Here is a 144,179-nt window from a genome sequence, read left to right on the forward strand (position 1 = left end):
CTTCAAAGTTTCACAGTAGATGAGGCTTTCAAAATATAATGGGTTTGTTATATGAGGAAATACCTGGGGTTTTTTTGCATGCACAAAGAGTATAAATAATTTCTACGTTTAATCACAACAAAGGACCATTAGGTAGTAAAGGCATCACTCAAACATTCATAAGGGCAGAATTTAACACTGTGCTATGCAAAGGAGGCTCTGAAGTCACCAGAGGTCTTTCATGATTCTTAGTGCAGCACTCAGAGCAGCTTGCTTTATTAGGAAAAGATATTCCCCCTTCACTAATAGTAGCAAAATATACTTACCTTTCAAAATATTATCTGTAAGTCTTTAAAAGACACCTGCTTTGAAATTCAGCAGGTTTCTTCAGGGAAATAGTGTAAAACAGAACAGATTAAAAGGCCCTTTCATGAAGCAATGAATTAGAGCTACTTGTTATCAAAATTCTCTGAGCATTCATGTAGCAGAGAAAAAAATTGCCAAGATTAATTGGTAGAGACAAAAACTGGGCTTAAAAACCCTGTAAGCTGAAGTGAATCAGGAAATCAATTTCATACATATGTTTTATGAAAACAACAGGAGCATATTTGTGGAAATAAGCTGTAAAGAATACATTATCTTGGAAGGTTAGGCCTCTTAGCTGGACATTTTTTCTGTGTGTAATCATCAACTGTAAAAGGCATTTTTAAATAAAAACAAAAGCCCAACAACACATTGGTATTTACTGCAAGACAATTTACAAAGTCATGACACAGAAATAAAGCTTAAACTTCAGTTAAATGACTTGTCCCTAAAATTGCTAAAAGTTAATGACTGAATCTCTGCCCTTTTGAAGTTCCCATATTCCTTCTATTTTGTGCAAATTGTGACAGAAGAGACAACTTGTGAGATCAAGGATCTTCACATTTTTACGGTATACCCTACTTCATAAAGCTTCTCCATCAGACATTTTTCTATTTTAACATTTAAAAGTTTCACCATGGAAGCCAAAACAACACAGTTTCTCCCTATAGTTTGATTTTGAAATTGTGTGGCTTGATATTTCAGTGAAAAAATATGGACTGATCAATATAATTATATACACTAGAGACAGTGCAGTGTGTTTTATATAAAAATATTGTTTTGAAACTTCTTTTGTCCTTCAAATAACTGCAAAACACAAAATAAGTAAAATATGCTAAAGGACTTTATTGCAATGTACTGTATAATACTAAAAAAGGGATTTATTTAAAACTCTTCAGAATCCCAGTGGATGACAAAGTGCACACAACAGAGGAAGTGTTATGCTGTGAATTACAAAACTCTCCAGCTCAGGAGTTTGTGACTAATTAAGAAAGCTTTAGAAGTGTAGAAGGCCAATAACACCACACAGGATGTTAAGGAATCAATATTTTTGTTAAGGGATCAAGCCTTTCTGTGCATATTTTCAGGTTGTTGGCAATTAATGATCTTGTTCTTGCAAGAAGCCTTCAGGATCACCCGGGAATGCTGATATTCAGCTGCTGGTTTGGAAAAAACTGACTGAACTTTCTAACCCATGACTGCACTGGACTTGGGCTGATCCTCACCTCAAATTCCTTCTCACTGGCTATTTTTATTTTGGTTCTGATCAATTGGAAGACAAGAATAAATTGATGTATCCAGACAGTGAAAAAAAGGAATTTTAACTTAAAATTGAAAAACTCAACTACTAGAATCTAGTTAAGTAGTTATCACACTTAGGAAAGTTTTAAAATTGGCAAGCAGTTATAATCTATAGTCTTAAAACAGATTATATATATAAAGCTACATCACATTTTAAAAGAAGCTTCAGGGGTTTTCCCTAATCAAGTATTTCTGTTTGCCAGCAATGAAAACTCTGAAGTTTTTGCCAGGAGAATTTGTTTGGTTTCTCCCAGATGACAGAAGCCTGGATGTTGAGTGACTCTGTGACACGGGACAAACACTGTGGGGGTGTGAAACTGGGTGCTGACATTTCTGCTGCCTTTCTTTACCCCAAACCAAAAGAAAACAAAGGCTTTGACAAATGGAAATTGGTGCCACCTTCCCATAGCTGGCAACAATGATTATCCCAGCACACCACTGGAATTCCTGCTCCAAAGGAAGCCAATAATTTTGTAATTCCAGCCACCACCATGAGTTCACCACATGCAACAGATATCTTTAAACACATGATGAACTTGCTTTCTGTTTTATGCTGCATCTTCAAAGATGCCACCACAGACCTGTGGGAACCTTGGGCTTCACTTCAACTCCTGAGAACAGGATAAATGCCCAAGCCACATCTTTGATCTTCTGAAGTGCTTTACTCAAGAACACTCAGAACTGAGGGTGAATCACCAGGGCTCTGACAAGAACTACAGAAGTTTAATTGTTACTTAAAATGACCAATTAAAATAAAGCAGTTTCCTGAAGCCTTTATTTCCTCCTTTGCAGATGGAATTAGAATTAATTCTGTCATGTGCCTTCATTTTCAGCCTGGGGACCATAACCCAGGTCCCAACCCCTTTTCTTCTGAGATAACTCCTAACACAGAAGTTGCTCTGAAGTGAAGCAGAGTGCTCAGATCTTTACACACCTGTCAGGAAATTCTGATATAAAATGCACAACCTCATTTTGCTAACAGGCACTTAATGCCAATCTTACACTTCACAGAAAAGCACCCCAAAACAAACTCCAAGAACCTTGAACATTAGTTGTATGTTCTTTGCTTAATTTTCAAGAACAATTAGCAGGTTACCTTTTGTTTTGATTTCTTTCTTGCAATCTAATTATTCCATATGTCCTTTCACATTTTGTCTGATTTGCAATTGTATTTCTCATTATCATTTGGTGAGGATGTGCTGCTATTTCCTCTGGTTTCATTCTCTCTTTTATGTTTCACTTGTACAAAATTAATTACATTGTACCTTCAAGCATAATTTTAACAGTGTCTCCGTTGCACTGTGTCTGCCTTTAATTAATGCTCTTCTAATGTAGGTTTTAGAGCCAAATGGTGCAATATTCTGAGCATCAAAGAAACAAAAGATCTAACAAAGCTGAAATGAAAGAACCAGACAAAGCAGCAGACAATGTATTCTCATTTGAAAAATGTCACTTCAATTTTATTTTAGATAGTAGAACCAAAGAAGATTGTTTCTACTTTTTCCACATTCATCACTAAACTTTGTGGTAAGGCTCCCTCTAATCTGGGACTAAATCTGTAACTTATGAAATGAGATTAATTTCTCAATTGTCTGCCTATCTGTTACCACTCTCTAATCCACATCTCTCTGGCAGGATTTATTCTTTTGTTTTAAAGACCCAGCAAGTCTTGGAGCTCCCACATCAACCACAAAATTCATGTGCTCTCCCCTCAAAAATTGAGGCAAAATTCACTCAGATATTCTCTTGGCTGTCAATTCCAGAGGGCAACAGGAAAGGAACATTCCATGGATTGCCCATTTTTTTAGAAATGCAATGTTTGCTCACCATTGATCTAATACTTATCCAACCAGGAACTTGAGCTACCACAGACACTGAGGTAAAAACTGCAGTTCTGCAGGGCTCTGGGTGTTTTATCATTCTGATCTTTGGGTTTCAGGGACTTCAAAGCAAAGCCTTGGGTGTTTCCTTCTTCTATTAGGCACAAAATAGATTTTACTGAGGTCAGGAGTTTTCTTATCACATTACATTTTCAAAGTTAATTTTCAATGTGTAGCAATTATGAGCAAAATGGAGCTTTTAAAACTTTCTGATCATAAAAGCCAATTTTTCAGCTGTGTACAGCTATTTACTTAAGTGAACTAAGTTAAATTTCAGGAACTGAAGCACATTTTCAGTTAGATATTTAGATAAAAATGACAATGGAATGAACTAAAAATTAATATCTTTCACAGTTGCAGAACCTATTGAACAGCAATGCTTGTGTGTGTATATATATATCACAGACTTTATTATGCACAAAGATGGTGCCTGGTTTTCAATAAGACCATTTTCTGGGCCATAATAAGCAGAATATTTGTGAAGGAGATCATTATAGGTAATTAAAGCATTAGGGATTTAGTTTTTTTAGATGGAGGCACTGAGATGTAAAACAAAAGTACATAACTCAATTTGGGGATTTATGCCTGGGAGTTAAAGGGGTCAAGTTAAAATTCTTTTCACTTGAAAAGGAAGGGGGGTTCTCTGAGGGTTATTGCAATGGGATAGATTTTTAATGGGGACAAAGCCTGTCCAGGGATTCACATGAATGGCTATCAAGGACTTTGATCAGCACTGCACCCACACATCAAAAGACATAACTAATTCCAAGCCAGTTTTGCTCATTGTTTGATAAGCAATAGTTAGTTCAGATAAAGTTTGCCTGCCTCAATCACCTGCCTACATTGATGTGAATTATGCAAAAGTCACTTGAAATCTGTTTCTGGATTTTTATTGGTTTAATTTTATGAAGAAAAGCAACCTTTGAGGCACTGAATGTAGAAAAGAATTAAATAAGCTTTGTAACAGAATAAGAGGTAAAAGAAACAAAAATAGGTGGGTCATATTTAGAGCTCAGCAAACTTGACAATGTCTTTAAGGTGAAGGAATAATAGAGTTAGTCAAAGTTCTCCCTTTCATGGTCTTATAATGTCAAGAGAACAGCATTTCAAAGCATGACATTACACGGGCTCATTCTTTTCAAGAACACAAAAAACTTTGATTTCAGAAACAAATGAAAGGAAAAAAGTGACTCTGAAACAAAGCACTCCCCTCATGTATATTTTTAGTGCCACGTGTTCAGACTGAAGAGCCACATGGCCTCACATTCCTTAATGCAGGAAAAAGACATTTGCAAGTCACCTTTGAAATTTCAGTTCTCAGACAGTAAACTTGAAGCTGGCCAGTAGGCAGAGGCCAGAGCCACATTTTGAAACATTAAATAACTTTTAAAAAATCTTTTGTATTCCAATTTTACTTTTATCCCTGAATATTTTTCTTTGAAGATTTAACAATGGACCTTCTATTTTTTTCCCCTGGAGCTTCATTCTAAATTCTAAAGGGGCAGTTTCCATGCAGTCAAAGATACAAAGCTCAAAACGTTCAGGGAAAATAAAGGTTGAATTTAAGTGGCTTGCACACATCATAGATGTGGTTGAATTACACTTTTGCCTTTAACCTCTGCCAATATTTGTTCTAACAAAGGCAAGAGTCATAAGTGTTTTATCACTGTGAATCCAGAATATATTGCTTTTGCCTCAATTTTCACATAAATGCATTTTGTGCCTCAATAGCTTCTGCTGTTTGTGGGACAAGCATCAATAAATGAAGAATGATGATTCCACCCCAGCTCCAGAGTGTTCACAGAACTTCCCATCAAAGAACTCCATAATCTTACAGTGTTTCATCAGAATGCTCCTCAATATTCATTATTTTACCATTTAAAGTTAAATTACATGTTGGAAACTCAACTGTTTGGTGAATGAGTTGAGTTTGGTCACTTGCTCCAAACAGAGACAGCAATCTGTGGTCTATGAGCTGTGTTAACAATAATTTTGGATAAACATGGTATCCGTGTTAGCCAAAACATTAATGATTTTGTGATGTAAGACAATAATTAATTGTACAAGCAATATAGAAGATGCTCATTTGACTGCACTCTCTCAGTTTTGCTTTTCTACTTTTTCACAGAAGCACTGTGGACAAGCTATATCCTCCTCCACTGAGCCTAATTTTATTCATATAGGTGTCTAATTCTAAAATAAGAAAATGAATATTTAAATTCAGCATTGAATAATTTTAAGGTACTGAAATGCCATAAATTTGAATCAAAATTGTCTATATAAAACATACCTGAAGAACAGCTACTTTAAAAAAAAAATATGTATTTAAGGGGTTTCTGAGAGAACTTAGTTGGCAGATGTCTGTATCTCAGAAATATAGAGGTAAAAAAAAAAATAGGTATAGGTCTTGACATCATAGCTTGGTGGGATTTTTTTACAGGTATTGTTACTATTTTACAGGTATTATAGTCTTATAGATCTGTCTTTTAGCTACTGTTCTGTGAGAAGAAAATATTTTCATTGATGCCCAGCTCAGAAATGTTACCAAGAATTTCCTTTAATCAGGCACAGGATGAAAATTCCTTCCTAGCCCTGCCAGAACTGGTGTGAGCTCTCACCCCTGCAGCATCCACGATCTCTGTTCTGCTCTGGGCTGGCTGGAGCAGCTCTGCTCCTTGCAATTCCAATGAATTTGGTGTTTCACAGAGCAGCACCACTGCTTTAGTTGCCATTGACTGAGAAGTGGCATGGGGTCACTGAAGGGAAAGTCAGAGGCTCTGGATGGCTCAGGTCATGTTTGAACATGGGCAGAAAAACACAAGTCAGGGCTTAAGTGCATCCCTGTCCCTATTGATCTGCTCCTACACGTGCACATTTCAGCTCTGTGGAATAAAACACCAGAGAAATACTGAAAGAGCTTCAAAAACACACCACAGCAAAACACCAAAGCTTCAAAATGAGTGAAGCGGCAGACTGGATAGAACTGAACAACTTCAGCACAACCAGAAAAAATGTTGAAGCTAAATCCAGTCTTTGTGGCTGCAGTTAACTGAACAACTGTGACTGTGCTTTGCACCCAGCTAAAATAGGGTCTTAAAACAACCCCTCAGCATGAATCACTTTCAGATAATTCAGAAAACTTACAGCACTTGGGAGTTAATTTCTAACTTTCTCACATTTAGCACATGTACATAAGTTCTGGTATGCTTTGATCTTCTCCTTTACAAGAGAGAAGCTGATATTACTGCACAATTTCTGAAAGAAAAGTTAAAGGAAATTTAAGGCACCACTAAAACACGGATTTTTTTATATTAAAAGAACTCAACTGGGATAAAACACCTCTTTGGCTCAAAATGGAACTGATCAATTGTTCAACAGTTGGAATTCGTGCAGTCTTATTTAATGATGTGCTCTAATGGCAGCCTTTTATGCTTCATTTCCCAATGGCAATACACAATGACACAGAGGAAAAGCCATGTAATGTACTGTAACAATATCATGGATTGTTGCTGAGATTTAAGGGAAATAAAGTAGTGCCAAACTGTTAACACTGCTGAGGAAGCAGACGGATGGATGGATGGGCTGTGCAAACTAACCCTGAGTGGGAAGGAGATCCATTCTTCTGTGGCTGCACAGAGACACACACCTCCATTGGAAAACCAATTAATCTCAGGCCCCATGGACTTGGCTTTCCAAGAAGTTTTTCAGACCTGGGTATTCCCATCATCAACATGTTCACTCCGGTACTGCGTTCATCTTCAGCTTGTTCACTATTGCAGACATCAATAAAACTCTGTTGCCACATTTGGGTGTTCATTTAAAACTGCCAATTGCCATGAACATTTCAAAGTGAGCATAAAATAAAAATCTAGTTTATTACAAAAATACAAGACTGTGATACTTGTGGAGCATTTCCTGATGAAAACTAAGTAACACTACATTCAACCTCTGTTACTCTGTTTTACTCAAGACATGTGAGCTCTTCAAATAAGAGATATATAGAAAGATTTGGGCACTTCAAGTTCAGCATTTGCTTCTCAAGCCTATGTATAAAACCAAAATCCATGCTGCTGACGTATGATCTCAGCAGGTTAAAGAACTTAACAGAAGAAAGACCTTTGGCATAATCCTTTGAGATGGTGAAATGCAGGCTCACTTAGCACACAGCCCCAGTAAAACCCTTGCTCACCCTGCAGAGGGCTCACACTCCAAGGTTTGCAGGTTCATCTGGGGAGAGCTGCCCAGCAATATGAAATTGTCTTGCCATGACCAATGACAATAGCACACGGATGATCCCAATTCCTTCTTCTTAAACCTGATGCTGTTATTAAAGTGCATTCCCCCTTTGAAATGGCAGTGGTACATCATCCACTCCTCCTTGCACAACATTTTGATCCCTTCACAGAAACCAAACATTTACTGCTGTGTGCTAAGACACAACACTTATTCTGACTGAAAAAAATGAGCTCTGCCTTTAAAACAGAGACCCCTCTGCAGAATGGTCTTGCAGTCCTTTTAGGGGCTGCTTTTCCTTTAGGCTCCCTCCTGTTTGCCACTGGCAGCTAAATAAAGTACATGAAAATTCATGTCCTGAATAAAGTAAAAACTCAACTTCTTATCTACCTCTTTGAAGTAATGAAAGGTGAGCACCTTTCTGAACCCTTGTGTAATACATGCATTTATTATGTGTACAGACTTAAAAGCACACCAATCTGTACAGGTAAATGAACACCCCACACAAGCAAAGAGCTTTCCCTATGAAACTGAAAAGTTAATCATCCCTTTGATAAATCAATCATATCTCATAAAGAAGTCTCACATTTTGTCTTTTTACATTTTTATTTAAGTCCTAATTGGCCATTAAGAGAAAGTTACAGTCTGCTTTGTCAAACTTGGATTTATGTAACGTGCTCCCATTTTAAGTCTCTCTAAAGGTACCTTCACTCAAAGTCACAGTACATTTAACTAACAGTTTCATTTCAGCCCAAGATCTAAAGGAACTAACATATTTATTAAAGCATTTTGATCCTTCAGAGACAGATTAATAAGAACTTTGTGACAGTTCAGCATGATAAAATGAGCCAATAAACAGCAATGTGTGCTGATCATAGATATACTGATCCACAAATAATATAATACATATTTGGTTTGTCATAAAGAAAAATCACTTGAAAAAGCCATTGCCATGATTAAATACTTTCTGCTATCTAAAAATTTCTATATTCTATACAAGTTTTCCTTACAAATTCCCTCAACAAATAAACCCAGCAAGTCTTTTTTCCTACATAAGGAAATCACAGCTTTGTATGATACCAATACAGAATAATGACTCAAAATGCAGCATGAAAAGGGTTTAAATATTGTATGGATTTTTGGGGTAAAAATAGAGCACTAGATGCCAGAAGTGTTTAATGTTCATTCACTATAAAACAGATGTTCAGGCTTGCCTGAGTAGCTGTCATTTACCTACCTATGAATTATTATTTGTATTATGCATTTGTTTTATGGTAACATCTCAGAAATTCAAATTTTTTAATGTGGTTGTCAGTAACAATAGGGACTCAAGGTTTAGATCTGGGATATTCTTTCCTGCCCAACAATTTCCTTTATTAGAGCTCATCCTTTGTCACTGCTCCACATCAAGGAAGGGAGAAGCTTGGGAAATACACACTCACATGCTTGAGACACATTCCTGCCACTAAACATTGAATGATGGTGTCAATTGTTTTCTCATTTTCACTGTTTGTACATCACTGCTGCCAAACGACTTTCCTGATGTCCATTGTGATTTATGATGTGAGAGAATACTAAAACTAATTTATACTAATAAATGCAAACAGCCCCATTAACATCAATACATATCCTAATTTACACCACAAAGAACCCATACCGGTATACTTAGAGCAATTTCAGAGTACTTCCTAATGAAGATAAAAGGTCATCGTGCAAACCAGCAGTGATGGAAAGTTTACAGCAGTCATCCCAAGGTTCCAAATGCTGTGCATAAAACTTAATGTAGTGTACTGCATTAACCACTAATGCTTAAAATAATGGCTCCTGAGATTCTGGTTATAATGATCCTGATCTAAATGTGAAAATAACTTCATACAATTTTTCTTCCAGTCTTTACTTGCTAATCTACTTTATGTCTCTTCATTCAACCTGTCAGACTGAAGGGGCTTAGACATGGGATGGAATGGACCCTGCAAGTTACTCCGTGCTTCTCACAACAAAGTTCATGCTTGCTTCATCTGGCATGGATGTGACAGCACCAGTTAATTCTGTTCCGTTGAAATACTCAGCACATAATGAAACAATGCACAGCCCACAGGACGATACAACAGCAGATTGAATTGTAAGAGAAGAAAGAAAACAACCCCTCAAAATATTTTCAGTTTTGTTTGGTAACTAATGTTTTTAACTTCAGCCCGAAACAAGTGTCAACTTCATAGTCTAGAACTTCAACTGTTGGGGTTTCTTGTTTGTGTTTTTTTGTTGTTGTTGTTTTTCCCATCTAAGTGTTCAGAAGAACACAAACAGCCTAGAAGGTGCTGGGCTGATGCTGGCACAAATCAAATTACCTTTCTTAAACAACTACAGGTGTATCACCAGGACCAGTCTTTCCTAAGGGGAGGTATTTGGACGCATTCCTTTGCTACACCAAAGGTGGTGTAGAAATAGGACATTTTAAAACTGTGTGATAGTGCCTTATACTTTATAGACAACTTTTTAGAGATGAAGCTTCTGAATTGTTGCCCTAACACACTGCAGTAGGAAAACACAACAGAAGCATTAATATTTTAATACTTTGTTGTACTAAATGCATTTCTTTACTTCAGAAATTCTCTTATCTGTAATTTCTCTTCAGTGCACAATATTTATTAATTCCAATATACCAGTTAACCAGAGCCTGGTTCTCCATATGTACATTCAGCAAAGACACAGACTAAAGGGTCTGACCCAAAGTCAACTGCAGCTAAAGCAAAAAGTCCTACTAGTCCCAGTGGCAATTGCTCAGCTGCACTGTCCTGGCAATTAAAAGCAGATGGGTGCTGGGAAGCCAGCCCTGATGACCAACATCTAGCCCAGGGTCACAAAATGAGTCTGGCTCAGACCTGAGAATGGAACTCAAATTTGCTGAATTTCTACCCAGGGGTTTAATCACAAAACCACTACTCTTAATTTAAAATCAAAAGGTTTTGAAAGAAGTATTAGTAAGGTGCAAATTTTTCACTTCAGGGGAATATATCATTATTCAGTTAACCATTTTTTTTTTCATATCTCAGACCAAATAAGTAACCAAAGTTCTCTGCTATGGTGTTAATTAAGGATTTGTATTCATACCTCCAAGCAATACACTAACCTCTAAATGATGTTCCAACTGAAGCCTGAACAGGAACAAAACTAAAGTATAATTAAGGCTTGCAGATCTGCCTATATTGTAGCTTTTTAGCTGCAACCTTTCCACCCTGTTCTGTAATTAGCGAACCAGCTCATAAGTTCTCCAGACACAGACATTTATGAAGAGTTCAAAGCTTCTTTGCAAACTCTGGAGGAGCAGCTCCAAGAAAGTGGAGTAATTCTGAACCAGTGAAGCGGCACCACCTCACACAGCACCTGCCTACCTGGCTCCCCTTTGCAGAAACTAAGAGTCCCCCCACCTTACTTATCAGACCTTTCAAGTCAATAAAACACAGGTTTTTAACCTTTCAGATTCCTCACGCAACCCACAGTTCTCATAGGTTTATTTTCACTCCTGTTCTACAGTCAGCAGAATAAACAGGGTTTGCATCTCTTTTGAACATAACCACAGACAGGAACAGCATCCCTCACACCTCAGCTCCTTCAGCAGCAAAATCCAACAAGGACCCACAAGTCAGAAAAACCTAGAACTTATAGCAAATAACTTGGTACTTGTAGCAAAGTACCATATTCTGTTCACAAGCAGATACTTCATATAAACATCACAAACCTGGTGTGGTCTATAACAGGCCAAGCACACCCAGGAAGCACTGCCAGAGTAGCAGAGGGTCAATATTAAATGGCCAGGAAAATCACTTCCTTGAGCACTTTTTCGTAACAGTGATATATAAAGACTAGAGCAGGTTTTCCCATAGTGGCATGACCCACTGGGTCACCTCTAGCCTGAAGAATAAGGGCATGTCCAACAACCCCAAACGCAAAATAAGAATTCAAGGGCATTATCAAGTTAATGCAAAGCTCCCATACCTTGCCAACAATGTCTCACAGGCAGCTCCAACTCCTTCTTCACAGCACAGCCAACAAACCCCAACTGCCCCCTCAGCCAGCTCTTTTATAGCCCTCACCTTAATTGGACACAGCTGTGGCCTATTAAGGGCAGGCCTGTTCCTAATCTTTGGTGATTGGTGCAGCTGCAGCTCCTCAAGGGCGAGATTGCCTTCTGCACTATTCTCTGACATCCCATCCCTCCACCCAAGGGTGCTGTTGGTGGGGCCACTGTAGGGAATGGCACTGCCAGGTGGCAGATGAGCTGCTTGAGAAGGGACTTGGAGCTTGTTGGCTGTGCTGTAAGAAGAAGGAGCCAGTGCTGCAAGGAGCTGCCCATGAGGCACCACTGAGCAGGTATGGGAGCTTTGCAATAAGATCACAACGCTCTTGAATTCTCATTTGTAGGGGAATAGATTACAAGTAAATAAAAGTGGTATAGAAAGTAATCATACCCCCCAAAGAGTTGCAGCTGGGTTAATTAAGCAAGATTAGAAGCAGGCCTGATGTTAACAAGCCACAGGTGTAGCCAATAAGAAGAGTGCTATAAAAGAGTGGATTGGTGGGAACTGGAGTCAGTTGGCTGCTGTGAGGATATGGAAGAGTTGGTGCCTGGAGGAGCTGCCTACAAGTGAAGTCAAGGAGGTAAGAAACTCTAGCAATATTGAAATCTGGCAGCATAATGATAATTGAGCTGTTGTGTTATAATGATAACACTTATTTTGCACTTGGGGTCATTGGGTATGTCCCTATTCTTCAGGCCAGGATATCAGTAAGTGCATCATGCCACTAGGGCAAAATCTGCTCTAGCTTGTCACCCTTTATACATCACTGTTATGGAAAAAGTGGTACAAGGAAGTGATTTTCCTGGCCTTTTATTATTGACCTTTTGCTATTCTGACAGTGCTCCTTGGGAATGCGTGGTCTGTTATACACCACACCAGGTTTGTGAAGTTTATGTGAAATACCTGTTTGTGACCAGCACATGGCACCTACCCATAATTGCTTCATAAATCCTAGCAATTAAAAAAAAATCTCCAAGAAGCAATTGTGAAAACACATTAAAAACATAGTCTCTGTTTTTTGTTTTGTTCAGAATTACACTTTTCTTTGCCTTTCACATAGAGCTTTTAGAGTACACTTGAGTTATACTTTCATACAGTTCTCCAGAACCTGAGAGCTAGCAATATAAGGATTTTTAAATTGAAGTTGGGATTCTCAAATAATCTTAAGAGCCTGAGAACTGGGACTGTAGGAGAAATAAACATCACAAATCTAAATATCATGAGTCTGATAATGCTGAACAGGGATAAACCAGAGATTTAGAGGTGAATGGAATAAAGGAGCAAAGCACAAGATGAAAATAAAGATGTAGCTTTCTAGTGAACTTAAATTTTCTGTTAAGCATTTTGATTAGAAAAAAAGTGGAAAATTGCTGATGAGAATGTAAAGGCAGGACTGAGGCAAGTGTTTTATTTGGGGAGGTTTGTGCTTATCTGCTGCAAGTGAAACACCTTGTTATCAGTGTGGGTGAGGAGTGGGGCATGGTTATAATCAAAAGATGTCTCTGCTTGTGCCAGACTGTTTTGCTGCTTTATTTGCTACTCTTGTTTGACCACTTCAACTGCTTTTGTCACTGTGTTGGATTTTGTCTTGTATTTCTGAGAAAGCATGTTCTTTAAACAGCCCTTCCTTTGGTCTCTAATTGCAAAGTACAACAGAAATCAGATTAAAGTGTGTTTTGTGTTAACAAAGGAATGAAATTCCACCCTGATCTAGTAGAAACACATATGCTGTTGCTTTCTTTGGGTCTGTTTTCTTGGGGTTCTGTAAACAAAGATAGATTTACTGAATGGGTGGGTTTATGCAAGCTGTTCTTTCAAACCTGCCAGTGTTCCCCTTGGGTTTGTGGAAAAGCAGGAGCACCCATTTCCCAAGCACAGCACAAACTGCAGGCTCCTGAATTCTCTGTGGCCTCTCAACCAGGATTTATCATCAAGCAGACCTAGTGAAATAAGCTCTGGATAAGTGATAACATCTCTCAGATATTAATGCAGGCACCATTGCATGAGGCTTGGGTTTTACAAACCCAGTTCTGGATAATTGTTCTTTATTGGGAAGCCACCAGTTGTCTTAGTCTAATAATAATTGTTTTATATGACTGAAAGTACTGCTCACATAGCACTTAGAACAATTCTTTGGACAGAAACTCCCCAATTCTGTCCATCCATGGATTAACAGTAATGGTGAAAAATGTGAGGAGTTTTGTGAAAAATGAAGCTTCTGCATTCTCGTGGCTTTTCTTTCTTTAAAATTGTCAAAACCTAGATGTTTCAGTCTATGCACTTTAAGATCAGCTATTGGAAAGTAACTTGAATCTTGGTAGGGTGTCCTGAGGCAAAGGCTCCTGTCAAAATTGAGGGCAGTAGATGAGAACTCCCTGAGCAGCCTGGAGACAGGCCTTCCAAAACTGTTTGCAGGTTTGTTATTGGTTTGCTGTAATTGCCCAGACAAATCATCTGCTTGTCACTTCACCTGACTATAAAATTGGAACAGCAAGGGTATCAAGATATTGCATGTGTGAATTTTACTTATTTCATACTTTGCAAGTGCTCGAAAAGCCCTTAGCATTTTTACTGAAAGTATTTTGGAAGCTGAATTACTTTATTTGTGCTAATTATGTAGCTTTATACTAGTGATGTGCTTTATGAGACAAGCACTGAGGCATAATATGATTTGACTTTTGCTTTACACAGATTTTGCTATTAATTTGATTATTTTCCATAACTGAACAATGTAGTTTGCTCTATGTTAAAATAAAACTAAATTTGCTTGGTAGAGGAATAAAAAGGAAATGGTACTTCAGACAGTGGCCCTGGGGTTACGCTAATTTCACAGCTTTAGTTGATATCATTTTTCTTGTAAAGTGTTTTGAAGAAGAAAATTTTTAATGTTTTGTCCAGAGAACTTAATTTTCCATTGTTTTTACACCTTTAGAGTGATGTCTAAGAACAGAGGACTACACCACATAAAATGTTTCACAGTTAGGAACCAGCAAACATAGTGATAATATGGTTGGCTTGTGTAGACTTGCATCTGATAAATACAAATAAACCCCCTTTCAAATTAACATGAGCCAAAAGTCAACTTAGTGATCTGATGAGGTACTGACAAATTCACATCCTAACCTAAATGACATTTGTCACACTGAAGTAGAAACAATTATTAATAATTTTCAGTTCATTAGGAGCACTACAATGAAATGTCAACAACTTCAAAAGTGTAGCAGAAGTGTACAAATTAATTTTGATTTTCTGAAGTGTAATTATTTTTGTAAGTACCACACTGTGTAATCACTTTTGGCGCTATTACTTGTGCAATCAATAACACTTAAATGTACTTAGCTGTTTTCAAACATGCTTTCTTAAGGTCACCCTTTAGTGGTGTGGGTGTTTCGATGGAGTGAGGAGTAAGATGTAAGAATGTAAGGAGTTGTTTACTAACTGGTCAAAGATGTAGTGAAATTAAAAAAAAAATAGAATTTTTTTTTTGATTGCCATAAAGGGGTGCTCGATGTTGTCTGTGCAGTTTTGATGTGAAAAAAGCCAATCCTGGCTCTGTGGCGAGTCCAATTTTGTGCTCTGGGTGGCAGCATCAGCTCTTGCTCCTGTGCCTTCCCCACCCGGGGCTCATCCTACTTGGCAAATGCAACCTGACTGCAGAGTTAATTATATTCCCCTGAGCCAGGCAGTCAGGCCAGATTCGGCCTCACATTAGCCAGATGAATGGTTGGTAATCATCTAGAGGAGTGCATCGTTCCCACAAGCCCAGCCAGTCCCCAAGTGCCGGCATTTGTAATAATTCACAGCCCTGTGATGCTCCAGTACAAAAAGAGCACAAGAACACGCACACACCTTGAAGGAAAGTTACTTTCACTGGAGTGATTTGAGCTGACATTCTGATAGGTTTCATGCAGGTTTGGACAGGAGAATTTTGCTTGTGTATTTGTTCATTAGTTTATCTGTTTTCTGGAGATCTCCAGGAACCCTTACAGCAGGGTAGAAGCAGGGATGGTTGGTTGGCAGTTCAGTGCCCAGGTTGGTTTCTGGAATTAACAGCAGTCCCTTAAAGGATCCAGTTTATAATTTAGCTCCTGGAGTCTCTTGCTGTAACTCAGCTTTCAACCCTAATTTAACTTCATTTGTAGAATTGTTTCAATGGCTTACCCATACTGGAAGATAAAAGTAAAGCTGATGTAACCAGAGCAAGGAATGGGGACTGTACTTAAACTACTAAAATTACAGATCCCCTCCCATTAAAAATTAAAACTCAATAAAAAGAGATAAAAATTTCCTGTCAGATTAGTAAATTATCTGTTAGTAAAAGAGGTAAAAACAGGAAAACAGACTTCATGCCATGAGGAAAAGACAGTCAGAAAATGTACAGAAAAAAGAAGTATCGCAGTCAGCAGTAACATCTCTTGATATCTATTGCTGTTTTTAATTGTCATTAAAAATAGTGGTTTAGCCATTTATAGCAACATAAGAGTTTAAGAAGAAAACAGATGAGGCATTCCAGGCACTAACTTATTTAGAGGCTGAATATCAATATAATTCTGAATAAAAAAAAAATACATACTATTTTTAACATTTCTAGCTTTTTTTCAGTATTTATCTGCATTTTTAATCTATATTGAAGAATAGCTCCAGTAAATTGGGGCAAGTTTTTTCTGCTATTTAGAAGTGCATATATTATATACAAGGAAATGCAATTAGAGAGGGGGAACTGTGTGTGAATGTAACTACCCAGTAATTACACCTGAAAATTTGTGTTAGAATAATTCGCTTCATCTAAACATGTGTATTGTGTGTCTCTATCTTGGATTTCAGTAATCTGAGATTTTGTTTGGTTTTTGGGACAGCTAAACCATTAAATTCTTTGCCAATACTCCAGAGCCCACAGCTCCTAGGCAGTTGCACAGAGCTGTGTTACTGGGCTGACTGCCAGGAAGCCAGGTAGGGCTTGTTCTGCTTGGAACTCAGCTACTCTGCAAAAATGTTTGAATTTTGGTGACACAGCAAATGCTGTAGCCAAGTATTTTGCTGGAATTTTCAAACTAAGTGCAAAGTCCTTACATGAGTTTGTTTGCACCTGAATTTGACATCATTGCTGCAGATACTAATGGATGAGTATGTTTTAAGCTCTCATTGTCAGTGTATTATTTTCTTGCTATTTAAGCTGTCAATATCTGTGTGTTTTTCTACTATTACTGAAGTAATCCTCATTGTATAGCAGTGACTTTAGTGTAAAAGAGGAAAAAAAAAGGGAAAAAGAAATCCCCACCAGGCTTTCTCAGCTTGCTCCATAGTCTTAATTCCTCACCCATCTCACTGGATCACAGCAGAACATCTCCACACCTGTTCTGGTTTCCTGGGAAGAAAAGCTCCAAAGTTCAACTATTCAGAAATTTTCATCCACCTAGAAAGTGTTTGGTTTACCTTGCTGAAGAAGTAAACACAGAACTAGCTTTATTTTTTACTAGTTAAAACCAAGATTGAACTCCAAATCTAAACATCTTGCTGGTTTAAAATTTCCTGATGTGAATATATTCCAAGTCCTGTAGCAGATAATTTGGTGTTACTTCCATGTGCCAGAAATACTGTTCCAAGGAATTACAGCTTAATTTTCATAGATAATTTGGTTTGGTTAGTTATTAAGACTATCTGGGATTGTGGGTGATTAGCTAGGTGAGATTTGGGAGTTACTCTATAATTTGGATTGGATTTTTAATTTTGTCTAGATTAAGATTTTTATTACTTGAGTTGAAGCACTTGAGATTAATGAAAAAGGCTGTGATAGATAACATGTTTATTCTTTCAGGAAAAAGCAAGATAATTATGCCTGTCTTACATGGATTTCATCCATTTGCTTACTTTACTTCACTAGCAGGTGACTGCTGACCAAGGAATGTTTCACACACTGAAATTTGGTTCAGGATATCAGATTTTAGTGAGCAAACCCAGGAACATTAACACAGTTCTACCTGCAGCCCACCAGCTCACACCCAAAAAGATGTCTGAGCTATAATCAGTAGATAAAACAGAAATATTGTTTGTGTGATCTGATAGGATGCATTCTAAATCCTACAAAATGGTTATGGAGTGTTTTTGCCACTGAGTGTTGAGTTTCAAAGGCAGCATCACTAAGTCAAAACTGGAAAAGAGGGAAAAAAAAATGAAGTAGACCTTGCCAGCTGCAATTATATCTTCTAGTCACTGAAATGTAATATAATTCAATGTCTGTATTAGCATTCAGCATTGTTAATTCATGGGCAAGTAATTTAGTTGAATTCTCAATGAGAAATTGAATTTGAGGTGACTCAGCAGGAAAATCAGTGTGTTCTGTAATTGAATGGAAAATAGTTGAGTTATCGCTGGCAGCGAGCTTGATGTAACAAGCCTTTGTATTACATGTGCCATGAATAGACTGAATGCTTTGACAAGGATTACATTTATTTCAGATAATGAAGCACAATAAAATGTGGAGTAATTAAGAACCAAAGGAAATGACATGACCCAAATCCAATGGGAAAGGCCCCAAGTTGGGGAGGAGTTAGGAAATATCCATATAAAGAATGTTTATGGAAGAGTGTTTCAGTTTTGATACAGTTAATTCTGCCTTGCTACAGGAGATGTTGGACAGTGTTTCTAGGTCCTTTTCAATTTCTTTTTCACATTTCTGTGATTGAAATATTCATATCAACATGAAGGCTTTAGAAAAGGATCTAATTCAAGACTTGTTCACATCAGTTCACCTTGGAAAAGTGTTTTTTTTTTTTACTCCAAATGTAACTTTTGTGATCTGACTTGTCAGGTGACTCACTAAACATAATGATTCAACTTGTGCTGTATTGTTTTCCTCTAATATCCATGTTTTTAGCCCACTATCCATTATCTACATAAGCGTTTGGAATACTAGTGTCTACTCTGTAAAATATGCAATTGTGGAAAACATTTTGAACTCCAAATATTACAGCAAGCAGATCACATGGGATAGCTCACCACAGCTCTGCAAAGGTGTGCTAAGGAACGGATGAGCAGCAGTAGCATTACAAGAACTCTTTTGAATGTACAGGTGTCTGTTTTTAGTTTGTCAAATCCTTAAAAAAGGATGCTAAAACCTGATTTAAACATAAAAGCAGATGCATTCTTTTGAACAGGGATTAGAAAGCAAATAATTAATCATACATACCTGAGGATTTATGTAAGCAGCTGCTTAAATAAGAATCATAAACCTACAAATGCAGTCTCTCCACCTATTTTGCAATCTCTTGAATTAAAAAAAAAAAGTGTGGAGTTTTTTGTTAGATAGCACTTGACATCAAAAGGAAAATGCTAACATATTCTCTTGGTACCATATAGAAATGAAAATATTCTTAACAAACATCCTGTGCTGTTTTTAACTAGGTGGTAAATAGTTTACAAATGCTGGAGCTTGTAAGCTGTAGTGCTGATTAGGTAAATTAGGACTGGGGTAACTGGAGGCTGTGTAGGCCTTCTACACAATGGAAGTTTGTTTTCCATCCAGTAAAAAAGATGGAAATTTGCATGAGGGTCACGAAGGAAAGATTGGCTGGTCTGAACAGGCTTCTAAGTATTACAGGAAGTGTATAAAACTGACTGGTTTTGACTTTAAGTCAGGTGAAACCAAGTTGATTTCACAGTTATGTTTTCGAATCCACACATCAAACCAAAATCAAAAGGTCTGGATCTGAGGGAAGTGAAAGAGAAAAACAATTTTTTGCATGAACAGCTACAGGATGAGATCACCAGGAGTCACACAGCTTTAGTGCTTGGTGCCAGTCTCTACCACACATTGTAAGGAAGGTCTGTGCTGTGCTCTGCTCAGTGACTTGCTGGAAGTTCATCACTTGCAGTGAATTCCAAGGAATAACCAAGTTTTTATTAATAGATTAAGTAATTCTGGCAACTCTTCTGAGATTTGAGGGGCCAATATTTTACATATCAGTTTATTGAATTTGGACTGAGGTCTCAGAGCTGTAACAATAAGTTTAAGCTTATGGCAATAAAGTTACCTGCAGTAATATATTTAGGCATCAGGGCCCAAACCCCTGCAAAGAAAAAAAGTGACTCACTTTTATTCAAATTCAGCTCTCACTGGTTTTTTGTCCCTGCTACTTCTCTTGACATACTTAATGAAACTTTTACTGTCCTTACACCCCTCTGCCAGTTCAGCACTCAAGATGTAGAATTAAACACTGTTGTAAAGATGGAGTAAAAAAGAGAAGCAGGAGAGAGATGGGGTGCCTTGCCAGCCTCTCTGAGAGTTCCTACGTGTGCATGGTCTCTGGTGCTCTCTCTCAATTCTGCTGGGGATTGGAAATTGCCCTTTTCCTTTTCTGAGCAACATTTTAATCTTGTTGCTGCCTTGTCACCGTGTTCGTGTATTGCAGCCTTGCTTTTATTGCACTGAGCTTGTTTTCATGGGTTCCTTTTTCAACATATCTACTGATGAAATTGAACACTTGGGGGTTTGAGTTTGACAGCTGGAAGATGAGAGAGGGTGTCTCTGATCCTGCTTCTACAGAATTCCCACAGTGCCCCCTACACTGAAAGGCTTTAAATGTATCTCTCCTTTGAACATCTGATGCTGCTAACAGTAATGCTTCTGTAGTGTCTACAACTCACTTTATCTTGTTCCAAGAGCTGACAGTGTCCCTAGAATACTTTTTTCAAAAGGAGAACTTATTGGATAAATTCTTCCACTGGTGTATTTTTTCCTTTTTTTCTGAGCTGCATCTAATGAATATATTCCTTGAACTGCATATTTCAACAGCTGTTACCTTATAAACTTTTAACCCTGTGCCTTGATGTGGTGGCCTCTTTCAGGCACGCAGGACTGTGGAGGACAGACACTCTGCACTAACTAAAGATAAAAACACTACAGTGGAGTGTGACAGGTCTCTTTTTAAGGTACAGCTGTGAGTCTCTGCATAAAAATATCAATGGGGTTCAAGTACCACAGGGTCCTGTCCTGTGGATCCACATGGATTTTTAGTTGACTTGTAATCTCCTTGGTTTCCCCCAAAGCCCTGAATTTTCATGCCTCCTCCTCAGATGCTGAGCAAGTCAAGGGTTCATCCTCCCATCAAAGCTGAAAGATTTAGTGGGAAGAGATTTGCATTGAAACATTTACAGCAATTGCTTGTGGCTCACTGCAGTCTATCGAGCCCCTCTTTAAACTTCACAGTTGTAAACCCATTTTTAAGCTTGTCGTTTGGAAACAACTCTACATGAGAAGGTGAAAGGAGCATTTTCCACAGTGGGCTGGAGTGTAACAGCCAGTGAGAGGAGCAGAATGGGAGAACTGCTGTGCAAGGCTTCAATAAGTGGCTGCTCTGCAGCAACCATTGAGTCTTGCATCTCAAAAGCTGTAGCTGAGCAGCAGCTCCCACTATTGCTCTGAACTTTGCCTTGCAGCATTTAAACTTTACACCACTGCAACACTTGTCTAGAGCCCTGATCAACACTTGTCTAGAGCCCTGATCTAGGGTGCTGTAGGGTACCTGCTGCTGATTCCCCAACTTCTGGGACCCAGGCTGGGGCTTCGCTGTTAGGGGAGACCCTCTTGGAGTGATTTTGCATCAGGAAAGAGAGACCCACTGGATCTTTTCAGTCTTCAGGTTCTTGTTTATTCTTATCTTATCTAGAGTTTTGCATGCAGTCCACACCAGGCTCAGTGCGCTGGAAAAGCCCTGCAAAAATGGCCAACAATTTCTTGTTTCAACGTCTTTTAAGACTAAACTATCCAATTAAGAGCTGACACCTAGGTTATTTTCCCTTTTTAACCCAATAACTGATCCCAAAGAGCCCTCAATGTGGACTTTTCTGCCCAATTACAAAATGCCACCCAAACCCATGAAGAAGAAACTCAGGATGACACCCTGTGCCCTCCATCTTGCTTCCACTCACAACATAGTAAAAATCCTAAAACCTAAATTCCCCACCTAAGTGGGGACACCACACCTACGCTGCTCTCTGTAATCTATTTCACACTCTGGTGGATTCCAGTCTATTCTGGAGTTTAGGAAAGTTTCTCCATGAACGAGGGTCGAAGTCAGTGCTCCCCTGGGGATCAGGGCATCCCAGAGCAGACAGGGAAATATCCCAGTGCCCTGGGTTTCTAGAGGGTGCTTTTCCTACCTGGAAAACACCTTTGGATTTGTAGTGTTTAGTTATGGAAAAACCAAAAAAATGGGGCATGTGTTGGTTCTGTCAGTGCTGCAGGGTATTCATCAACCAACTGCAACCTGAAAGGATGGAATCAAATACAGCACTGAAACAGAAATGATGGTATTTTTTTATAGAAGTGAACAGGTGGTGCTTTTAATCCCACCAAAATTAACCCGTGTTCAATAATTTATGCGCTCAAATTGACTCTAACAAATGCTGCTTAATTATGCATTCTTGGAAATGTGCTTTACGTTTGGTTTCAAATTGGAATTTACATCCAACTATGGTTATCTTCCCACAGCAGTTTCAGTATGTAATGAAGGAAGGAATTCAGGATATAAAGAATATTCAAAGTAACTTTGCTCTGAATCCAGCTGCAGTTGTCTACATAGCGTAATTGTCACATTTTCCGACAATGAAAATTAAAGAAAACCCCCTATCTTTTAAAAAAAGCTGTTCAAAGAATGTTCTCACAAAAAGAAAATAAAAATAGAGCAGCTCATTAGATCTGTAGCTTGACTCAGGAAAACATAAATACAGGAGTCAGTCTGTGTTTGAAGCAGAAAAAAGGAGGACAAATACACAGGTTGTCAGTAATCTTTAATGTCTTTCCTTTGTCTCACTCTGAAGTGAAAACAACTGAGGCTGTTCAAAGATAGGTTTATCTAATTCATGCCAACGGACTCTCTCTTTCTTCCCCCGATTAGTACTTGGAATAATCTCTTTATTGATGTGGTGCACACTTTTTTGTGTGCCTATCTTGCTATTTTCTTCTGAAGAAAAAGTGCTGCAAGATGATCAAATATAACTTCACTGTGCAGTTTGGAGGAAACTCTGAAAATTTTCTTCTGCTTTTAGTGTTGATAGAAAGAGCTATTTAATGTATTTTTCTTATAATAAGAACTGGAATAATATTGCAGGTGTCAATTAGTATTAGTTCTAATGTTGCCTTGGAAAAAATCAATCATGCTTTTCGTATGTTAGGCATCAATAAGATTGTTCACATGAATAAAACCAATTTTTAATTTTTACAAGACTGAGCAGCAGCACAGAGTGCTGGAAGAGGAAGTAGTGCTTGTACAGTTTTTAGTGTTCAGCTGATCAATTTTCAGGGAAACTGAAATTTTCCTTTTCAGCCTGTCTTGTAATCTGCTCGCTGCTGCCACATGGGATGCCACCAACTCTGTATTTGCATTGCTAAAAGTAGATGTATTTATTTTTACTTGTAGAATTGAGGAAGGGATGCAGTAGAGAAAAATCCAAGCCTCTGCTGAAAATCCTGGTCCCTGCTCAGTTGGGAGTGTCCAGCTGGAGTGTGCAGGGTTGGAGCAGGTTTGGGGTCACCCTTGTGAAATTTCTATCTCAAATTGCAGATAAAAGTAGAAACTTCAGCCTGAGGGCAAGGAGAGCTCCCCTGAGGGAGAAACCTGAAACCTGAGCTGAGTGAAAAGTCTTGGACAGTGTGGAAACCTGAGGGATATTTGGGAAACTGAGGCAAACACTGAACTGAAACATACAAGTCCCAATTTTCACTTTATCCTCAGCATAAGGACAACTTTTATTCCAGTTCAAATATTGAAACACAGCACAACATTGCTGCTGGAAAGAAGCAGTCACCGGAGGCCTTTTGCAAAAGGTCATGTGTTGTTAGCATGGGGAACAGCATCCAACCAGAAGCCTTTTGCTTGTCGTATCTTGTTACATTTTTCTTAGCAAGTTTCTCTTCAGAAAGGTGAGCAAAAGCTCCCTTGTGTCAAGGGATGTTTGTAGGCAATGAAAAAATAAGATCCTGGGTGACATCTAGGGGATGTGGTGGGTAGGTAGCCAAGTCTGATGTGGAAAATTAGGGAAAACAGTCCACAAATGTGTAATAACCTGTGCTTACTTCTATTTCCACTCTTGTGTTTCTATGTGCTTGCATACAAGAATAATGATATGTATGAGGAAAACTCAAGGTACAGCCTGACTGATCACAGCTCTCTCCTGTTATTCCTGTGACCAGCAAACAGTAAATCCAACCCAAACCCCCTTGTCCCTGTAGTACCCTCCAGTTTACAGTGCAGAAGTTCAGTTTTTAGAGCTCTCATGAATTGTTCAGTACATGCTGTTAATTATCAGCCAGTGTGAATCACCAAAGTCATAACCTGACTCCTAAATGAGTTTCCCATAAATCTGTTCTATTCATTAGAGGTCAAGTTGATAACTGCTAAGAAGGAATATCAATGCTGCAAATCAGTTTATAAGGGTATAATTGTAACTAAAAAAATCCCCAGCCTTCCTCTCCCTGTGGTCTGGATTATTTGAGTGTGGAACTCAAAGCCCTCAAATAACTTATTTCTTAAGAAGATGCTGTGAAAGAGGAGAAAAAACCTTGTAAAATAAGTATGGACATTTCTGAATATCTTGTCCATCTATGGAATGGAGATGGAATGGTCTAAGAATTTGTTTTGAAAATCTTAAAGTGTTATGACCAAAACTTTTTCCAAATACATGAAATAGGATAATTATCCATAGGAAATATTATCCAGTAGGAGATATTACCCATAATAGGAGACAGTTATGGACAAGCTCCATTCTTAGGGGGTGGCAATAGGAGGAATTTATATCAACATCCAGATACTTAATAAAGCTTATATCTTCACATTTAAAAAATCCCCAACTTTTCTAATTTTAATGGTTGGTTGATTAGGAAAAAAAGCAATTGAAACTTACTTAGAGCATTTAAAATGAGATCATTTTTACTGTGTACACTGTAAGGTCACATCAATTTGAGAAAAGCTGCTGAAAAAAATCAAATTATGAGCTAGAAATGTAATATAAACTTACTCTGAAACTAAATCATGTACCTCATATATGCAATGTTTTTGGGAAGTTACATTTGTGAGCTTTTAATAAGGAATGGAATGCAGCAGAACTTTTGGGAATAACTTTAATTTATTATCACTTAAAATATGTGTTTAACAAAAACATGCAAGTTGTCTTTGGAAAAGCATTGAGTCAGGCGGATTTAACTGTCTGGGCATCACAGGTAACATACAAACAATCAAAAATGTCTTTTTGTTAAAAGGCAGGTCCGTTCTGGGTAACCAATTGCCATGTGATGTATGGCCCCATACATACTGAATTTAAATAACTTGACAAAAATGAAGTTGTTCAGAAGAAACTTTTCCTGTTTATGAACTACAAAGCTTTAATTCCTAATAGCTTTGCATAGGTACACTTTTGTACTAATGTGAGGGTATTTTGAAGAATTTGGGGACAACTCCTGGCTCAATTCCATATATCTGAGCACAGCTATATGGTATTGCTGTTGCTGCTGTTATGAAATGGAGACCAAAATGGGAATTTGTAGAATTTTCTTAACATGTGAATGGTGAAACTTCCAAAGAGATATTGGCAGAGAAGTTTATTTTTTAAGCATGATTGCAGGATGGGAGGTGAGGCAATGAAACAAAACCAAGGAACCTTATGATGTAGAAAAACCTGACAACTCAGGTCTACGAATTATTAATAAGATTATAGTTGGTTTAATGGATCCAATTAAATATAATTGACCTAATTTTATCAGCAAAAGCTGTTCTGTTAATTAGCATAAAATCAGGACGGCACCTACATCAAAAGCTCAATATTAATACTTTTTTAAAACACAGCATCTTGTAGAGGGTACAAGTCTTCATCTGTACAAGATTGTCTCTATTTGGATTGTTTTAAGATTTCTTATAACTGGCCTGATTTGGTTTGAGCCACAGGAAGAAACTGTTGAAGTCTCATTCTACTGACAGGTGTGACAGTAACTGTATAAATTGTTTATTGTATCATGTTCATGTGTCCTACTCTAAAACTCATCAAATTAACTGGAAAGTCATCAGTTGACTTCAAACAGGCTTTTAAATAATGCCCACAGATAAATGTGCACACTTTGTACTGTAGGTCTTCTCAATTTTAAATTTTCATCTCTTAGTGCTGTCATGGACTGAACGTGCAGTTCTGAGATTTCAGAGCTTCTTCACCAGACACTTCTCTTGAAGATTTTAAATTAGTTTAATCCTGCAACACGAAAGGATCAGAGGCTCTCCCTCAAATTTGAACTGTGCCTTTTGGGAGAAGAGGAATAACTTGTAATTTTTGATTCCATTCCTGAGTTTGGTGGGAGATGAATGAGGCATTTTGAGATTTTGCCTCTTCCTCATTAAAAAAGGAAAAAAAGAGGGTGTGAGAGGTGTATAAATCTAATTTGTTCACTTTAATCAGTTAACTGTGAGTGCTGTTAAGGATTCAATGAAATAATACATTTCCTCAATCAACATAAAATCTGTTATTATTTAAGGTTAACTTCTGTTCACCAATATCTGGCTTGTATTTTTTTCTCAGCTTCAATTACAAGTTCTTACTCCTGTTGTTTTCTTTAGTTCTTCTTTGTCTCTACAGAAAATTATTGTGAGTTTAACCAAGTCCTAGCTCAAGGAAAGTTATTGACGTGGCCAGATCTTGCCCTGAGGTTTATGGTTCTTTGTGCCTGAGTTTCTGCAAGGCACTTACCCTGCCTCCCACCCTCAGAATGTCTAAAACACATCCCTAATAACTGCACACAGATAAAACTTGCCTCTGTCTGGAATCCTTTCTTCCCTAGGTTGGTTTTATGACAACATTTCACTCTTCTGCCACAATTCACTTCAAATTTGTCCTCAGTTTTTGTTGAAGATTACACTGACCCAGCTCCAATCTTAGAAAACCCTTTCCAGCTAAATTCTTACACCCTGAGGAAAATGTCTCTGTATTTTGCTTTAGGCTATTTTAGCCATCAATGGCAGGTCTTTTACAAAAGATGCTCCAAGGCCATCTTTAACCTCTTTGTCCTTTCACACTCTGGGTGCTGCACAGCAGGTAAAGGATTTTTTAAATACATACCAGTATGTGTGGAAAAATAATTCCTGACAAGTAACTGTCTTTGTGTTCCATTTCTGCTCACAAAAGTGGCTTGCAGTATTTCCCGTACATTTTAGAGTCAGTAGTTATTGGTTAAAAGTACATTTTTGAAACTGAGTTGGGAATATTTGACTAGATTGGTTACCTATGTTGCATGTTTTATTTTTATTCCAATTAGAAGTAGGATAATAGCATGAAGTTTTCTTTAAAAAGCAACTCCATACTTAGAGTTAGAATATTTTTTAGCACATCCAAAAATATTCCTTCCCTATCTGTGCACTAAAGTTTTTCTAACAAATGAATAGTGGAGCCAGGAACACGAATGAAGTGAATGTTTAAAGTTTTGCAAGCATTTTACATTATCTCTTCTGATCTACCTCTCCAGCAGCTTCCACAACACAAAGCAAACAGCTTTTCTCAGAGGAAGAGAAAATGAAGGAATTTGCTGTAGATCTGTTATATGAGTTAGGGTAGAAATACATGTTTACTACAAGAGGCTCCCAGCTCTTGTCTTGCAATAATTGGTGATGCTCCTAAGGGTTTACCTCCAGGAGTCATTTAATGCCTATAAATCACAGCTTCCTTTCCAGGTAAATATCTGGCTGTCAAGGCTGCAGAAAAAAGCACGAACCCAAGCACACCCTGAAGTTAAAAACCCAACTAAACAAACCCTTAAACAGGTGAAGTAGGAAGATAAAAGATCAAAAGAAAGTGAATTTCCATAGTTTTACAAACATGGTATTTTTTCAGCTTCTACTTGTTTTCTGAGCACTGGGTTTATTAATGCTGTTTTTATTTCTATGCTGATGACCATAGCAGTTTTTAACTCTTAGGAAATGAGTCCTCTGAATTCCTATGGGATGCTATGGATCCCACTGCTAGCAAGGGATCTTGGTTTGGAGGTGTTAGAGATTGGGCATTGAAAAGGATTAAATGGCTTGGAGCTCTTGGTGCTCACATAAACTGAACTTGACTAACTGCAGTTGTTTTGTTGCACATCTTCCTTGTTTAAAGTTTATTTTAAGATGTATTTTCATCAGCAGTAAACATCTCTTGTTGTCCTTCAGAGAAATTGTTTTCTCCTTTGTCAGCATCTTGTTCCTTGTGCTTGAAAAATATCCTTAAACCTCAATCCTTTTAATTCTGTGTTTCTGCCCTGCAGTGTTTAAGATGTCTGTGACTTAGCTGTTCCTCAAGGACTGTGGTGTTTTTGTACCTTCAAGTTTTCTGTTCTTCCCTTGACATTTTCATCATCCCCTCCCCAAAGTGCTTGCTCTGGACTAAGGCACAGCCTGGGAACGCTCTTAAGGGTGTTGTGCAGAAATACATTCCTGCACTGACACAACACAAACCAGCAGGATAAACATGGAAAAAGCTCTGTTTTCACATGGCACTGAGCAGGGGAAAGGTTAAAGCAAAGGCTAAAATAAACAGTTCTGCCCAATACCCTCTTGTCACCTAAACAGAAAGATTGGAGACTGAGGTGTCCTGTGAGGAGCTGAATCATTCCAGGGGGGCTTGGATGTTATCATCTAAAGGTCATGGGCTGGACAGGAGGAATATTCTCTATCAGAACATCTGGTGTACTTGTGGGAGCAGAGACCCTTGTTCAGGTCACCTCAGAGGATTTCTGTGTTTTTAAGGCTGGTTTTGTCAATAATCAGTGTCTAACTTGGGAGATCAGTGAGAAAAGGGTGGCATTGCTCTTAAAGACTGTTCCTTGATAACAGGGTTCCACACTGCTGTGCTGTCTTTGACTGTCTGCTCCTCCCTGGCTTTTCCAAAATCAGGATTATTCCAAGCTGCTGTGTTGTTTTTGACTGTCTGCTTCCTGGTTTCCCAAACCCAGCCCATGTAACTCTGCCCAGGCTGTGAATTTGGCTCTCAGGCTCTACACTACTGCTGATTTATTTCCTGATCAGCCAAATCCCTGAGATGAACCTGGACATGGCAGAGCCAACATGAAACTTCTCCAGGTGGTAACCTGCAACCCCTGCAAGTGTTCTCATCTGAGAACCATCCCAAAAATATTGTTTTGGGGACTCCAGAGCAGAATGAGCACTGAGAATGTGGCCAAACCCTGTGTGATGTGCATGAGGCCTGTCCCAGCTCTGGCCAGTGTGGGCATGACCAGAGTTCAGCTGAACAGATTCCCCTAGAGAAACCAAAGCATTGAAATGTTTGCTGAGAGCATAAAGCACATTGCTTAGCTGCAAACCAATAACCAAAAAAAAAAATCAGGTCATAGAGACTTCTTAGAAGTACCATGTGCTTAATAAATATCCACAATATGTATTTTATTATGTATTTAAATTGACTGATCAATCTAGATTTACATTAAGTTGTTTTATCTTATTGTGAAAATAAGAGAGGTCTTTAGAGCTGCTCTGCATGCAAATTAATGCTATTTTAAGAGTTCTGGATAGCTGGATCAGCACAGTATATGGGGGGGGAAATTGGATTTTACATCTGTACATACAGAAATGAGGGTTTGACGCCCTGTGATTCACTTCATTAAAGTCAGTTATCTTCAGACTTCTGTTCAGAGCAATAAAATGTGGGGAAACATTAAGTAAGGGTGCAAGGAGTGCATTAATGTCAGAGCAGTTGTGAAATTAATGTGACCCTAATAATAACCCTTTAGGCAGTGCTGTTCATACAGCAGTGACCAGGGCATTGCCAAGAGCCAAATTTGAATTGCACATTGTGTTACAAACCCAGTGTTCAGCAGTTCAGGTGGAGTTAACATTCCTTTTTTTCCAGAAGTAAATAAAAGCAGAAACCCAAATCAGAGCATTCCTACTCACCCCCATGGAGCACAAATAAATTGTACAAAAAATTGGTTTTTTCACCCACATGTAAAACAAATACTTGTTTGTATTCTGGCGAGGGGAAAAAAAAAGAGCTTCTAGTAGCATCAGCAGTATCTGTAAATGCAGTGGTAATTGTTTAACAATTAGGAAATTCCCAAAATGTAGATAACAAATGTAATTTTAGTAATGGGAATTGAATTGCAGGTTTTGTGTGTTTGTGTGCACTTTTTTTTAAAACCAGTAATGTCAATAGGTGGATAAATTTGTTAGTTAAAATAGACTCTGAAATTTATGTTCATCACCTGCACAATTGAGCAATGCTGACTTATTGCAGAATTATGGCTAAATAAAATACCATATATTTTCTGATTATGGCTAAATAAAATACCATATATTTTCTGATTATGGCTAAATAAAATACCAAATATTTTCTGATAGACACCTTTTTAGGCAGTGAGGCAATAGGGAAGTGTGTCTCAGTGTATTAGAAAGTATACAGAAAATTCTGGACTTGATTCTTCCCATATAAACATTCAGCCATAAATGAATTTTTTCTTGTAGTTCTTGTCATTTTAAGCATGTTCAGGCTTTGTCAGCTGCAGTAGGTGTGGGAAGAGCTGGTTTACACTGGGAACATTTGAAGTGTCTCAAGAGCAGCTCTCAGGCTGATGAGATTGTAGCTGGAACAGCGGTGGCTGCACAGCCAAGCCTCTTTAACAACAACTCCATGAAAAGCTCTTTTCTGTTGCTTATAAAGGAAAATAAGAAGTTGAGTGTGATTCTGTGATGCTGGCTTAGAGACAGTCACCTGCTACTGTGACCTGGCTTTTGTTAAATGGCCAAAATACCTAAGTCTTTATTTGTATAAGAATTTCATTACTGAGGTTTGAATTATTTTGGGTGAGAAATATTACGATACTACGTCATGGGATTTAAAAATTATGGTTAAAAGAATCTGTTGAATTTGTGGGAGGGCAGCAAAGCTGATGAAGGCATTAACAGCCTCATCCCTGCTCAGTATTTCTTCTGTCAGACTTTGGAAATAATTTCATTCAAGGACAGAGCTCAGGAGCAGGGATGAGAAGATGCAGCTTTGCTCATTTCTCCTTACTTTGTGGAGAGAAACACCCAAGTTTGTTTCTTTTACTCTTAGCAAGGAGAGTCAGGAGTTGTTTTAGCCCACACTCTACATTTAATTTGTGGTTTCATTAGACAGATCAGTGAGCAGCCTTTTCTACCTCCTTGTTAATTCTCTTCAGTAGCTTCTCAAGAGCCACTTGTTTCTTTTACCTTTGTGTTACTAAACTATAGAAGGCCGATGAGATTTTGAGGGAACAGTGCTTGCAATATTGCAAAAGCCCTCTATTTACTTTTCAAGCTACTGGTCTGAAATGTGACTTGTAAAAGAAATATGTGGGAATGCTTTCAGTTTCTGAAAGTTGAAATGTTCGAAATATAAGCTGTCTCTGGACATATCCATTTAATAGCCATGCTAAGGGAGAGATGCCAATCCCTCAATGTCAGTCTCTGAGGATGACAATTGTGGAGGCTTTTAGGACATGGGAATGTTCTTCCCTGCTTCTGCAGAGGATTGTTGCATCAGAGAGGTTCTTAATTAAGGTTTTTCACTGAAACAGTGGTGAATGACTTTCAGCAGAGAAAAGAAAAAGACATTTCTCAGGTACAGAGATGCTGTAAAAAAGAAATAAAAGGCACCAAAGTGATTTCCCTGCTGATAGAGTTCTGTTAGTGTTTTGTATTATTTAGAACATGCAAGAGCTAAATTGCTGTGACAGGTAACAGGAGTGTTGAAGGCCAGAAGATGGTTGAAATATTTGACAGGCTTTTTATTATTACCTTTAAGGTTAGAGTGTCTGAAAAGCAAGCAGACATTATGTCATCCTGCAGCAGGAATATGTTCTTCATTTGACTGTGGTAACAGTGATATCACTTTTATAATAACCTATATACACGTGTGTGTGTTTATCTTAAAGGTTTGATAATTGGGGATGTAACTACAAAGTTGTCAATGGCTTTTGAAATGTCTTACCTTTTAAAGAGACTGGAAAAATAGAAAGTAGGTATTTCTACAGCTGAAATAGTAAGGAAAAGCTGCAGCGAGACTTAGTGCAGCAATTCAAAACAGAAACCTAAAACCCTACCTTTATTTTTGTCTGTAACCCTGTTGCATGCACAAACCACACAGCCTAAGAAGTATTATCCAATTCCTGCCTTCACATATAAACAGCTTTTCAGGGCGAATAGGAGCCAAGCTTTAGACATGCAGTCATCTATCCAATAAAAATAGGATAAGAAACCTCAAGTCTTTCACTAGATAATTTCATTGTATGTTTTAAATACTCTCTAGGAGAAAGGTTCAATGTACAAAAGCTTTGAGCAGCTGAAGGCTTATCTGAAACATTTCTAACGAGTTGGTAAGAGCACAGAAGGGCAGCATGGAAATCTCCTGCAATATGCCAAGGAGAATCTCTCACAATGGGGTTTGACTGAACCCTGTTAAATCATGGATTTTATATTTCTGTGTTCGGTGTTCTCTGTGCATCAGGTTTGCTCCTTCCATCCTGATTCTAAAACATTCAGCTGGGAAAATCACTTCAGCCAGTTTTAGCTCAGAAAGTCTTTTGCTTTCACAGTTTCCCAGTTTGTGCTTAGGGCAGGGGGAAGTGTGGAATTAAGCATTGTTTTAGCAAAATAAACCAAATTTCCAGCTTTTAGAAGCGAGTTTTCCTTCTCAGATTTTGCTCTGACTAAAAAGAATTCCAGTCTGGTGTGAAGCTGTTTCCCTGTTGCCAAAATTGTCACTATTGGTCTCCTCAAGCTCAGCTGCATGGCAGGGCAATGGGATGAAGTTTGTCACATCAGAGCTGTGGCTTTTAACATCTTGAAAATGAATTTCAGCTTTGTCCTGAAGGCAGCCCAGCTCCCCAGGGTGCTCTGAGGGAGCCTTGGGTTGTTCTGTTGGACTCTCCCATCCCATTTTGCTGGGAATTCCCTGCCACCCCAGCAGCCACGGGCCAGGAGCAGTTTTCCATCATTTCCATCAGCCCTAAAGAGCAGCAGATGAAAACCAGGAAAATCCCATTGACTGTCCCAAGGCATCCAATTCTCACCCCACCTCTGCCTGTGTTAACATGTTGAATAATGACATTTTCTGTGTTCAAGAGCTTCATTATCAGGATTAACCTTCATTTTATTCTTCATTTTAATATATAACTTCAATATTAAGTCTTCTTCAGGGATCTCTTATAATTTCCTGAACCCTTAATTTAGTAAATCCTGCTTATTCATGCCCTTTTATTCTATTCATTTCTTTTAAGGGTATCTATTCCTACCTAGAATTGTCAAGGAAACCACCACCTTTGGCTTAAACAACATCCCCAGAGCTTGAAAGAGCAGTGTTATTAGATGGAGGAATGAAATGATATTTTAATTTGCTTCCTAAATTACATTAAATTATGTATGATCTTTTTTGCTTAGTGCATCCTCTATATTTGAAAGTTTAAATAGGAAAAAACCTTTGTTTTTTCATTACAAATTCCCTGATAATTAAGTATATACAGTGTTTGTTTCAAGGACTGTTAAAAGTTTGAAGTAGAGTCTTTGAATTGCCAGATCTTGTAACAGAGCATGAGAATGCATCCCATCTTGTATCAATTATTATTTTAGTTTTTATTTTATCATAAAATGCCACTTCAGTGCTGCTCCACTACTTTGTAGGCAGGACAATGATAGCACTTGACAAGAAAATAATAACTATTTATCTGGGAGTTCCTCCTCCATTTTCTCTATAAAGAAATTTTTCCCCTTCTTGACCCCAGGCTGGAAAACACCATCTGTCCTTTGAACAAAAAAATAAAAATATCAAGTTAATGCCTTTTGAAATCCTGAGAATAGATTGCATTTATAGTATTTAATATATTTGATATCTAAAACAGTAGGTGTGTAGAAATAGGATGTATAAATCATTACAATATTATCAAGTTTTTCCCAGGCATATCTCATCTTGCTTATTATCAGAGTTATTTAAAATGTGACACATGGGGAGCCTCCAGCCCTTCCCTTCCCTGAACTCTGCCTTGGATTTTGAGGAGCAGGGCTGTCCCAAAGAGATTAAAGGGGAATGAGCAGGGCAAGGGGCCCAAGGGACACAAAAAAGGGACTCTGGGGACAGCACAGGACATTAAAGGATGAAGATAATGGCAGGGACTTGGTGGGGAGTTGTCCGCAGCATGAGTGTTTGTAATACATTAGAAAAGGGGAAACTCCATTCTCTAGGCTGAAGTGTGAATCAGAACCTTTTAAACTGACCACAGAGGGGTGTCAAAATGCAAAGCAGCTCCTTGTCTGTTTAGGAATTTATCTTCTAATCCAGGCCCTGGCTGCCTCCTGGGCTTTGTTGCTTCATCTTCGTCTACAAACAATTCCCATGCTCTTCCTGGAGCCTGTCCTGGCGAATCTTCAGGAACATTAAATGAGTGAATTTTACACTACACAAAGTATAGAAATAGACATTTTAAAATTCTCTTGAATCCATTTATTTGTTTTTGTTTTTTGCCTTTTTAAAAATTCATTGGGTTTTTTATTATTCTCCTTGCTTAGTGAAAGAGATTAAGAATGAAGATTTTTCACTCATTTTTCCTATCTTTTGGTTTCATTAAATCAAAATGCATCTGGTCTTTAGCAAGCATCAATTCTCCAAATGTTTTGTGGAGAGGAAAAAATGCATTTGTCTTCGTAGCAACATTAAACAAGGCAAGAAAAGTGACAAACATCCCATCAGGCTGTATAATTATTGCCTATCACTCCTGCAATGTCTTCAGCTATGTATTTATCTTCTGTACTTCTTTCTCCAAGCCTCCACTGGAGTGAATAAGATCATCTACACCTACACCTGAAGAGGGAACAGAATGAAATTACAGACATTCCCTTTCAAATTTAATGAGGAGTAACATGTGTGTTCCAGAGATGGAGCCTGGATCTCGTTACCTATAAACACAAGAAATATCTGAAGCTGAAGACAAGGCTATTTTTCACATCCTGATCCCAGCTCCAGCCCACTTGGATGAATCACAGAGCTACTTAATAGGATGGAGAAATAACAGGAGTGACAAGCAATTGTAGCAGTTTATTTCATTTTGCTTTGCTGATAATGCAGTAGCTGAGGGCTCCATGAAACTACTGTAGCTGTCCAGGAATGAAAAATAAAGTGTAAGCACAGGGGGAGTGCAGGAAGACTTAGGCACTTATGTTGTACTCATTGCACTGCTGGCTTTTCTTCCATTTCTGGTGAGACATCTTGATCCTAAAATAATATTTCCTGTTCTGTTGGCTTTGTAGTCCTTGACTGTTGGACAGGTGGAGGGGGGAAAAAGGTGAAATTTAAACTACCAAAAAAAAAGGAATGCTCCAATATCCAGACATGTTTATACTTGCCCTGGCAGGATTACCGATGCTGCTGCACAATTGTTGTGAGCTGCCTTAATTCAAAACCAACACTTTCCTTGATCACAGACAAAATTTAGAGATATCTAAAATTGTAACATTTTAATAACACAGTATGTCCTGAAATCCTGATAGGACATTAATTCCAAATTGATCCTTCTGGTCTTCAGTCATCTCTAGCTGCGTGTCTTTACGGTATGATGAGGTTTGCACAAATGATTTGTGGTTTAAACATACAGAGAAGGGAGAAGAGGATCATTTTTCTCCCCTCTGAAGCCTCTAAGGACAGGTATGGGTGTGGATGGGACCTTAGGCAGGTTACTGTGCAAAGCCTACAATTTTGCTTTCTGCCAATCTGATGGCCCATGAGATTTTCCTTGGTTCATTTGCTAAAAAATTCTCCAAGAACCAAGTTTGTAGCTGCTCCTGTTTCACTTGATCCAGGTCCTGACACCAAGGAAGATGCTCTGGTTCTTCCCATCAGCTGCTCTGTACTCCAGAACCTGCAAGGGTGAGACCTGGGGATCAATAAGAGACAGATCAAAATACATGAGACAAGAATATAATGTCAATGCCCATTAAGATGAAGGAGCTAGGTGGTTTTTTTTCCCCTAATTTTATCTCTATTATGTTTTTATTCTTATTTTTTAATGAGACGCAAGGTTCTGTCCTGCAGAACCCTGCATTGTCAGTTATTTGCCCAGAAGTTCTCCTGCTTTTTATGTGTATGTGGGGGTGAGTTTAGTGTTTTCTATCTGCCCTTCAGCCTTCTCAGCACTCAGGTTAACCTATTAAGTAGTTTCCAAGTATAACTAATATTTGATGTATCAATACTTCCCCTTGGTCTTCCTTATATCAGATATTCTCGAAAGCAATATCCCATCCTTTCAGATCACAATTCTCCCTTTGTACCTCCATTTCCTTTATCGCTGCTATCTTAAGGATCTTTTGTATCTCCTACTTGAGAGGGTTTTTTTCCTATATTTATCAGATTTTCTTGTACTCCTAAGAAGGTTTTGGTGGTTTTAAATTTTCGTTTATTATTTGGTGGGTTTAATTCTGGGGTTTGTGCTGCCTTAATGTTAAAGATAACAATTAATTCAAATAGCAGGAGGTTTTTTGGGCCAGTTTAAATCTGTGGTATTGGTAAATGGTGCTATTTCTGTGTTAACCTATGGCTTACAGCAATCTCAGAAAATGGAATCTTTGTTTTGCTGTAGTGTTGCCTTCTAGAATTTGCTGTGCTCTTTTTCACAAATTTAAAGTTTTTAAAAGTCAAGGATATGTTTCTAAAATTCTTAGGAATGAGTAGTTTACTGTGATTTTCATGGTGGGTGTTGATGTGGGTGTTGAGATTTTTTAAAATAAAATAAAGGGAGCTTTAGCAGAAACTTTTGTATAACAAATGCAGCATCCATTGTTCAAGGGCACAATGTGGGCCTGGATATTTTTCTTTATTGGGATATTTTTTTCTACAGAAGGCAGACAGAAAACTCTGAGCTGGTGGGTGGAGGTCAGAACAACATCTGCTCTAGCCATGGAGCACAATCTCTGCTGTTGCTCGGAGGATCAATTGAGGCTGTAATAAGGAGAGCTCCAATACAGACAAGATGCACAGAACATATTGATCAGAGCCGAAGCAAACCCAGCACGGAGCCTGTGCTGGGCCTGCCTGTGCCTCGGGCAATTTGCTGCCCATGGAACAGCATTAGCAGCAGCTTTCCTGCCATGGCCAGCGACAAAAACAGCCCAGGCTGCAAAGCCTCTCTTAACAAACGATGTTATTTGTCTCAGCTTAGCCAGGATCCTGATTGTTGTAATTATGGAGATGCAAGGGAAGGCATGGAAGTTATTAAAATATGATTGTATGCGAGGTTTCCTGGTGCAGAGGAATTGGCAAATAGAAAATTCAAGTTTCTAAGGTTTTGCTGTAAAAGTAACTTTGGGAAAGAGAGCTTGTAAACTGACAAAATTAGGAAGCCAGTATTAAAAAGCAAACACTTCAAGACTGGCCAGTTCTGATAGAACTGTCTGGATCTTGAAAGAGAATTCCTAGTGTGACTTTTAGGAATATTAAAACATCAGAAACTTTAAATGAATACTTAATGTTTATCAAGGACATTGCTTTTGACATTGATCCTCTAAAGTATCTTCAAACGCTATGTTGTGCTGCTGGTGTATTTTAAACACAATTTTCATGGGGTTTTTTTGCTTGTGTTTCTGTTCTGTTGGATTTTGTGGCTTTGGGTTTGTTTTTTATGTCCTGCTTTGCACTCTAGAGAAAGACTTGTCCATCTTGAGGGACAGAGGTTATGGAACAGCCCCAGAGTTGTGTGTGCTCTGCAAGGCAGCAGAGATAAACCCTTGCTTGTCACTGTCAGTGGAGCCAGACAAGTCAGTCTGAGAGGATTTTTATTCAGTGAGAGGAAAATACCAGCTTTTGCACATCATGCACTGCTTGCTTTTCATCTCCCTGCTGCCAGAAAGGCAAAGCATGTTAGCTCAGACTGCAGAGATGAATTCATGGGAGATCAATTTTGGAGCAGTTGTTCTGGACAAGTAGTGTCTAATTCAAAGCCACTTCATTAGCAGCAGTTTTGCTTTCATTTTTAAGCTCTGTCATTACAGGTGGAACTGGGAGAAGATGAAGGCAGCACTGATCCCTGTTTGTTTTTTCCTCTAGAGAGAGAAATGGAAGTAGCTGATGGAGGCTGTGCACAGCACACCCAACTCCAGAATGATTCTTTTTTTACCTTCTATTTTTCATTTGATAGGTTCTTGTTACTTAAAATTAAAAAATCATCTTGGCCAATGCATATAACTGTCACTAAAGCCAAAATGTATAACTGAAAAAAGCATTCTCCTTAATGACTACAGTAAATGTTATGTGTTTTGCTGTTAAGGTGCATTTGAAACTGTCTAATATTTTTCTTCTGGATACACACTCATGTGAATCTGGTTCTCAAAATTGCTTGCTCTCTATCATACCAAAAAGAAATATTAACTATTTTTTTTGCAAAAAGAAATGTTAACTGTATTTATGTACCAAATCTGGAATATTGAAGCATAATTTAATTAGTCCATTTTAGAGGCTGTCAATTACAGAATGAATTTTATTCTAATTCTCTGTAGCAGTGCTTAATTTGGCTGAAGGGTTTTGAATGAAATTTGAAAGTAATAGCAGATAATGTATTGGAATTCAAAGAAAACCACCAGTGTCTATTGTACATTATAGGCTTTCATTTTGGATGCTGCTGAGCTTCTTTTGGGACTGACCCTTCCTAATTCCAGGAAAAAAGATCTGCCTATCAAAAAAGGTCGGGAGGCAAAGTGGGAGAGGATCTCTAGTGGCTGTCTCTGGCACAGTGCAGGTGAAATCAGAACTCAGGCTGTGGTGTCTCACAAACCAAACACCCACAGATCATCACCTCTGTGTGCACAGGAGCCTTAATACAGCAGCTGCAAACTGAGTATCTGAGGGCACCAGGACATAACCAGATGTGATGTGCACTTCACAGCTATACATAAGCAGAAAAACAAGAATTTGAGCTATAGCATATAATCAAGTTGTCAGGCTGTTCCCTCCTACTTCACAATTTTTGGATATGATGCAAATGAGCTTTTAAAATCGATTTGGATTTGTCAACACTGTTAATGAAAATGTTAATGCCTTGTTAGCTGTCGACTAATGATAGTGGAGGTTCTCATTCCTCACTTAATGGTGGCAGGGAATGTAAGAAATCCTGATTTATGGGCTGCAAATGGAATCCCAGAGTGAGCTTTGCTGCTCCCAGCCCTCCCCTCCTGCCTGGGCCGTGCTGCTCGAGGTGGGATATTGATGAATGGCTTTATGACTCATTTGGGGAGATCTATGGAGGCACTTACTTCATAAGGTGCCATTTTATCCCAGTTGTGTTCGACCCACTGCAGCTGACTCATTGATTGCAGTCAGTCAGGGGAAGCAAAAAGCCCAGACTTAGGGAATGCTGGGGAAAGTGCTGATATTTGTATCTTTTTTCTCATTTTTTTTCCCAAAGACTCGACTTCTGACAATGTTCCAATGATTGCTTTATGGATGCCTAATTATTCTGTCATTACATGAGGTTTTGTAATTCTGTTCAGAGTGGCAAAGTCAGAGTTTAATATCAGCAGATGCTGTTTTTCCTTTTTGCTGGGTTTTTTCCCTCCTTCTTTGGCAGTGCTTTTTGGATTTTTGATTGAAGAAATTGAACTTTGAATCTATACACATTCATGCATCATTTAGTTTGTAGACCTCTGCTCAATTACAATGCAGAGCAGAGATGGAGAGAGATCTGTGTGAGAACTTTCCTGAAGAAATAATGCAGCTTTAAACGCTGGTTTGTGGATGTGGTTTAACATTATTGACAAGATGAGCAATCAATGTTAAGTGCTCTGTTTGCTTTCAGAACTCAACTTCATTAAAAAATCCAAATTTAATTCTGAAAATTTTTTAAGCTTAATGTAGCAAAAACTTACTTTGACAGTGTGAAAACAAACACTGACCAGTGATAAGTCTTTATTACTCTGTGTGTGTTGTTAGAACCCTCTTCAGCTCCGCACAGCTCCTAAACATAATTTGGCCTTTGGTTTGAAAGATTCAAGTGTTTATTTTAATTCAAGTCCTTATTTGCTTGTTTTGTTTGTGGTTTGGGTTGTGTTCTTGGGTTTTGCAAGAGAAACTTTCTCTCATTCAATAAATTAAGATTTGTTAGATGTGTTTTATTCACTAATTCCTTATTTAATGTGCTTTGCATTGCTTTTTTTGCATTGCTTATGTAAATGATCTAAATATGAAGTTTTTTTCTCAGTATTTAAAATAAAATATTTGGCATGAGGAGTATCAGAATTTTCTTCAGTGTCAACAGACTGGCACCCACTGCAGTGCTGTTTGAGGGGAGAAATAAGTAATTGTATTCAGGGTGTATATCCAGAAATTTCCACTGGAATATTTATTCAAAACAAAAATTGTTCATATTTGTTTCAGAAATAATACATTTTAAAATACATTAAAGAGGTGAATTTTGTCCTTTTCCACTCGTCCTTCTAAACTCATGATCTACTAGAGTGCTGAAAAAACAAGCAAAGAACATTTCTGTTCATAGTGAATTGATAGTGAAAACATTTGATAAAAGAACTGATTTGTCCTTTTCCCTGCTGGGTTTAGATCTCAGTTAACAAAAAGCTGTGCAGAACTAGCTGGTCATATATCAAAGAGTTTAGATCTAATAGGTCTTTGAACAGATAGTGTAAACATCTGGGAATAGAGGTTGAAAGCAGAGATGTTCTTTTATAACAAGAGGTGCCTTTTTAATCCTGGTCAGTGCTGTAAAAATGCTGTCAATAAGCAGAAACTTGCTGTGGCTGGTGACTTTACTGAGCAGCAGATCTGATGCTCATTTTACTTTGCATTATTATGTTAAATGCTCTTGAAGTATCCTCCAAAATGGGTACTGGCAAAGTCCTGAATTTTTTGTTTAAACTTTGCTCCTGTAGCCAGTTTTGCTAATGTAAAATGTTCTTCCATCCAGGGTTGTTGGTTGGTTGTTTTTCCTGTTCCCAATTGGGAAGGAGTTTGGAAGCAGCAAAACTTCCACTGTGTAGCAGGAGAATCAAGTTCTAACTGTTTGTAACATTGTGTTAAATTATAAACTTACTATTCCTAAGTATTGGGTTTTCTTATGAATATTATTTTTATTCTATTGTGGGTGTATTTCCCAGGTACTTTATTTGTTACTGTGACTAAGAGAAGTGTTTCTACGTGAAAAATCCAATCTGTGGCTTGTAGCACTCAAGGTTGCTTTCATTCTAGATAATTGATTAACCTTTGGTTACCTTGACTCTTCTGGAGAGAATCAGGGCCGCTCTCCCTGTGCCTCACTCACTCTGTAATACTCAAGTTAGGCTGAACTCTTCAGATTGAAGAGACAATGTTTTTGGTTGGTTGTTTTTTAATGAGGAAATGTTCTGGTTCCTCAATACTTAGAGAAGAGTTTTATTGACCTTGAGTTCTAAAGAGGACAATTTAATTCACAAGGAAAGCATCAGATTAGTGCAATACCAAACTGCACTTCTCAGAGGGAGCAGCACATGTATTTACTGCTTTCTAGCAATGCCTCAAATGCCCTGTCTGTATTCGGTTTACTATGAAATAATTTTTCTCAGTACTGTGACCTGATCTTTTATTATTCTCTTAAGGAGTTCAATTTAGTCTGTCACTATAATACAATATTTTAACCAAGAACACATATACTTAATTGGGGAAGCTTTGCCATTTCACCCAATTCCCTCAGTAAAGTGTTCCTGCTCATCTGATGGAAGTTTTTCAAAAACAGTGCTGCAGGTGACCTAAGGCTGCTGGTTTGGTTGGGAGTGTTTGTCTTCTGCACAAATTGGCCTGATTGATATTTGGAGTTTGTTGAAGGTGTTCAGATCATCAGGTGTGTGCTGGGCACCTCTGGGAGGGTTCCTGGCCTGAGCTTTCCTTCATCCTTCTCACGTGTTTGAGAGCTGCCCTGCTGTAGGGACAGCGGATTTCTGTCTCTGCTGTCCCTTGGGTTTGTGACACTGGATTTGTCTCTGCTGTCTCTTAGTTTTGGGACAGTGGATTTCTGTCTCTGCTGTTTTGGCTCCTCACACCTTCACTTCTGTTTGTCTCTTACCCTGTTGTGAGCCTGGGAGGGATGAAAAGAGACAGAGGAAATTTGCTTTAGATTGTACAACACCCCTTGTTTGAGAGCCACAGTCTGAGCATGAAAATAATCTCAAGAGAGGGCAGCTGAGCCACTTGAAAAAGAACCTAATTTTGATGCAATCCAAGTGATAATTGGGCTACTCAGGAGCAGCACAGCACCAGGTGTTCGACAGTGTTCCTGCTGAATCAGGGAATGCATGAGGGGCTGAGGAAGTCAAAGACTTAACAAATGAGTTCTGCTGCTTTAGGAGAAATGTCTTGGTGGAAGAACCCCAAGAAATTATGGCAGGCAGATGTAAACATAAATGTTTTCTGTTATGCTTCAGAGAACTTCCCTTTTAAAGGCCTGTATTTCTAACACATTCTTATTTGTCGTTATATGGAGGAGCTGAAATCAAGGATTCCAACACAATAGGTTCTTGTAGAACAAATTTTCATCTAATAAAGGCAGGCTGGAGATTGCTTGAATAAATGCATTTCTCTTAAATTCTAATAAAATGTGTGGTATATAAGCAGCAAGGAATCTGGGGCCTGATCCAGCAGAGTGTACAAAATCAACTTTTGTAAGGCCACCATGGGGTGTTTCCCCTGTTTAGAGAAGAATCTGTAATTGCGTTTTCCATCTGCTTTGCCTCTCCTATCACTGTTACATTGTGTATTAAAAAAAATACAGGTGTAGACAGCTAATACTTTGAAAATAGGCTTTTATGAAATCAAAGACAGTCAGCTGGTATCTCTTAAAAACAGCATACTTGGAGCTGCCTGTGTTGGGTATCATCAGATTTAAAATGTATGGCAAGTAAATAGGAATGTAAAACTGATGAACCTGAAAATAAAAAGGGTTCACATGCTTTATTTTGTTAGTCAGCAAGACAGTAAAATACCAAAGGATGTTGAGATGTCTCCTGATATAAGGCTAAAAATGCATCACTCATAACAGTATCACAACAAGGCAGAGAGGTTTGTCCTGTGCTCTGTGTTCATATTTTACTGCTGACTTGACAGCACATAATTATTTCAGTTTGGCTGGGGAGAAATATCAAAATCCCTTCCTTTCTTCAGATGTTTGGGCACTTAAAACAATCTATTCTCAGTATGAACCAGGTGCTAAAATATACCCTGTGTCTGAGGTGCTGTGGTTCACATCTGACACATTGGATGTGTAGCTTTGAATGCAAAGGTCTGATGAGGTGACCCAGTACAAATCACAACCAATGTTTTGGGAAGAAAGCCTTTCAGTTATTGTTTTCCTGGGCTTTGGAGTTTTATTTCCAAATCCTGCCTTCCACTGTGGCTGGTTTAGGGTTGGTTGTGTGAAGGTGTCACTTGGGTTACTCTAAGCTTTAATTGGCACTTGGGGAGGTCATGCATTACAAACAAATAAATCACATAAACACTTAAATGTATTGTTCAGTTTTCCCCCCCTGAAATTCTACCTTCAATTCTACCTTCACCAGCAGATTATTTTCTCTAAGCACTGTAGAGAGCCATCTTTTTGTTCTGCTGCTTAAGGTGAAATTTAAGCCTGCAAGATTGAACTCCCAACCACTTAAACCAGCGAAATCATTGTGCCAACAAATGAACTGTGGTGCTGAATTCACACAATTCTGCCACTCTGTCCTTCTCCCCCGAGCTCAAGGACAGCACAGGGAGGCCAGGCAGCCTCAGATACCAAGGAAGCACCTTTGGGGTGCCCATGGAAATTTGGGGTGCTGTGAGTGTGGGAGTGTTCTGCAGGCAGGGTGATGGATAGATGGCTCAATATGATCCACCTGCTGTCATAGCTGGACAAAATTACTTGAAGCAGAAGTTGTTGTTTTTTCCTGCCATGATGTATAGTTCACAGGCAAAAAAAAAAAAAAAAGAAAAAAGATCTATTTGAATGTTTATAAGTGGGTGTTATGAATGCTCCTGGCCTTAAACACTGGCAAGTTATTGCTGTGTGCAAACATCCTTTACTGGAGGCAATGTTTGCTTCAAAATAAAGCCTCCCACTCTGTCTTGTGAGCAGTCCAAGACTGTCTTCTGCAGTGAGAGTGGTGATCTGAGGAATCTATGTATAGCCACAAGCTTGGTGCTGTTTGGAATTGTTGGTATTAAAAAGGCTGCAGATACAAACCCTGTGTTATTTTCTGACTGGAGTGTCTGAGTGATGCTTTCCTGATTTAATGAAATATTTAATTGGGAGAATCCCTATCCTTGAGTTCAGTGACTAGGAAGTTTTTGACAGGCTTTGCAATTCTACTTAAAAGGGACATGCCTTTAAAAAAAAAAAACTAAAGTTTTTTTTCTTCCTTCTCTCACATTTCCAGTCACCTGCTTTGCATTTACATCCCTTATTTAGGAAATGTTTCTAGACTTTGCTTAAATGCTTTTTACTGATGTGCTCTTCTCTGAGAGAAAACTTTTCATCTTTGAAAAAACTGGAACAAAGGCAGCAAGTGGGACTGATGTTTGTTTTCCTCAAATATTATTTAATGGGAATTTAAATCACTGGGTGGATAAGTGCAGAAATTATGGCAATTTGCCCAGTTGCAAGAATAGCTTTAGATTTGCCCCAAGTTTGTTCTGGCATAATTCCTAATTCATTTGCCAGCTGGTCAGCTACACCTTTGATTGCTGTTTCTGCAGGTGCCAACTCCATCCCTGCTGCTGGTATCTCTATTTATTTACCTATTAAAGTGCTCAGTTACTTTAAGCCTTTTTCTCTGAGGATGTGGTGCTCATTTTGCAAAGGTAGTTACTTGTGATTAGAGAGAGCAGCAGAGCCTGGTACAGAGTCCATAGCAAGGTGAATGCTTTACTCAAAATATAGATCTGTTGTGATTCTTCTGGTCTTCCTGGTTAGACTAATGTTAATCTCTCAGGAAGGCTTATAAGGTTATTTTTCATGTTTGATTTTCCTTCTGCTGCTGCCTTTAAAAGGAGAGGAAAAAAATACCCCCAAATTATTTTATCTGCTTTATTCCAACTTTAACAATTTTATACAGTGGAACTCCAGAGTATCTCAAGCTGCTCATATTTGAAATGAAAACCCCTGCAATTTGTAAACTGTCAAACTTAATACAACATCTTAGTGTTAATAGGATTTTATTGACTTCTACCATCAGCAGAGGAAGAGGTTGATAAAGTGCCACAAAGGAAATGAAGATACAATACTCATTTTACTTGCATCTCCAGAGCTGTGTAAATTTGATTGCTGAATTTATGGTAATCCAGCTCATTGGCCATTGCTCTTCTGGGGAAGTGGGGACACAGGAGGATTTCTGGAAATGAGAGTGACTTTACAGAGCTGCAAACCCAGACTTTATGGAGATTTTGTGAGAACAGATTAAAGTCCTGGTGTCCACTTGCTGTGAGAGAACACAAGGCTGCGCTGTATTATTTATTTCATGTCTTTTGCTGATATTCTGCCTGCTTTCCTTTCCTCTGCTCCCACAGGCAGCTTCATTTGCACAGCTATTTCTGAGTGGTGTTGATAGAATTAGTGCAGTAGAAAGAATAAGACTAAGAATATGAAGAGAGTGACAATGTGAACCTTGTGACACTTGCAAATTAAGCTGCTTTCCCCCCCCTCTGTGTTCAGTTTAGGCACAACCAAATATTCACAGGCTTTAAAATGTGAGGGGAGGTTGTAAGTTAAATACACCAAGGCCCTTGGAGATTAGGAAAAACCCCATGAAATGGCAAGTACTAACCATAACAGCAATCAGTTCTGTTTGGCAGAGACAAAACCATGGTCCTTTACCTTTTTAAAGAGGTCGTGTATTTGAAGTGACTGTTACAGCTCTTTAATCATGTTTTAACCATTCTGTAAATGTGGAATTGAAATAGCTTGAGGTTTTTTAATAGTAAATTTTGCTTGGCTAAAAGTAACAGCAAATTTTACTTTATTTCATCATTATTTTGTTTGTTTTCTAGAGTATTTACATGTCAAATATTTTTATATTATAAAGCCAGGAATATTTCAGGCTAAAGGAAATCTTTACTAATGAAATATCAGTATAACTTGATTTAAGTATGTACTCTCTGCTGATAACAATTACATTTAATAGACACAGGAAGGTATTTATCTAGATATGAGAATGATTCATAACCCTGAGCTTGTCTTGGAGATTTGCTTTGAGAGCTCTGATGGTACCTGCAGGTGAGACATTGTCACATCCAACAAAGCCATGGAGCTGCTGCTGCTGGCACTCAATGTCAGCAAGGATGTGGGTGAGAACAGGGGACTTTCTCCCTTGCCTGGCTATAAGGATTAAAATTCTTCCATTTTTCATTCTTTGTGGTCTTTATATTTCCCAACCAGAACAAACTTAAGCAATAAAATCTGATTTTTCTGAGGGACACAAGTTTTTCCCAAACCTGAAAAGGGCTGCTTGAATTTGAAGGAACTGTGCTGGACAAAAGTGCTGTGCTTGCCAGGGCATTGAGATTCTTGCTTGAAATGCCAATATAAAATAATTACTTGTTTGTGTTCTCAGGCATTGCCAACTGCCTGGCAGCCTGTGAGTTAATCTCGTGCCCAGGGAGGTGTTTGAACTATACAGAAAATATTCAGAGGAAATTCAGGAGCGTGCATGGAAAAAATGTCTTGATTGGCAGCTGAGCTTCTAAAATGGAATTTTTGTGCCTTGCATGTGACTTCTCTTTTTAACTGTGTGATTTTAACACAGGGTTCTCTTGTGTTATTAATGATAAAGCAGTGTAAACACTGGGGTCTCCCAGGAAAGTTCAGCTCTGGTGTTACAGAAATCAGTACAGCACAATCTCATTACCAGCTGCATCTGATTTATTTTTTTGTGGTTTCAAAATGCCTTCTGTGGCTCATTCACAAGTTTCCTTTCATCTCAGAAAATTAGTCCACTTTAATCAGACAAAATCATGTATTTCATGAACAACAGGGTGTTACTTATCAGAATGGATTTTATTCCTTTAATTCAGAAGCAAAAATACCTAATGAGATGTGGTTCAGGATTTTCACATAACCTAGTTACAATCTGTTTTCCCAAACTTCATCCACCTGGATTGTCCTTTTACTCTGGCTGCCCCTAGTTACCCTCTTTGATGGAGCAGTTGATCCCTGGAAAAAACAAGGATTTCTACAATATTGTCTATAATTAAACTGTAATATTGCTATAATTATTCTGGGAGAGAATTTTGGGGTAAACTCCATTCTATAAACTTTTTGTTGCAACCTTAGTTTTCAGCACTTTTCATTTTAAAACGAAGCAACAAACCATAAAGAGAACAATGCAGACCAAGCAAAGGCATGAGTTGCTATTTCAGTCCTTTTTGTGCAATAGCAAAAAGTGCATTTCTCATTATTTCAGGAATAAACAAGTCACCTCCAGGAAAGGGAAGAGTGAGGTGTAAGCCTGGGAGAATGAAGACTGTAAGCAAATGATTAAAGGTTAAGCACAGGCTCTGAAGTTACAGACAGTTCTTCCCTGGAGCTGCTTTGACAGATTTTAGGTTGGCCAAGAGCTTTTCATCAGGAGAGTTGGTTCTTTCTCACTAAAAGAAAATGAGATTTCTTTTTCTCTCATCTTTCTGGGCTTTGGTGGCTTGATGAGATCATCTGGCATGATCTGAAATAACCTGTGTGATGGATGCTAATTACCAGCATGGCTGAGTTTTGGCATCAGGTTTTGGTGAGACCCTCCCTCATGATCAGGAATGCTTTTCCTGTACTGCAATTCCTTTAAAAGATTTCTGTCCTGCCCTGCAATGCAGGTCAAGAAACAAATTCCCTGTTTTTAAACTCAAAAGCATTAAGAGAAGTGAAGAAAAACCAAGAGCTGAATGTGTAACCTTGATTTATAGGTTTGAGATCTCTTAAATAATAAACATGAGATAGAGACCATAATATATGGAATTCCATTGGAATGCCTAGCTGGTTTTTTGGGGGTTGTTTTGTTGTTGTTTTTTTGTTTAATGTAGGAAATCCTGGTGAAGTCAAACTCTTAAAATGCAATTTGCTATTTATATATTTGCTTTTATTTATATTATATATATTTATATATATAAAAATGAGGTTTGCTATTGGACAGTGAGGGCCATGAACTCTGTGGAACCATGAGCTGTGTCAGGCAGGGGCTGCTGCAGTCCCTGCTAGCTGAGTTTGGGTGAGCTCTATTACCATGGACATTTGTCTGCACTTAGAGAACATCTGAGAGGGAGGGCTGTGAGATTGTGTGTCAGACACAAAGCCTACAGCCAGTATCTGCCAAGTTACTCAAGTGCACATGGATCCAGTGTCTCCCACTCATGTCACTTTTATGCAGAAAAGACAAGAAATTTAGTAATTCCCAAGTTATGTTACATTTGCTGCAGTGTTTCAATTTGTTTCATTTCTCTGAGCAAGACTTTTAAAACAGAGGGTGCATATGTAAGTGTGTATGTATGCATACATTGACTATTCTCCTTTTATATAAACAATATTTTGCTCGAAAATTGAAAAACAGAGTGAATCAATGCTTGGAACACACAGTTTGAATTTGAAATAATCTGTGGGAGACAGGGTTTTTGTAAAGCATTCTGCAATATTTCCATCTGAAACCACATGTCTGGGAGGAAGCATTTCTTTGTCTGTGTAATCAGTACCCAGAAAAGAGATTTTGAGAGTGCTGCAGTAAAAATCAAATTGTCTGCTTATGTCTCTACCCTGTTCAGGTACTCTTGTAGTTAAACAGCCAGCTTGGGAAATGTCATTATAAATAAAAATTCCTGTGTGAAAGTATGTAGTGATTCAGGATACGAAATGAGTTTTCATTCTTGTGCTGGCCAGAGCAATTTACAGGCTCTGCTGTAGCTCTGAGCCCTGGCATCTCCAGCAGGACCCGTGCTTTGGTCTTGGGGTTCTTTGGTTTCTGGCTGTTGGATGGAAAGCTGGGAGCAGAGAATTCAGATTAATAGAATAGTTTAACAGATCTAATAGAATCAAACTTAAACTCCTTCTCTTGGAAAACTTTACCAAGTTCACAGCATTTCCTTCCTTGATTTCAAGCTGCTCAAGGAGTTTGAGGGAAATAGTTCAAGGTGAACTACTAAACATTTGAGAGCTTGTTTATGATACAGAACACATCTCAGCTAGTTTGGTCGAGATATGTCAAGTAATCAGAAGAAAATACTGTTAAAGAAAAGGCATTTTATTGTGTTTGGTGGTTTGGATTTTCCTCCCTCCCTCCTCCCCTGTTTCATAAAACCAGAGCTCGCCATTTGTGTGTGACCCCAGCTCACCATCATCCCCCATCACCCCCAAAAACATCCTTGTGAAACTTTTAAATAAGCAGCCTTTTTCCCACTGCGGTTATTCTGGTGGAAGTTTAAAGCTGAACTTTGTACTAAAATGGTAGTTTTGTTGAATCAATAAGCTTCTATCCATTTTCATCTCTAGTTCTAGAGGAAGCTTGTTTGCACTGTTTGGTTTACTTTGAATGTTAAATATCAAATCAGCTTGACATACAAGGTAAAACTTGGGCAACACCTCCATGTTTCTCAAAATGAGTTTTAAATTGTTTTCTTTAAGCGGAGATTAAATATGCATTGGTTTAGGTTCATTGTTCTTTATCCCAGTTATTTTTTTTCCTGCCTTAACTCTGAGAAAATGGATTGGAAAATTTACAAAACAAATGACAAAGTTTCAGAAAGATTCCTGATTTGCATCTTGAGTCTTGTTCCACAAAGAACAAGTTGGTTTTACACGTATATATATAAGTATGTCACCTGATGGCTGTGTTTGATTGAAAATACTGATGCAATATTCCTTCATGCTTTAATTGTTATTTTTCTGAAGACTATTCCTTGCTCTGGGTGTTTTTCTGTAGCTTTGTGTCATTTTCACATAACACCATGAGCTCCAGAATAACACACAGGACACAATGTCTCCCAACAAAAATGGCTAGAAAAATGTTTAGTGAGGTTATAATGTTTCACAAGCATGGGAAGCATATATGGTCTATTAATATAAGTTATATTTAACAGTTCTTCTGATATTCAGAAATTTGTAAATAAATCACAGGAGCTTGATGATAATAAAATAAAACCCTGAAGGGTTTCCCCAGGTGTAACTGTTTAGGTCCTTCCAAGTCGTTCTCTCAGCTTGAAAATCTTTCCCCAAAACATTCAGGAGACTGAAATTCACTGCTTTATTTCCACTGAAGCGCCTGATTTTTTATTTTTTTTCAGTAAAATGAAAATTAAATCAGGTAATTTAGGAGTCTAATCCTTTAGCACTCGTGGAGCAAATCTTCTGTGTCTTAGTGGAACAAATTATCCTGCCTGTTTTGGGTATTGCTTCCTGCTCATTGAGGTTAGATGAAAAATAAATGTTGCTGATGGCTGGGGAAGCATCCCTGCAGGCACAGGGGTGAGGCCGGCTCTGCTCAGCTACCAGACCTGCCTGTTTCCCTGGCATCCTGCCTTGGCAGCAGGGTTGGAGCTTTCTGCTGAACAGGGGCCCTTCTTGTCTCTCTGGTGTTTCATTTGATGCATATTTTAGGAGCTCATGTCACTTACAATACTGAAGATGGATTTCTTATGCTCTTCATCTCTCCCCAAAGTGGTGAGGAGCACCAGCCCTGCTTTAGTTTTCCTGCCCTCCATGAACTTCAGTGGATGTTCCCATTCCAGGTTGTTCTGTTCCATATTGTAATGTTAATATTTATTGGATTATTTATTGCAACATCCTAGTGCTAAATTTTCTATCAGATATTGTTATACCTTGCAAAATAATTTATGGACTCTGTATGCTTTTCTTCTCTTTTGAATTCTTTTTCTTCTGAGCTGGCTAGGTGTATATCACTTTGGTTTATCACTGTAACTCAGCAATGTAATAAAGCATTCCCTTGTTTCACTGCTCTGTTTTCTCCTTTGAATTATACATCTTTCCATTTGCTTATTCTCTTCCTAATGTCTTTGCTCTGGGTTACACAGGTCCTGATACATCATTCTTTTTTTGCCCACTCCTCACAGTTCTGCCCTGAATATCTTTTGTATCCTGACCTTGTAGACTTTTTCTTGGTTCTTTCACTGAATTGAGGTTTGAAATGGGTCAGGCATTGGCCCTTGGGTTGGTGCAGGCAGGATCTTGGCTCTTGGAGCAGTGGACCAGCCAAACTTGGTCAGCAGAACCGTCTGAATGTTGAGTAAGATGTTGCCATGCTAACTGGGATGTGTCCGAATGATGTGTTAAGGTTTTTAAAGAATAAATAAATCAGCCAGCGTGAAACTGCAGAGCACAGCTCTGGCTAATTTTGTAAGACCCAGTCTTAAACCTGAGAGTGTGTAGTAAAGCTGATTTCACATCAGCAAATCCCAGTGCCAAGTGTCACTGCTGGGAGCCTTCACCAGAGCATCTCAGGGTCACTGAGTTTAGCAGAGCAGTAAAAGAGGAGGGGAACAGCTCATGTAATCCACCAAATATTTACTGTGATCCCCTGCTCAGTAGGGAATAGCCCTGAAGAGGAATCTAAAATAAATGGGTCCAGTTCTACCTCCCAATTTTATTCTTGCATATGGAGAAGTTTGCCCATCCCACTGGAAGGTGAACGTAGGTGTGGATCTCACTTTTTGTTTTACCACCCTCCTTGGGCAGCAGCAGGAGGAATATTAGTCCATCCAGAAGCCAATGCCACTGTTCATGGCAACAGAGAATTTGTCAGCTTCTGCAATGATATATTGTGCTTAAGCAGTGAAGTGATGTGGAAATTCATATGTGTGCACTTTTTGAATTACATCAAATACAAGTTTACTTCTTTCCTCAAATTTGTCAAATAATTTCATCCAAGAGAAGATGTCTCACTGAGTCCTCTTAGAGTTCACCTGGAAGTACACCTGGAAAGTAGCAAATGCTACAAAAGGTTCTGAGTTTGCCAGCCGTAGTTTTAAATTCTACTTGTGGTTTGTTCCCCCAAAAGTGAGAGTGTGGTGTGGTTACCAAGGGTGTAACTCAGCAGCTCTGAGCACTGGCACAGGAGCTTTAGGAACTGTAAATAGGCTTTATACAAGTATTTCTTGTTTTATTTGGTAAATAAGGGGAAGCATTCTGCTGACTCTGGAGATTATCACTGTTTATCCTCAAGCTATTTAGACGACAAAATTAATATTGTTCATCAGGTTTCTTCTTTTGAATGCCTCTCAGTTGTAATTCCTTCAATGTACAAGAAGCAAATTAATAGGGACTTTAGACAGTTTGATTTCTTTTGACATCTCCTCTTATATTCTGAGTAACCTGACACCTGTCTCGTGGAGCTCATGTTTTCTTTCTCTTCTTCCTGGTGGTAGAAATGAAGAGTGTTAAAAGAGAGTTCCTGATGCCTCTGCATTCATTTAATATTGCTGGTCTGGTCTTTAATGGTTTATTGTAATAGTCTTTAAAATTTGGCCAAATACTCCTATGCAGAATTGCTTTTAAATGTCAAGAAAGCACAAAACTGATGCAGAGCCCCCAGTTTTTCTGGTAATGTAGGCTCCATCCAATTGCAGTTTGAATAACTTTTCAAAGTCAAGATGCTGTTGGGTTGTTTTCTTCCAAAGTTCAGAGGAGGAAAACAAAACAAAACTCCTTCCCTGTGGAAGCACAGTCCTTCCAGAAAAAGTGTAGGATTTCTGGGAACACTTCTGGCAGTGTGGAGCTGTTTTCACTGTGTTTAGTTTAACCCTGAGTGCATAAAATGTAATTTATGCACCATGTAACTGTGCCTTGAGAAGTTTTCCTAATTCTTCCCTAAGGATTTCTTAAGAGCCAGTAAAAGCTGTCACCTTAAATATGCTGAGACAGGATGGAGGTGTCTTAGCATGTATTCATGTATTTTTTCCTCTTTTACTTCTTTAAAAGTGCATTTTGCTTTCAAGTATTGGTTGACTACGTAAAATCATTTGACAGCAAAGGCCTGAAGTTCACAGCCTATCCTATGGATAAGGAAATAGCTGCACATTTTTTGTGTGTCTACCAATGCCAGGGGTAAGGGATTCTCTGAGTCAGACTTTTGAAGGCGTTTAACATATCTGGCTTTTGATATACCCATGCATTAAGTGGAGGTAAGAAATCTTGCATTGGCTTCAAAACTAGCAGAAAAAGAGGACGTGTTCCAGCTATGTCTATAGTGCTCTGTGCTCTCAGGGGGCTGCTGGGAGTGAACGAGGTTCTTTTTGTGAGTTTGGAGATCTGCCAGCCTCAAAGTGTGCAGGGAGAGCTTCTGTAGTGCATCAGTCCCATTGGAGTGCAACAAGACCCATTTCCAAAAGAACTTAAACAAACCACAGAACTGTCACTGCTTGGGTGCTTTTGAGAATAGTACCTCAGGAAATGTAAAAGCAAACTGTGGAGAGAGAGCTTGCTGGTTCAGAAGGAGCAGCAGGTGATGGAAGCATGACAGGCAACTTCTTCCCCTGAGGTAAAACACAATCAAATTCCAGGAAATGCTAAATGTGAATATAGGATTTTAATGAGAAAATAATTTATTCCCAGAAGAAAACTGTAAGACTCAACACCTCTGTCCATCTTAGATTTTATCTTTCTGTATGTTTTACATATTTATAACACTTGACTATTTTTCTATTTTTGCATGCACAACATTTGTAGCCTACTCATAGTTTGAACACAGCTGCTGCTCAAGGAGGATGGAGCTGATTTCTTTTGGCTTCTATTAATGTGGCACTGAGATGGGCTTTAGTAGCTGTCAGGCATTTCAAAACATCCTGCAAGGCTTTGATTTTAATTTAATAATAAGGTCATGTCAATCTACAAACCTGAACATTTTGGATGATACAGCCAGAACATCTCTGGTCATGGAGTTAAATTCACCTTTTGCATGAAATTAGGAACATATTTCTGTTTGAATAACTGCTATGGATGAGTTATTTGGCTTGACTTTGATTCCAAAAGAGCAGGAAAATTGGAGATGATTTTGCTGGATTTTTCCCTCTGCTTTCTTCTGGAAAATCTGATTAAACCTCATTCTAACCATTCCTCCCTAGAGGTCTCATTTACTACTAAGAAATTTTAACATTGCTTTTGAACTGCAAAAAAATTGCAACACAAGCAACATTTTAATGATTACCTGGTTATATTTAACATCCATAAAAATTCTCTTGTTTAGGGAGCTCAGAATAATTGGAAATATATTGGTTTTAAATTATGTATGGACTGTTGAAGCGGAGCACCATCAGAAGAAAGATTTCTTGTGGAACAGCTTTGGCTGAAATAAGCCTCCTGTCTATCTCAATTACCATGGGCAGTTTTGGAATGTTTTGGAATGTTGCAGTGAACTTGGGGTGCTGTGCACAAGAGGTCGTTCATCAAATGCAGTAGATCCTTCTGTAGGTAAAAGTAGGATTCTGTATCTCCAAAATCCAGCCACTCAAGGGACTGACACTGTTTGTGTGAGCAGTAAGGGAGAGAGGAGAATGTTTTGGCAATTTTTGGTGTAAATGTACATATAGCTTGAAACATCTTGGGTTGATGCAGCATCATTTTAAGGAGACAGTGTTCAGATGGATTTCTTTCCTCCTTGTATTCCTCTACAGACATATGCAAGTATATATTTTAAACTATAGAGACAAGTTTCTTTCTTGTAAAGACAAATCCCTTTTATCTATTGAAACAGTCTGTAATTGCAAGAAAGCACTTGTATTTGACAATTTTATAAGAGGAAGCATTATACTAGAACTAAAATAACACTTTGTGATGGTAACACATTGCACAGTAAATAACACAATGGGTGGTGTAACATCAACATGAGCATTTCCCCACTCACCCACACCCTGCTCTGCAAGTCCAGTCCCAAAAGATCTTTTCTTTTGATGGGTGATGTGTCTTGGAAAACCAATGTACTCAAAGATGTCTTGGTAAATCAGAATTATCTGTTTATATTACGTTTTTTTGTGTTAATTTTATGTTTTTAAACCAAGTGCTTTATAAAGGGTACTTGAAATAATTCAATGAAAAATACCTTTCATCAGAGACATCTGTATCCCTTTTATCATTCCTTTGTGATGAAATTTTCCATGACTTGAATTTCTCTGAATCAGAATAAGATAACATTTAGTCAGTGCTTTTTATGTTCAATGGACTATATGAAGGCCTGGCTCAATATTTTTTTTCCTATTCACAATGTTACCAAGTCTTGGCATACAAGAAAAACTTCTGGAGTTATGTTTTGAAAAAAAAATTCACAGCCATCGTTGTGTTTCTGTAAATATTTTTACTCTTGACCAATTATTTAAAACATCCAAAAAATAGCCACAGAAAAATTTTTGTTCTTTAGATGTTTCTCTTTGGCCTTCAGCTGGAATGGGTGAGTGGAAAAATGATCCCGTTTTTCATGCACCCAGGATTTCATTGTGTAGTCCTTGGGAATGCTGCAGTTGAGATTTCTTTCGGTTTTGCTAGCTGAGCTGGGCACTGCCATTACTATGATTTAAAAGAAGTTTGTGTTTCTGATGTTAAGGAGCCTTCAAGAGCTGTTCAGGCAGAGTCTAATGCACACAGATGAAGTCAAGACAAAGTGACAAAGACAGCTTGTTCCTGAGGAAAGTTAAATATTTTTTCTGGCTAATTTATGTGACACCTAAAGGAAAAATGCAGAAGGAAACATTCTGTAACACTGGGTTTGCCTACAACGACTGCTAATAGAAAGGGACAGTGACTTGTACACTGTCTGATGCAATTTATGATTTTATTCTGCACTATTCAGATACAAATATGGTTTCTCATTTGTATTTTGTTTTCCTTGTGCAGTGAAACAGCACTGACAACTGAGTGGCATCTTTGAATTTATTTTTTTTATGGCAAGTATCAATAGCAAAGCATGTGTTGAAAGACTTGATGTCAATTCTTACTTTAGAGACAAATTCTGAAGTGTTTTATCAATTCTCCCAGCAAATGATGCCTGCACAGATCTCTGCTGAGCAGAACTGCTGTTCCTTGTTTTCAGAGCAGACACTGTCTGTGCTTCTGCCACCACCAAAAAGGCAAAGGGCTGACTCCAGCCAAGAGGAGTGGGAAAAGAGGTTAAAATAACCTTTGGAACTCTAAGAAGATGTATTCACTAAAAATAAATGTAATCACCCTGTCTCCCCACCCCATCCCTGCTGGACCAGAGTTAACTTTGTTGTCATTTTGCAGGATATGAGACTAATTGCAATATTCTGTGCTCTGAATACACAATCAGACACTTGAGTATTGACCAGTCAATACATTTCCCCATCTGCAGGGGCTGTTTTCTCTGGGGGGCAGCTTTTAGCAATAATTTAGGTGCAGCTTGTAGAGCCACAGCAAAGCCACCCTGGAGGTTTGGCTGCTGCTGGCACAGTGGGAATGCAGCTGACTGACAGGAGCCTTCCCTGTGGCTTGAACCTCCCAGAGCAGCTGTAAATTCAGCAGCAAGGGGAGGTTTAAACAATTTGGGCAGACCCCGTGCTGCTAGGGGAAAAAAGTGCTTTATCCTGCTGCTTCTATTCCTGCCCTTCTGGAGAGGCTCCAGCAGGAAAAGCCAAGCACCTTCCCTGACATCACACCTATGCTGGGGGCTTAATGCTCCTATTTTGTGTCTAAAATGCTTCCTGAGTTCATTGACATCTGAAAATCAGAACTTACTTGTTAACTAATTGCCCTAAAATGTCTTTAAGGGTTTTTGAATTGGGAGAAAATACCTTTCAGCAACTGGGTAATAGCTGCATTTTGTACCTATTTTTCCTTTTGCATTTAAATAGAACAAATTGTGTTACTGTGCTGTATATCTGGGCACATTACCAACAGGAACCTTGTGGAAGGAGATTTTACCCTTTTAATGTATCTTGCAAGTGGGATATCAGAATGATTTTTTCATTTGTATTTCTTTAAGGCAGCACAATAAGGAATCAAAGCTTTTCTTAGTTGATTACTCCAAGCATTTCTAATTGTGTTTTTTGGCATCCTTTCCATGCACTTTTGCTAAACTTGAGAGTGAGAACTGGAACTGCTAGTGAAAAAAAAAGCCATGACAGAAATCTCCCTAAATGATTGCCTCAAGTGCAAGCACTCAACCTGTATTTATTCATCTAAATGCAGATTTTAAGAATGTCATCTGCTCTGAATAATGCCGTGGTGTCTGACACAAGGCAGGAGCTGTTGACAATCAGTTCTAGGAGGTCTGGGAAAACACAACGTTGGTTCTGCTCTTTGTGGGATTAATTCCTACTGAAACAGTGCCCTTGAGTGTTTGTGCTCACTGGATTTTATTGTTTTCCCTCACTAACTCAGCTCAGGCAGGTGCACACAAAACTGCAAAAAACCTGGAAAAAAACCAGTTTGATTTTGCCTCCCAAATGACCAGCAGGTCTGGAGGTGATCTAAACCATTTTAGGTGCTAGAGAAGATCCTCAAGGTGGGAGCAGCCCCTGAGCATCTGAATTACCCAAGCTGATGGATAAGGGCGCATTTGGCTGTGGCCTTCACCTCAGTGCCCCCTTGACCGCATCCATATGGAGCACCAGGAGGGTGTCACAGGCTTTCCTGCAGCTTTGCAATTCATAACTGGGCAAAAATACTCCTCATTTTCATCTGTTGATGCACTTCAGGCCTCAGGGCCAATTTATTGGTGCTCCTGAGCAGCTTGTGGTGGCACCAGCCTGATGTGAAGTGGCACCACTCTCTGCTGGTGGAATTTCTCCTGGCCTGGAGGAAGGAGAGCCATGCTGGAGGCTTGTCAAGGGAGCATAAAACTGCTGCATGGGATTTCTCTGCTGGTATAAGTCATCTGGCTTGTGGTTATATTTGCTTGGGGTGGTTTTATTATCTTTTAATATTATTAAGGAAAACCTTCATTTGTTATTGTCTATTAATACAATCAAATCTTGGGAGTCCTTTCCCTTTAAAATTCACAGACTCATCTTTCCCATTCACTTCCACCCTGGCCATCATGGCCTTAAGTCTCTTTTTTAGGGAAGCTGTCTATTACCAATGTCTTATTTTGAAAGGAAGAAAACATTTTTGCAAGCATTTGCAGTCAAAACATTTTGAGTGCTCATTTTTCCTCTTTGCTCTCTTACTCTCCAGCATTCCCTCACAAAAACCATGTGAGTACAACAAACACAGGAATGGGATTTCTACCTTTTAATTTTTAAATTTTTTTTCATGTTCTCTCAAATTAAATCTAAGCAGGTGACAAGGGGCAAACATCTTCTCTAAAGAATTTGAATTAGGGTCATTTCCATTATGGGACCTGAAATGAAAATTTAATTCCTACCACGAGACACAATCATGTTCAGATTCCTCTCTGGACTCAGCACTATGATTGAGTGGGAAAAAAATATTTAAGTGGCTTAAAAATAATTTAATTTAAGGCAGTTTTTTGGGTAGCTTTCTTTTTTTGAGGTATGCTTTTTGGCATGCCCTCCTTTCATTTGCAACTTCAGTCTTAACCTCTCTCTGCACTCAGATGTCTGGGGCGTGCAGAAGGAGGTTGTTTGTTCTTTGTTTCCAAATCTATTCAAGGGAAGTAACAAAAGGAATTAAATTGTGCAGGTGTGTTAGAAAAACATTTGAATTGTGTTTCCATCTCAACCTTACAAGGTGGAAAGTGGAGGAGATGAGCAGATGGGAGGGATCTGGCTCAGGTGATCACCTGCCATTGACTGCATTGTTAAATAGTGGCTGACAGAGAATACTTGTGATAGAAATCTGCAGAGAGAAACTGGTGAAAGCAATATTGCTGTACTTGTTACCTCATCAGGAGGAAAGAAAAACCATGAAATTCTTAGTGGAAGTCATACAGTGATTTACCTGAACACATAAACCACTGTTGCTTTCAAAACCACTTTTTCCAGACAACGGATCCTGCCATGGATGGTTCAGTTCTATCAGGGATTTTTTTCTTTCTCTGTACAGCCAGGAACATTTTAATTATTTTTATTGTTGAAGAAAACAATACTTTTGCCTCAAAAAAGAACAAGAAAGGGTGAATAAAACCAGACCAAGCCAAGGTGCATTCCCACCTGAGCTCAGAGTGAAACTTTTGCTGTGGAAGAGGAAGCACAGGCAGATTTTTCCTTTTTGGATGCTGCTGATAGTTTTGGTGTTTGGTGGGAGTTTTTTTGTTGGTTTGGTTTTGTTTAAAATCTTTATTTATTGGTACTAACTCCTGCTTTTTGTGGCATTTCCAAATCAGTCTAAATCCTGCATTCCTGTCCTAGAAATGGTTTTTCCCTCTGCAGAATAAGAGCACCAAGGCCGGCACTGGGCTGGCTCTGGGTAGAGCTGGGCACCAGCAAAATGAAATTTTGTGCAGCAGAGGTGGAAAATCATGAGGGGGAAAAGGCACATGGTGTTCACAGGACCAGTAGTTTTTAATGCTGCAGTTCATGGAGTCACAAAATTGCATAGGAAATTAAACTCTAATTAATTAATGATATGATATTTGTGACAGAGGGAAGCTTGAAGTGTGTAGTAACCCTTCATATTTCCTGTATTGCCTCTCCCTTTTAATCCCACCTGCAGTTCATAACTGGGCAAAAATATTCCTGTTATTCTCAGACTTTTAAGTTTTTGGGGATTTTGTTTGTTGGGTTTATGTCATTTTGGTGTTTTTTTGTTTTATTTTGTTGATTTGTGTTGGTTTCAGGTTTTTTAAGCCATATTTGTATCCTTTACACAAGGTTTAAAAAGAGAAGAAACTAGAATTTTATTTCATAAGGGAAGTTTTTAAACACTTTTTGTACCTTCAAAGGCAGTCATATTTGGCTCCTATCAAGCTTTGGAGGCAAATTCACTCATCCCTAAAGAGATATAAAGAGGAGGATGGTGGAGTTATAGCAAAAATTCAGTTGAAAATGGTCTTACTAATGCTGCTCTGAAGTGTAACTATTCAATTAAAAGGAAAAATAATGATGCTTTTATTAAACAAAAGAACACCAGCAGAGAATATTACTAAAGCCCAAGGACAAGTGTAACTCTTCTACCAACAATAATGCAGATTTTTTGCATATATTATGGATTATATTCTCTTTTCAATGCACATGCATTAGCATTAATGGGCAAAAAGAAGATAGATCCATTTGCACTTCTGCCCAGTATTAGCAGCAAAATTCATTACATTCACACACTCTCTGACTCTTTTGATTCCTTTTGAAATAAATCCAAATATTCATCATTCAAGGACTTTAGGGAATAAATTATTTTCCATTTCCAGAGTGTCCACAAAAAGATCAAAATTATTTCATTTGGTATTATAATTTACTCCACAAACTTTGGAGTTTATTTTCCTCTAATTCCATGGCTTGTGGAAAGGGTTTGCTATAAAGTCAGTGCTGCAGATGCTGCTGGGTGAGGATTGACTTTGGAACTTTTTTTTCTCTCCATTTAATTATCCAGTGCAAGGAGAGGAGGAATTGTTTTATCACATGATGCAGATCTCAGTGAGGCATCTGATAATGACCTTTGAGGGGGAATTCCTTCTCTCCTTTGCAGCCAGAACAATGGGAGTTCAGTGTGCAAAATCTCTTTATGGTGTTGTTTGGGAATATCTGTAATTATTTGTGACCTTCAGGGCTAATGGGGAAAAAAATTTTGCAGACTCTTCCCTGTGAAAAACATGGTTTGGATTTTAGATTTTAGTGAAACACCAGAGAAGGATTTCATTCCCCTAAACCAGGCAGGTGCAATCACAGGGATTTCCATGTGTGGAGCTGTGGGTTTTTCTCAGGATGCTTTCATCAGCAGCCTAAAATCCTCTCCTTTGCAGTTTTCCATAGGAATGTGGGAATTGGCACATTACAGATGCACTTTAAATCTTTCCAGGTTTGAAGTCAGTGGGTGTCTTTCTGCAGTTTGGGATCCATCTGTTACTATATCAAATAAAGTCTGGGGGAGAGAACTGCTTGGCATGGGCTTGGTTTGCAAGGAAAGGCTTTGAGGTTGGAACATTGCAGTTGCAGAGATGAAAGGACCTGCAAGAAAAGGAAATATAATGGAAGTTTAGCTTTGGGACTATTTAAAGTTAAAAATGCTCAAAATTATTTGAAAATAATATTGCAGATGCTCTTAAAATGAGAGATTTGCCTGGATTGGAAGGGCAGATATAAATGGACAGTGGGAATGTAGATGGTGGTGTTTTGGGGTTTCTTTCACATAATTGAGAGGTTGCTTCCTCTTTTTAAAATATCCACTGTCAGAACCAAGGAGAATTCCCTAACTGGTGATGGTGTATGAATATGTACATGTATAATCTAAAAAAAACTTATTTCCAAAAGCAGCAAGTGGAAAAAAAGTGAATATTCTGTAAAATTTAATTGCTTTATCAAGGTTACAATTTCTTTCTTAGCAAAAATGTGTAATTTTAAAGTGATATAGGCCTCAGGCAATGAATACTTACTGTCAACAAATTATGCAGGATTCATATATTTTTTGAAGTTTTTGCCATTCAATACAAATCTTTTTGTTCCTATGGCAACCTTGATGCGATCTGAAATGTACACAGCATTAGATACCAAGGGTTGAATTCAGGCCTGGTGTCTCTCCTGGAATGAAAGCACCTTCTTATGCAATGAGATTATTCCAAAGCAAAGGGACCAACCAGTGAAATGAAGCCAGCCCACTCAATTTTGGGTGCATTTTTCCCAGCAATATTTGGGTTGGAGTAGGAAAGAAGGGCCATGCACCCAGGCTGACTTTTCTTTGTGCCTCAGATGAAGAGCCAGGGTTGTCCTGGTCATGTGGGAGTGATGAGAATGTCCTGAAATTGAGCAGTGGCTCTGTGTTCCCAGATCTCTCCAGACCTGTTCCATGTCATTATGTGTAGGCTGTGTTCTCTCAAGGCTCATCAAAAATGTAAAATTACTGAATGCCTTGTCTTGACCTCAGGGGCAAGTCCAGGGCTGGATTATGGGAGTGCCTGCTCTGCCCTTTCCATACATCACAAGTTTTTAATTAGTGGATGTATTGCTGCCATTACCACATCTAAATACCAGAGGCAATGTTTTCCTTGCAGAGCATGAATAAGAGCAAGGTTTAGCACTAAGCTTGTGCCTCCCTCTAATACAGATACTAAATGATTCATGTTCCAAATTTGCTGTTAGGAGGGGGAACATCATAACGTCCTTAAGTTCCTATTAACTGGTTCTACTTTCTTTAAAATGTATTTTGTTAAGCAAGCAAAACATAAAAACTTCACACACTCAGTGATTGATGACCTTTCTCACAGAGCCTGTGAACAGGAACAACTGAAGAATATTGGAGCAATTAAGAAGTTTCTGCACAGGCTGCACACTTATCAAAATGACTCAGACAGGCTTTCAGCTGGATCATTGCCCCTCATGCCTTACCTGCTGTCAAATCAGCTCTAACAGCACCCACAAAGACTATTTTAGGCACATCATCAAAATGCCACCATGAACTTTGAGCAGCAATTATAGGCATAGAATAGATTGGCCTTGCAGTGATTTAAGATGAACTCCTCAATAGCATCTGTCCAGACACTAATCTCTCAGCATGTACCACTGTTCCTCACCTTACAGGTATTAACTATTAGGGAAGCATTCACATTTTCCCAGACAAAACCCAGATTTTAAAAGCTAAACTAATCCTAGTGGCACCAAAGCACTTGTGTGGAGTGTCTCCCTTTGAAATGCCAGTTACTAATGCAGGAAGCTCAATGGAATGGATAGAAATTTAGGCCAGATGGCACTGCAGGGAATGTCTATTGGATATTAATGTCTGCTGCTCTGCAGTTGTTTTTTAAACATCTTTTTTTAGGACTACAAGAAAGGAAGAGAATTTCAATGGGTGTTGAGTCAGGCTCTTCTGCTGCTGATGGCATTGTCTTCTGAAGCCCCTTTCTTGTGTTTACCACAGCTTCTTGATGCAGTGAGGGTGTTATCCTGATTATAGAGCTATTCAAAACCATCCATTTTAATACTTATAAACCTTAAAATCCTAGAGTAGTTGACTGGAATGAACCCCTGGAGGTCCCCTGGTTGAGACCCCACTTGGAACAGGACTGGCCAGGATCAGGCTGCTCAGGGCCTTGACCATGAAGTTTTGGAAATCTGCTGGGATTAATAATCTTTCAAATGAAATCTCAGCATGGCAGTGCCAAAACTGACCTCTGCCTTGAACAGATCATGGTTGCCATTCATGGACAATCACTTGGCTTCAGATGATACCTAAAGTTTTTTAAAGTTCAGTTTTCTGTGTGTCAGATACTGCAGTTTTGTCCCTGATCTCATGGTGATGCCTCACACTTCATGGGGATGCATGACTTCAGCCCAGAACAGAAGGACTGAGTCTGCAATAAACATGGAACTTTGTTTTTTCCCTTCTTGTTTGTTTGCTTCTCTGAGGTTTTTGTTTGTTTTGGTTTTTTTCTGGTACAGAAGATTTTTAGTGGATTGGCAAGGTAAGATACCTTCCAGCTTTTCATCAATTCCCTTGTGGCTGCTATACTCTATAAACTGAGATTTGAAGAAAAGTTTTTAAGGGTACAGAGTGTTTCAGCCTGCAGAGAAGTCAGTGCTATGTATTAAGTATAAAACAGTTTCCAAAAAGTTGGAAATGAAGTGGATGCTAGTAATGTATTTTTAAATTTTTCTGGGCTTTCTTTTCTTTCTTTTTGTCCATTTATAACACTCTTACTTTCTATTGAAATAATTTAATGGTTTCTCCTAAAACTGAACAAATTGATTCATTATATTTGAGTGGTTTTTAAAACAGGCAAAATGACCAATCTGCGTCTGCTTTTCATAAAGAAAAATGGGAGTTTGAGTTTCCTTGTGGCCTTTAAATCCATTTCCCCAGCTGAAGTCTCTTTGCGGTTTATGAAGGAATATTTTGTGAGTGCAGGTGAAAGCCTGAAGTGGCAGAAAGGAAAATAAACTCTCAGCCATGGAAAGCAAAGTCCAGGAAGGTCTTGGCTGGTGAAATTAGAGCAGATTGAGGAGATAATCAAGGATCTCCTCATTTCTCCAGTCACATGGGAAAAGCAGAAGGAAGAGGGGCAGTTTTGTAGAGAGAACAGCAAATGCCAATTTTTGTAGGTGCTCCCTGAGGTTGGGGAATGAGCAGTGCCAGAGCTGCTGCCATGGTGCACGTGGTGACTGTGCCCTGAAATTGGCAACTCTGCACATTTCTATGCAATCCCTGCGTTCTCCCTATCCTAAATTTTCCCTTTCCATGATCCCCCTGTTCTTTTTCTACAGAGGCAAACCCACAACCCACAGCTTGCACTCCTCAGCAGCTCTGTGTGGGCTGAAGGTGAAACATCTTTATCTGCTAAAAGAGGGAGCTTGCTTTCCACCAGAGACAGGCTCCTTCTTTGCTGAATGCATACAATATAAATCAAAGTATGTGCCATTATTAATAAATAAGGTGTTGGGTAGGCTTTGTCTGGAAGTCTGGTTGAAAGCACTGATTAGGATCCAATAACTTCTGAAAAATGCATCGTTGCCTTTGGGATATTGAAGCATGGAATAATTAAACTGCAAGTTTGCAAAAGCAGGGTTGTAACCACAGAGAAGGGACTATTTTCAGGAGCTGATTCATTGTAGGGTTAAATATCTTTTTTTCCTGATTTATTGATAAATATCCCACTTATGCATATCAAAATACCAAAGGAATTATTGAATGTTTTCAGTAGATACATTTCAGAACTGTGCTGGTTATTGAAAATCAATGTGATTGAACCTGCACTTGGGGATTGTGGTGCTGATAATTAGTATTTTAGGACTATTATGGGCCAAATAGGAAATGACTTGACTGCTATTGAAAGGAAATTTTATGCAGCAATGTGAAATTCAGATGCAACATCTATTATTTTATTGGAATTAAACATTTCTCAATTCTCTTGAACTTTAATCATTGCACAGAAAGTGTAGTTGTGCTATAGCTGATTACAAACAGGAAAGTTATTTCTTCTGGCTGCTTGTTACTGGGAAAGACTGGGGAAAATGTGCTTTTCTGTGAAAACTTCAGGTCCTGCTTGGATGCTTCCTCTGTCCGCAGAGAAATGGAATCTGGTCCCTGATCCTCTGTTTTTTGTAGGATCAATCATGTGCAGCTGTGGAAGTCACAGGAGAGGGATTTTGATGTTTTATCCAAATTCTTTTCCAATTCCATATTTCAATCACATCTGTGTACTTCTGTTTATACACAAAACATTTCCTGGGGACTGCATGGGCTGAGGATCAGGGTTTCCAGAGGTGTCACTTGAACAATCTGCAAAATCTCCATGGAGAAGCTCTGCCCAGTCCCTGTGTGCTGTGATTAATAATCCCAGTGCATCTTAATCCATCACAACTTTGAGAGAGTGCATTGCTGTGCCTGAGAAACAGATAATGCTGCTGTAGGACAAGGGAGGATTTAACACTCAGCAGCAGTGATAAGAGGAAAAACAGTATAAAAGTGCAGAATAAAACAGTTTTCTGTCACAGCATTAAGCTGGAAGTACATTCTGGTCTTGAAGTTTAACAGAAATCTTTAATTAAGGATGTCATTGGCACTGGAATCTTTGGGTTGATAGCCTGGAGAGTGACTTTTACAACATGTTGCACCCTTTTCTTTAGTTTGCAGATTCTCAAACTAAAAACCTTTCAGCAGCATGTACTTGTTCTTCACATCTCATCTCAGAAGGCTGAATGTTGCAATTAACAATTCAGAACTCTTTGTATTTTAGTAGCCATGCATAAAAATTAACTCAAGCAAATGTAATTTAGAATAATAATAACATGTTTTCCAAATGTTTCCAACATTAATCATGGTGATGATGGTTACTATAGTACCACTGCTGGATTTTATTGAAAATAAAGTAATTCAGGGTGGTACATGTTCTCTTGAGAGCATTTCTGTGTGTTTAAAAGAAGTGAAGGATGTGAGTATGAGACAGCAAGGGAACCTTCTGTTTTTTGTTGAGTGAACTCAGTGCTTAGTAACATTTTGATACAAAAGCAATAGATCAGTGTTTATTTTCAGGAAAAGGTTCTGAACTTTGCTATTTGTCAGTGGATATTTCTAAAATTTCCGTACATATGAGAGGCAAAAAGAATAAAGGATGTGTACCAAGTTTTCTGCCAAAATAAATATTAGACCCAAGATAAATAGTTCACCCAGGTTATTAACTGTGTGGTAAATAAACCCGTTCAAGTTTGCTTGCTGCTGTTTACCCAAGGTATTTTGCTGACATGAGGCTGAATGTGGCACGCAGAGTTCTAATTAAATGTCACTGAGGAACCTGTAGAAAGGTTTGACTCCAAAAACACACACAGGAGTCATAGGCCAGAATTTTTGTTAAGTGTGGTTGTAACTTGTTTACAAATTTCTTGAGCAGTTTATGCACACAAGTCTTTAGGGATGTGTAAAGACTTAAGCAAAGAAACTCTCCCTGTGAAATGGGTACTGCTTGGTGAGACAATCTCTCTCACTGAGTTGCTTGAGTGAGGGTAATATTCATGATGTGGGTTTGATGTCCTGGATTCTCATAGTCCAGAGGGAATCTAATTCAGTGTATCTTGGTTTTTACACTTTTCTGCTGGTTTTTTGTTTGCTTCGCCACTCTGGGAATGGGCTTTCATCTTGTTTTCCTGCTGGATGAGAATTTGATGCACTTGTTCTCCTGATTTGGCTCACTGTCCGGTTATCTTGGCTGTTTGAGGGGCCTGGAAAGGCCCGGGGTGGCCTTGGGGCAGCCCGCGTATCGAAAGACGAGAAGAGGCTTCAGTTCTTCTTTCTGGTTTTATGTTTATTAATTGTTTATCTAAAAGATGTTCTTTCAGCCGAACAAAGATCTGCTCAGCAGTCAGCCATGGGCACACTGTGCCGTCCCCCTGACCGCCACGTATCTTTATACCCCTTGCTACGTATACAATATTTATCATTTTTCCCCAATACCATCTATTGTTATAACTCGGTGTACTCTTAGTAATAACCAATGCAAAGGTGCCACCGTGGCCAAAGAAGATGGAGGAGAGGAGGAAGAAGGAGGAGGGCAGGACACACCCCAATTCCTCCATCTTACTCCTCCAAACCCCCTGTACATAAATCCTAAGCCTTGTGTCTCACGCTCTACTTAACTAATCCCTTCACCATTCACCCTGTGAAGCCCTCATCCTTGTCGTCTCCTGTGTAGGGTTAAAGTCCAGCTACCAGACACTTCTGGCAACATTCCAGGAGTCCCGAGCCCCCCAAGGTGGTCTCGGAGGCTCAGCATCTCAGGACTGAAATCTTGAGATCCGACATCTCACCATTGAGTTAGGCCTGAAATTTGTGTTACTGCTGAGTAAAGCTGAGGCTACCATCAACATTTTGTCATTGTAAACAGGTTGCCATCAATGAATTAGATCCACAGGCATTTGCCAGTGTAAGTTTTGGAAGGGGAAGTTTTATGTGAAAATAATTCCAAGAGTTGTTTATCTCTGGCCTGGCACATACAGAAACTGAGTCAGAAGAGGGAAACAAGAGCTTGTCCTCTCTGTTGGCTCCCAGAGGAGCTCAGGAGAGGCTGGGAGCTGGTGTGAGAGGCAAACTGGGCAGTTTCCCCAGGGAAGGGAAGGGTTGAGGGGCTGTGCAAAACCAGCTTTGAGCCAGTGGAGGGGACGTGATGAGGGAGAGGAGGAGAAGAGCCTTGGGAGGGGTGTTGGTGTTGGTATGGCTGCCAGCCAGGGCCAAAATAGCTCTCCTGACACTCAGAGGGGTTTGTTTTTAGCACCAGACCAGCTGGATAGAAGACTTTGCTCCTTCCAGTGGGTTGGCTTCTGCATATGGTGCAGGGCTGTAATTTCTCCATAAAATGTTTTATAAAATTTGCAGATTTGGCATAGAGGCAAAGGATGAAGTTAACCTTACTTGCAGGTTAAGAAAGCCCTCTTACACTTTGGCCTAGACCCTTGAAGTGCTAAATTTCACCTTATTTGTTAGGGAAGAGGTACAAAATCCTTTGTTTCTTTCCCACTGCATGCAGTGTTCAGTAGGGTGAGGCAGGAGAAGGCAAAAGAAACTCAAGTGGCCTTTTTGGCACCTGGGTTATACATGAAAAAAGTGTTAAATCATCTCACATCTCAGTGCTAATTGCTTACTTTGCTGCCATTAGCACATTAAATGTGTAGCACAAATATGTTCCTCTTTAGCTACTGTGGATGATGTAGTTTGCCAAGTTTTTCTTGTTGTGTAATGTAAATTTTCTTTTTGTGGCCATATTTTTTTTAAAGTTTTGCACCAGGTGCCTCCAGTGGGTGTGTGAGTCTCGAATTGAGCCTTTAGTATTATTTAACTTCAACATTTGAAGAACACATTTCACAAAAACCGCCTGAATAAATGTTTTAGAGTCAGGTGGAATTTTTCTAATTCCAAAAATAAATCTCAGTGTGGAAATTTCTGAAAGAAGATTCAGGAGGATGCTGGGGGAATCCTGCTTCATACTGGTGAAGGAACTTGGAACTGATTGTCAGATCCAGGCTTGTGTGGCTGTGGGCATCTCATTAGAGAGATAAATTTATATAACAGCAGCCCTGTACAAGGTTTTGTTCCTTAGTTTTGCCTTGTTTTCTTCGAGCTTGTTTTTTCCTTCTGGCCACAATCAAAGCTGGATCTTTTCTTTGAAACTTTTTTTTCAAATCCTGCAATTCACATCTGTATGAAATATCTCTTAAGGCTCATGTCACAAAGAAGCTGTGCTAGATAAAAGACAAAATGGATAGATTGCAAAATAGCACCTAGAAGAAAAGCAATTTTGTGAAATTCCTAAATAAATTGCTTTCTAATTCACAAATAATGCAGTACATATTTAGATGGTTAGAAAGAATGATTATTGAATACAGAGCTCAGAATTCATAAGAGAAGCATATATGGAATTGTTGAGAAAAAAAAGGAAGTATAACAATACAGAACTTCCAATATTTAACTGATTTCCTTCATAAATCACTTGCTGCCAAATGCAAAACAGTTGGGTATCAGAAGCAAAATTATTTCTGTAAGGATAGTAACTTCCAAAAACTGTTGTGTCTGTCATAAATTCTGCTTCAAATAGTGTAAATAATTTCCCTGGTTTGCATATTAGAGAACACCTCAAATTTTGCTTTTTGCTCTTGTCAATGAGAGACAAGAAACAAACAACAGCAAAAAAATCAATAAATTGAAGATAAACTGTTGGTCCCATTTTGATATGGCTTAACATGATGATAAATGGTGCATTAGAACACTGTTCTTTCATCCCCAAAATATAGTATAGAAAAAGATGAGCCAGTGCTGAACTTGGGGTTCATTGGAATAGACAGGGGAGCAGAATCAGGGGTGTCCAAACACAAAATACTAAGGCAAAAATTCAGTTTCATGCTTTTTTTCCCCTGAAATTGACTTTCAGATTAGACCTGGTTTTTTTTTTGTTTTTGTTTTTTTAATTCAGCTGTTCTGAGTTTTAAATATTTGGCCACCCACAAGAATATTTTGACACCTCAAAGTTGTTTGGTTAACAAGAATTATTTCCTAACCTTATCCTTCAGATTTGATAGACATACTTTGATTACTGGTATCCAAAATTTTCTTTTACCAGAGAAACCTTTTCTCCAAATATAATTAAGACAGAATTCCACTGAAAACTCTGAGGAAGACAGTGTGCTTCATCAGGGTGTGGGGAGCCCAAAAGGATGAAGCACTCTCTGCTGTATTTTGATTAATCAGCTCATTTAGCAGCTGATGATTTTTGGCACAACATTTCTGGCTTTTATGATGTTACTCACCATGTCAATGGTGATTTCATCAAAAAGGACCAGAGAGCTGAGCTCTGTCAACAGCCCTGGGTTGCTGTTGGTCTTTTGACCTTGCTTCATCTAAGCAGGTGCTATCAAAGCGTGTTTTTCCTGTTTGTTTTTTTTTTTTTCATTTCAATCCCCTTATCCCCGTTATTGGACCCTCTGTCTCTGATGTAAGAGCTCATGTATTTTTGTTACTGGCAGGCAGAAATTTCTGAAACTCTGTGTTCCATCTTGTTATTGCTGCTCCAGCAGCTTTTGTGGTGGTCAATATTATATGGGTGGAGTAACAGAGACATTTTTCCAGACTCCATCAAGTGCACAAGGACACAGAGGGAGTGGGAATAATAGCAGTGGCCATCTGTGTTCTTTCTTATTGTCAGTGCAGAGATACTGAGCCTGCTCACTACTGAGAGCTTCATATGCACCATGGCAACAGAGAGATGATTATAAGGGATGCAAGTCAAAGGATATCAGAGATGTATAGAAATGAAAGGAATTCCCTGTTTCTGAACCCAAAAGCCAAGCCTTAAATAGCTGTTGGTAGTTGTATTTTCATGGCTCTCGATTCTTTGTGCTTTCCTGCCCATTCCATCTCTAGGGATAAAGCCAGGAACAAGAATTGCCTGTGGAAGCTCAGTGCAGGCTGTGTTAGCAAAGTTTTAGGGAGAGAAATGGCTTTGAAAGGTCAGAATAAAAACAGGGTTAGGGAAAATAGAAGCTGCATCTCCAAATAAGTGAGGTATTCAACAGGATTGAATATTCAAGCATAATTAGAGTCGAATTTACCGTTCTTTATTTCTGGTTGAGTCCTATTTTTCTGAAAAGTTTAGGGTCAGAAGTTGACACTAACAAGATGCAGTTTATACTCCTGATTCCTGATATAGGAAGCTCCACAAGGGCAAGCAGAGAATTTTATATAAATGTCCTTTGAATCCTTTAGTCTTGATTTGTGTTTTAGAGGAGCCCATGTTAAATCCAAGGTTTTATTTAGGATTAGAAGCAGTGTGGCTCCCAGCCTGAATGCCTACAAGAGCTGCATTCTGAAAGCAAACTGACGCCTAGAACCAGGAATTTCAAATTTCTTGGTCTTGTGTTTTTGCTCATAATAGTTGAGAGTATTGTAGTAAAGAATATCAAGACAACAAAAAGAACTTTGAAAGCATTTGCTGTGTTCCAAGGAGGGTAACAGAGGCTTGGTATAAAGACTCCAATTACTCATTTTCATAGGGAATTTGGAGCAGGTTCTTATCACTTCATGTCCCTCTTGGAGCTCCTCAATATCTCTGGAAGTTCTGCTCTCCATTGGAAAGCAAATTTGAGAGTTTTGACAGGTAACAGGTACCAGAAATGAGCCTTTTGAATTCAGCTAATTGCTGATTTTTCAGGATTGTATTTCTTACAAAAGGCCACTTGGAGTTATCTGGCTCAACTTCTCTTCTCTGAAGGGAAGAGTGCCCGTAGGTGTTTCCAAATGTTCTTAATTTTAGTAGAGGCAAGTGTTTTCCCATCAAAAGACCACGTTCTCACAGCTTGGAAAACAGCTTTGGTAACTTCTGCTTCCTAGAAAGTGGAATGAAATTGGGCATGAAATTTCTATAAGATGTAAAGGGCTTTGAACAAGAAAAGCCTCTTCAAGAATAAACAGTTTACTGTGTTTAATCAAATGAAAAATGTGGTTCTTGGGGAAGAGGGACTTTTTAGCTGCCCCTTCCAGTGAAGGTAACAAAACATTAAAAATGCATTTGCCACTGATAGGTTGAATTCATTTTAGCTGGCATAAATGGGACAGATGAGCTATTCAAATGTCTGATGAGTACTATATAGTAAAATATTTATCACTTTCTCATGGTCACTGCATGAGAAGCCAATAATTTGTTTTCTCTCAGCACTGGTATTTTGTGGTACTTGTAATAAATTATACATTGCAAGCTCCCATCCTTCACCTTCTTTCTATTTACCTATCTAGTCTGAGATCTCATTCATCAACGTGTAGCTGGGTCGGGGATAAAAGTGAGGCTATAAATTCATGTGTTCTAAAGAATCATGGAATTTGTAATGCATAATGGAAGGGGGCAACATGGCTGGAGTGTGTCTGCTGGGAACAGGTGACATTTGGAGCTGTAAAGTGGGAATTGAGCGGATTTTTTAGAAATATGTCTAATGCAAACATAGATACATGGATAAAAATAGATATATTCTAAATATATGTATAGAGAGAAAGGTGCTAGCCTTGGTTGTGCTGGCTGCTAATTTGGATTTAGGATCCAAACACCTCTAAACAATCAAAGCTGTCCAGACGTTGGCCCATTACCAAACTCAAGCTGATGTCACAGATTTAATTCTTCTCATGACTGTCCAATTCTCAACAGCAACTTTCCATGTCAGAGATATAAAACCTTTTATTTGCTTTGCATTGATGCAGAGTATTTAAAGAAAGAAATATTAGGATGAAAAAAGTATTCCCAAATGATAGCCTTTATAGCATTTAGATGCAAAGTTTTCAATGTCAAAGGGGAGGTTTTATCTGAAAAATTGAAAACTTGACCCTGGGATTGCTTCAAAATATGAAGAAAATTAGCACCTTTAGTTCTCAAACATCTTTTTTGTTTTTTCAATGTGGAGGGGAAATGAAATTCTTGCTTTGCATTGACAGATTTTAGCCAAGGTCTCCTGGTTATAATTCTTGAGAATTTCTTCTGGAGACATTCAGATGGAGCTGTGCTGCTGTACAGGAGAGTGATGAGGTCTGATGTATTAGAAAGCAGAAATTTTTGTCTTTTATTCTTGCTGCTTCCAATCAGAAATCGTTTGACCTCAGCACAGAGATAAGACCACCACTTGCCTCACTTATTCAGGAAACTAAATCAGTCAGTGTTGAGGAGGATGGCAAAGTTCATTATTCACTGCTCAAAAAGTCTTTAGAAATCTATCATTTCTGCAAAGTCTATAAGCCTGTAAATTAATTTCTCATGACAAAACCATTTAAAATGCACAGCCTAAAGGATTTTTAAATGACCTTCTACGAGGATGATACAGGGAAAATAAACCAAGTGCCTTTCTCAATCAATCCAGTTGAAGTCCTGTGTACATTTTGGTCATACAGACCCAGGGTCAGGTACAATTTAAGGGAGGTTGTGTTGCCTGAAGACACGTGAGATTTGATTCACATTTTGTTTTCATGTGAGGCTTTGGCATCAAAATTCCTGTGCTTCGGAACTTGGTATTCCAGTTCAGTAAACTCTTTGCGGGGTTAAGATTGCAGATCATGGAAAGCCACACTTAGAATTTGAAATTCCCTAAGTTTTTAAAGGCACATGAGGGTTACTGATCCAAACATTTTTGTAAGTTGACAGGACTAACTTTAAGTTCCATATTTTTAAAAATGTTTTTCTTCCTTGGAATAATTTCCAGCATTTTCACTGATCAAAAGTTTGGTTCCTTTTTGAAAACATTGTTGTAAACACAATATACCAATGTTCCTCATGGCTGTATGGAAAGATTTTTCTTAATGCCATTTTGATTGTGTAGAAAGAGTTCCACAAAGATTTTTGGAGTTCAATCTATTCTTATGAAGCGAGCAAAGAAAAGGAATGACTAAAGTAAAATCTGTTATCAGGATCCCTGTGTACTGAGTAAACACAGAGACAGCATGTGTGGTTTTTGCATATTTTATTAATACATAAATTAGCATTACTTTAATAACTTTGATCAAGTTAGTGGAATAATTTGTTGCAAAGAAATTACACAGTAAATTACACTTTTCCCTTTAATTGCTTTTGTTTGCATATACATGTGCAGATACATAGATATAGGCATAACTGTTAAATTCATTTGTTACCTCTATAGATAAATTATTCTATCAACTGATTTTAGCCCTGCTATGTCTGCAGTTCAGGGAAGAATGGGATTAAAGGGAAAAGAAAGGAGAAGCTCCACTCTCACTGACTTTCAGTGCTGACTTGTCCATTCTGATTTCAAAACCATTTCCTTTTTCCATTCTACTACTGCTTTCATAATCAGCTCCTTAGAACCTCTGCCTGAATTAAAGTTTGGGGGGTTCTGATTTTCAGGTGAATAGTAAATTAGGAGTGATGGTTAATCAGTTCTTGGAAAATTTATGGAGGTAATGATGAAAATTTTTGAACAGTCATGTTGAGCTCAACTAAAATGTTAGGTTTACTTCACACAACAATGTGCTCAAGAAGAATTTTTACAGTTATGCAATTTTTATTTCTCTTGTTATACATGGAATAATTAATAAAATTAAATTATAATTATATAAATGAAAATAGGTTATATAAATTATATAAATGAAAATAATATATCCTAAATTATTAAGTTTTGAAACTTCAGTCACTTAACATACTGCAGAAGTTTAACATGGAATTTAAATCCTGTAAATAGCTGTTTCTTTTCTTAGTCTGGATAACAGAAGTTACTTTAAAATACAACAGAATACAAGTTGTCAGCTTGGCCTTAGTCTTGACATCAAAAGGTATTAAAATGTTTCTAAGAAAGGAAATGAGAACTAAAGCATTATCTTAATCAGTTTTAAATCTTGACAAAAAGTAGGGGATATAAACTGGAATTTGAAAAATAAAGCCAGATGTTTGCATATAGAAAGGTATCAATATAAAATAAAGGCCTTTACTCCTCCAGTAAATATAGAAAGAAGTAAGCCTGGAAAGATTGCTTGTTAAATTATTTTCTATAAAATATTCTGTTACAAGCCAAGGACAATGTTTTTAAGTCTATTTTTAAAACTTTGTGGGCTGTGTGTTTATGTGAAAAGAACCATAATTTCTTGATGGAATTCTGACTTCCATTTGTATATCTGCACACCTGTGTACTCCTTTTTTTGTTATTTATTTTGTATACTATTTTAAATATATATTGTACTATTAAATTATGCAGTCCCTTCCTGTGACGGTGTTCACAGGGGTTCTTGGATGAGGGAAGAGACGAGGATCTCACTCCATGTTTCAGAAGGCTTGATTTATTATTTTATGGTATATATTATATTAAAACTATACTAAAAGAATAGAAGAAAGGATTTCATCAGAAGGCTGGCTAAGAATAGAAAAAGGAATGATAACAAATGTTTGTGGCTTGGCTCTCTGTCCGAGCCAGCTGACTGTGATTGGCCATTAATTAGAAACAGCCACCTGAGAAAAATCACAGATGCACCTGTTGCATTCCACAGCAGCAGATAATCAATGTTTACATTTTGTTCCTGAGGCCTCTCAGCTTCTCAGGAGGAACAATCCTAAGGAAAGGATTTTTCATAAAAGGTGTCTGTGACACCTTCCTGTTTCCTCAGAGCAGGTTTGCTGGGCGAGGGAGGCTCTGAGGGAATCCCTCCTGCAGTTGGTGTCACTGTGTGCAGCCAGGGCTTTGATTTATTGCAGTGACCACTGAGCTGCCATCCCCCTCCCTAAAACACATCCTTGGGTCTGTGCAGGGCTGACAGATTTCAGTGAGGAGTTTCCACACTGCTCTCTCTGCTCCACAAACACCTGCCCAGGTGAAATCTGTATTTCAGCACAGCCCCCTCTCAGAAAGGGCAGCAGCTCTCCTCAAGCACAGCCTGGCAGATTTTCCTTTTTCACTCTGGGTGCAGTGATGGAAGAGCCTTGCAGTGTGTTCTGCACTTGTGCTGATAAATTATTTAATGACAGAAAGGAGCTGACTACTTGAACTTTCCTCTTGACCTAAGCTGAAATACCAGCCTGGGTGAATTTGTGTGTAAGGCCATGTAAACTGAACTTCTTATCTTATATGCAAAGCCAGGATTTCCTAATGCCTGTCACTGTACCAGGGAGGCTTCCCGATCCCTTGCAAATATTTGTGCGTGTTTCTGCTGCTGCAGAAGTTCCAATATCCGTGTGCTCTGCAAATCCATAGCTCTTGTGGGAGCTGGGGGTGAAGTTGTCAACAGCTTGGCAACTGTGAAATTACTCAGAATATGCTGCAAATAGTAGAGGGTGTGATGATACCTGTAGCAAGAAAAGCTGAGTGCAGACATGAGCAAAGACTCAAAGGAGGGAGGCTGATTTTCAAAATCTATTTCTAATTACTTGTATATATTATACATATAGATAGGAAGGTTCTTTTGATGGTTGGCTTGTGTGTGGTTGGACAGATATTGCTTATGTCTGCTTTTAGGGGGGAGAATGTGCTGCCACAAAGCAGCAACAGGAAAGGTTTTCCTGCCCAAACACAGTGAAGGCTGGCTGTTAATGAATCAGCCTGTTGTATTTGTAATACAAATATAAATGTTTAAATACCAACCCGCACTATTTTAACTGATTGTGGAACTTCAAAAAGAGCAACAGGAAGCAAAGTTCTCACTCATATGTCAGGGGAACTCTCAATTTCAGGAGTACAGCAGAGGGAGTAGGTTAAATATGAAACTGTGGCTTTGTGGGATGTCACCCATGTGCTGGTTTAACAATTTTATACAAAAAGCAGTTTTAATTAAAAATTGTCTTCCTGTTTTTCTGAAAAGATTACTGTTAGGGTAGAATTAGTATTAAACTGTTCTAGGTATAAATTATTACCTCTATTATTATTCTGATGTTTAAAAATTGCCAGACTGTTTTCTATCTGGGTTTTTAATGTCCCCTACTAGCAAGTGTATGTGATTAATGCTGAAATTTACTTAGGGATGAACTCATCCAGCCAGTCATTTCCAGGAGCAGTTATTACCATGTTTTTTTGTATTGAAAACATATTAAAACTCTAAGAGTTCAGAAGCATAAAGCAGGCACAAAGCAGAGCCTATTATGGTGCTGTTTACCAACAGATTTATAATTAAAAAATAAATTAAGCATGAAATGGAACACTTTTCATTTTCTGCCAAAATGGTATGAAATATTTGATGTTCGTTTACAGATTATTCTGGAATAGCTTTGAAAGTGAATAATTCTGAAGGTTGTCATGGTATTTTAGTGGAACCTAAACATATCTCTGTTAAAACACCCATGTCCTTTTTCCTGCAGATAATCAGAATGCCCCAGGAAGGGGGAGAGGCTATTCCAGAACTCAGTCTTCCAATCAGAATCCTGATAATGCATAAAACAATTAATTTCATAAGGAGTACAGAATGCCAATATTCTCTCCCTCATAAATATCTGAAATTATAACAGCAATACAAAATTATGGAATGCCTTTGAATTGTTTGGAGGTGTTTTTAGTGGGAAAACCACATCTGAGTGCCTCTAGTTCTGTGTACCTACAATTCTGATTGAGTTCTGGACCTTGTGGAAAAAAGGATACCAAACCTGGCCATTGAAACTTTGCAGGAGCCAAATGTCTTGCCTGAGCAGAGCAATTTCTGGATCTGTTTCTCAGCATCCTCTTCAGCACCACATCATGCATTCCTGTCTTTCAACAGTTGCCTTATTTTTATCTTTTACACCTTTGAGAAGAGCTTTAATGAACATCCTTTGCAAGGCTGATCCTTGGCAGCTGATCCTTAAGAGTTTGGTTTGTTGATTTGGGTTAAAAGCCCTCAGTACCAGTGATGGAGGCTTGGAGGGGACCATTCCACTCTCTCAGGCTGTAGAATCCCTCCCAAAGCTGGGGATCACAAACATTTCTGCTGTTGTGTGAATTCTCCATCCCCAGAACCAGCAGGGATCTCCACCCAGTGTAACTGCTCTGTGCGTCCACCGGTGCCCAGCACCCCACTGCCCTCAGGAGCTCCTCCAGCTCGGATTCCTGCCTTCCCACGGGTGGGATGCTCCCTGTTGTAAGCAGCAGGGTCATTTTTGTGTGATTAATGCCTGAGCTGATCCAGAGAATGGGCTGCAGGAAGGGCGGGGGTCTCGGTGTGAGTTTGGTACCTGGAAATCATCGCCCATTCCTCCTTATTTTTCAACAAAACTAACACATATGTTTCACACAGAGGAAGTCTGGCTGTTTTCCCTGTTTCTGCCATCTCCTGATTTTTCGTTTTCCAGCACTCATTCCAATTCAGGAAGATAATGAATATTCAAGATTTCTTCTCCTGTTAAGCAGTAGGACTTTAAAAACCTAAATGGTGTTTGTTTGGTGTGGTTTTTTTCTCAACAGTTCCAAAAACGCATTAAATGTCCTCAATTTTCTTAAGAACGAATCTTTTCTATAAGGTAGGCTACACCACCTGAGGATGTTGCTCAGCATTTACTCCTGCTATCTCCTGGCAAATGCTTTTTTCAGGGGCGTTTTTCCCTATGTAAGTGTGTGAGTGCTTACCTCCAGAACTGGTGGAAATGTTCAAATCTTGTGTTTTGAATGCTGGTGGGTGACACCAGCATTGCCCAGCTCAGTGTGAGCTGTTGGGGCAGCCTGACCCTGCTTGCCAAAGGCTCCTTGGGCACCTCTGGCAAGATGTGCTCCTCTCCTCCTCTGTGCTCCTTCCAACTCTCTGCTGTAAGAAATTTTGCACTAGCAGGACTTGCTGCAGCCCTTACTAATGCTGTGATTTTTTTGTCCTGTTTCCTTGGGTTCTAGTGTTTATTTTTATTCTTTTTTTCGCTTTGATTGCAAGATCCTTGGCCTGGGAGTCTTTGTGCTGTGTTTGCCTGACACAACGGGGTCAGCTCCATTCCAGCCTTGTGGTGACTCAGCTGTAGCCAGGCTGTGGTTAAATCAGATAATGGAACAGCTCTCTGTGCTCTTCCTTGGGCTCTCTGGGATTTAGTTATCTCCTTGTCAGGATTATTTAAGTTGGACTGGCCAGTTGTTGGAGCTTAGCAACTTCTTTTGTTAAATGTAGATTTACTGCGAGGATTCATTGCCGTAGCTGTCTCCCACAGAGATAGAACAGAAGGTTGTAAATCAAGCAGATTTTAGTGTAAATTATTCAGAGTTTTTTTTTTTCTCTTCATTGTGTAAGATTCCCTGCAGAATATCACGGCCCAATGAGGTGCTGCTGATGATTTCTTGAGGTCCAGAACTATATGTAGCTCACATATATAATATATGTTCCTTTAAAATGAAATGAGAAGGAACATGTTGGACTTGGTCCCCTCTCTAAGGAGAGGTGCATTAATGAGTGATTAGCATGCAGTGGAAGCCTCATTGCTAAGCTAATAAAATCCAAATATTTTGAGAACCAAGACTATAATACAGCTTGATGGTTCTGCATCATTGTCACTTTTTAGTGGGTTTAGCACTGTAAAACTTTACATGTGAGTATTTGCTGGCTTCATAATTTAAATACTGACTTTGACTTATACACAAAAACGTTTCTAGCATCTGTCTTGGTTTTTCTGAAGGTGAGGCTTGACTGGGAGACACAGAAGATCCTGGTGTTTTGTTTGCATCTAAATTTCTAAGGTGCTATTGGCTATAATTGCTGAGTAGAAAGAAGAGGTGGTTTAAAAGTCATTGTTTCTTAGGCAGGAAAATGTCTGTGTGACTGCAAACTAAACACAGCAGTTCACAATGATTTGAGTGCATGGTTTTGAGAAGATCAGTGTGACAAAAAAGAGGAAAGAATGCTAAACAAGAATAGAAGTTGCTGCAATGTTCTGGATGTAAAATGGAATTTCAAGTTGCATTTTAAAATATTCAATCTACCTCTTTTAGCCAGAAGAAAAAGCTTTCTGTGGTAATATTTTAGAATATTCTTATTTGATTATGAGACATCTATATAGCTCTTCCAATTTGTCCTTCAGACAACTAAATTTGAATTGGATGCTCAGCAGTATTCAAGAACACAACTTAGAGTGCATGCAGCAAAATTGTCTTGTCTGAGGCAAACCTGTTCACCCCAGAAATACTGGATTTTAGCTGCAGGGGGAAAGAGTCAGGATTGGCGTTGGGGTTAAAAAGTGCAAATTTGCTAAGGGGCAGTGAGGAGGTTTCTGGTGCTGGATTTCCCTTCCAGCATTCAGCACAAGAGGCTGCAGTGAGTGGCTCTCAGCACTGAGTGTGTCCATCCCTAATGTCAGTCTTGGAGGAGAGAAAAGGCAAGGTGGAAAGATCCTTCCTGTGTACAAAGGGAAGGGTAAAAGGAGTGGTTCAGCACATGGTAGAAATCCTGCTGGAAGCTGCAGGCACAAAAATAAAATCTAGTTCCAGGTGGGAGAGGCAAGAAGAGCCACCAGACCTCACTGATCTGAAAAGCACAAGCAGAGAGCCCCTTGGCCAAGGTGGGCTCCAGGTGTTGCAGCTGTGTGAAGTTTTATTTTGCAGGTCACTGGGGCAGCCTTTATTCCCTGTCCTGCTGCCTCAGCCATCTCTTCCCTTTCCCTCCTCTCATCCCTCTTGTCACTGCTCTGCTCTTCAGTCAGTTCTTTAATTTTTTTCTCCTGGCCTTGCCAACTCCAGTGCTGCTGAAAGGTTCTCCTCCCTTGACGTTGCTGCTCCCCAAGCCCTTGTTGTGTGTATTTCATGTTATTTTTCACCTCTATCCATGTTGCAGTGAGCTGCTCAGCTGTTCTTCAAATGACTTTGTTTCTGCTTCCTGGGACGTGCAATGTGTGTAGTTGGGTGCAGAATTTTAACTCAAAAATAGAACTATGAATCAATTAAGGAAGAGAAATTACAAAGTGGGGATCTCTGCCTCCATACTAATTAAACCTGTGGAAAAGAGCCATATCTCAATCTGCAGCTACATTAAAAAAGTATATTTTTTTTATTTCCTTCTCCCAGGGTTCTTATTGCTTTCTCTGACAAGGGGAGCACAGATTCTGCTGCTGTGTGGCAGTTAATTCTCCAGGTTGGTTTTTCACAACCATTAACACAAATGGTGTGTTTACAGTTGGATTTTTCCTTCAATTTGTGTTTTAGGTGGGGAGCTCCAAGTCATCTCCTAGGAAGGAGATTGGGACTCTCTGCCAGAAGGTGGGGGAAACATAAAAGTGTTTTGCTTGAAAAATGAAACCTAAATTTCTCATTTAAAAGCCAAAGAAGAACACGGAAGTAAAAAAGTGATACTGAAAAATAACAACTAAGCACTTGATTGAGTCAGATGCAAATGTTTTCAATAAACATTTATCCCTTTAAATTATTTATTTCTTATTTTAATCCAGATGTATGCTTTTGGGGGTAGAGTGTTGAGCTAAATCATTTTAAACACAATTGCAAAGAGGGGAGGTGAATGTTTCCTTAATGAATGTGTGTGTGCTGCTGTTGCTGTGATTGTGGGCATGGTGTGACTGGAATGGGAGTTACTCTTCCTCCTCTTCCTCCTCTTCCTCCCCAGACCTGCAGCCTCAACTCATTTCCCATTGTATTCAAGGCACCTGTTTTTCCTGTTAAGAATGCAAAGTGTTAGCTGAAATCAGGAATGTATGAAAAGCAGCCACCTAGCATGATTTTAATAATTCTGTAGCATTTATTACATTCTCTGTTGAATCACTTCTTGATATTGATGGCATAATTTAAAGTGACAGAAAGGAAGGAACATGACCTTTAATGTCATGACATGAGTTGTCACAAAAAAGGAAGGATGAGCTTAATTCAGCCAAATGGCTTCCCAGGAAGTCTTGATACATAATAAACTGAGATTTATCTTTGGCTGAGATTATACAGCTCAAGCTGTGATTTTTCTTTTAGATGAAATAAACTGACTGAAGAGAAGATGAAAATATTGTTCTAATTTTGATCTGCATATTGCATTACAGCAAATTAATTCTGGTTTATAACAGGGAACATGTAAAATATGGCAGCTTGAAACAGAGAAGAGCTACATATAGTGATTGCTAAGGTGTTTTCCAGAACAGAATCCAATGTTCCTAAATAACAAAGTGGTTATATTGCTCTATAAGCTTTGTCATTAGACACAAATGTGCAATCAGCTGTCTAGAGGCACCACATTTCCCTTCTGCTGCTTAGAGTCCTCTTGTACTGATCAGTTTTTGTAGTAAATCCCAGAAGAAGGAGCACAGATGTTCTCAGATGTTGTCACCAATGGTGTCCAGTTGGTTTATAACTTTAGCAGTGAGGTGTCACCATTTATCGTTTAAGGTGGGTGGCTTATGAGGTTTTTTTGGATGAGGAAAAAGTCAAGGCATTTAAAAAATAATTACATTCTATTTGCAGATACAAAAATCACTTGGGATTTGCTTCCAAAATCTGTCTTCTATTTTTAATCAAGGTTGCACAGAAAGTCAGCATAATAGGTTTGGAAGAGAACATACATTCTTCCAGAGGAGATCATATGGCAGCATCCTAAAAACTTGTTTTCAAAAGAAGCATGTGTAAACTTTAAAACATGATCCTTCTTGATTGTCTGTTTTGGCTCAGTTTGATTCAGGCTGCTTCAGCACTGGGTTCATGTGGAATTCAGAGAAGAGCAGGGAAGGGTATCGGCAGGCCATTGCACCAAGCTTTTACCTCTCGTGTTGTTGAATTTTGGCCTGGATGTCACCTGTCTCAGCCTGGGACTGTCAAATCTGAGCCTCTGCTGGTGTTTTCTGGATCTCAGTGTGCTCTGTGCTGGATTTAAACCAGAGTGTATCTCTGACAGCATCCCTCAGGTTTGTCATGTGAATGTGCTTCTGGAGTTAGCTAAGCCTCAAGGAGTTTTGGAATTACTTGGTCAGCAGGGTTTTTGTCACAGTCTAGAAGGCCAATTTCATTGTTGGGTTTCCTTTGATGTGAGCAGATGTCAGCAGAGGCCCCTGAGCTGCTCTCACAGGCTGGGCAGCCTGGCCTCTGCTCACTGTCCTGCTGGCACTTCAGGGGATTCATTCACCAGCAATTCCTGCAATTGGATAACAAACAGAGCCCATTTCAGCCTGACAAACTCTGGGCAGACCCATGGTCTGCTCCAGATCAGCCCCAGTGCTGTGTCAAACTAGCAAATCCAATGGTGCTGTGAGAATTTATGGAAATTGTAATTATTGTAGTGGATAAACTGCCAGCAATATGTACAGGGGGCAGGGGACATCCCTTGTCTGGACTGAGAGAGAGTGAAACACTGGCTGAAGTTTAATGTTCTGTGAACCTCATTTATAAAAGAGTAGTATCTATTTTGCCATGTGCTGTTCCCCAAAGAACACTAACACAGGGAATACTGAGGCATCCATCTAAGTAGAATTCTTTACTAATTACTGGTTTTCTTTTCATTAAAAAATCCATTAAGAATAAAATGTAAAATATCTTTATAGATGCACAGTTACCAAAAGCAAGTGCAAATAAAAAAAATCTTCCAAGAAAGTGCTGTTTAAAAATAAAATACAATGTTCATAGTAGTAGAACTTAGGCAAAGAAATTATTTGGGGATTTGAAGAGAATTTCTAATTTTAATGTTGCAGGATATTAATAAAATTTTTCAATTTATCAAGTACTGAATAATACTATTATAAATTGGAATATGAATATAACTACTACCTATGCAAAAATAATACAAAAGAATTTAAAAAAAGATGGCTTGAGGCAACAAAAATGCTTCTAAATGACTCTGTGAAGCTTCTGGATCATGGTCAAAGAGCTTGAACTCAGTTTGAAAGCGTTTTTGCTGCACTAAGTGTGACTCCTTCTGTGAGTACCATGGTTTCAAAAGGCACTGGTGACTGAGAATCAGAAGAACTAGAATATATGGCTTTGTTTCAATAGTTTGTTACCTGCCATAGGAAATCATCCATCACACATGGCCACAGGTCTTGAAATAGTCCCAGAATCAATTCATCCATCAATAGATTTACACCACAGCCCCTTATTTCAGAATGATCCATCATTTCCTTAAGCAGGTTATTGTTTTTCGAGGAGTTTATCCTATCAGATGGCTTTTTAAAATTTTTTTAATCCAATTATACCAGCACATTGATGAAAAAAGTAAATTGCCAGCTGAAATCCTGGCTAGTGTGTGTGTGTGCTACAGGAGCATGGCTGGCTGCTGCTTGGATTTCTATATCATTTTAAGAACAGTGCCAAGAGCTAATGACTGTGATTTGATCCTGCATTAGCAGGGCCCTCGTTATTGAAAGGATTCATCATGCATAGAAATTATTTGTGCTCTAGCTGGAGGCCATATTCTGTGCGCTCAGCACTCAGTGTGGAACATGCTGTCTTCATTTCTACTCACTTACCCGTGAAACAAATGACAGAAGGGAAGGGACAACTGCAGCCTATTTGTCATCTTCCCTCTGCGCCTCCTCTCCCCCAGGATCAATAGAAGAAAGGAAGGAATAAAGAACAACCCTGCTAAATGCAAAACTAATGAGAGTGCCGAGTGTGAAGTGACCTTTTTGGTGGTCTGCTTTTAGAAAAGGCCCAAGCCACAAAGGCAGAGCAGTTTAACATCCCTCTGCTTTCCAGGCTTGTTGTGAATCTGTTAGCACTGGGTATTAACAGGGGAATCGTAGCTCTGCTTCTGACAGCTGAGAAATGCTAGCAGAGTTCCAATATCCTCCTGCTGTTTGAGGGGCACAGCTGCCCATGAGAGGGCAGCTTCCACTGGCACATCCTGCTCACGTTCAAGGGAATTCCCTCAGCATCACAGCCTGACCCAAGAGCATCCCCTCTGCAGGAGCAGGATAAGGAGCTCCTGCCACACAAAAGCACCAGCACAGCCTGGCCGGGGCACCTTGGCAGCTGAGGGACACATCAGGGTGGTCTTGGCCTGGGAACCTCCACTGCTGGCAGTGCACTTTCTGTGGATCCTAGGAAATACGAGAGATGAAATTTTAATATTTATTTCCTCCAAGGGACATCCAAAAGTTGTTTTATTACAGCTGCAAGACCTAATTCATAAGGAAATAGTGTACTCAGAGTACAGGTATCAACAGTTTCTCATGTATTTTTAGTGATGTGAAATAAGCTAGGAGCAAGAGCGTGTGTATTTAAACGTAGCAAAGTTCCATTTAAGCAAGCTAAATTAAGCTGAGGTGTCAGCAAAGCTTCTCTAGGCTGGATGAAATGGCAGGTTAAGTAAGTAAACTTAATAAAAAATTGGCACCTTTTAAGTGGAGATGAAAAGTGACTCCATTAAGTCACCCAATAATTCATCATACCCTTGCATATCTGCATCATACTGCTGTTGCAATATTTGTTGTTGGACTTTAAAAAATTAAATGCTTAGACTTTGGAAAGGACTATAATCTTTTTCTTCCTTTAAATTAACCCCCACAAGGTAATAGAAACTCACATTTTACAGTAATTCAGCAACAGAATACATTCTGCTTGTGTGTGTGAAGAGTTTTAAGTGACAACTGCTGGTAGTACTTGGTGATTTTTAACACTTACTTCTGAATATCAGGAGAGTTTCTGTTTCAATTTAATTGACAGGCGAGCTTGTGTTTTAATTGAATCCAGTCATTCATGACTAGAAAATAAATGTCTTTGTGATAAGGCCAGATTGATAAGAAAACAGGAGCTTTAGTCCACTGTGTATATCATGCATAAGGAAAATCTACATGTTTTATATAGTGTGTCTCCAAGTGACTTGGTGCCATTTCTCCTGTTCTCATTTTCTGTCTAATTACTTCCATACATTGAGTTTTGCAAAACTTTCCCTTAATCAAGCCCATATTTAGGCTTATTTCTCATTCTTACTTTCAGTAAGTTCACTTACTGCCAAAGCAAGCCCTTGCTCTCATCCCCGACACGAGTAATTAGTTCTGTCCAACTAAATCTTGTTACCACTTCATCACCATTTGTTTTGTCCCTTAGAAATGTTTAGGTTCAGGCTTTTCCCTTGCTCCAGAAGTCACCCTTCTCTGGAGAGCTCTCTATTACACACTACATATTCTCTGGGCCCTGAAATTTCTGCTTTGAGCCTCAAAATACCTGAGATCCCAAACAAGGAATAATGTTGGGAGAAAGTGGATTTGAACATTGCCTTTTGGCACCCATTGTAGACCATGGGTCTTGTTTGTGTTTTTGGGGTTGTCCTCTATGTGCAGGAAAGAAATTCATCACAAATCAGATCTGACAGTGCAGCAAGAAATGAGAGATTTTGGAGGTGGTGCTGCAGGTGCTTTGTACTGAACTGTAGTTAAAAAAATCCAGTCTTTTCTCCCTAAATCTTGCACTCTCAGGAGAAGAAAAAGACCACAGCTGCTTATGAAGGAGCTTGAATAGCCCAGGAGACAATATTTCTTAAGATGTAAAGCAGGAGTGTCAGTCCTGAGCTGTCCAATTCAAGCTGTCACTGTTTTTGTGGCTCCATTACAGCACTGGAGATTGAGGAGGGCTGTAAAGGGAACAAGCAGTGCCTTTGCAGATGTTTTCCAATCCTTCTGTTTAGGTGAGCAGCATGGGAGGAAACAAAAGCTTTTCTAAAAGTTGAATATTTGAGTCATGAAGACTTTGTTGTAGCTTATATGGAACTGGCAAAGCCTGCAAGGTGTGATAGATCAGCACTGCTCTTTCCACACCAGCCTAATTTTTGATGAAAAGTCATGTCTTATCACTTAGCTAAAAATCACTTTATCTAAATACATATCTGAGAATAGTTTGTTGCATCTCAAATTTTGAGAGGTTTGGGTTTTTATTTTAACTCTGTGTATCTCTTTTCCAGCTGATTTTATTTCCTTGATTCTGTGCAGAGCTGAACTTCAGGGGAAAGGAGCATTTCTAAGTTAGCATCCATGATTTCTTCAACTTTGAACTGAAGTACTTGCTTGCCCCATTAAGCAAAGCTCCATGGAATTTGCATTTATTCAGTAACTTGTTAAACAGGGACATGTTTTGCTGGAGGGGCTTAAGAGCTTCTCTTTCTAGAGGAGCAAAAGGACATTATCATCAGTAGGCTCTTTTTGCATCTTGTGAAAAATGAAAGATGCTGCTCAGAAGGGAAGGAGAGAGACTGATGTTTAAAGGATAAATCTATTTATGGAGGCACTTTTCACAAGCCAAATCTGCAAGCATTAGCACACAAACTCCTCCTGGGGATGGTCTAGAAATGGTACCAGGGATGTAAAAGAACACAGCCAGAAATGTTGGATATTTGTTAAAACACACCCGTTTCTATTGCAGCTCCTTCTCTTCTCACAATGATTGTGATCAGAAATTGGAGGATGAGGGAATGGTCCAGTATTGTCCTTCTCATACTCACAAAGATTAAGCCAGAGATTCACCATGAATCCAGCAAGAAAGTGGAATAAAGAAGTGTTAAGGCAGGAGGAAGTAAGAGGTAAGCAATGCTGAAACACCACACCATCCCTAAAATCCACCAAACACGAATTTACCCATGGTTTCTCTTCCAATCTCTGGTCTTTTGGGTTATTGAGTACGAAAACTTCACAGAAAAAGAAACTTTACACTGTGTATTTATATAGCACCAGGGTACTGTGAGTGTTCCTTTTCTGTTAGGAATTTCAGGGGTTTTTGTGTTAAATACAGTGAATTATGTGTTGTTTGAATGTTGGTAATTGCCATTACATCCTGCTGCTGAACTCAGGACATTTGAGGTCAATGTCACGAGGTTTTCTCGTGAAAAAGAGAAAAAATTAAATGAAAAATGCTTGATAAGTCAGAGGAGCAGCCCAGCTCCTCTTGAGCTGTTTGGTGTGGGCATCTCCTGGAGCTGCACAACAAAAGGAGCTGTTTCCATGTTTCTTTAACAGAGTTATGGCCTGGAGGTGCCATAAATCCTGCTGCTCCAGATGTGAGCCTGGGTAGGCAGTAAAGTCAGCCAAATGGAGTGCACCTCCTCCCCATGCAAAGCAGTGTCCTCTTGTAAGTCATTAAAGGAATTGTGATTTATCATCTGTTTGTACAAGCATTTATTGGGCCTTTCAAAAAGAATTATAATGGGGATGCTTGGAGCAGATTGATTTGCATGGCACCACGAGTCTTGCAGTGCCACAAGCTGTTGTTCACTTCTCTGCTGTAATTCTTTGGACTTAAAGTTCTTGAAGCCAACTTTAGTGCTTCTGAGTTCTGTAAGAGAGAGGAATATCCTAGAAATCCTAGCACATGATGGAATCTGGACACCCTGGAAATAAGGTCACTCTAGGTTTAATAGCAACCAGTCTATGAGATGACTCAGACTTTTCAAAACAAGGTGTAGTAAATATTTTTATTGACAGAAATATTTTCATTGACAGATCCGCTTGGGGCCAGATTGACGTTGTACCAATTGTTTTTAGGTGTTGTGAGGGATTTGCTACAAGAAAGATGTACATGGAAATGAAGTGCTGGTTATCTAAATGAGAGGCCAGCTATCTTGAGGCTCTGGTCAACACCCTCCATATTTCAAGTGCTGGTTTATTGTTCCAAATTGTGAGCAGAGGTGTGATTACAGCACAAGCAGGAGCCCTGGGACAGCTTTTATCTGGCAGTGCTGGGACAGCCTGGAATTTAGAGTGGACTGTGCAGGGGTGTCAGTGAGGCACCCTGGACATGAACTGAAAGGAAAAGCAATGAGTGAGGTCTGTGCTGCAGCAGTTCCATTGATTTCTGGCACTCCAGGTATATTAAAGATAATTCAGATATGGCTATCTCTGTGGCATTCTCTGCTTGTGTAGCAGCACACCAGATCCTAAATAGAATGGTAGCTTGTCATATGGAGATAATGGTTATTATTCAGCGTATCTCCTCTATAAAGATATTCAGGCAGTGTCTCTCCCCTTATGAGATATTCATCTAATTCTTTCCTGAGGCTGTGAGTCATAGAACATCAGATTTGGGTTTAAAATTCAGAACCAACTGTGCTAATATCATATAGTGTCTTTCTGGCAAACACTGCAAATTCTCAGAACACACATCTGCAATTCTAAACGTGCTGGAGACTTGGGTTGCAAAGTTGAGTTTAGAAGGGAGCTGCCAATATCCACAAAAAAAAAAAAAAAGAGTTACTGCATCACAGGAGCCATCAGGCAGTTCCTGAGTGATTGCCAGTCCTGCCTGAAGGTGGCCTAAAAGCCTTCATGCTCATCTTGCCTGAAAAGGCAATGTTGTTTTTCAGTTATATTCCAACAACTCTCAAAACAAGATTCTCTCCAAAGCCCTCATCCCACCAGGGCATCGCAAAGGTTTTACATGACACATTTTACCAGATGTAATCTCTATGGTGAAAATTAATCCTCCTGGATTAGATGTTTGTGTTCTGCTCCAGAGCTGCTCAGATGAAGTATCTAGGGAAGATACTCAAAAATTAATGATCCACTGGTTTTAGTACTGCAGTTCTGTGTTAAAATTGTATTTATTGAGCGCACAGAAAAAAAAAAAGGAGGCAGGAGATGCCCATGTTCCTCATCTGGACAGCAAAATTGCAGCACTTGTGTAGACATGGTGGAATTGTAGCAGGTTTTTGGAGCTCTGCCCCTGAAGCACCTAGAGAGGCAACAGGTTCATGTCCTTGTTACCTGGGCTGTTGCACTCTGTGAAAATAATTAAATATTCATCAAAGGATGTGTAGGTGGGATCCAAAATATTCTAGGGAAAGCACTGAAATTATTTTCACCAAATGTGGCACTATTGTGAAACACAATTCAGTGACTGAAAAACAACAATTGAGAGCCAGCCTCCTAATAACCAGGAATTCCAATAAAATGATGCCACACTGTGGAAGTCTTCAATTTCCTGCACTGACCAGAAGGTGAAGGCCATGGTCTGACCCTGGAGCAGCATTTTGGCTGCTGGAATAACTCTGGCTCTGCAGTGGCCTGTGCTGTCCCTACCTCTGGAGCAGATTGGTGTCAGCTGTAATGTGGATCAAGCTGATGCAAGTGTATCTCCATATCCCTGCACATTATATGTATGATGTGCTTAAATTGGGGCTTTGTTCATGCTGCAATTTAAATGAGTGCTTTTTTTTTCAAGTTCTAATTTTATTGATGCAGAGAAAATACACACAGCTATGTCATAACAACAGGATAACCATATGCCACTCAATCATCTAATTTACATTATGAAAACAGAATCAGGGCTTTCTGAAAACTGTCATTTTGGGATGCCTCAGCTCACAGCTAAGTCATTCTTATCACATAGTAAAGTTCCCCAGCCTGGAGTATTTCATCAATGACACTTCAACTGAAAAATTTTTAAAATATGCTGATTTATTTGAAGGGGAAAAACTTGTTTAAAAATATCTGCAAAAAGAAGGTCGGAGGAAGTTTTAAAATTTGTATTTTAAATACAATTTTTTTGAACACATACGTGAAAGGATGGGTAATTGTCCTCAGAATCTGCTTTATAGATGGGTGGGGCATGTGAGTGTCTAGAAATATGTAAATATGTGTTTATGCAAATACTTATAGAGATGTTACATCATAGAATGCATCAAAATAGGATTATTACGGGGTTTTGGTCAAGATCCACTGACCCATCTCTGGTTTTCTCATATCTAAAACAGCTTCCCAATGAATGGATCCATTCATTGTTTATGTCCAGCCCAGGGACTGCTTGGTCCTTTTTCAGTGCTTTGAGGTGTAATTAGGATTTATTCAGCCCATGAAATGAGCAGCTCCTCAGCTGCTGCCTCCCAAGGAGAGTGGGGAGTCATTTCCTATCAGCCTGGTTCTCTGCAGGACCAAGGAAAAATCCCTTTTGCTTCCAAAGCAAACAACAGGCTGCAGATATTTATTAGTTGTTTGTACTGAATTCCCTTGGACCTGGACCTCACTCAAACCCTGAACCCCCCCATGGGTTTGGCTCCTTTTGGTCCAGCAGGGAGCAGACACTGGGTTACAGAGGTTTTTATGCAGGATTTCAGGTGGCAGGGGTGTGCTCCTGGGCTTTTTGGAGATGCTCAAGGCTGGAAATGTTGGTTTGCCCCTTTATTGCACCTTACAACAACTCAGGTTTCTAATTTCACTTCCTGCTGATGAAGATCTGCCCCACGTCTGCTCAAGGAAAGTGTTTTACTCATGGCCTGGTTTCAGGGGGTTGGAATCCCTCAGCCAGGGAAAGCCTTTCAGAAATATTGATGTAGGGAATGAGTCTGTGCAATGAGAGAGGAAAGGAGGAGTAGCTGCAACAGCACCTTTTATATGGGGCACTCACCTGGCAAGGAGGAGACCTAAATTTAAATGCCAGCTCTGCCTTTGCACCCCTATGTGATGTCAGGGAGTTGTTTAATTGTTGTCTCACTTCCCCATCAATAAAATGGAGAGAATATCAATAACATTGAGGGAATATGCAGTTTACAGGCAGATCTGGAATAGATAAAGACAGAGAACAGTCAGAAACAATGGCAGAAAGGCCCACACAAGGAGCACAAACAGGCATATACATCATCATTATGGATTTTCCCCTCACAGCCCAGTAAGGTGGCTTTTTACATGTATAATCCCCACAGTAAAAATCATCCAAGTGAATTAGATGTTTGTGTGCTGTGCCAAGAAATGCTCCTTATGTGAGAAATCTCTGCCTAAATAAGAATCCTCTGGAGACACTTAAGGTACAAATAAAAAATGGTTATGTCAACTACTGTGTATCTTTTAAGCAAGAGAAATGTTACTTTTTTCACATTGCCTGAGTCTTTCTCCTGATTTAACTGCCAAAAAGTCCTCTGATCACAAGAGTGCTGTTGTATAGCTTGACCTGCTGTGCTGAACCTAAGTACTGCAATATATTTTAAGGTGGAATGAGCTGTGAGCATTTTAAATTAGGTTATGTGCCTTAAGGTGGCAGTTGCTGCTCCCAGGCACAATTAGAGTAATGAAATGAAAGCTGATTTAATGGTTACAATAAAAGAAATAAAACAGAGAGGTTTGGCCAGACCAGTTTTTATTCAAGTTTCTATTAAGAAAGAATGGAACTCATAAAAATAATACCAAGCTGGAAATCATAATGTTTTTTCATATCATGATAAAGATTGGATATGTTCTTGCTGAAAATTTAAAAAAAATAAATTATTCTCAGCTTATAATCAGCACCAGAAATGTATTTCAGAGAGTGTTCTTCCACAAGAAGACTGGCTTACATTTATCTGAGGTACATTATTCCAAGAGAGTGGTAGGAATATATAGAGAGACACACCTGGAAATATCTAAATGGGCTATTTGTCTATCCTATCATTGACCTGCAGTGAGAGGGATTCTCAGGTGCTGATCTGGAGGATGAACACACAGAGCAGCACTCCCAGGGTCTCCTCTCCCCCAGGAGAGGCTCTGTGCCTGCATCCAGCACAGCCCAGCAGAGCTGGTGCTGTGTCACAGACATCTTTTATGGAAAATCCTTTCTTTAGGTTTTTTTCCTCCTGAGAAGCCTCAGGAACAAAATGTAAACAATGATTATCTGCTGCTGTGGAATGCAACAGGTGCAGCTGTGATTGGTCTCAGGTGATTGTTTCTAATTAATGGCCAATCACAGCCCAGCTGGCTCAGACTCTGTCGGAGACACAAGGCTTTGTTATCATTCTTTCCTTTTCTATTCTTAGCTAGCCTTCTCATGAAATCCTTTCTCCTATTCTTTTAGTATAGTTTCAATATAATATATATAATAAAATAATAAATCAAGCCTTCGGAAGCATGGAGTCAGATCCTCGTCTCTGCCCTCATCCTCGGACCCCTGTGAGCACGGTCACAGAGCTGTGTCCTGATTTCCAGCCTGGGTGATTTTTCCAGCCAAATGTTGGATTTGGGAGCTGTGTCAGGCGTGGTGCTGTGCCCTGTGCACCTGGTGCCAGGCTGCAGAGGGATCCCAGCTGCAGGGATTCCTTTAGCATGGCTCATTGCTGGGGAGATGCGGTGTGAGTGACAGGTGGGGTTTGTCCCTGTGCCTGTCAGGCTCCTGCTGCTGGGGATGATTGCTGTTCTTGTTATCCTGGGACCAGGGCCAGAGGCAGCAGGTGCAGGAAAAGTCTGGAATTGTAATTTATTACCCTTTACCTTCTGAACATCAGATGGCTTTAGCAAAGAGGAGTACAGCGGTTTCTTTCATAGTGAGTGCTTTTCAGAAATCAATAAACCTTTACTTACAATATTCTTTGGGAAAATACATAAATACATTCCTGAGAAACATGGGTTCTAATGGTGCAGAAAGAGAATGGTGTGCTTTTCATGGAAATCTTTACTTCCTCATCTACCTTTCCCTTGGGAACCAGGAATGGATCACTTTTCTTTCAACAGCAGATAAAGTGGCTGGATAGTTTTGGGAATTAAGCACATCCTCACATCTTTCACCAGTTTTGCTAGATAATAAAAATCAGCCTAGTCAAGCCAACTCCCAAACATTGCTGCTGGCTTTCAGATATTTGTAACAAGGATGGAAATAAATTAAAGCTGGGAGGGGAGATTGTACATGTATCTTTGTCTATCTAGAAGCTATATTATTGTGGAACTGTAAAGAGAGGGGCTGTTACAAATGAGAAAAAAATATTTAGTGTAGTGCTTAATACTCTTACTGACATTGGGATTGGGGGAAAATTGGGCTGGTTTCCAAAATACATAAATTCAAGGGGAGGATGTGGGGTTTTGTTCCTATATATTTATCTATTTTGGTAATGTAAGTTTTCTTGTTGTTTATTTAGGGCCAGATATTGCACTAATAATGTACAGTCAGTATGACATTAATAGACAATAATTTGGGATTTGTGCCTGAATCATAACTAGCCATAAACAAACTCTAGTTTTAAAGATAATAAGGAAATAAACTACAGGAGCTTCAGAGACTCAAGGAGTCTGTCCTGTGTGACAGAAACAACTTTTAGGACAGAAATTGTGTCCTACAAATGACCACAGACCAAGCTGTGTCCCCATGGGGGCTGTTGATGCAGGGGCTCCTTTGTCCTTCAAGGAAAACTGCAGCCACCCTGCTTAGCTCAGCAGCCTGAAGTTCATGCAGATAAGGAGACCTTTTCTTGTGCAAAATAATATCTTTTAAAGTAAAATAATAATTAAAATCCACATTTCCTACAGCAGCAGTGCTAGGAAGTATTACCGTTTGTAATTCCAATTCACTGTGGGCCACATTTATCTGCCTTATGCCTATTTTACATTCATCAACATGACAATTAGGTGTTTTAAGCAGCTCAGAACATTCCAGACAACTAAATATTATTTCTTGTGCAGAACACATTAGCTTTAAAACTATTAGTGAAGCCTAAGCTGCAAATTATACCATTTCTTAAAAACTCTGCTCCACTCACAGTTGTGATGCTTTTAGGGGAATGATGGGCATCAAACAGAGCAGGGCAGAGCTGCACTGCTGAAGTCCAGATAATCTCAACAAAACTCCTGTGGGTCTGTCCAGTCAACAGGCACAGAACTGGTTTAGTGTGGAACCATCCAAATATTCCACTGTTAGCCAGATTGGATTCAGCATATTCATACATTTAGACATCTGGCATTTTAATATAACAGAGAGGAGTTGAAATATGTAGTATTTTTACCATGACATCTCTTTATTTGTATGCACAAATGTAAATGTATTTATATTTTGCAAGTGATTTCATAAAGAATACCTATGATAGGACTTCAGTGATCCATAAGTTAAGTATTGTGCAGATAAAGGATCATTTTGTGTCTTGTTTAGTAGTGAAAATCCTCTCCTGTGATCTTAACCAACAATGTCACCCACTCATTTCCATTCAGATTATTGCTGATGAAATATTACCTTACATTCTGTAATTTATCTTCTCCCCGGATCAGTTTTAACCATTTTCCCTTTGCAAAGCCATATCCCACTTTTTCTAGGATGTAGAGGTTGCAGCTTGACTTTCCCCCAGCCTGACAAGTGCCCCATGGATTACAAGCAGAATTTTGGTGCCTTTTCCCCGTTGCCCTTGAGGCTGCCCCTAACCCTGAGTGAAACAAAACCCTTTTCCCTTTAGAGCCCTCCTGAGGGAGCCAGGCTGCCCATGTGCTGAGATCTGTGCCTGAATTGCTGACCAAAGCTGTGCCATGCTTCCCTTGAACTGTCCCTGCTTTTGTCTGCCTGTTGTCTGACATCCCCAGTTATAAACCTTGTCGGTCAAGGACTCTGATTTATTTCTTTGCACAGTGTGTTAAGGCCACAGACTGGAAGTGAGGCAATTGTTTTTCCACAGTAGTGCAAAACCTGAATGTGTGAGGCAGGGCTAAGCCATGCAGGTCAATCCCCTTGAAATCAGCGTTCCCCAGGACCTTAGGTGGAACTCCACAAATAAAGTTTTTACTTTAGAAATGCATTCTGATATGTAGAAGAGCTCATCTTGCACCCTGTGCAGTTACTGTGACCTCAGCTCTGCTGGCTTTAATGAGAGTATTTCCAGTATCCCTGGTGAGTTCTGCAGCAGGTCCTCAGCACAAGACCTGTGCTGCTTTTGCCTGGTTTTGGCAATTAAGAGATGATTTGATTTAATTGGCATCATCAGGAGGCAAGGGTTTGTGAGTGCTCCTCCTCAGTCTGCTTCCACACTTCTTGCTGAACTTTGAACAAGCGTTATTGAAAATGTGAGTCATGATAGCACATTAAATATTTAAACCAGTTTAAGATTTAATCCCAATTTATAGTGCAGCTTTGTCTAATTTACTGCATATTACACAATTTCCTTTACAGATAACTTTTAGTGTGTTATATAAATAATAAATCAGTCTCTCGTGATTCTCAATTGTTCTAATATGGTTTTATATTAAACTTACATTTGCCATCATTTAAATGTTGCTAGACCAATTTATTTTATTTTTCCTCCTTCACCTATTCAGATTGCACATTAGTTCTTTTATAATATTATAGGTTCTATGCAGAAAATTACAGCCATTCAAGCATTGGAAGTTCTTTGTTATCTTTTCTTTTAAAGCAGGATGGAGACAACCTTGGCAAGCATAAATGACAAAGCAAAAGCTCAGGTTCAGTGGGTCACAGCAGCTCAGCCCTGATCAGTGTCAGTAATTCTGGTGTGGGGGTGTTCTCTGTTCTGCTCACACAATCAGCTGAGGGATCCTTATCCTGCTCCTGCTTATGCAGCTCTTTGTGTTTGGTATTGAGAATTTTCAGCTAGGGGAGAAACTTTGCCACAGTGTCAAAACTTTGGGGTTTTATAAGTGCCCAGATGAAAATTCAATGTTTTTACCTAATTTCATCAGGCATTTAAAGGTTTGGTGTGGTACCTGTGACCTGTGAAACTTTATCAGCAATGTCTGATTTTTTGTAGTGGATATTATCAAATGTTTCTTTCAAAGACATGAAGGAATCTGTTCCTAAGGCTATTTCATAAAGAATGAAAAAAAATTTAATGAAGAAAAAACTAGGAATTATTTAACCAACCTTAATTTCTACATAATGCAAACAAGAAATTAAATATAAGGGAAATAAGCACATTGAAGACAGAGTTAGGATGTTGAAAATCATTACTGACTATAAAAAAATACATCATCTTTCAGGGAAAAGAAAAAAATCATCAAAACTTGCTTTTCTCCCAAATCAGTTGGGAGAAACTCTGACAGGAGAAGAAAGAAATAATACATTACACAAAGGGGTTAGAGCCTATGGCTATCCTGAGTACAAAATTCGGGACACAAAGGTAGCCAGCAAGAAATAATGATGTGTTTAAGGCTTAACATCTCAACAGCTTTTATTTTCTATTCCCTCCCACTGATAGTATGTACATTAATGTTTTATTTAAAACATTCCTTCAACCTGAGTGTAAATTGGGCAGGGGGAAGATGTTAAATATTGAACAGCACCTACTCTGATAAGCTCCTGCTGAAGAAAAGAAGGGTCTGTAAACTTTTACTGTGTTCAGGCATTGACAGGAGTCACCAAGGACTCCTGCAGGATTTTTGCCTGACATCCAAATGGAATTGGGACTCAGGGCCATGAACTTTCTGAACCCCCACAGAACGAAGTCAGGGCAGCTGCTTTCACCCTAAGAAAGGACAGGTTTTAATTTGTAGAAGAATCTGCCATGAGATGTGATGCAAAGGTCTAAATAGGTTTTAGAATGTGTGGAATAAATGACCTAAAGAGGTTCATGGAGGGAAGCACTGAGTATTTTTGCTTGTTATGACAGAATCTGATATATCAAGTTTGATGTTGCAATGTTTAGAATAACTGATGCTATATAAAGTCAATTTTCGGCAGAATGAATGAAATATTTCATCTTTCTGTATAACTGTAGTGCTGGATTATGAGCTCTGTAATCGACCCATAACTTCTGGTTATCATGAATAAAACAGCAAGGCCAAACCAACTTGGGGGGAGATTGTGTTGTTCCTACTTATGGTCAAGATTTTAGGTTTGACATTCTAAGTTTAGGAGTGTTCTTCCTGTTTTTTAAATAGTGTAGATGGAAAAGGGACTGGTATTGTTTCAGCTGTTGTTCTTAAAGGTGAAAAGCTTTTTGTAACTGAATTAATCGTAATCTTGAGGACAGCTCTCTTCCAGGGACAAACTTTCCCCTTTATGAAGAAGTTTCTCTGTACCTTAGAGTTCTACCTTTTTATTATTTAAACATAGATATTATTTAAATCATTTGCTAATATTACACAAAATTCATTTGCCTTTCTTTATTCTTTTAAAATATCTATGGAATTATCATGTTTTCTGTGGGTATCTCGTGCCCAGCTCCTCTGGCTGCCTCTCCCAGTGGTCTGCAAATGGATCAATAATTTTTTATGCACTAGAGTGTGAGCCAACTGCAGCAATATCACAGAGCTGAATTCTGCTTTTATATCAGCACAAAGTGAGCGAGTGCTGATCATGCTTGTTTGAAGTCAACTTTGGCAAATCTTAGAAGGCTGCAGGATGTGTGGCCAGATTTTCTAATAAATGCAGGCTTAGACTACGCATCCTTCAAAACACAGCCCTGCTGGTCTCTGAAGGGCTGTTTTGTTACAGTCTTGAGCCAGAAGACACTTTAGGGTTAGATTTAAGCGTGGCTGTAGCAGTGCTGTGTTGGTGTTTGTGTTTATAACCCCCTATGCAATGTAAAAAGCACCATCAGGTTCAGTGTGAGTGTCTAAAGAAATGAAACCCATTTGTCAGCAATCCCTGCTCCTCCTGCCCGGGCTCAGGGAGTGTTTCTGGGGCTGTTTGTGGTTCCTGGGAGAGCTGCAGGCCAACCCCTTGCAGATTTTGCTGAACTGCCAGCAGAGCCCTTGGCGCTCTGTCTCTGCAATCTGCAAATCTAGATACTTAGATTGCTTTTAGTAGATGTTCTTTTGTAATTGCTGAGCCTAGTGCTCCTGTTTAACTCCAAAATGTGTCCTGCTAGGAGGCATTCCAGCATCAGCCCATGGAGCTGGTCTGTTCTCTGTGGACACCCAGCTCCAGGGTTACCAAAACCTGTGTGGGACACATCCAGCAGCATCCCTGCATCTCTGGGTACCCACAGCAGGCGTTCCAGCCACGTGAAATCTACTGTGAGCATCCTTGTAAAAGCTTTTAAGCAGCAACTCACAGTGTGATTGCCTCTGATCATTCTGAGGCAAACTTTGTTCAAGAATTTTCAAAGGCTGAGCATTGATCTGGTGTATTATTTGTGATGCAGAGCAAGTGTGTTTACATCTCCATGACCAGAGGAGACTGAACTACAGCTAGATCCTCTTTAATGTATCTGCTGTATTATTTTCAGCTTTGAAAATATATACGCCATAGATTCTTTTATTTGGACAAACCAGGGTCTTATTTAAACTCTGTTGATTTACACAGGGTTGGTTTGTGCTCCTTCCTGAGTGGATCAACCATGAAAAATTGGGGATAAGCATGATATGGTATTCCAGGACAATCCCAGAAATGCAGAAAATCAGGAGTCATAAATATAATGTAACAGAATTTTTATGGGTTTTTCCTTCATCTAAACTGTTGTTTCCTGTATGTTGTGGTGGCTGTATTAATCAATCCCCCTCACTCAGCTTCTTACCTTATTTCTCTCTCCAGTTACACTTGCTGAGAGACCTTCGGCAAAATAATTCCAAACATTAAAATCAATATCCAAAAAGATGCACCCAGGTGGTTCAGCAGGGTCTTGAGTCAGCCCTCAGGTCCAGTGGAGGCAGAAAAAATTGTAATTAAAAACCCAAGGACTCTCCACTGCCTTTGTGAGTCCCAAGCCTTGGAACAGCTTCCTGTTTGTCCCAGGCTGGAATTTAAAGCAGCTTAAGTCTGCTCCCTGGTAGGGATGAGGTGAGGGTGTCCACTGGCACAGGGGCTCATTCTCTGCTCATGGAAACAGGAATGAGGTGGATCCATGCATGCAGGAAAGCAGCTCTGCTATTTGGTTGGGGTTTTATTCCCTTTTCTGCCTTCAGAACTTCTCTAGAGATTTCTGTTTAAAGTTTTCTTGTTTTATAGTGGACTAGTAATGTGCAGAGAGCATTGCTCACCGTGAGCAAGAGGACAAAAAGCAAAGCAAAATTATTTTACATTAATCTTATTTTTCAACTTTATACGTTTTTCTTATCAAGTATTCACACTTTGCTTCAAGTGAAGAACAGTATGATAAATTCATTTTTGTTTTGTTTCCTTTATAGCACAGCACTTGCCCTGCAGGGAGAATCAGCATTTCTGGATCACTTGATAGCTGCAAGTGCATTCATTTGAATTTTACCATCGATCTGTTCTACCCTGTGACTCACTTTTGTGGTGCTTAATTTCTAACACACTACTTATATACTCCAAAGAATGTTGTTGTTTTTTTTCCTCTTGCCCACCTTAATCCTTCTCTAATGAATAAGTTCAGAGCCAGGCACTGCCTGTATGGATCAATATTTTAAGGAGTAATTCTGCAAGCAGACAAAATGGAATGTTTCTGAAGGGTAAACTGGTGAAATGGTGGCTAGCAGAGACACAATAGAAATCTTTTACTGGGAATTGTTTCCCCCTAGCATGGGACATAGGACATGACCAGTTTATGGTGTAGGTGCACAAGGGGTGGTGGTTTTACCTGGAGCTCTCCAACCTTGTTGCTGTGAGGGTAAAAACCATCTGAAAACTCAACAGGAAGAAACTTGTGAAGCCTTGAGAAGGCAGATCTAGAGCAGAGTTAAAGAATAAAGCAGGGATTTATTAAAAGGCCTGAATGGATCCACCTTGGGCAGCACCAGAGCCCAGCCAGGGCTGCACCCAAGATGGACCAAAATGGCCCCAAAATGCACGGCTGGGCACGGGGTCTCTCCCTGGGATCAGTTCTGCTCCATTTGCACCTTGCAGTTCATTGTCCCATCCCAGCTTTAGCCCAGGCAGTCCCACCCTGCTTGTTTTTCTCTCTGCAGCCCACGGGGTTTGTGCTCCTGGGCTGAGATTTGGGTCATTTGTCCTTGGTGCCCAGCTGGAGCAGGAATTGTTTTGTCTCCCTGCTCTGTGCACAGAGCTCACCATCCCTAATATGAAGCTCAGAACTACCCACTAAAGCAGCACAGAATCTGAAAAATACAAAAGCTAAAACCTGAGGCATCAATGCATTTTGCAAGAGCTGTCATGGATCGTGATCCATCTTTTGCAAGCTTACATCCTGTGATAGCCTTGCTTCATGCACAATTTTAGTTATACTGTTCACAAAAGCAATTACAATTTGCACTATATCTACAAAAGCAATTAAAATCTATAATTATTTGCAAATGGAAATTTTTTTATAGTGACCAACTGGAGTTGTGCCCTCTGAGCTGTGAGATTCTTTCCTTGAGTGCCAGGGTATATAGGATTCTCTTGGGCACTCAGATATGGTCACAGGGTAGAACATTTGCTGTTTTATTTATCCAAAGCAACTTGCAGTTTTCCTTTTTTATAGAAAAAAAATCAGGAAATATGTTCATTCTCCGATCACTTCTTAAAGAAAAAGGAAAAAATCCAAGTGGCCTGACCTGTCATTGGTTTATGTTCTGCAGGACACTGTTCTTTTCCAGAGTACAGGTGTTGTTCTTCTTCTCTTATCACACTTAAAGGCAAAACTGAGCTGTGGAGGGGATCTGAAACCTGTTTTGAAACCAAGTCATAAATGCAAATGAATACCAAAAACACTGTTAGACTTACTGAGAAACAAATATAAATATTGTACAAAGAGAGATCTGTGCCACTGGAGTGCATACATCAGGCTATCAAGGTATCATGTAGTTGTTTCATTTATTCCAACTTCTTTTCATCCTGTGAACAGCTGTCCCTTTATTTCTAAAAGCTATTTTAATGTGGCAAGGGTGTTTTTTATTTAATCTGCTACAATACTCCTTTTGTCTCCTTGTCATACTTCCAGCTTTAAAATATTAATCCAAGCTAACAAAGAGAATTTCTGATGTATTCTAAAATCCTGAATGCAATGTATAATTTAAAAATGAAAACATTTTATTAGGTTATGTTCATATTTAGATTCAGATATGTTTGGCTGGAGTTAGGCTCCTACTTGGAGATGGTTTTGCAGGAATAAATATTTATTGGGCATTAACAGTCTCCCTAAACATAGCTACATGCTACAGTGTGTAAAGTGCCCTTTCTGTGCCAGTCTAATGCTGAAGCTTTGCATTCTCATGCTCAGAGTTCTCTTTGCCCAGCCAGCAGAAGTTCTTATTCTAAGTTGAAGATTTCACATTCAGTTCCAGTCATGAGGAAAATCCACATACCCTGGGGTTATGTTCATCTCCCCTCCTGGGATTCACATGTCTGAAACACTCCTCAGAGCCAAATTCAGAAAGTTTAGGACTAATGATAGATAAAGATACAAAATGGAAATTAAAGCACTCATAAGTAAATGGTTTTTAATTCTTATAGTAGTGGATGTTTTATTTTATTAACTGAAAGTCACTAAGTCTATCCATAATTCTGGATAATTGCTGAAAAGGTGTAAAATGGTTGCTGAGTCCCAAAATTTCAAATACTTTAGGATATCCTAGTTTTGGTACACAAGTTTTATGTACCTATGTGATTTCATTGGAAATGCTCTACATAAAAGGTAACATGTATAAAAGCCATATGGTTTATTAAAAGCACTTGGAAATTAATAATTCAGAACATCTGATATGCTACATTTGCAAAAATTGTGTCTAGCTGGAAAGTGATTTACCAGCTCCCCAAAAATGATGTTGAAGTTTAGGGTAATATATTCCCTTCCAGATATATTCCAGCGTTATTATTTGTAAAGTCATCTCTTGGCATTTAGATAATGGTATTTCCCAATGAAAGGATTTCAGAAAAAAAAAATTATTGCCATCTTCATATTTCCAACATGATAGCAATTAAAAACCAGAAGGCAAGAAGCAGTTTGGAATTCTGTTGTGCTACAAGTCTTGACTTCCCTGGTCTGATATTTTCAGGAGGAAAAGAAACAAAAGGGAAGCCAAGCTGGGATTAGCTATTTGTAGTATTTACCCCTGTAATTGTTCTGCAAGTGGCTGATGCAGGGTAGGGCACCTGAGACTTGTTAGGGAAGGGTTTCCAGTGGTGGAACTGCATTCTGTGATTAGCAGAGGAGCTCTGACCCAAATCTTGCCACAGAAAGAAGCAGCCACTGGGATTTTGGTGCTGGCACCACTGGGAACTGAGGTGACAGCTGGGGTGGGGACAAGCCTGGGGTTAGATGGACCTGCCAAAAATCTGCTTTTCCCTCAGTTTTCTGAGGTTTGCATATTGCCTCATGTGTGGTCTGTTAAACCTGCTGCTCCTGGACCAAATGTGTAGCCTAAAAGGCTGGACTGGAAAGCCAAGGAAATAAATATGACAAATTCTCCTGCAGTGATATCTGATTTCTCACCTGAGATAATATTAGACTCAGTGGCTGATAACATTTCAAGATTGGCACTTGGCTGAAGTGTGTTCAGTCTGGAAGTCAGGAGCCATAACACATTCAGAGATATATTTAGGATAGAGAGGGTTTGCTGCTGCTGAAGTGCAAACACACAGTTGAAGGAGTTTTAATTCTGCTGCAGCCAAAGCAGTTCCAGGGAATATCAGCCCAGTATCAGTGTTTATAGCAGAGCATGTGCCAGACTCTCTCTGCCTCAGAGCTTCCTCTGGCTCATTTGGCCTTTAAGCCAGAACAGTTTTTACCAGGCTAAGGTTTGACCTCTTTTGCTTTCCATTGCTGTAGTATTCCTCAGGAAAGACCTCTCCATTTGAACTGTGTATATTTTTTTTTTCCCCCGGAATGTTATCTAGAGCTGCAGGAACTGACCAAGCTGAGTGAGAACCAGCTGAACTGAATTGCCAGTTTGCAAAGGCTCTGACTCCTCTGTGGGGTTTGGATTTTCTCTCATAAGAGAGAATCACCTTTGAATGCAAATGCTGTGACCAGGCTGGGCTCAGCACTTGCATTTAAACCCCACATAAAGTCACAGTGCGGCTGGAGTGGAGAGAAATGCAGGGCAGGAAGGAGGGGGGAGAACTCAGCAGAGCATCATCTAAAGCAGGACTTTCCAGCTCATTGGAGCTCTATTTGCTGCATGCTCAAGAGACTACTGGAACAACAGAAAGCTCTGCTTGAGTGTGTAGGAAAGGAAAAGACAGCTGTTGTGCTATCCTCAGCTAAATGAAACCTGATTGCTGGGTTGGTTGCCCTTCTCCAGTTATTAGAATGACCATCTGGGAAGTCAGTAACAATTAGTCATTGTTTGGCCAGATAGTGCCAGGAATCAGCTGCCTGCATGGATTTGTAAATAAGCTGGGGCTTGGTGGAAAATGAAAGTGGAATTTATTTCCATAATAGAATGTGGGTCTCTGAACATGAGGGAATAATTTTGCACCCTGAGGTAAGAATCCAGAATGTAGCTTTTAACTATGAGCCTTGACCCTTCCTCCTGTGATTCCTTTTCCCCCTTTCTTGTCAAAATAACCATTCTCATCCCACACGTCCTTGTAATGGCCATAGGCTCCAGCTTTTCCTTGGCCCAGGTGTGCTGCTGTTCTGTAGGAGACAGGAGCAGAGCAGGGCCCTTGTCCTGTGCTCCTCCTGCACATCTCCCACACCAGCACCCATCAGAGCTGGGCAGTGGAGCCAGAGCAGGTGGAAAAGCAGTAAAAGAATTGTGAGATCTCTGGCTACCTGGATCTGGTGCTTTCAGCCATTCTCTGCCTGGCAATGAAAGCCAGCTGTATTTTCTGCAGTACACTCATTTATGGCTGTAGGGAGGGTGTTGGGATGAGATTCCCGAGGCTCTCTCCCTGCAGATGTGACAGTTTCAGCTCCATGCAGGAAGGGATGCATTCCCTCCCCATCCCAAACAAACGCTGACCCTGCAGGAGCTGCAGCTCTGTGCTCTGCCCACCCTGCACCAGCCTGCTCCACACGGATGCCAAAGGACTTTGTGCTCACCTCAAATAACACTGATTGTTTTGCTAATGAGATAAATTAACACATTTGAAAGCCTTCCTTACAGGAACAAATTGCTGTGCAGCCATCTGCAGCACTGTGGCTTGTGCTGTTTGCTCTAGATGTTAATGTCAATTAAAAACCAAAGGGGAAATGTCCCTTATGGATGGGCTATTGTTTTTAATCCTTTTAAATACTATTGATTTCTATTTTATTCCTTTTCATTTCTTTTTGGATGTGAAGTGGCTTTACATTGATTTTGCTTGTTATCTTGTTTCAAGTACCCTTTTATGTTCGTATTTCATGCCATTTTTGTTGCTTACCTTTCAGTTGTGGGTGTACACAAACCACAAAGGTGCAAGTTAATTTCACTTCTGTTACACTTCTTCCTCCCTTTCTTTTCTTTTATCCATGTGTTACAATGGATAGGACAGAACAATTATATCTTAATTTTAATATCTCTCTCCTGTGCCGTGTAACTTAAATGCTTTTGGTAATGCCTTGTTGTGAGTTGTTTCTTAGTTTTGGGGGGTTTCTCTCTTCCTCCCCCCCAATATAAAAAAAGTCTTTATTGGAATAGAAAGTTCTCATTACAAACCATTGTCTGTAATTCATGCTATGCTGTTGTTGACAAACAATATTTTATACCTATGATACCTAATAAATACTCTGAATTATTCAATTTTAAACTTAGAGGTCAGTATTCAACTTGGGGTTGAATGATAAAATGTACCACCTGCATAATGCCCTATTGATCCATTTGATCAATCACATGGATCAATCTCCACTTGAGCACAGGTTTTGTGTGTTCCCTGGTGAAGCTTTGAGAACCTTGGGGTGAGTGTGAGCCCATTGTTGATGACCTAAAAGTAAGAAAACTCGGTGATCAGGTGCACATTCAGTGCTTTCAGAATGACTTGCCTTGTTTGAATAGAATCAAGAGTATGAAGGGAAAGAATGAAATACAATTCAGATATGAAAAATATAAAGAAAGTGAAGCAACCAAAGTGTTCATGGCAAAAAAGCACTTTTAATCTATAAAGCAGGTTTCAAGGTTAGTCAAGTGTGCCAGTTCATTTATTCTAAAGCTCCTATTACTTAGATTTTAATAATAATTCTGCACTATGATACTTTATTGTTAATAAGAAACATGTTGGAGAAAATGAATAGCTAATGGTATCACTTTTTAAGTGCTGTTGAATGCTTTCTTCAAAATGGAATTAAACAGCCTGAACCTTATATCATTTTTTTAATAGGCTGAGTGATAGCAAGGAAGAGTAGAGATTGAAATGTTTGTTGCCTTTCGCTAAAAATCAAGTGTTTCAGTATTTTAACCATATTGATTAGAACCAGAAGTGTAAGGCTGGTTGTGTCTACATAAACTTGGTTACTGCTTCCTCAGAATTTCCTGGAAAACAGGGAAACATCTGAGGAGGGCAAACTGTGGCCCTTCCAGTTTGGTGTCAGGACATTGGGATACTGTCCCAGTAGTTTACAACTCCCTGCGACACGTTGTGCTGCTGTCTGAACACAACACCTCATTTTTCTTAGCAAAATTAAATTATTCACTGAGGGAGTGGGAATTTTGTGCCATTTTTTCCCTCCTTTCTGTTAAAATGCTATTTTTAACGGGAGGTATATCTACCTAAAAGCCTTCCCGAAACCACGGGCAATTCTCTGTGCTACAAAGTGAGATAATTCCTTCAAAACTAAACCCCAGCAGCAAAGGATAAAGCAGTGAAAGGTGGTACATGATGTGCATACACGTGTGCTGTGTCATTGCAAGTGCCTACAAAGGGCTCCTTTATCTTTTCTCTTGCTCAGCAATCCCGTTGGGCTGCAGAATAACAGCAATCAAGGCACTTGTCTGGGGCAGATTCCCTGTTTGTTGGCTTGCTTCTCTCTAATTCTTTCAGTGCACAAAGCCCTCCATGGCACTTGACGTGATCAGAAGTTGGTTTTAGGAGTGTGTCTCTCAGAGTAAATAATCTCACTGAAGCACTGAAGGAAGCTGGTGCCAATTTCCCTTTTTTTTTTTAGCTGCCTGTTGGCCACATCTGCTGCTCCAGGATGAGCCCAGAAATTGGGGAATGGAGTGCAGAGGGAGGCAGAGCACTGCCTCTTGGTGGCCCAGCAAAACAGGAGGCAGCTTTTCATCTTCAGCTTTAGCCCTCATTATCAACGAGCTCGCAGGCTGAGGTGTATAAATTACATGGAGCAAACTGCTGGGAACAGATTTTTTCCCAACCTTTCTAATGTTTAGTCATGCTGAAATGACTAAGTTTTAAAAAGCATTGAACTTACGGTCTTTTGACCAGGTCAAAAGAAAAAAATCTGGAAGAATGACCAGCTTGCTCTCCTGACCATTAATTTGCTGCCAGAACAGAAAATAGCAGGTGTTAAACAACCTGAAAGGCCAGCCCAGACTCCTGATGAGTAATTTAATAATCTGTTGAGGTGGTTCTTGGATGTCAAAAAGTAGATTTTTCTTGGGCAACTCAGATGTTTCTGTGAATCAAATTTCAGTGATGTCAGGAGAAGGAGCTCTCCAGTGCAATGTTCCTCTAAGAGCAATACAAAAAGGTGCCTTTTCTTTTTTTTGGAAAAATACAGTCTTTTGCATAGAAAACTAGGTATTTTTTTAGTCCCTATTATTTCTGGCTTTTATGTGCCAGAGTACTCCTGATGTTTCTTTCTTTGTTCTTCTCTCTCCTTAATGGTTCCCCTGGACAAAGAAAAGAATATGTACAACACCTGCAATCATACTGTGAAATAGAAATTATTCTCATTAATCTGTGAACCTTTTCCCCTTAAACTTGATTCAGGGGATCCAAAGCAGCAGCTTTTGTGAAAATAGGCTGCAGGAACATTTCCTGTGAGCAAGGGAGCAGGGCCATAGTGTGGGTTGGCCTGACCTCGTTGGCTTGAGGCTGCTGCTCTCCCTAAATGCTTCTTTTTTTCATCCTTCTTCAAAGAGCCAATGGGAAAACTTCTCTTGTTTGAAGTCAGTGGTAAAACCCCCATTGACTCGAGGAACATCCAGTTTTCACCCCTGGAACATTTCAGCCCTTTGAGGGGGTTTGAAGCAGTTGCAAACTCAGAAATGCAGCTTCCTCAAATGCAGAACAAGAAACCATCCAGACACCTGGAAATATCCTTACAGCTTCTTCTTAAGTTTGTCTAAAAATGATACCATGCCTGCTGTAAGGTTCAATTCTTCTGCATCTGTTAAATTGCTTTGCATGAAACTGTAGCTCTCAGGTACCATGGCAACCATGTTTTCTAATCTGATTTTAAATTTTTACGGTGCAATGCATAAAATATTGGTACCTTTTCTAGTTTTTGATTTATAAGTGGGTGTAAAGATAGGGACAGCATTTTAAAAGGCATACGAGTCTCTATAGTTAAATGCTTTCTCTATTTTGGATGATATGTTGGAAATGGTTTCTTATTTTATTATGAAAAGTAAATATTGATTGGCTGATTACAGATGTCTAGATTATAGCTGGCATTTGAGGTCTTAATAGCAAGTAGTATTTATAGGCACTATGTAGGACCTTTTCCACTGAGTTAATGTAGATTGTAGAGAATTGAATTGTTTCCTGTACTTTCCCATATAGAGTGGGTATCTAAATATCTGACAAATTCTGCCTCTTACTGAATATATTTAGTGTGGAGATAACTTCACTGTTTAAGAATGATTCTAAAAGACCTGCTAAAACACATAAAATTGCTCTTTTCCCAAGAAAGCTAAAGATAACACTTAGATTTCTAGCCATTGTATTGCATTATGCTCTTAATATAATCTGGAAGTCATTATGTTTCCAGAAAGGTTCTGAGAAGAAAATCCCATTGTGCTTAAATGATTGTACGTGTGAAATGTGTCGTGGTCAGTGTGAAGCCTCTGTTATCAATTGAATTAAGCTGGCACAGAGCACATTCTGCAATTCAGATGTGCAAGAATGTCCCTGAAAGATGTCAGCCTCAATTCATCTCAACATTTGACCTGATGCCCACTGCACCTCCCTGCCATGGAATCACAGCCTGCGCTAATCCACAAACTTTGAGCTGGGCTTCAGTCGAGTTTTATAATTGGAGGAATTGGGTTTAGGTGGAGGGAGGATACAAAGGAATTTTTTTGCATGAAGAGAAGAAATAAAAGAGGACAGAAATATTTGGGAAGTGTTATAATACATCAATTAACTTTTTAACTAGGAAGCATGACCAAATAGCCTTCCTGTGAACCCTATTCCAGTCTCTGCATCACACCTGATAGCTTAATAAAAGTACAGGCAGCATCCCAAAGAGATAAGAAGGAAATGAGCTTCCTGTTTCAAAGATCAGTGGGCAAGAAGCCCTGGAACAGCAAGAGAAAGCAGAGCAAGCCCATTGTGAATATTCCAAATAGCCTTTGTGTATGCAGGAGCCATTAACAGGGGGATGATCAGAGGGGATCCTTCATCTCAGCCCCCTCTGATCAGTTTGGGAAGGGGGTGCACGTGTGGGTTGGCAGTGATCACTTGTGTTTCTGCTGAATTAGGTTTTCACTGGCTTTGTGTGTACCAAGGCAGATGACAGGGATGTGTGAGGTTTGCCCTAGAATGTGTAGGTGACACAGAAAATGAATAAAATCCCTGGAGTCTCTAGTGTACATATTGTTCTTGTGGGTTTATAAACATTTCAGCCATATCTTTGTACCTCTTTTTTATTTTACTTTCATTTGAAAGCAGTAAGTGGTCATTGTTAAAAGTGGACTTGTCTAAGCTATAATGTAGATAAAGGTAATTTGTTTCAGGTGTTTTAGCTGACATTGTCTTGTGCAAAGTCACTTTGGATGGTGTCACTCCTGGTGAGTTGTATCATAGAATAAAACAAGACTGATGCAGCCTGACATCACATGCCACAATGGGATTTTTCAGCTATAATTCTGAGCTAATTTGTTTTTCTCTAAGCTGTAAATTCCTAAAACTTGAGCTATCTGGGAAGAGAGAAGCAGCTTGAGTGAATATCAGTCGTTAAAAGTCAGTTTAATAAAGAGGAAAATAAAGCTGTTTTCCCATTAGTTTTCTCAGTTTTAATTTCCATCTTAGTTACACATCTGCAGAGAAAGAGTAAATACACTGCAGCAAATGGTTTACAACTGTTAGAGCTCAGTTACTGATGCTGAGTGCAAGTCCTCAGACAGAAGCAGTGAAATACACATTTTGCTACAAAGAATTCCAGCTTTGCAGAAATCTCCAAGTGTTTGCTTATAGAAAATGGAGGCCTAAGTTTTTCACAGAGTACTGAGTGAGGGGATGTAAGCTGATTTTCTTTGTGCTTTAAGAGAGGTCTTCACATAAATGTAAGAAAAAGTAGATGGGTAAATTAATATATATTCATGTATTTAATATAATTTATATTGAATATAATTTCATATAATTATTTCATTAATTTATATTGTTTTATTATTAGAATACTCTGTATATTTGTTTAGTGTTTGCATTCAAAATAAATAATTTGGATTTATATAATATAATGCGTTTAATTTAATATATTAAAATATATTAAACATATTAACTATATTAAAATAGATTAAAATATAAATATATATTTGTATGTGTAAATAGTATTTACATATTTATATAAATATATATTATAAATTTACTTATATATTTATTTGCATATTTTAGAAATATATTTATATAATATATTCTATATATTATATATTATATATTTATAAAATATTATTGATTTAATTTATAAAATAGTATGGGTTTATATATTTTTCAAGTAAGACTTGAAAAGGGCAGATCTTGGCATGGTAAAGGATCCTTATTCTAGTATCTCTTGTCTCTCATCCAGTGGCTCTTTCAGCTGTAACCATGAGCTTTTACACCTAAAAATGTGAAATTTTGATGACTCAGTGCTTGATGTTCTGGAGTCAGATTAAAAGGCTGTTTAATCCTGAACCAGAGTTTATTCCCCCTGTTAGTGACACCTCACGAGTGTGAGTACATTGAATTTCCCATTCAGTTGGATGTTCCCGGTTTCCCTCCCCTGTAGATGCCACAAAGCCAGGTCTGCTGTGAGCAGCTGGGTACAGACTTTGCTTCATGGTTTACCTGCAGGGAGCCTGGTGCAGCTCAGGCTGGGCATTATTAGCTCAGCTGTACCAGCTTCACTTTTTGCTTCAGCAGCTCCACAGCTCAGTCTCTGGTATGTCAGCAGATAGATGACAGCTGTCACAAATATGCCAGGTTTAAGATAAGATACCTATTTTCAGATCTGCTTACAGTCAGGTGCTGGAATTTGAAGTAGTTCAGATTTCTAGTAAAGCAGGTAATGTGTCTGAACTTATTTGCATTTTCCCCCAAAACTGCAGATTTTCTGTTGGAAAAATCCCCTGAATTCAGTTTATTGCAGTGTGACCACCTGAGTCCCTCTTTCTAAGCAAAGCTTTCTCTTTGCCCTGCATTTCCACTCCCAAGATCGCTAAAATTTCTGCTTCAAATACACCCTCGAGGAAATCAATAACAAATCAAGTTAGACTCAGAGATTTGTTGATGTAACTGAGTGAGGCTGCCAAAAACCTCCAAGAAAAAGTTTTTGATATCAGGGTGGGAGCAGCTCTTTCCTGGGGGTGTCCAGGCTGCTTTGGTACCTTCTCCTACACCATTAGGTCTTGTGGGAGCTGCCTCAGCCCTTGGTTCCCTGTGATGCTCTGTGGCTGTACCTGCTCCTGTTTAATGAGATTCAGGCCAAGCACGTGAGGTACCACATGAGAATATTTTCATCTTCTGCTTTATGTAGTTCTAACCACACCTGGAGAATTATTCCTGTTTGGACTGCTTGTTTTGGATCATATTACGAAATATTTACATTTTTTTTCTGAATGGTCTTCATGGCTTTTGGTGGTCTGCACGTTGTTAGGAGTTGGAGAGGTAATAGGTGCACCCATCAGAAAAATCACGGGATATTTTCCCACTGAGCTGATATCCTTAGCAGAGAAACCAAAAACCAAATTGACAGAGAAAAAAAAAGCTGTTTTCCAGAGTCAATTCAGAGCAATGAATTAATCTGCCAGTCTGTGGCAGAGTTTCCAGGGTCAGCAGAGAACTGCATCAGCAGTCCGGGGGAGGAAAGCTCACCTTGGCCTGTCAGAGCTCTGCACTTCTCTGTGGCTCAGGAGTTTTGGAGGTTGTGTTGTTTTCATTAGTGCTGCAGTTCATTTGACAGAGGTCACCATTTTTTAAAATTTGTAGTTGTCAGGGTAAATCTGCATTTTTTCGTATTCGTATGAGAAAATACATGAATTTACCTTATTAAGATTTCAGTCTACTGTATCTAATGTACTTCCTCAGAGAAAAGACTTAAGCAAGAATGAACACATTCCTCTAATTAGTCCATCTATGGATGGTGATTGCTCATTTTAGGGTTGTGCTGGGCTGGGGTGAACATATCCCTCATAAGAACTATTATTAACATGTATCAGATGGCTCTCAAAAAAACTGAAATGATGAAAACTGGCAACAATCATCATTCCTTCCAAAATTTATATGCAGTAAAATAAAGCTTTGTCTCAGCCTTTGTGTTCTTGGCATGTTCTGCCAAGGTTAAATAGTTTAGTAAAAAGGAAAAGAAACCCCAAAACACACTGGGGATATCAAACCACTAGAAAAGGGATGTTCATCCCTTTTTTTCTTGCTCTGAGTCAGTGCAGATTGACTGTTCAATAATAGCCTTTATTCTCTTCTAAAAGGTGCTCAGGAGCTATGGAAACGATTTCTCATATCTTGTCTTTTGTTTCCTTTTGCTTGTTTATATTGGCAGGCTTTAATTTATTAATTGGAAAACTGTCAACATTTGTTAATGTAATATTCGAAACAAACATATAAATAATCTTAATAAGTTTGGATAAATGAGCTTAGTAATTACTTTTTTCTTTGAAAGTTTAATTAGAAAGGGATTTATAGAAGAGTTTATACTATCTGCCTGTAATAGTAAAACTTTGAATACAGGTTGTGTTCTCTCCTTGGTAATTTTAAATATTTGTGACAACTCTCTGGTACCCAGATAAAGCTTTTCTAGCACAACTTAAATCATAAAAATTCTGTCTCATGTACAGGCCTCAGACACTTCTTGATCTGCTGATATGTAAATGCCAAAATTTTGCTTTAAAAATTTTACCAGTGCACCAAACCTCTGTTATTTCTACTCAGGAATAAGCCATTTCCAGCCCTTTGGCATTGCACTCACCATCAATGGTTAGAGATATTTAAGGAAAATGTTTCTATCCTGGCTGAGATACAGCTTCAGCAAATTTGCCTACCCTTGGAAAAGAGGAATTCAGCACTTGGAGAGCTGGCAACCTGGCACATGCTCATAAATCAGGTCATTTCCCATTCAAATGTTAATATTTGCACCAGCAATTCATGTGCAGATGGAGGTACAACTTGTAACCCCAAAATAAAGCTTAGAATTTGAAATTGTGCACTTTATATGCAAGCAATTATTCTTTATCATATCCCATCTATCCCTGGTGATAAACTGAGAAAAGGAGCAAAAAGCACTGCAATTTTTTTAGATCACTTCTGAATAATGCAGCAAACAGGTTTGGGTGAACAAGGTAAAAACCTATCATTCTGCAGAGTATTTATATTGTTAGATGCTAATCATTCTTAAATTCTAGATAAAAGAGTATTTTCTTACAAAATTATCTTTTTCTGGCTTTTAGAATGGTGTATTCTCTGCTATACAATTGGTCCATCTTCTTGGCTTCTTTGTTCAGCTTTTGGGAACATGTCCAGCCCAGATTTAGACATCTGTGTGATTTTATACAGTGAATATTTCTCTGGAAGCCAAAGGGAAATACCATCATTTCATAAAATAAGGCATATTCATAACGCTTTGCAAATTTGTGGCCTTGATCCCTGAGACCACTTCCAGCTTCAGCTGGGTCATGGAGGTTTATGATGGCTCCAGTTAATGTTTGTTTTACTGGGAAAAGGATTTTTCCACCTTCTGGATGGCGAAAAAATAATTCTACCTCTCTTTAAAACAAGGAAACCCAAATTTACCAGGGCCACCTTTCAAATAAGGGTGTCCTCATCCTGCTGTGAGAGAGCAGTAGGGTGATAATTACAGCCCACAGCTGCATAAAGGCTGTTTGAATTCTCTGAGACCATCACAATTCCAGGAATAACAGCTGAAATCTGTTTTTCTCAAGCATTTAAAGTCAGGGGACCAGCTAAACTTTTGTAAGAGTATTGCAAAAAAATGTCAAATAGGTGTAGATGATGTTGGCTTGCTGGCGCTGTGCTTTCTGTTCATAAGCTAAAATTCAAACATCCATTTATTGCTTGAATTTTGTCTCATTCTTTTTCCTTACTTGCTTCTGGGAGCTATAAAGAGAAAAGCAAAAAAAGAGGGCTTTGTGGATCAATTCTGAATTCTTACAGGATGTCACTGGGGTCCAGGCAAGGAACACTTGCCTTGCTTTATAGCTCTGAAGAAAATCATTAATTGCTGGGTTTTGCCTAAAATACAGGCTGAAGCCAGGCAAGGGATTTGTTTTCACCTGTTCCAGGGTGAAGAGGATTGTGTTTCCAGTCTGACCTGCCAGGCACCAGATTCTGTTATGTACCAAGTGTTCTCAAATTCTGCTGGCACCAAAGAGATTTTAAATCTCCCTGCACCTCCCCAAACCCAGCCCCGGGTTTTTTAAGCCTCTTTGCAGACCCCTCTGTTTGATGACTGCTCTGAACAACTTACAGCAGCTGCTACAAGATTTTAGCAAGTCAGTGAAAGCACTGGAGACAGAAAAAGGAGGCTTAAAATCCACCTGTCTTAGAGGGAGAGGATCCTTTCAGGTGTGAGATAAATGGCAGCTGCAGCCAAACCTCCACAAAAGCTGCAGCTTAATGAGAATCCATCAGGCAGAGCTGCTTACTCACAGCTCCAGCCTTTCAGGGAGAAAAGTGGGAATGGGCTGGGTAACAATCGAGGGATCAGCCTGTGCCTGGTAGGAGATAAAAACAGGAAAGCCTGAGCACAAGCTCCCTTAAACTCCTCGAGTGAGGAGGCCAACATGCTGGCAGGGAAATTCAAGTTTTTCTGCTGAGTTTGTTCACAAGACCCATTCAGGTAATTTAACGCTGCAAAGAGCTGGGAATAGCAAAGAAAACAGTCACAGAACACTTTGAGAGTGGTTGTTTTGCTGAGGGAAAAACAGGAAGCTTGCCTCCTGGTCTTGCTGGGGAAAAAAGCAGGTCAGTTTGGCATAATCTGCTTGATATTTTTCCTGTACTTCAAAAGAATTAAATATTGTTTTCTTGACAGCAGAAAACATAGCAGCAAAACAAGACATTTTTATCTAATAGCAGAAGACAAAGGACACGGACAAATCTGTGCTTTGAATCAATTTTGGTGAAAATGTGTTCAATCCGTATGAGAAAACTTCCTGAGTGAAGGTTTTACTGCATGGTTCTCTCCTTTGCTAAGTGCTAATCATGATATGCACAGCACTGAAAGGTTATAATTGAAAATGTCTTTGGATCATCACTGGTGGCAAAATTTGCTTGAGAGTTATCGGGTTAATCTAATAATGCCTATAAGGAAAGCATGAAACCACATTAGAGACAAAGCTGTGATTACCTCCCTTCCCACAAAAAAAGAGATGAGTATAAACATTTTCTGAGTTTCTTTCATGGTAGATTAGGAAATGAACCATCATGCATGCTGCATATTTAAGAATGGGACTAAATTAAATTTCTGAAACAGAGGAGGCAAAATACTGTATGGCCAATAGTGGATATCTTAGAAATCTAATTTCTTGAAGCGAGATAAATACATAAACAAGTGTTGTGCTTAAGTTTATTAAGCATCTTACTACATTTCCCTTCTGGTATTTTTTGGCCATGATTTTTAACAATTGGTAGTAATTTGGGCTGTGCCCACTGCTTGTGTTTTCAAGCTGAGACGTCTCAAGAAAATACTCTTTTTAAAAAGAAATTACACGGTGTGTGGCGAGTTTGTCCTCAGCTACTTATATTATTATTACTTTATCTTATAGCAATGTCTTTATTGCAATGCACTTCTGTGGCGTCTCATGGGCAATCACCTGCATCTTACAGAGGTATCAGCCATTTGGGGCTCCCCTTTTAAATTTCTCCTGGCTGCTGTTCTGTTGGTGGAAATTAATACAGCACAAAAGGCAGCTGTAGATGTTGTTCAGTGAGTATCAACAACGTTCCCTTGCTAATCCTCCTTCTGAGCTGAGCAACCAAAGCTCAATCTCCCCTTTAACCTTCTCCTTTGCAAGAATACAAAAGCCTAAATTGTATTATTTTGTCCCTGTGCAGTGTAGTGCTGGCACCTCTTGTCAAAGGGCACCCACAAAAATGTTCTCCTTTAGCTTGCAATAAATCCCTTGTCCCCAGGGTGTGTGTACTTGCAGACAAGGCAGAGGAGGAAAGGCTTTAGAGCATCTCTCCTATCCTTTAAACAGAAATTTCCCCTGATATTAAGATGCAGTTCTTGGAGACAAAATCTCTAAGTGAAGGACTTGGATATGTTTTTGAAAAGTATGCAGCAAGAAATTGAATGGTTTTAGCCGAAAACTGGTCCTTTTAAGACTGGGGGGTCTATTGTTGAATTTAGTGGGTATTGAGTTAAACCAAAACAGTATTTTGAAAATCTAGTTTAGAATTTCATTTCACTATGGGAATTTATCTGGACTATTGCCTTCAGAGAGTTGAATTGTGAGAGCCTTGGTGTGGATGCTTCATCTCCAGAACACATCCTCTGGGTGGCTTCTGTTCCAAAGGCAAGCCCAGAATAATTCATTAGCATCCCTGAGGTTTAATCTGTACAAATTAGTGGGTTTCCCTTTGTGCGGGTGCCAGGAAGATTCTGGGACTGTTTCTTGGTCACTTTTTTCTGGAGCTCACACAGATTTAAACCCTTCCTTAAATGCCTCTGCTTTGGAAAATCGTGGCCCTCTGTGGTTTTTGGTTGTTGGTTTTGTTTTGTTTGTTTTTATAATCACGGACCTGAGAATAGAACCCTTGTCTGCTGAACCCTGGAATAAAATTTATAACCATTTGAAGGGCTAATGTAACAAGGTCATGAGAGTCCCCTGAGAAGTTTGGAGTGTATCCTCCAACCACTCTGAAGTTAAGACAGGACAGTTGAACAACTTGGACAAAGTGCCTGGGCTTGCTGGAGCCATAGATGTGACTTGAAGGATGGGGAAATTCACAGCTGCTAACAATAGGCTTTTCTAGCCAAGGAGAAAGATGACAGCTGAAAGATTTGTCTTTTAAGCATGACATAGCTTTTCAATAAAAATATTGGTGTCTCAGCTAGGTGAGGTGAAAGGGTTGGAATAATTTCACTAACACCCTTTTGCCTCCTGTTACCACAGTGCTGCTGACCCTGTGTGCTTAAGGTTTTAATGTTATTTATTGGTGAGTCATCACATGTGTCCCTGATGCTTTAAAATAAAATCAAGACAAGTATTTCTGTCCACTAGAACTTATAAGGCAAATTAATTACCTTTTTTTGGTACCAGATGAAGGGGATCATAGTGGAAAGGTTATCACAGTCTAGAGAAATGGTCATTTTGCACACAGACAGATGTGCTAGACATCAGAGTGCCCTAAAGTTATAGATGAGTGCAGAATAAAGCCCAGTTTGGGGTTATTATCAGCCTGAAATCAAGCAGATAGAATTTCCTGTGAAATGTGTGTATTTAACTGAGTTTCTTCTCACACATGACATTTCCTAAAGAGCACCAGACTTCCCTTTCAGCAGATTATAAAGGAATGTTTTAGGGACTCATCACTTTATTTGGAATCACATGCACTAGAAATACTAAAATATTGAATAAATATGGATTCTTGAACTAATTGGGGAGCCACTTAACTGTAGGTCTCTATCTTGGCATATTCCTGGGTGAGGTGCAACCACTCTGCTCTCCAAGTATGTCTTGTAATTCCCACCTGCTTGTCTATTGATATTTTTATTTGGGAGAAAACAATGCTCTGAAGAAAAGACCTGAATGGAGCTACTCTTGCTTTTCTCCTGAACCCAAATGTGCGAACATTTTCAGAAGTTAAATAATCTCCAGCAACTGTGACACATGAATTATATGATTTTTATAATAGCTGTGCTAATCTTTTTCATTTTTATATGGAAGACATTTGTTTTAGCCTTAATCTATATTTTTTGTTCATGGACTCTACCCTTTTTAATATTTAAGCATCTGAAAAAGAAATAGACTTTTCAAGCTAATTGATAATCTAAGTAGTTTGGTCATAAAAAATAAACTGAACCTAGTGGGCAGTTTTCAGCTTTTTTGTACCCTCTGTTTCATCTCAGATCTCTTAATTACAGCACCTCATCATAAAACATCCCTAACAGAGTAAGCCAATTAATTTTAAACAGCAGCATAAAAACTACACAATGTCATGAATTAGGGTATTTGCCCTGCTGTAGACTTGTACATGAACCTGGCACCTTGGTCCTGATAAACCTGAGGTTTCCAATGTACCCACGGGGGTTTGAGTTATTTCTTGTGTCTTATAATGCTGTAGGTAAATGACTTGGTGCTCAACAAAGTAGCAACATTAAAAAAGCAAAAAAAACATATCCTTAAAATGTAATTTTCTCCAAGATCTGTGCTTGTCTAGTACAATAGAAATCCTGAAATCTGCCCTGCAGCCCTGCCTGACTCAGCCACAGCCCAGAGTTTCACCCCAAAGTTAAACCCCAGTGCCCCCAGTAATTTTGTGTAGTCACCACTTCTGTGTTCTCTTGCTGTGATAAAAACAATAACAAATACTGATGGGAAGGAAGAGGCTCATTTCACACATTTTTGGGCTAGAGGGTATTTTTGTTGTTTCTATAATAAACACAAATACATATCTTTGCACTCTCAGACATGTATATTTTAATTAATCCCTGCTCCTGAGTTTAATTACAAGCTATTCCATCTCCAGAGTGTGGCTTACAGCACAGAGATAAATTGATACTTTGTCAGGGTACCCAAACATCTTTAGGAAATTTTAAATCAAGTGTCACACAGTGTGAGGTTTTATCACTCAGCCATTCCTACCAAATTATAAAGGAAACAATATATCTACACCTCTATCTAGGCTTGAGTATGCTAATGATTAACTGAGAATATTTTCTGAGTGATTTGTTACATTAGAAAGCACTAAAATTACTTATGCCAATAAGTATGTTATAGTTAAACTCTATGTATTATTTAAACAGTTTGGTTACTGCTAGCATGATTTATAAATTCAATATAAAAATGCTCAGATTTTTCACGGGTTATATTATTAGTCTCTTGATAAAAATTCCTTGCTTTTCTTCCATCTCAAGGGAACTTAATTTAAATATGAATAATGGAAAAAAGCCCACTTCCAGAAATTTAAACTAATCGTGCCTTTTAAGGCAGAGAAACCTTGGATTGAATTTTGGAGCTAGCATAAAAGAATGAAATAGTAACAAATTGCCTTATAACTTGATGTGTGATAAAATGCTGTGCAGGTTTGAGGCAGCATTTGTGTTTTGAAAGTCAGATGTGTATCTCAGTAAACAGTCATGAACATGCTAATAGTTGATAATTAGTGAAAAAAGGTATAAACTGACAAATCTCAGAGGGGACTAAGTCTTTAAGTTGTTTGCAATATTTTCCAGTCACATATTCCAGCAATACTGAGTGGAAAGAAGTGCAAACACATGATGGTGAGGAAGGAGATTGATTATTTTTGAGTAGCTGAAGCTTTGGGGGTGTTTTATTGTGGGGAAGCTGCTGGAGCCCATCCTTGCCAAGGAGAGGGAGGCATTGAGGTGTTTGTGTGCTGTCTTATGGATATAGAGCACCTTGGATTTAGGGCAGTTTGTCACCAGAATCAGCTACTGAGGCTTTCCTTAACAAAGTCTCTTTGTCTTCACAAGTTCTGCATGAAAACCTTCAGGATCTTAAGGAAAACAGCCTTGGGTGGAAGAGGAAAACAACCAGCTGGAACTCAGTGCTGGCCAGAGCACTGATGGGTCACTTTGCTCTGGAAACCCTAGATAATTAGAAACCCCAAATAATTAGAGATTATTTGGTTTTCTGAATAAACGGGATTATTGAGGGTCCTGATCAGGCTCAGGGGTGCTGTTGTACCTTGACCTGTCACTGCTGGGTTGGTTTGAGGGAAGCTCCTGGTGTTTGGGGGTGCTGGGGAGAGCGAGGGGAGCCAGCAGCAGCAGCACAAGTTGGCTGCTGAGTTCCACCAGCCTGAGGCTGCTTTCCACCAGCCAGCACCTCCCAAGGCCAGCAAGGAAACCAAAAACCTGCTGAGCTCAAGGAGGGAGGAAGATAAGCACAGAAAATTATCCATAGCTGTGCTGGCATGCTGGGTTTAATGTCAGACTCTCCAAAGGAGCTGTGTTAGGGACATCCTGGAGCTGCCCTTGCTTTTCATATTCGGCGTACAGATCTTTTTACCCAAAGCTATTTAACTCTGCTCACAACATCTTTACTTTTGCACATCCTGATCTCTTTTGATCTTCACTGTCTCCTTTTCTATTGCTTTGACATAATAAATTGAATTGTTGGGGTTTTCAGAGATCAGCTTGAGGTGCATCCTTTCAAGAATTAAAAATGTTTTGCTTAAATGAGAATTATTTGGGTTTTTTCCAGTGGAGCTTTAATCTGGCATGTTCTACAAGAGAAGAATAGTCTGATTGGTGGTCCCATGTGTGGTTGCACTAAAACAAACGTCAATAGTGGTTTACAGAGAGTGCAGGAAAATACCCAGTGGGTTAATTAGGCAAGTTCCATAGCTTGATTCAAATGAGGCTCAATGGGTCATGGAAAAATCGGTTTTGTTTACCCAAAACCAGAAGTGGGATTCAAATCTTGATTGTGAGTTTCAAGTAAGTGTTCAGGCTGCAAACAAATGACACATAATGAATAATTTAGGAAGGTCACTGACTGTTCTGGCTGTGCCTTGAATTCTTTCTGCAGTCCTGCTGTCTGCTACACTGGCTTTAGTTTATAAACATTACTGGCACTTTGGCATCCCAAATTCCTATTTTTTTTTTCTTCTTCGCCCTCTCCAGGATGTCTCATGCTTTTGTGAAGGTTTGGCACATGTACACTGTCCAATCCTCACAGATGTTGCCTATTTATTGCCACAGCTGGGTAATGACATCCCCCAGTGTGGGAGCCTGAAGATCTGAAGATTTATCTGTGCTGCCAAAGTTGTCTTGTTCCTTGCTCAGGGCTGGAAATGTGATATCCTGTGTCTCCCTTCTTCTGCCTTTGTTTCCTCATTTCCAAAAGACATGGCACTTGTTAAGAGAATGCTGGTAAAGAAAGTTAGAAATCACTATTAATGAGCCTTCTGTATATGCAAATTCTGAAATGACAGCTTATTCTCTGCTGTAATTAACAGTATTATTTCTGCTACCATGGATAAGGTTTTGTCAGTTCTCTTTTCCAGTAAAATTTCTGGTGGAGCTTAAACCCCAGGAAATAGATGAATTTATGAGGAAGTGTTTCTATACATTCAGTCAAGAACAGAATTATTCATAAAATTCTATTTAAATGACATTCAGTTATTTTCCATAAGAAGAAGATTAAAAAATACTTTGCTTACCAACTTACCATGGTTTAATTTTAGTTTCCTAACAGAAAAATATTTGTTTCTATTTGTTTCTAGAAAGTATTTGGCCATTATTTTTTAGCAGCTCTTTGTATAATGTAAGAAACTAAAGAAGTGAATGGCTGTGATATTGTGGGTCATACAGTTATTCTAGATACAGAGAAAATATTCTGTAACCCATTCTCTGTGTTTATCCTTAAACATTTATCCTCCCTGAGTGCCAAATTCAAACATTAGTCTGTGGCTGGTGCATCCTTCTGGCAGCCTGAGAATGTGAACCCCCTGGCTGCGTTTTCTGATTGTAAATCCTGTCACTTAATCTTGCCTAGCTGAGCAGAGGAGTCAGAGTTCTTCATTAGCATACAGCAGATCCTGGGATGAGGATGATTTGTGCACATGAGCTACTGATGGTCCCCTGTGAGATCCCAGCAGAGGGAATCACTCTGATTTAACACCAAAATTCAACAACTGCTCCTCTCACCTAAGATTTGTGTGTTTAAAACAATGACAGCTTGCTCTGGGGGTCCAGAAGCTTCCCAGCAGAGGGGAGGGCTCCCCCCCTTCCCATCTTTCATTGCTGTCTTAGGAAAACTGAGCCATAAAATGTCTTGATTTTCTTGGGTTTTGCCTTCTAAATTTTTGGGCTCAGTGGCAAAAAGCACCTGCTGTGTTCCCCTCCTTTGGGAAAGCTGGGCCTGGATCAGTTTGGGCATTTTGGAAGCAGCAGATAATCTGGAGTTGGGGATGATGGGGGGCTCCAGCTGATGGAGGTGCAGGAAGGGAAGGGAAGTTACAACCCCAGTGTCTGTGGGGATGGAAGGAGAGACGTCCCAGGGATTCCATGGGACCAAGCACCAACAGGTCTTGAAGTGACAAATTCCCCATGAGAACACAGCTGGGAGGAGGGAAATTGCTGCTTGTGACCTTTTTTATATCTCTTCTGGTTTGCTTTCTAGTTTTCTGTTGTAGAAGTGTAATCAGCCCAGTTTGCCTCCTGAAAACAAAAGGCTTTGGCTTTCCAATGACAAGGAAAAGGTCTGGGTGGATCCACCCTGGCTCTGGGAAGCAGCAGTTTCTGGGTTGCTTTGGGAGCTGTGAGCAGAGGCTGTGTGATCTGGATAATGAGAAAAACCCACACATAGATTTCTGTTTAATATTTTCTCCTGGTATAATTTTCATTGAAAATGGAATATTTTGTTTGGCTTCAAACATTCCATGGGCAGCTAAGGATTTGGTTTGTGGCACTTGGCAAGGAGCAAAGGATCAAAATTCATGGGAAGAGTTGAAACCATTAAATACATTTTAAAGTGAATTTCTTTCTCACCAAAAGAAATTTACCCTGTTGTTGTCACCGCTGACATGGACTTCACTCCCTCACCTTTTCTGTGCACAGACAGGCACCTCTCACAGCCTTGAAAGCAAAACATGGATCAATGCTGTTTTCAGAACAACAGCTAGACTCTCTCAGCTGATGTGTCACTCCAGAAGGTGCCATTTCAGATGTGATTAAACAAAGGAGTCAAACACGCTACAGTACATTAAGTTTGAGCCAGTCTTTGGGGATCTGTTGAGTGATAGTGGAAAAGAATTTAGCAAATCACACTGGGACTCAGGATGCTGGTGGCTCTACAAGATGCTTTGGGCTGTTTTCATTAATTGCTTTGTGCACTTGTGGTCCTTTTTGGTTTTGAAACTTGTTATATTTATCAAGTAATGTAGAAAACAGGCTGTATTAGTGGCTGTTTAGTGGAAATAAATAACCATATGTTTGTGAGCAGTCCTTTGGCTACTTGCCATGCCCAAATTATTGTGAACAACCAATGCTTTGTAAGCTGCCACATGGTCCCTGCTCTAAATGCCTCAGATTAATTTGATCACTTAGTGTGTGGCTTTTGATAAAGTAGAGTAATATGGAAATTATAAAAAATAGTAATGGTAGATTTATCTTGCTTTAATTATTGATTTCAGGTCCATAAGTATTTATATGATTTGGGGAGAATTCCTGGTTTGACTTTTAAGTTGCCAGACATGTTTTCTTTTCAAACTGTAGAAATATTGGCAGTAATGTCAGGGGTGAAGTAAAATGTTAGTGGGAAGAGCCAGTAGGAGAGAGAGGGATGGGGTGGGCAGAAATCAAGAATAATTTAAGCACAGGGCTGGTTTTGAAGATTTATGAAGTCCACAAGCACACACAGGTGACTCCATGGACTCCACAACAGGATTTTATGGGGATGATATCTGAATTGTTGAGTGTTTACTTTTATTCTGAATTAGAAGGTACTCTTCATATTGCATTCAATAAGTCCCTATATCTGCCATAACTCTCCATCTGCAATGAATTTTAAATACATAAAATCTAGGAAAGCATGCACATCATCTGCATTTGCAATATTTAGAAACATATGCAGTGTTTCATCCTCTCTTCTCCCATCACTAATACATAAAGCTTAGAAGCAGGTTGTGCTGAATTCACCTTGAACTCCCATCCCTATTTTACACAAGAATGTTTTTAAGGATGTTAACATCCTCTAAACTATCCACGCCTACAGATCCTCAGCTTAAGGACACTTGTTCAGAGTGAAAGGTCTCTTGCACAGGCATTTCCTTATTTCTCCAAACTCTGAAAGGAAGCATAGTTTCTTTTCTACAGATGGACCAAAAAATAAAAAATAATTGTAAAGTATTAAGGTTTTAAGGCCACAAAGAAAGAGAATTAATAACTGAATCCAGATCTCCTGATCTGTTCCTTCACCAGGTGGCCAACTTTTCATTCCAAAAACCTTCAAACGTGGCTGTTTTGAGGATGTAGATCAGGCAGCACTTTACAGCCCCTGCTTTTCACATTATACTTTAAAAATATTCAGTTCAATATTCTTTATGGGTGTGTTTCTCCCCTGAACTGCAGTGTCTGGGACATTGGTGAAATTAGACCTCCAGTAACTGCAGGTTTCTGAGTGGCTGTAACTGTTTACTGAGCATGGAAAATGGTTCAAAAATGAGACCTCTAGAATGATGCCAGGCTTCATTCCACTGCTGTTAAATCAAGGTTCATTTTTATAGAGCAGTTTGCTCAATTTTACTCCATATTAGAGGAGATCAATGAAATAATACGATATTTGACTAGAAGTGACACCTGGAGTTGTACAGTAATGTTTGCTTTTCTTAGCAAACTGACTTTACCAAAAAGACTTTGATCCTGTTCTTGTATCCACAGACTTTGAGGAGTCAGTGCCTCTCAGGTACTTCAAAGTCTAACCTGGTGACATTATGGTTTAATAAATATATAGCTTTCCACTTTCACTTCCACTGACACAATACTCTTTTCACATTTCCTTTACCTAACTTTCAGTATGCCTTTCAGCACTGAGCTGGCCTGTAGCTGCTCCCATAACAAGAGAATTTGTTCTCCTAATTCCAGCCACACTGTCTCTCAGGCATCAATTCATCACTTAAATTTGTCATAAGTGCGTTAAATAGAACACTGAAATTGTTCTTGTCAAATAATCTCCAAGAAGTATGGAGTATGACTCTGCTACATCCTTGGATTCTGCTCTGACATTTTGCACTGTCAAAATAAAGCAGACGTTCCCCTCCTCCCCAGTAAAAGTTCTTTAAGCCATTAAATTACTTTATCATTTATACATATTTTTATCTGCTGTATTTGCCTGGCTATGGTTATGGATCTGTCAGTGTTTTTACTATAAACCCCTATTTCCAGGGATTTAGACAGTAATTCTGCCTTAATAATTTGCTCCAGGCTAAAGCTTAAAATGCAAAGTCTCAGGCTGAGAATAGTATTTTTTTTTTTCACCATTTTGAAAAGCAAATAATTTTGCCTGGTCTGAAGTATGGGAAGTGCAGTTGTGCCTTCAGGGAAGAGCTCCCAGGAGGGGGCTGGGGGTGTTCTCCAGGCAGGGGATGAGCCTGCTCAGCTCTGCCCTCAACTCCAGGGCATTCAGTGAATGCTGCAAGCAAGAGAAATCTTCCCTACCCCTCCTGAAAAATGCTGGGGTGCCTGTGCAGCATCCAAGGATTGACTGCAGCTTGTGCCAAATAGACCTAAAGTGGGGAGTTGGATGGTAACAGCAATAACTCTGGCAATGCAGAGCTCAGCACAGGTTTTTGGGTGGTTTTGTGGGGATTTTTTGGTTTTTTTTTTTCAACACTGTTCCCAGATAGCTTTTTCTGCAAGTGCTGAAAACTTGGCTGTGCTTTGGTGTTCAAGTGGAAGCAATCCCCATCTCTTGCCAGCTGCCATGGTAACAGTCTTGCCCTACTATTAAAAAATGAATGATATCACCCCAAAATCATGAGTGCCTTTGAAATGATGAGATTGGAGGTCTCCCTTTAGATTTTTTTTTAGGGGGGAATTGCTTTATTTGGAGCTTTTAAGCATTTTAGTAATTTCACACTTACAGTGAGAAGAACCTTTCAATCTTTCTGCTGTGTGAGAAGCTGGTTTTATTTATTATCATTAATAAATGAAGTTTGGCTTAATCAGATGATTCTAGGACCTACGATTTTAACAAAAATGTTTTTAAAAAATGGCAGGGTTTGAAGTGAAATTCAGAGTTGGCACAGATAACTTCAATACTTTCTGACACTTTACACATAATTGCTGTTTAATTTCTCTCACTCTCCCTCCCCCTATTTTCTCCCTCTTACAAAGTGCCACAGACACAAGAGGCTACAGTTGAGTTCATTGCCAGAGAAATCAGATGGAGGGTGAGCAAATTGATCATAAGAACAGAAAGCAGCCATTATTTGCCTGATAATTTTTGGTAATCAGCAATAATGAGAACAGAAATAGAGAAAGTTCTTGCTAATTGCATCATTTTTTGTGTGTGCAAAATGTTAATGTTTTCAGGAGAGGCAGCAATCATTCAGAAGAAGAAAAAGGGTGCATTTTCTTACAATATTTGTTGCAGGTGGCTATTGTTTAAAGAGGTTTCTTTGTACATCTCATGCTTGCTAATTATTTAAAATGAGCTGCTATTTTATCTAACTGATCCTGGATTGAAATTTCTGGAAAAAAATATTTTTGCTGTGAAGTTTAAAAAATGAAGGGAATGAAATAACTGTGAGGAATAAGGAAATAAGATTAGAATTGACCTTGCTGCTATGAAGACTCCTCTCAGCTCTTGGGGATGGGGAGGAGAAAAATCAAAGATGTTAACCTTATTCTCTTTTTTCCCTTGCCTGCAGAAGGCCTCTTGGCACATACATCACATTTAATCTTATTTCTCCTTCTTGTATATATTGCATTAACCTCAGTTTGCATTTGGCTTGTTTTCTGCCTTTAAAAAATGATCTGTGGGGAGCTGCGCCTTCCATTTGGCAATCTCCAGCAATTCAGATCTTAAATTTCACCAGAAGAACAATTTGGTTGGAGGGCAGGTGGAGTGGCCTCTGGGCTGGTTTGGAATTGATTTGGAATCCCCTGCACATGCAGGAGAGGGCAAGAGGGCTGGGGTGGCACCTGAGGGGCCTGGAACAGCTCAGCTGCCAGGTCAGCTCCAGCTGGGCCCGTGTTTATGCCATGGTTTGTGCTCTGTACAGGGTGGAAATGTTGGTTTGGAGAGATGCTGGCTTAGGAGATGCTGGCAGAGCTGCTGCACTCCCCAAGCTGGGACAGTGGTTTGGGTTTGGCTTTGGGGAGCAGCTCCTTGGGCAAGGCACACACATCCCTGTCCCTTCCCCTTTTGCACTGCTGCTGTGGAGTGAATTTCTGCTTCTCCAGGGTTCTGTTAATTGTGTCTAAAGGCAGAGTCCTGCAGGGAAAGCTCCATGACCTGGTGGGTGCTGCTCTTAGCCCTGGTGCAAAGCCCTGGCCAGAGCCTGACCCTGGAGCAGCAGGAAGCAAAGCAGGCTCTGAGCCTTCTTCCCATGCAGAATCTTGGAGGAGCCCCAAAATCCAAACCCAAGCCAAGCTGTGAGGCCATTTAATAAGAGAATCCAGGGTTGTACAAGGGCAGGAGAGATGCTTGCACAATAACCTGCAAATGCACCACAGAACAGCAGAGCTCAGACCTGCCAAGGACTCTCTGCATTTTATTGGAAATCTCATGACACTTGGATATGGCTTTTGCTTTGAGTTCCAGTGCTCCAGTGAATTTATCTCTCTGATAACTGGGAAGATGTAAATGATCTCAGCCTTCTCTGTACCTCCCTTATGCACTTAGTGTGTCCTGAAGCTGAGAATTTTGGCAGTAGGCAAAGATTTTGTCTTACTCTTTACTTGATTGCCTTGATTGCTGCTTCTTGGCAAGAGCTCATTTACTGAGAAAAATACCCTTGATCTAGAAAGTGTGTGTGTGTGTACTTTTCTTTTTTTTTTTTTTCAAAATAACAACATTCTGAAAGCAGAACTGAACAGAAGATTCTACAAAGTACCTGTCATGGATATACTTGGGGTTTGGTCTAAGAAATGGGAGTGTACTGCATTTGTGGAGAAGAAACTGTAGAAAACATGTTTGTGTTATTCTGTGTATATTTAAAATGAGAAAACTGACATCTCCACTTCCCTCTGCATTGTTTAAATGACATTAAATGCAAATCTCAAGATAGGAAAAAATAAGCAAGTAATATTTTTTTCTCAGTATTTGTAGTATATTTACAATTTTTCTAAACATTCCTATACCACAGAAATGTTAAGATGTATTTTTTTTCCTATACAGAAATACACTGAGGTTGTTTTTTTTTTTTTTTAAGCTAAGAAAGGGAGGATTTTCCAAGACAGATTTCAGATATTTAAGTATGTATTCTTCATGATTTTCTCTCTTATGCACATAAGAGCTTCTGCTGAGACCAGTTATTATTGTGGCAGTCCTTTTCATGAAAAGAAGAATTAAACCGCTGCATTTCCCCCCTGAAAAACCTGTAAGGCTGAACTCTTGCTTTTCATACCTGCTGAGGTAATGGTATTTTAGAGTGCTTCAGCTTTCTTTAGTGCTGCATATTGATTAAGTTACTCAATATTTGACAACACGAAGCTTCTTTTCCCAAGATATTTGTTAGAGAAAATCTATGTTTTTCCATTTCTGAGGAAAGGCATTAAACACGTTCCTCAGTGTTTGTTGTGTTCCTAATGACAAGGTGTGCAACCAGCCCTGGGGGACTGAGCAGGGTGGGATCTGTTGGTTCCTCACACCCAACAATTGCTGTCAAGTGAAGAAGCCACCATTTGAATAAACAGTGATTTAATTCACATTTCCCCTAAAATTATCTGCAGAATTTTCTTTACAAATCAAATCAACCTAGATAAAATGATTATTTGATACATTTCTCTTGGGTTTGTGTATAGAACAATATTTGGGTATGTGTCTTGCTCTGTAATTTCTCCCTTTTTCAATCTGAACAGGTTCTTTGCTTTCCCCCCACCCACCACACACAACTCTCCCAGAATTCAGTGGTCTCAAAGCCATTCTGTCAGTCAGCCCTGCTCACAAAAATCTGTAGGGTTGCATATTTCTCTGTCTTTGTATTTCTTTTAAGAATTTCCAGCAAAATAGCTGATGACCATCATCAGTTTGTGAAGGACAGAAAAGCTCCTGTCAGCGTTACTCTGGCTGCTGGGGTGAAAACTCTGTGAAGTAGCTGTGTATGAACTGTTGCAGTAACTCCTAAATTATAGATGAGAGCTGTGATTCCACATTCTGTAGCAGTCAGGTGCTGCATATGATCCTTTCTTCCATCCTTGCCTATTCCCTGACTAAATAAAAGATGGGCTTTCCATATAACCCCTCTCTTTTAGCTTTATTTTATAAATATGTCTAGTGGATATTAACTGATTTTGACTCCTCTATAGTACATACGGTCAGCACCTAAAGGAAGAGCAGATTTCTCTGTTTCTTTAAATAAATCTCTTGAATATTCTTCTGGGAGCCATCAAACCTGTCTCCAGTTCAAGGTGACAGTGGCTGTGCCTGCTGCACATTTTTGGGGATTTTAGCCAGTCCTTTCCTTCCAAGGATGAGAAGCCACACGACCTTCTCCTGAAAGAGAAACACAGCCTTGTTTAGTATTAGAGACACAGGGATGTCTGCACACATCCTGAAGGGCAGGGTGTGGAGGTTATTTGCAATTTTTCAGGATGTGAAAACTACACTAAGAATTAATTTCAGCAGAGGTAAACTTCTGCATGCCTGTGTGTGCAGGGTGACATAGTGGTGACTGCATTAGCCAGTCATCAGAGAGCTGTGACTCATGCTCTGGTGGCACTCAGCTGCATTGCAGATCTTTGTATTAAGTAAGATTTAATTAATATTTAATTGGCAATTAGGAAGGGAAGTTTTGAAGAACTTGATTTCCACTTTTTTTTTTTGCCTTCTGGGCAATACTGGACTCTTAACCTCTAGTGATAGTTATTGTTAAGTAGGTTGAAGGAACTGAACAGGAAATACATAGAGAATTGAACTTTGAATGATTTGAAATAAATGACCCATTTCTTCTACCTCCTTCACCACATATGTGCAAGTTCTTCCTTTAAAAAAATAGCAAAAAATTCTCTGTGTATTGTTTGCTATCATAAAAGTAAAGGCTGAAGTTTGATCATAAAATGTATTCCTGCATCCAGAAGTCTGGCAGAAGAAATCAATAAAAAAGAATTGCTTGTCTTACCTTTTTTTTTTTTCCCCAAAATAATACTCAGAGAAAATATGATAACAGATCTTGAAGGCAGGTCAGGAAGGGCAAGTTTAACTGAGCAGAGGCATGGCATGAACAAAGTGTGTGACTAATCCATGGATCCCTTTATTGTCTGGGCACTCTCTTTCCATCTCTCTTGGACCAAATTAAAGAAAAACATCTTTGAACATTTTGTTTACCCCGTGTTCACCACTGAAATAGCAAAGTTGCAGTGATTTGCACAAATTTGGGGGTGTTTATTTCCACTGCCACTTGTTTGTGAGTGCTCATGGAACTTTGAGTGCTCTGGTGGAAACAACAGCAAGTGACAAAACCCCCAAGGGAAGATTTGAATTAAATTTTATGTCCCTTGATTTGGGGTTTGCTCTGTATGTGTGAGAAGCAAAGCTTTTATTTTTTCTTTGCTTTTATATTTTTGGCAGCTTATGGAGATTTTCAACATTTTACATGACACAGGAATGCAAAGCAGGATACATCATGCAAAAAGGGCTGAGTTCCACTTTGGACAACTTTACCAAATCCATCCCCACTTTCTTTCTGTTGGCTTCATAATCTTTTCTTGAGAAACAATTGCTTCTTCACATGGAAACAGGTATATTAGTGGCAGCTCCAGGCTCTAAGCAGCATATGATGCTGGAAGTTTAATTTAAACTTGGAGAAATGAAAAACCGTGGAAGAAAATTTGTGGGGGTTTTCATATATTGCAACACACTAAACTATATTAACTTTATCCAATGACCTTTGTTCAGCCTATGGTTTCATTTCTTGGAATTGCCAACACCAAAGCTAGAGAAATCTTGAGGAAGCCATAAAAGATGCTTCATAATAAATTCGGTCACCTCACCATATTGAGCTTCCTAGGGTAATGATTAACTCTTTGCATTCTTCAGAATTTCTTTAGTTCAGATTAGAACTCAGTTCCTTGACTTTTTTTTGTAAATATGCAGCTAATTTTAGATGTACTATAATATATTAAAGCCATGATGGTTGTTTTATTTCCTTTTCAAGTGCTAGCAGGCATTTTGGCATTCTGTAATTCCAGGACCAAGGTGTTACCATAATTGTCATTTTGACAACCAGAAGTTAAAATTGAGAGGGAAGTTTAAGCCCAATGTTTGTTGTCACCCCTTGAATATGTAATCACACTCTGACCACAGAGCCTTCCTCCCCATTGCATATGGAGATTCCCCATGATTTCTTGGCAATAGAGTCAAGAATACAAAGCTAATGAAGACTTTCTGTAATGGTAGTAAACAGATTTTTTTTTTCCATTACTGTTAAATTTAGTGAGGATTAAGCTCTGTACAGAGCCATGGAAGCCTGCAGAGCTTTAACTACTCAGCACTGGAAAAGCTTTGTTTTGCTGAATAGTCTTTCTTGATTTGGTATATTTCTGATATGCCCTTGAAAAATTATTCACAGGAAAAAAATTTGACAAAAATTAAGTTGCAAAATTTCAATACACCTACAGTGAGTTTTAATGAAATTCAATCAGAGCACAGTGAACACATCTTAAATTAGCTAAAATATTCTGTATGTGATCCTGATGTTTTAATTAAAATATCACTGGAAGGATTCAGTTAGTGTGGGATTCAGCGGAAGTACTGAAAATTAACTGTGGACACAAATTCTTAGAGGAATGACAAAAATATTGAGAGAGTTGCTTGCCATTGTTTTAGCAACAATCTGTGATTGTAACACATCCCTGTAGTCTGCATCAGCTATTTTCAATGAGGCAGGTTCAGCTCTGCACTGTGTTTTTCTCTTTTTCCACTCTCATTGAGCCAATTGTGTCACATCCTAGAACAGCCCATGGGTTGGTCATTTCCTCCTTGCAGATTAATCTCCCGTCTTTTGGAAAAGAGACCAGAAATACAGAAATATAAATGCACAACACTGATTTCTTTGGTGCTTAAAAGTAGGTTTATTTGGCTGTTGATTATCAGCTTCATATTCTTTAGAGGTTGTTTTCATGTGGTCCTTGGAATCTGAGTTTCATCACATATCATTGAATGATCAGTTGATGAAATCATTGAGAGAAAAAAAGAGTAATGAACCAGCCTTTAAAAACTGTATGTCTGCAAATCTGCAAATCTTAAAAGAAGCCAAACAAAAGCTAAACTGAAGGGTAGGACCCTTCTTGAAAGAAAATTAAATGGCTTTATAGATACTGTTATTTTCTAAGAAACCATTTTTTCATACTGAAAAGAAACTCTTTTCAGCAGTATAGTACATACAACTTCTGACAAAAAACTGGAAAGCAATTTAAAATTTCCCCAAAAGACATTTGACAATATATTCCAGACCTCTGAAAACTGGGGTGACGCTGTGGGGTGCTTAATTATAGACCAAAGTTTTATCAAACCAAGAGAAATAGAAAGTACTAGGCTAAGTATAAAGCTGCAAAGAATGTTCAGTGGTTTCATTCTTAGAGTGAAGTAAATTTTTTTATTCCTTTTTTTTCCCTCAAGACCAGCTGCAGGACCACTGATAAGAAGTGCAGGGGAATAACAGCCTTTGGGCTACTTGTACATTATCTTTGGATGAAGATGCTCTTGATTGTGGATGGATGCTACATCCACCTCTATGGAGACTCAGGGAAAATACTTTTCAGTAGCATTTTAGACAGAATAATGAATGAGCATGCATTTTCTAAAGACTTTTCAGTAAAGAAATCATGTCTTTGAGAGGGATCTGATGCTTACCCCTATAACAAAGTGTAGGAACACCCATCTGAAAAATCTCTCCCAGCTTTCCCAACCACAAAAACTCATCTATAGAGTATGAAAATGGTGAATTCACTCCCCACAGGCTGGCCTCTGCCCCTCCCTATGGCTGTGCTATCACAGAGTGATCCAGACTCCTGGCTTCTCTTTCTGTCAGCACTCCATGGCAGTATCAGCCAATTGTAGAAACCTCCCAAAACCAGATTTTTTCCAAACTTGGAGGGAACCTGAAACTAAAATTCCTGTGAGTGTTGTTCTGTATGTTAATGAACCCAGAACACCTAAGTGCTGAATTTTATGGTTTTGTTCACCTTGAAGTGTGGGTGCTCAAAGGATGTCTCACATTCAAGAGGCAAATGTCTCTTGCTGTTCTCTCTGAACTGCTTTCCACAAATGACAAATTTTATCTTTGCACTTCCTGAGAGCCCCAGGGCTGGGAGCCCCAGACGATGACATCAGGTGGAGTCCATCAAGCATGTCCTGATGTCATTGCTCAGGGGCAGGAACCATTCCAGTGGCGTGGCAGCCAGCCAAGGGCATCCAGCTTTTCCTTAAAGGCACCTGCACACCCAGAACTTCCCAAAATAAGCGTGCATCAGCTTCCTCTGCTTGCCAAAAAGCAAATATCCCTAAGGGACATCCAGTGGCTTTTCTCTTTATCATCTTGTTCTCTTTCCACTCCCTGTCCAGGTTTTTATTTTCTGCCTATCCTACCCTCTCTTTACACTTTTCTCACTTCTAATGTGCTTGTGTCCCTTCCTCCCCAGTGTCCCCCTGCTCAGCAGCTCCTGTCCTGCTGCTGTCCCCCAGGTCCTGCTGCTCACAGACCCCTCCATCCCCCTGCTGCAGATTTGAAGCTGAAGGAAGTGACAGGCAGAGTGGACAGCTGGAGTTTGTCTGGCATGACAGCTTTCCCCTGTGCCAAAGATTAGTATTGCTGCTGTGCTGGTGCAGCCAGATATAAAATACAGCCCCAGCCTTTCCCTGAAATATGCCCTATATAAATTCCAAGCCTTGGGTGAGAGAAAACTTGACGATATTTGATGCCATCTTTTTTTCATGAACATACACAATCTATATATAATTTTTATATCCAAGCTTTCTTCCAGCCTTCCCAGTCAAAGCAGCAGCTCCTAGGCTCCAAGTGAATTGCACATATGTAACTTTTAAAGCCTGGTTGGTATTCTGTGTGAATTGGCAAATAATGACAGAAATTCCTGAACCATGGTTTAGCACAACCAGACAGTCACTATCAATGTTTACTCTAATCAGGAAAATGAGTTAATGTATAGAGTCATAGAATCATAAAATTTTTTAGATTGGAAAAGACCTTGAAGAACATCAAGCCCAACAGTTAAATTTATCTTTAAAGGGAAAATGTTTAATTTGTCACACTAGGAAAACACTGAGTGGGCTACAATATTAAAAGCCAAGATGATCTAAATTTTGTAGTCACTAACTACAGATAGCTGTAGACATAATAATAATCATCATCATCTTTATCATCATCATCAAAAACAATAAAAGCATCTAGTTCCACTAGATAAAAAAATTATCTGGTGTGGAAATGTGGAAAAAAACCACACAAACTTCAACAGTTTGTGTTGTAACACCTGCTATTGCTCATGGCTTGCAGCAGCAATAATCTGCCCTGTATTTGGCAGTATTGTATTGTTTGGTATGACAATTGTCATGTTGCAATGCCAAAAGCAGGATTTGACTATTCTCTGATTGACAGTAATATAAAACAGCACATTAGTTTTATTTTACTTATTTTACAGAATTCTACCACAAGATAAAACCAGAATCTGTCCCATTAAATAGGCTTTGAAGATCTGGGCAAAAATCTCAAACCCATGAAACCCATGAGGGTGAAAGTTTTTACTCAAGATCACATGGTTTCCACAATTATTTTGGACTAATTTTAGGATTGTTCCTGTGCCAGTCTGACATTTCGTGTGTCCATCATGACTGATCTAAATGAGTAACTAAAATACTGAAGATTTATTGCCATAAAAGGATTTCTGCTTTCCAAGTGATAAGAATGTTATGACATGTATTGATCTACTGAGGTGGTACTAGTCACTGAAAGATGGATCTTCCCATTTAATATTTTTTTGTTCTTTTTGCTATTATTATATTTATTGAGAACATGTCAGAACAATTGGCACAAAACCTTGGGATGCTGATAAACTGATAAAATGAGCACATATGTGAAGCAGTAGTTGATCAATGTATTTTAACTGAGGTTGTTTGGTCAAGGAAATGTAATACTTTCCATACCTCCTCTTGGAAATAAATGTAATAGTCTATCTTACCTCCCATGTGTTTCCCAGTAATCACCTTCAGTTATTTTTTTCTCAATTAATTACAGCCTTTTAGATGACAAATGGAGTCCCTCTCATGGGACAGGAAGTCAGAGGATTGCTTGGAAAAATTCCCCTTTGAACAATGCACCCTTACCTACAGATTATTTCTGGTTTTCCCTGTGCCACACTCATTTCAATGTGTATTTGGAGACTTCAGGATTTATTCCAAGCTAGTTTACAGCTAAATTAAAGGAGGGGAAGGAAACACCAGAAAGAAGATTTCATGCAGTTTGTCAGTGTAAGCTCCAAGCTATTGAGAATTATTCCCTTGTTTTCATGGGGCTTTATGATCTTTATTGTGATTTAAGGAGGAAAGTGCACGGGATTTTTTTTCTGTATTCTTTTCTCTTCTGTTTGTGTGTGCTCCCTTCCTCATTGTTCATTTACAATGCTCATTTGGAGAACACACAACAGTGGGAACATTTGGGAGCAGGGGAAGGTTTTAATTGTAGTCTTCCAGTTTTAATTGTTGTCTTCCAAGGCAACAATGACAAAAACCATAAACCATTCTACATGAATGTCTCTGTTACAGCAGAGAAACTAACTGAGGAATAACGGGGAGGAAAACAGAAAATATTTGCTGGAAGGCAAAATTGGACACAGGCCAGATCACAGATTTTGATAGGATTTTTTTTCCTTAAGCCCTATACCAGCCATGCTACAAACACATCCCAGAGCAAGAATTAGCTGCTTAAGAAGGTTGTGCTAATGGGGATGATTTTAAAGCATGGGAAGCTTTGCTGTTTGTGTTTCAACACCAGTAAAAGAGGCATCATTTGGAGTCCACTAAAGTAAATCTTCATGCAGACATCTCCTGACAGGCATGAATATGTGGTGTGCATAAATAAATGCATAAAGTGCAGCAGAATTCTTATGGAAAGTGCCACATTGCAGAGAATATATTTTAATGTTTAAGGTGCAAAAGTGCATCAGCCCCTGTGCTGTTTAGCTGCTCCTGGGGTATTGGGGGAACACTTGACATTTCAGTGTTCCTAATTCTGTTGGGCCCCACTCCTGCTGTCACTGAGTTCAACTTTTGACCATCATAGGTAATTTCTCCCTTTAGTATGGAGTTAAAAGCCTGGATTTAATTTAGACTGCTCTTGTGATTAAGTTCATTCACTGTGGGCCTCACTTAACAGATGGGCCAGGGTTACCACATTGATTTGCATAGAAATTAGAATTGATCAAAACTAAATTATTGATTATTTCAAGTTGAAAAACACCCTCTTCAACCTTGCATTCTCATGGAGCACCTCCTAACTGATGAGCTGTTATCATTACAGAGCTGGTAAATAAATAATAAACTGGTAACATAATAAAAATATAATAAATAGGATGGCATTTTCTGGTCATTTTGAACGTTGTAGAATGGTTAATAAGTTTTAATCAGAAGAGCTCCTCTTCAAATGCTATGAAGACCTGATGATACATTCTGATACAATTTTAAATGTTGTTTGAGAATGAAAAAGGCTTGATTTTCTGCTTCACATTTATAATGTGGTTTTCCATTTAAAATTAATTAGAAATAGTCCTCCCTCTTAGTGTTTATTTGTCAGTTTGGTTTTAGTGGTCAGATTAATTTATTTATTAGAAGTCCCTTACAGCACTTTCCCACATGAAATTGCATTGAGTTTTCTTCCTCCTAACACTTCCAGTTCTTCACCTCTAGTGATAGAAAACTCCTCTTCCCTTGCCTCCTCTTTTTTCCCATTAAATGCTTTTTATTTAAGGAACTCACGAACAATGGCATTTATTGGAGGGCTCTGAGAACAAAGTTTAATTCTCAGCTCTGCTGTGTGATCCCTTTATGACACTGAACAAGTTACTCAGGCTCTCTGTGTGCTGTTATCCATCTATAAAAGACAGATAATAGCACTTTCTTAACTGGCAAATCTTAACAATGTAAGTATTAAAGGTTATGTGTATTTCTGCTGAGGCATAGCCAGAACTTTAAAATATATACAATTTTTGAGGTAGGTTGAGAGCCATTTCCTTCCTTTTATTTATTGCTAACCTTGGCAAGGTTTTTCATCTTGTTCCCTAAGAAATGTGTGCATTTTCAGAATTTGCTGCAAGTGCCATATCTGATCACAGGTATCAGAGATCCTGTTATGAAATGGTCTGATTTAAAAACTGCAGAAACAGAATTCCAGAGCCACTTTTCTGCTACTTAGTTTTCATCTGAGGGAAGTCTGTCCAGATGGGTATCTTGCTGGAATTCAATATCCTGAATATTACCTTGATTTTCTTTGGGTAGAGAGGCAAGTTCATTAGTATCTGCTTTCCTCCAAACTTCTCCTGCAATGATTTTCCTTTGGTTATTCAGGTAGGTGATTTCTTTTTTGCCTTTTGAGCCGCATTCAGGTCATCCAGCTCCCTAGTAATTTGAATACCAACAAACTGGGTCTTTCTGACAGCCTGAGCTTGACAGGCTGCTCTAAGTCCCTCCACTGAATTGTTGGTCTGTCATGTTATTTCCCCTGGAAATGGTATAAGAGCTGATAGCAACCTGAATACCTAAAAATAGATGGGCAGAATAGGCCTTGGAATATGTAGCTGGTATTTTATCATCTTGGCTCCCTCTGCCATTGCATGGTGCAATGTGATAGCTTAAAATAACTAAGTACCATTCTTGTGCCAAAAATATAAAATGTCATTCAGTATTACAGTATCCATTTCAGCTATGGACACACTCCTCACACCTCCTTCAGCAGTTTTCCTAGCACAGCTAATTCCAAACACTGTCAGAGTGAAAACTCTTGCAGGTAACCAAATTTATCTAATCCAGAGAGACAAATTTATTAAATGAGACCAACACATTTTTCTCCATCTGCACCCCTGGGTTTGATCCTTCTAAACTCTCCACGTGGCCTAAGATCCCTCATGCTGCTTTGTCTTTCCACCACAAGTCAGGAACAGAGTAAAAGGATAAAATCTGCCTTGCCAACTTGTACTTTCTTATAGCCACAGGCTAATTTTTGTTGTTCTGGGGAGTAGTGATGCGTATAATGCATGTACAGTAGATTTGATGAGCTGGAGGCTTCTGCTTCAGATGGTGTTTCTGGAGTTGTTCTGCTGCTTTAGTGCAAGTGAAAGGTTTCCTCTTTTTGGCAGAATAGGTGTCACTACCATAGATTTCAGATGCCTCTCCTGAAAAACACATCATGTGCTGGAATTACTCTATAGAAAACCAAGCTGCGATTTTTAACCTAAAAGATACAGAATTGTGTCAGCATTTGTTTACCAGTTTGCCCGAGCTGAAATGGGCAAAACCCAGCTGAGTTCTCATCAGCGTCAGTGCTCTGGTAAGGACCAGAGAGGGGAATGGGAAGAGTAAACCCATTATTGCTGCTGCCGTGGGACAGGTGGTTTGAACACTTCTATTCAGTTCTCTGGTGCTTGAGAGGTTTGATTGAGCTCCTCCTCATTCCATATGCTGACCCTAATCCAGTCTGGGTTTTCCCCCATTCCATATTCTAGTGCTGATACAGACCAGGTTTTGCCACCATCCTGCACTCCAGCAGGAATCCAGTCCGGGTTTTCCCCCATTCCAGCAGGAATCCAGTCTGGGTTTTCCCTCATTTTCCTTCATTCCATGATCCAGTAGGAATCCAGTCTGGGTTTTCCCCCATTCCAGCAGGAATCCAGTCTGGGTTTTCCCCCATTCCAGCAGGAATCCAGCCTGGGTTTTTTCCCATTCCATATTCCAGCCAGAATCCAGTCTGGGTTTTCCCCCATTCCGCGATCCACTTTCCATTCATATCCACAAAGCCAATCTGGGTTTTCCCCCATTCCTCATTCCAGTTATGATCCCATCCGTGTTTTACCCCATTCCACATTCTGGCTCTGATCCAGTCCAAGTTTTTCCCCATTCCTGATTTCTGGCCCTGCCAAAGCTTTTCTAGTTTATTTAAACTCTTCTTTCTGCTCTTGGAAAAGCACAGTTGTCTCTTGCAACTGTCAGGTGTTTTTCTGTAGTAAGAAACGAGCTAAGAAGTGGACAATGTTTATTTTATCGTGAGAAATAATTAGTGTGTGAAAGAGTTGGGCTTTCATCAATTTTTATGCCCGTGATAAAGCAAAATGAATTGCTAGAAAATGAGCAAAAATAACATTTAGAGGGTCCTGTGCCTTGTGTATTTTTGATACCTTTGCCTTCAGATAGTTCCACTCAGATCGTCACTTCATCCTTTCGCCTCTCATTTCAATTGTTTTGGAAGTGCCAAAAGCATCTTGTTTGATTCAATAAATGTTTTGTCAGTCATAGGCAGATTGTTTGCAGAGCTGCAGTTCTCTTAGGTATGTGTTTATGAAGTACACGAGCCTGTTAGTGATGGTTTTTTTCTTTATATTCTCTTGTGTTTTGTATTTCTGTAGAGCTGAACAGAAACATCAAACCATGATAAAGTTGGGCTGGTGGCTCTCTCACCTCCCTTCTCATCCTCCTGAGCTGCAATTTTCTGTGTTTGCCTTTTTTGCTCAAGTTTGGCACAGGCAGTGTGATTCTGCACTTCACACATTGTGCTCCCAAGGTAATGTTATGGATTTCCATCCTGCCAGGAATGGGGATTCAGTGCTACCCTGGGCTGAGTATTTGGGTTGTCAGAAGTGTTGGAAGGGTGGTAGGATGGTCTCATAAAAATGCATGTAAAAACCAGTGAAATAAAACACAGCACACAAGAAGTGATTCATTAAGGGTGGACAAATTGGCTTTCAAAAGACAAAGTAACTGCTCTCCAGAGGGATAATACAGCAAGTTGCTGAGCAGCCTGGGTTGAATCCAGAAAAGGATTTAATTGTGTGCTTGATTTTAAATATTCAAGTAGTCCTTTAGCTTTACAGGGAAAATCCATGTGTGTAAAGTAAAACAGAATAGAGTCTTCACACAATTAAACTCTTTATCTTGCTCCATTTCCCTGAATTTTGCTCCAAGGCTTCCAAGCCATGATTCCACCTTGGAGTGATCTTGTATTTCATAGCAGACAAATGTTCTCAGCTCTGTGCAACCCTTGGCTTCAGATCTCAGCTCCTGTCTAGGGGGTTTTGGGATATTCACATACAGCATCCCCAGAATGAAGTGCACGCACACTGAAATAGCAGCAGAATACTGCTGGTTTTCACAACAAATCCTTCTGAGGACAGCAGTTTTCAACTTTTCATTGGAGAAAAAGAGGGCTATGGGAAAGGGCTCCTCACTGAGGACAAAGGTTCTGCTGTAACTGAATATATACATTAGCAATTAGCTGCTATATGATGGCTAGGAAAACTCAGAGAGAAGTTTGGGATAATAAGATGAGTTCAGGAAACTGTTTCTGAAAGACCTTAGGGCCAGATTCTAATTAGCAAATGACAAAATAGTTCAGAAAATAAGACTAGCACTCTAAGAATCTTGCCATAGTCAAAGCCCACCATCAGCAAAGATGCTTAATTATCCTGCATATGATAATTCCCTTGTGGAGTTATATGATAAGTATAAAGGGCATTGAAGTCAGAATTACCCTGAAAGTCTTTGGCCTGAAAAGCAGAAGAAGTGAAAGAAAATATAACAATGAAAACAGTTTGGAACAATTTGCATCTTTTCAGTAACTCCTTTTTAACCACTCTGTAAACAGCACGGCAGGAAAACAAGGGAAAAAACTGTGGGCTGGAGTCTCCTCTCTTTTACATGAGCTTAACTGTGTTTCATTAGTCCTGATTTTAATTATTGCAAGCAAAAAATGAAGCCAAGGCTTGCTGCCTCTTAAGCTGCTCAGCTCAGATCCCTGCAATTCCTTGGAAAGAACAGGAGCAAAGCAATCTTTGGGTAACATAATACAACCCCTGAACTTTGATCTCAATCAAGGCCTTCTGAAAAGAAACAATAATGTCATAACTCCTTGAAAGCTTACAACACCAAAAAATAAAACCTCTATCAGAAACCTGCCCACGAACACTGAGACATAATTCTCCTGACCCCACAGCACTGCTCCATATGTTGTATATACTAAAGAGAAAAACTGGGTTTTATTTGTACCTACACTCTCACCAATTATAGCTGAAGTTGTTGGCTCCCTGTGTGTTGTCATTGACACAGATGGATAAAAACAGATACAGGGTGTAAGGGAATATTATAACTCAGAGCTCTCGTGCTGCACCACAGACAGGATTTAAATTCCTCTGTACCTCTTAGCTTGAAAAGTTCTCTGAGAAACAACCTGACTGACGAGGGTCTGTGCAAAGTAAAATTTCCAGCCTTTGTGCTGGCATTCAGGCTGGAAGGCAGAGCAGGAGATGTGAGATCCTTGGGGCTCAGGGGTGTTTGGTACTGGTGAGCTGAGAACAGGACCCTGCTCATTGTGGGAAATTCATGGAGGGGGATTTGTCTCATGGAAATGACCAGTGAGTGACAATGTGGCCAGGACCCTCCAGTTTGTGCTGCATCTGCAAAGGTTTAGGTGGCAAACCTATTTATTTTACCCCTACTCATCCATTTATCTACAGAGAAGAGTGGCTCAGCTGCAAGCCTTGCACTGTGAGCTGCTCAGAGCCCACATTCCTGTTCAGGGCAGTGTCCATGGGGTGGTGACAGAACAGGGTGACACCAGCAGGGCCAGCTCCCAGCTCTGAGCTGCTCAGAGCCCACATTCCTGCTCAGGACAGTGTCCATGGGGTGGTGACAGCACAGGGTCCGCTAACCCTAACCCTAGGCAGGTAAATCAGCCTAGGGTTAGGGAAGGTCCCAAGGAAAAAGGGGTGGAGACAGCCATGTTGTGGCAGTTTTGCGCTCTCTTTGGGATGCCTTTTGCAGCTGCAGTGTGCCTGGAGCTCAGGGCTTCCTGGTTTAAGAAACCCTAACCCTAGGCCTAACCCTAACCGTAGGCCTTACCCTAACCCTAAACCTAGGCCTAAACCTAAACCTAACCCTAGGCCTGACCCTAACCCTAGGCCTAAACCTAGGCAGTAAATGCAGCCTAGGGCTGAGGCTGAAAAAACATCAGTTTCTGTGAAGAATTCCCTGAAAATACCTTATGGGATAAGATTTTAAACATGAAAATTTGTGTATCTACACCAGTCCTGCAGTGATCTGACTTCTCTGATGTCTCTTCGATTCTGTCCACAGACAATGCCACACTGTTATTAGAAAGACAAAAGGGGGAAAAAAGGAAAAAAACCCAAGGACATTTAATGATGAATTCTAAAATCAATTTCTTCCCTGTGCTGTCCTCCCCCCTTCAGACACTGAATTATTCAATGAAAAGATCTGAGGCACATGAAACACATTACAAAGAAAGATGTCAGCCAGGGTCTCCATCACCACAATTTTCTTGTTTTTTCTTTCACAGACTGACTAAAACCCAAACTAGCCATATTATTTGATGGAGTTTAAAGAAGCAGAAATTTCCAGGGGCAGGTAAAACAGCATTTGCAATGAAAGATAAGCTAACTTCCTTTGGAGATTTTAATTACAACACACAAGGAAAATGATAACACCGCATGAGCAAGGGGCGTAGAGGGTGTATTTGTGATGGGGGAATTTGTGATGCTAAACTGGGTCAGAGGAAGAAGGAGGAGTTCCTGGGCCAGAATCTCATTTAGACAGTGCATTTTTTTGTGGAAAATCTGGGCTGGTAGATCTCCCCAGTAAGGGTGAACAGGGAATGTGCTGTGTGCTGGGCCAGGCTTTGAGTGCCACATTTCTGTGCTGGTGCCTGTGAGTGCAAGTGAGCTGGGAATTAGGGTACTTGGGTCTCTCTGAATTGTTTCCATTAGAAAAATCAATTATTTATTGATTATCAGTGACAGTTCATATTGATTATGTGTTTTTACTACATTAGGTATTGCTTTGGCACATGTTTTCCTTTCTCAGGAGTATGCCAAGCCCTTTTCCATCCTGAACTGTGAATTTTGGATAATGTTTCTTTGCTTTGCACAGTGCAATAATTTGTGTTTTCCTGTGATTACACAATCCTCTGGCTGTGCATCTTTTGTGTACTATCACTTCCTCTGTTTCAGAGAAACAATTATTTGAGATTTGCAGAAATATCCACAAACCAAGCAGCATTTACCCCTTCCATTAGATGGAAAGTGGTTGCAGACACCTTCTGCTGAATTATTGAGCTGAGAGGTCACAAGTAACAAATGCAATAAAAACCCATTTGCTTTAGGACTGTTAGCACATTTTGGAGATAATTATATTATTTTTCAAATATTCCTAGGTATTTATTTTAGTTGTACAGTCATGCAGTTCAACTTTCAGCCATGGAAAGTATAGGAAATTTCTGTTTGTTTTGATTGTTTCTGTAGAAATCAGGGGAATTATTAATAAACAGAACACTTGTTCTGGTAAGTCAAGTTAGGAGAGCCTGTGAAATACAAAGCAGTGCAAAAAGAGTTGCTCTCCACATTATCCAGCTGAGTTTCTAAGTGGTAACACATCCTCTCATCTCTGATGCTGGAACAGGCCTTGACTTCCTCTGCCATCAGTGGACGCACAATGGTTTATCTCACTTAAAGATACCTCTGGTGTGTTTTAAATACATTTTAAGAGTATTTGACTTAGATGTTTCCTCTGGTTTTTATTGTGTATTGATATTAGGGGTCTGTTATTAGAAATTTAGAGATATTAGATCTCTAGGTAGGTCCCATTTCATGGAAATAAGGAAGATATAAAGAATATATTTGATTTTTTTTGAGTTTGCTTTATTTAATAATAATTATTCTCTGTATTCCTATTGCTGGGAAGATAGAAACTTGCTAGTGAGCTGTCTGTGAAAGTCAGAAACATTATGAAAAGCAGGCAATGTTCTGTGTAAATTATTGAATTTTGGCTGAAAAGATGGAACTAGAGATGCACTAGATTTACTCAGAGGTGGGACAAAGCTCCATCCACTCATCCTGCAGATCTAAAAAAGACTTAATTTATGGTTTAGGCTCCATAATTTATGTTTTACGCTCTGTCCCCCAGTGTAGCCTCTGTACTGGTGTCTGTGCTGTCATGGCCACTCTCAGGAAGGACTCTGCTTCTCCTGCCACCTTCCCTGGAGGACAACCATAAATATTGGGGGGGGTCTGCAGAAATAAATATTTCTTTAGGCCCAGAGAAATTAAGGAATAAAAATTCATGAAGTGCAGGTACGGTCCAGAGTCAAGTCTGTGAGTTTAGTGATAAATTTTGGGGTTCAGCAGGGTAAATTGCTGCCTGAATTCAGAGCTGCATTTGCTGCACAAACCAAGGTCCCAAACATGGGAGGCTGGTTTAGCTTAAATCAGGCTCATATATCAGTAACAGAGTTGTTAATTGACTACAGAATCATTTATAGCCACTTACACAGTATCAAGGACTCTGATACTAAATTTACAAGTTTGTTTACCAGGCTGGTGAACAGGAAAACTCTTTACTTGGAAACTCTTGCAGTTTTTAGTGAATTCATTGATATAAAGCTGCAATGTCAAATTCTCAGCTGTAGACTCCAGTTCTGCCCAAGAGAATGAATCTGTGCCAGTTTACAGTGTCTGAGACTTTGGTCCCATGAGTCCATTTTTAGATTCACATTTTGACTATAATTGTATTTTAAAGTGTAAGACAGAATCTTGTGTGGCATTTTCTTCTACTCTGTTAAAATGATCCCAGTATAATTGAAACAGGAAAAAAAATCACTTACTTAGGCAGTTTCCAAAAGTGCAGTTCTGCAGAAAGGAGGGAAGTGAGTATTTATATTTAAAAACGTTTGTAAATTGTCAGGCAATGGAGCATGGATGGAAGAAGAAATGGAAGCAGGAATGTCTGCACTGCTTTAGCAATGAATCTTTATTTGTGGGCACTGTGCACACTTGCAGAGCCTCCTGTTTGCAAAAATGGGGTGGGTTTGGGAAAGTTTTGTTTTGCATTGCACTCACTTGACTGTGCACACATCAAAACTCTACTCCTCTAACAGAAAAATGACTTTGAAATATACCCAGTCATCCTTCTTGGATATATATGAAGATGAAGATAATGCCAAGCATTTTGGTATATTCATTTATAAATAATTCATCCAGCTGCACACAGTTATTTATTATTATTATTATTATTGTTATTAATTATGTGTGTATAGCTGGAAAAGACAGGAA

The 144,179-nt window shown here is 39.2% G+C and overlaps 1 long non-coding RNA gene across 1 annotated transcript; it reads left to right on the forward strand.

The window, feature by feature from the left end:
• The first annotated feature begins 12,344 nt into the window (after positions 1-12,344).
• LOC135456321 (uncharacterized) lies at positions 12,345-87,304 on the forward strand. Its single transcript, XR_010442506.1, has 3 exons — positions 12,345-12,416; positions 86,573-86,729; positions 87,163-87,304. It is a non-coding gene; the product is annotated as an uncharacterized LOC135456321 (long non-coding RNA).
• Positions 87,305-144,179: the final 56,875 nt, after the last annotated feature.

This window comes from Zonotrichia leucophrys, chromosome 20 (assembly GCF_028769735.1).
Source record: "Zonotrichia leucophrys gambelii isolate GWCS_2022_RI chromosome 20, RI_Zleu_2.0, whole genome shotgun sequence".
NCBI lineage: Eukaryota > Metazoa > Chordata > Aves > Passeriformes > Passerellidae > Zonotrichia > Zonotrichia leucophrys.